The sequence below is a fragment of the Alligator mississippiensis genome, chromosome 2 (genome assembly GCF_030867095.1).
Source record: "Alligator mississippiensis isolate rAllMis1 chromosome 2, rAllMis1, whole genome shotgun sequence".
NCBI classification, from domain to species: domain Eukaryota; kingdom Metazoa; phylum Chordata; order Crocodylia; family Alligatoridae; genus Alligator; species Alligator mississippiensis.
The window spans coordinates 15008015-15129910 of NC_081825.1; the positions used below are offsets into that span (position 1 = coordinate 15008015).

At 46.8% G+C, this 121896-nt stretch overlaps 1 protein-coding gene and 4 long non-coding RNA genes across 5 annotated transcripts; 1 reads left to right on the top strand and 4 right to left on the bottom strand.

Annotated features, from left to right (window-relative positions):
- Positions 1-24786: 24786 nt before the first annotated feature.
- On the bottom strand, positions 24787-47640 carry LOC109280910 (uncharacterized). The gene is made up of 3 exons (XR_002087378.2): positions 47541-47640; positions 31818-31878; positions 24787-25229 (listed from the first exon to the last, which is right to left on the bottom strand). It is a non-coding gene; the product is annotated as an uncharacterized LOC109280910 (long non-coding RNA).
- On the bottom strand, positions 41679-43665 carry LOC132248300 (uncharacterized). Its single transcript, XR_009459465.1, has 2 exons — positions 43223-43665; positions 41679-42636 (listed from the first exon to the last, which is right to left on the bottom strand). It is a non-coding gene; the product is annotated as an uncharacterized LOC132248300 (long non-coding RNA).
- Positions 47641-56882: 9242 nt separating the features above from the next.
- LOC109280911 (uncharacterized) lies at positions 56883-59426 on the bottom strand. The gene is made up of 3 exons (XR_002087380.2): positions 59051-59426; positions 58655-58834; positions 56883-57346 (listed from the first exon to the last, which is right to left on the bottom strand). It is a non-coding gene; the product is annotated as an uncharacterized LOC109280911 (long non-coding RNA).
- A 7160-nt stretch (positions 59427-66586) lies between these two features.
- On the top strand, positions 66587-119164 carry LOC132248484 (uncharacterized). Its single transcript, XR_009459673.1, has 3 exons — positions 66587-66706; positions 111445-111538; positions 115726-119164. It is a non-coding gene; the product is annotated as an uncharacterized LOC132248484 (long non-coding RNA).
- ATOH8 (atonal bHLH transcription factor 8) lies at positions 88677-120720 on the bottom strand. The gene is made up of 3 exons (XM_059721468.1): positions 120135-120720; positions 104469-104660; positions 88677-90913 (listed from the first exon to the last, which is right to left on the bottom strand). The coding sequence occupies exons 1-3, from the start codon at positions 120561-120563 to the stop codon at positions 90908-90910; spliced, it is 627 nt and encodes a 208-aa protein (XP_059577451.1). The 5' UTR covers positions 120564-120720; the 3' UTR covers positions 88677-90907.
- Between the last annotated feature and the right edge of the window lie 1176 nt (positions 120721-121896).

Genomic DNA, 121896 nt, shown 5'->3' on the forward strand with positions numbered 1-121896 from the left:
TAAATCATCAAATGGAGACACTCTGTTGTGTTACTTACTTGAGCAGTGCTGATAAGACTTGGCCCTGATCCAATAGTGGTCCTTGCCTGGAGGAACTTGTGGCCAGATCAGAAGAAAGGGTGGGGGAGATTTACATATCTAACATGAGCCTTACACTATCATGAGTCATTACTATCTTAGAAGGATGTGAGTGGGATGAGGAAACAAGCTGCTGATTTTATGCCTCTGCAGGAAGACAGCAAGTGTTATAGCACTGATCTAGCAAAGCAAGTAAGGCCTCTCCTGAAAAAGCACGTAAGCCCCTAAATTCCCCGTCAGTCCAAAATGGCAGACCTGAAACCCCTGTCCAGCTGCCAGATGGTTCTGAAGAGATCTCAATTTCTGCAGGTTTTGACCTAAAGTTTCCCCAGTGCCTAGGGGTTCTGTTCCTGGGCAGATGTGCAAGGAGCTTGGTTGTAACTGGGCTGAGTAGCCTGGCACATGCACCCAGTTGGGCTTCAGTAGACCTTTTCGGAGAATGGGTAATAGGCACCCCTTGGCTTGGGCTCCCCGCAGAAGGCCGTGGGGGTGCTGTATCAGAGAGGGTCCCTTCACATAGCATAGTGGTCAGGGAGGGGTGAAATCTTGGATTCTAGTTCCTGTGTCCAAGATTGTTTGTTTCCCAGAGGGTTGGTGACATTTAACTTTAGGGAGCCTGCCAGCAGCACTGACTTACATGTGGTCCCCTTCTTTATTTTGGGGCAGTTGCTCTGAAGTTTCCTTGGGCATCCATGTGTCAGAGCCCCATGCAAGCATGCATTCTTGCTTAGATATCTGGTTGTTGGGAAGGACCCAAATCCTTTGCCACCTTCACTCTGAGGGTCACGACAGTAAAAATCTTGGCCTGATCCATCCTCCCAGGTGCTGGAATTCTAGCTATAGTCTAACCATGGAGAGCTTCCTTGCCCTTAGCCATGCAGGCTGCTTGCAGACTTTTAACCCACCCTCCCTCCAATAACACCTCTTTACTCTAAACTCAGTGCGTTCCCACACCAAGCCCAGTGCATGCCCATAAGATACAGCGCGTTAGCTGTATCTGGCTCTCCCAATGTCTGTTTAGATCAGGCACTTTAGTGGGGCTCTTTTGGGGCTTTTGTCTAATAGCTGCTTGAATCAGCTAGTAGATAAAAGCACCAAAAAGCCCTGCTGAAGCACCCAGTCTACACAGACGCTGCAGAGCCAGATCTAAGTAACATGCTGCTGCTTCTGGTAAAGCACGGGGGATTTTTTTTTAATGTCTGCAAGCATCCGTAGAGCCTAGCTGGGAATCTGAACTTTCTTAAAGTTACAGGCCATCAGTGGCAGGAGACTTGAGAGTTGGATTTTCCTTCTCCCCATACCATTGAGGCATGCTGTTTTGTTCTTTGGTTTAATTTTGATTTGTAAGGCAAGTCAAATTACAGATTTTACCAGCAGGGCCAGGGTTTTCTTCTTTCCAGGTAAAATCTGTAAGTTAAAAACTCAAGAGTGAAACAGGCCATCGGTTCTAGCCTGTTAACTAGAATCTCCTTACCTGTCTTCCATTCCCAGTTATTTCCCTGCTCACAATAACAATGAATGGTTTGGTCTCTCTTTTTCCCCCCTCTTTATGGTACACTTCATGACTTTATAGTGACGCTGACAGTGAGCTTTACAGGTACACTTTAAGACTTAATCCTAATTGAAATACTCGTGAAATAGTTGCACCTTTTTGTTCCCCTGCTCATTAAAACAGGCCTCTTGTATTCTTCTTAGCTCCTCAGCAAAGACTTAAACTATCAATGCCTTGCCTCAAATGTCAGCTGGCCAGAGTCCCTTTCATTTATACCAACTGTCTGTCTTGTTTTCAGGCCAAAACCAACTTGTTTCTGAACTTGAACATGCCCTTTGTTAGAACAAAGCATTCTTAGTTAGTTCTGCCTTCCTTATTCCCAGCTCCAGGTTGCCAATGCTGACTAAAGCATTGCCTGTTGGCCCTGAATGGGAGGTGTCTGGATATATTGTGTTTCCATACATTCGCATCCTGATCTTGTCGACAGTGTGATGATAGGAGTGGGCCATGTACGTGATGGTTCAGTGGCGAGCTATTACTTTTGTGATGGGAGGAAGTTACTGCTGCTAATTGAAAGGGGTGATGCATATTGAAGTCAAGGCACAGGAAATGTCAACGTGCCTTTTTATTTCTTAGAAAAGAAAGTAACATCCAAAGAACAAGAGCTGGCTTAAATAGGAATGCAAGTCATAACAGCAGCAGCCAGACTGCCAGGAATGATTATTCAGCAGTCTTGTTGCTTTCTTCCCTTCACATAGTTAATGGGCTTTTCATCTGATCTTTGCAGTAAATGGACCTTGGATTGGGCCATGGAGGCCATGAGAAAGGAGGGTGCTGGGCTCCTTGCAAAATGGGACACTTTTGGGTTTCACTGATGTAAAGGCTAGCATTGAGATCGTGCAACATGCTCTGTGCTAATAGAAATACAGGGCAATTTTGAGTATTTTGGATTTTATTTTCAGGGTTTTAGGTTGGAGGGAGAGAAGAGGCTATAGAAAGGTATAGTGTGATTTTGGAATAATTCCTCCCTTCCCCAAACTCATACAGGTTGGAGGACTGACCTGGCTAAGCAGCAGCTCAGCAGAAAAGGACCTGGGGGTTACAGTGGACAAGAAGCTGAGTATGAGGTAACAGTGTGCCCTTGTTGCAAAGAAGGCTAACGGCATCCTGGACTGCATTAGTAGGAGCGTTGCCAGCAGATCACAGGATGTGATTATTCCCTTCTATTCAGCACTGGTGAGGCCACATCTGGAGTCCTGTGTTCAGTTTTGGCCCCCCCCCCCACTACAGAATGGATGTGGACAAATTGGAGAGAGTCCAGCAGAAGGCAAGGGAAATGGTTCGGGGGCTGGGGCACATGAGTTTGAAGAGAGGTTGAGGTAACTGGGATTATTTAGTCTGGAGGGATTTAGTAGCCGCCTTCAACTATCTGCAGGGGGGTTCAAAAGAGGATGGAGCTGGACTGTTCTCAGTGGTGGCAGATGACAGAACAAGGAGCAATGGTTACAAGTTATAGCAAGGGAAGTTGAGGTTAGATATTAGGAAAACTTTCTCATTAGGAGAATAGTAAAGCACTGGAACAGGTTACTCAAGTGGTGGAATCTCCATCCTTGAACATTTTTAAGACCTGGCTAGACAAAGCCTTGGCTGTGATGTTACAACAGGAGATGATCCTGCTTTGACCAGGGGTTGGGCTAAATCACCTCCTGAGGTCCTTTCCAACCCTAATTTTCTGTGATCCTGTGATTCTAAATAGTCTGCCACAGTCCTGCATTTTTCCCCATCCTACCTTGCTCATTCTTCTGAACACCTTGTGAAGGCCTTTCTAAACAATGCTCCCACTCCCTCGCCCCCATCCTGCATCACTGATAGCGAGTTTCCTCGTCAACGTAAGATCTAGCATGCTTTCGGAGGATCGGTGACTTTCTCCTTTAGGTGCTTTTGTAACCTTAAATGTTCAATGTAAGTCAAAAATCATATTGAATGTTGATGGTTTTATCAGGAACTTCTTAAATGAGGAGGGAGCAGAGGTGGTTTCATGTGCTTAGGTCAAAGGCTGTTGGTCGCTGGGCAGTCTGAAAAAGAGTGGAGGGAAAGGAGAAAGGAGATGCTGGTTCAAGAGGTTGAGGTAGAGGCAAAGACTCCACTCAGTGGAGTTGGGTAGGGCCTTGAAGCTTCAAATTGAAGGGGGTGGGGTGACCCCTACATGTGTTCAGAGGCCTAAGATAAAAACCACAAGGTGTTACCATCACGCAATAGAGTTGCAAGGACATTCAGGCTTGTAGAAGCTGCGGAGTGCAGAAAAGGAAGGGGGCTGCACCATGCTGCTCCTTAAGCACCAGCTTCCCCAGGGAAGTTAGTCCTAGTGAGAAATATGGGCCTAGCATAGTAGCTGGGAGCGCAGGCACCAGATGGGCTGCAGCCATGCAAACTCCCCCTCCTGCTGCATTCATGAGCAATGCCAGACTGCTTATGTGACTAATGAATGGCTACTGGTCCATCACCATCCTTTGATGAAGGAAAAGACTTCTGTTTGGCTTGGATACAGCCAAAACAGGGTCCTAAGGAGGTTTTGAGCACAGTAGCATCGGGAGGGGTTGTGCTGTAGCAGGATCCCGAGGGAGATGGACAAAATGGATCTGTTAGATTGTCTCATGTAACCTTAGCTTCTGTGACTGTAGACGGAGAAAAGTGAAGAGGTCCTGATCAGGTGTGGCGTGACTTTTCCTAGCCATTGTCACACCCCTCTTTCTCAGGATGGGCTGAATGGAAGCACTAGGATCATTTTTCTTAGCTGCCTTTTCACTGTAAAAGGAAGATCAAAATCAGCCCCGCTTCAGGTTTCTGGCCTGTCTGCAGTTCCCAGGGGCCTGGAGAGTTCCCGTTCCATTTTCTGGCGATTGTGTCAACCTGGAGAGCATCGAGTGGTTCAGAAATGACACTCCAAGGAGGTCTCTGGAGAGTTTGTGTCGTGTGTAACCGAAGAGCACCACTTTCTTCTGCGTCATTGGTTTTGAGAGGTAATTTAGGCCTGCAGGATATTAAGGGCTTCAGATATGGAGGCAGAGCACCACCTAATGCTTGACCTGTAGATTGCTAAGAATTTCATAAATGAGGCAATGTTTGTCGTCTCGTCCTAAACTAATAGATGCCCATTGTTTAAGTAGAGGCAAAAGGGGAGAGGAGGTCAAAGATTGGGAGTCAACAAGTAGATCAGTGAACTTATTGCATACTCACTTGCATAACAATAGGTCTGCAATGAGAATTTCCTGATTTGTCCGGCTACAGAAATGAAGCAGAAGGCAGAGTAGAGATGCCTCGTATAGACTAATTAAATAAGATTATATAGCACAACTTTTTGTGAACTGGAGTTCATTGCATCAGATGCTGTGAAAGGGCAGCATAGAGCAGAGTATAAAGTGGAGTGAGTGATTTGAACACAAAAGGTGGGAAAAGAGCAGGGAGAGGAAGGTGGGGAGGAGGGGAGAGGACGGTGCTGGGAGAAGCAAACAGGCAAAACACCCATAGGAACAAAGGGGTCACAAAAGCTTATCCAGGTAACAGGAGAAGAATCCATAGTCCTTGTTCAAACCATACTTAACACAGCCCAGTCCATGGATGATTTCTTGTTTCTCAGTTTCTGGCTCAAACTGGTTTTTCAGCAGCAAAACTTTAAAACCAGTCATCCTGAAGTCAGGAATGGAGTGTCTAGGAAGGCTGAAGTGTTCTGCCACAGGCCTTTATATCTTTTTCCATCTGGTGTCAGATTAGTGTTCATTTATTTTTGCATGTAGAGCAGCATTTCCCAACCTTTTTTGCCCCACGGCATACTTAACTAAATAAAAAAGCACTGCAGCACACTTGGGGGGTGGGAGTGTGTGCCAGCCAGAAGCCGATGGGGAGGGGTGGCACGCGGCCAGCCAGACAGCATTTTAGGCTGGAGCCATGCCCCCTGCCTGGCTGGAGACACACTCTCCGTCTGTCTGTGTCTGCAGCAGCAGCACGCACAGGGCGTGGCTCCAGCCCAAAATGCTGCAGCACACCTGGACGTGCCAGCGGTTGGGAAACGCTGATGTAGAGATTGCCCTGTCTTTCCATTTTGGACAGCAGACAGGCATGGTAAACAGGTGGGGGTGATGTTGGTAGAATTGCAGATGAGTGAACCTCGGATGTTGCACTCACTGGGCGCGTCTACACGTGCATTAACACACTTCAGTTAATGCACATTAAATCTAGTACCTCTGGGCATCTATACACATGATCCAGGGTGGAGGAGCGGGCAATTTAATCAGAGCGGCTCTGAGAGCTGCTTTAATTAAAGAGCCCAGAGTATCTCATGTATTGAGGATCCCACGCTTCAAAATGGTGGTGGGGGCACTTGAACTAAAGCTTGCTTGACGAGCTTTAGTTCAAGCACCCCCACCGCTATTTTGAAGAGCAGGAACACTGAATAGACACGACATGGGGGCTGCTGGAAGGCATTAGTTAACATGCTTCAGCAGATTTGATTAATTGAGTCTGCTCTGACGCATGTTAATTAGCACGCTTCAGAGCAGATGTCTGGCACGTGTATAGGTGCCTGGTTGTGAGGTACTACGAAAATCTGTATTAGCTTGTCTTCATGCACATTAACATGGAGCATGGTTTTTAAGTAACACTTAATGTGCATTGACTTATTTTAATGCACATTAACTAAATAGCACATTTTTTTAGTGATGCTGCAATGTGCATGAACATAGCTTAATGCACATTAAATCACACGTGTAGACATGCCCAGTGTTATTCAGTCGGGTAAGAATGTAGTCTGTATTGACATGTGGACACAGGAGGCATTTAGGTCTATTGCAAGGCCCTGTGTCTCAGTGAGGATGGGAGTTAGCCAGTCTATCGCTTGTGAGATGTCGTTTCAGGGTGTGGGGCTGTCTGTAATACAGACCACATCATTGCTGGACCGAATAATGAGGGGGGCATCTGAGGTTCACTGTTCCCTGAGATAATTTGTCAAGTAGCAGCAATGCCCTTCAAAACTTAGGTCTGCTGATAAACTGCCAAACAGGATTAGATTAGGCAGGTGGCCAGTAGGAATTATTGCTAGCTACCGCTAGCGTTGGTTTATACTTAAATCCTTGCATTGCGGCACTGCTCAAAATCACTTAGCCTGAATGCATCCCTGTCACTGCTGCTGCCCCCATCCCTTCAGTCTGGCTATATATTCTTGGGGCCAAGGTCTGCTTTATAGCATGTTGTACAGCTCCCAGCCAAATGCAGCCACGATCCCTATTGAGATGGCCAGCTGCCAAGGTACAAAATGGCCCTGGATTTGTGGTGCCATGCTGAAGGGAGGCCTGAGCATGGAGAAACCAGACTCCAGCTGTTCCTTATTAATTTACAGATTGGGTTTGAGTCACTAGCCGTGTACCGGTTGTTTCTACCAGGAGACCAGCACTACAGAACAGGTAAGAAACAAGAAGGTAAGAAACAATGGGCCCCTTGGGACTCGGAGCAGGGGGGCAGCAAAGGCGCCAGTCGCAGGGCTCAAGTGCCTATATACTAATGCTAGGAGCATGGGGAACAAGCAGGATGAACTAGCGCTCCTGCTTGCGCTAAACACCTATGACTTAGTGGGGCTAACAGAGACCTGGTGGGATTCATCCCATGACTGGGCGGTACATATTGAGGGCTATAGATTGTATAGAAAGGACAGGTCGGGGAAGAAAGGGGGGGGGGGTTGCACTTTATGTCAGTGAGCAATATACATCAACCCTCATCAAGACAGAATCCGAGGCTGAGGAAGTAGAAGGATTGTGGGTTAGGCTACATGGGGGGCAAGGAGAAAGGGATTTGGTGGTAGGGGTCTGCTACAGACCCCCACACCAAGGGGAAGAAATAGATGCGGGGCTCCTGAGGCAACTCTGAGACCATAAAAGCTAAAGAGGCGGTAGTCATGGGGGACCTAAACTACCCGGACATCTGCTGGGAGACGCAGACAGCAAGGTCCCATCGTTCACGCAGGTTTCTAACCTGTGTACAGGACCTCCACCTGACACAGGAGGTACATGGTCCCACTAGGGGGAATGCCATACTGGATCTGGTATTGGCGACGGGAGATGACATGATAGGGGACCTCCAGATCGGTAGCCATTTGGGAGACAGTGATCACCGAATAATAGAATTCAACATAAGACGTCGAGTGGGTAAGGTAACTAGTAGGGTGAAAGTGCTAGACTTTAGGAAAGCTGATCTCATTGCACTCAGGCGATTAGTCAAAGAAGCACTGCAGAGTAGGAGTTTTGAAGGGATGGGAGCCCAAGAAGGGTGGCTGTGCCTAAAGGAAACGATCCTTCGGGCACAAAGCAAGATGATCCCCGAGCGAGGCAAAAGAGGGAAAGGGGCCAGGAGGCTTCCCTGGCTGACCAGAGAAATCCAGGGTGGCCTAAGGGCCAAAAGGGGAGCACATAGAAAGTGGAAACAAGGTGAGATCACTAAAGATGAATATACCTCCTCTGCTCGTGCTTGTAGGGAGGCAGTTAGGTGGGCCAAAGCTACCATGAAGCTGAGGATGGCAACCCAAGTAAAAGACAACAAGAAATTGTTTTTTAGATATATTGAGAGTAAAAGGAAGGCCCAGGGAGGAATAGGACCCCTGCTAAATGGGCAGAAACAATTGGTGATGGACAGGGGGGACAAGGCTGAACTTCTCAACGAGTTCTTTGCCTCAGTGTTCCTAAGTGAGGGGCACGACAAGTCTCTCACTGGGGTTGTAGAGAGGCAGCAGCAAGGCGCCAGACTTCCATACGTAAATCCTGAGGTGGTGCAGAGTCATTTGGATGAACTGGATGCCTTTAAATCGGCAGGCCCAGATGGGCTTCATCCGAGGGTGCTGAAGGCACTGGCCGACATCATTGCAGAGCCACTGGCGGGAATATTCGAATGCTCGTGGCGCACGGGCCAAGTCCTGGAGGACTGGAAAAGGGCCAACGTGGTCCCCATTTTCAAAAAGGGGAGGAAGGAGGACCCGGGCAACTATAGGCCAGTCAGTCTCACCTCCATCCTTGGTAAAGTCTTTGAAAAAATTATCAAGGCTCACATTTGTGAGAGCCCGGCAGGGCAAATTATGCTGAGGGGAAACCAGCATGGGTTTGTGGCGGGCAGATCATGCCTGACCAATCTAGTCTCTTTCTATGACCAGGTTACGAAACGCCTGGACACAGGAGGAGGGGTGGATGTCGTATACTTAGACTTCAGGAAGGCCTTCGATACGGTATCCCACCCCATACTGGTGAACAAGCTAAGAGGCTGTGATGTGGATGACTGCATAGTCCAGTGGGTGGCGAATTGGCTAGAGGGTTGCACCCAAAGAGTCGTGGTGGATGGGTCGGTCTCAACCTGGAAGGGTGTGGGCAGTGGGGTCCCGCAGGGCTCGGTCCTTGGACCGATACTCTTTAATGTCTTCATCAGTGACTTGGACGAGGGAGTCAAATGTACTCTGTCCAAGTTTGCAGATGACACAAAGCTATGGGGAGAAGTGGACACGCCGGAGGGCAGGGAACAGCTGCAGGCAGACCTGGATAGGTTGGACAAGTGGGCAGAAAACAACAGGATGCAGTTCAACAAGGAGAAATGCAAAGTGCTGCACCTAGGGAGGAAAAATGTCCAGCACACCTACAGCCTAGGAAATGACCTGCTGGGTGGCACAGAGGTGGAAAGGGATCTTGGAGTCCTAGTGGACTCCAAGATGAACATGAGCCGGCAGTGTGACGAAGCCATCAGAAAAGCCAATGGCACTTTATCGTGCATCAGCAGATGCATGACTAATAGGTCCAAGGAGGTGATACTTCCCCTCTATTGGGCGCTGGTCAGACCGCAGTTGGAGTCCTGCGTGCAATTCTGGGCGCCACACTTCAAGAGGGATGCAGATAACCTGGAGAGGGTCCAGAGAAGGGCAACTCGTATGGTCAAGGGCCTGCAGACCAAGCCCTACGAGGAGAGACTAGAGAAACTGGACCTTTTCAGCCTCAGCAAGAGAAGGTTGAGAGGCGACCTTGTGGCTGCCTATAAGTTCATCCCGGGGGCACAGAAGGGAATTGGTGAGTATTTATTCACCAAGGCGCCCCCGGGGGTTACAAGAAATAACGGCCACAAGCTAGCAGAAAGCAGATTTAGATTGGACATTAGGAAGAACTTCTTCACAGTTCGAGTGGCCAAGGTCTGGAACGGGCTCCCAAGGGAGGTGGTGCTCTCCCCTACCCTGGGGGTCTTCAAGAGGAGGTTAGATGAGTATCTAGCTGGGATCATCTAGACCCAGCACTCTTTCCTGCTTATGCAGGGGGTCGGACTCGATGATCTATTGAGGTCCCTTCCGACCCTAACATCTATGAATCTATGAATCACCACTGTCCCGGTAGAAGCTACACGCATTCATTTAATTTCTCCCAGGCTACTGCCAGCAGCTTCCACTGCCTCTGACCCTATTGCTGCCTTACTCTCCTTTGTGTTGTCATTCGCAGGAGAGAGCTGCACTGTTTGTGGGGCTGCTGCTGCCAGGGAAGTAGCTGAGAACCAGTAACTGGCTCTGGCTTTGCAGCCCCTTGCTCCAGAAGTGCTTAAAAGCAGAACAACTTATAATCATAGAAATCACAGAAGTCATAGAAATTAAGGGCTGGAAGGGACCTTGAAAGATCATCAAGTCCAACCCCCCTGATCCGGGCAGGGATACTGCTGAGATCAAATGATCCCAGCAAGGTGTCAGTCCAGTCTCCTCTTGAGGACTTCCAAGGCTGGGGACTGCACCACCTCCTTGGGAAGTCTAGTCCAGATTGTGGCCCCCCTTGCCGTAAATAGTTCTTCTCTACATCCAACTTGAAACCATCCTTTAACCGTTTATGGCCATTGCTCTTTGTCCTCCCCTGGGGCGCCCTAGTGAACAGGTTTTCTCCCAGCTCCTGATATTCACCCCTTACATATTTATAGAGGACCATCAAGTCCGCTCTCGGTCTTCTCTTCCCCAGGCTGAACAGACCCAGATCCCTGGCCAATGCATGTCTGCCCAGTCACAGCCCACTACTGACCACTGGACTCTGCATCCAGTCTTTTAAAGTGTTTTTTAAAACTGGTCCTCATTTGGACAGTCAGGGCCAGCGTCTCACTATTATAAGGGAGAAATTGCTTTTCATATGAATTGTTGAATTGCACGTTCACCAGTCACACATGGGCATGCAGTTGGCGAGGCCTAACCAGCCTTGTGCCTGCATATGTACATGCAGGCACTTAAAAGATAACTCTTACATCTTGCGATGACATGATCTGTCAGGGTAAAAGTGTCCATGCAGCTCAATGCAGGTGGAGGTAGGACATTTCCATGGAAGAATGACATTTTATTTCCATGGATAATAATGAAGCACTGTTGCTTCATGTACTTCACTTCTCTCCCCATTCAGTTTGGATACCAACCATGTTTTCCAATGAGCTGATTTTTTAGTAGTATTCAGAGTTGACCCTTCTCTTTTTTTCTTCAAATTTCAATGCCAAAAAAAAAAAAAAGAAAGGAAAAAGCAAATAACCAGGATAAAATGTACTAATTTATTTTCTACCCATTTTTCAACCTCAGATGTCTTTGAATTCCAAATGTTAAGGAGGATAAATCTAGAGGAAAATACATTGCAATTTTTCTTCTGTTTTCCCATCAGCTCGAAGGAAGGAAGGGATAACAGTTTCTGAGGCTATAAACCCTTTCTTCCTGCTGTATTAAAGCGTTTTAAAAAGGAGCAGTCTCCAGCTATAAAAAGTAATAGAAGCCAGGGTGTGCTGTTTACTGTGAGCTGTTCCCTCTCATAAACAATAGGCATTTAAAGGTGGCTTTGTATACTATAGGAGGGAGGCTGCCAGGCCATTTAAAATGCAGGTCTAAATGTTTCTACATCACCCCCAGAAGTTAGGTGTTCAGTAGGGCTACCTGATAAAGCCTTGGGTCTCCCTAGGAACTTCCTGGATACATATAACTATACATTAAAATCTCCTCCAACACATGAGCCAGCTCCAGCTGCTAAGGGACATGTTGTTCAGATCTTTATTTATTACGTCCTGGAGCAGCGCATGGTGTGTCATCAGTCTGAAAAGATCAAGATATCGCAGATCCCCTTGTGAGCCTCTGACAGGCTGCCCCCCCGCTCCCTCCCAAACATTCCTCCTCCATTTGGCATGTCTGAAAGCCGCCTGGAACAATATGTTACAGGCCTTCGAGCATCTCCATGTAACTGGAGTAGCTCCCCCCGAGACTGTGTCTGCTGGCATCAGATGCAACAGCTGTAGACTTGGAACTAAGAAATGCTGGCAGCAGGGCTGGGGTTGATGGATCTTCAGAAGCACACACCCTTATCCCAGACCCTCGCAGAGGTTGTTTAGACAGATCAGTAAAGGGCACGGCCTTTGGAGAGGCGAATCTGCTGCAGAACAGACGCTCTGAAGACCTGATGCACTCTGCGATGGTGGCACTTCATCTCTGGGCTCGCACTACATCTGGATCATAGTCATACATTGTAAGGCCGGAAGGGACCTCGGAAAATCATTGGGCCCAGCCCCCTGCACCAAGCAGGAAAGACACCTGGGGGTCAGGTGACCCCAGCAAGGTGATGGTCCGGTCTCTACTTGAAGATCTCCAGGGTAGGCGATTTCACCACGTCTGGAGGGAGCTTATTGCACAGTCTGGACACCCTGGCTATGAAGAAGTTTTTCCTAATGTTGAGCCTGAATCCATCTTCCAGGACTTCCCTTATTCCCTTTTCCTTGCCCTTATGCCTGAAGATTCATCACTGAGGTTGTCCTCATGGGTGTGTTCCTCTATTGAATTTTAGGACAGCAGCCTTGCTTGCCTTTAGTAACAGGGTTTCACCTTGCCTTACGCTAGCATTCCTCCTCAGACATCCCATGGTCTTAAGTGTCACCCAGCTGATCTTTAATGCCCCGTGGGCCCTCAGAAAGATTTCTGGGGCCCTCGTGATGCCATGTGGGAGGCGAGGAAAGCAGTATCCACATAATGGTGTGATAAATGTTCTCAGGCTGGCATTGGCAGGGGGGAGCAGGGCTGGATAGGCTCCAAGGATTGCATCTGAGGAGGAAAATATTGGGGCACTTGCAAATTTTAGCTTCTGTGGTGGTGTTCTGTTGTAACCCTTGTTCTGCTGCTTTGCAGAGTCCCTTAAGGTCCATGCAGACATGCAGAGGGGCCTTTGTTTTTCATGACACCATCAACAGGGGAGCCCAGCACTCTGTTGGCTCAGTTGTGTTCCCTCTTACACTCTTCTCGTCCAGCCAGGCTGGTCTCTCCTCCCTGTGGGAAGCAGTCAGATTAGGAACCCAAGGCTTATTAGGCGCACAGACACATCAGGCTTTTCCTTCACTCCAGTCCAAATGGGTTGTTATCTGCCTCTTGCCCCCCCAGCTTTACTTAAAGCATTGGATGAAGCCTGCTTCCATGGGTCAGTTTAGGAGGTTCCTGCCAGTAGCTCCCTTAGTGACAAACAAATCAGCATATAGTCTTTGTAGCCACTATTGGGTACAAAGATCTGTTCCCCCCAGACTTTTTGGCACATCCCAGGTGGATCCAGTGAAAAGCAAGGTCTTCTTTCCTTCTTTACAAATCACAGTCACTGCTGCCCGATTCCCGCTGTTAACAGAACAGCAGCTGTACGCATCTCGAGATGAAAGGCTCCAGCCTGCTGCAACCCGATCTCTCCCCGATCCCTTTGCTTTAGGCTCACTGGCAAGGTTTTTTTTTTCTTATGGTTCCTGCACAGGCTTCCTTTGGCTGGGCTGGGCTCCTCTGCAGGGTGTTAGGTAGAGGCAGAGGGACACAAAGCTGTCTCAGTTACAATGAATGTGCAGCTCTGTGGTCTTTACATCAGCGATGCAGAGAATGGGGACACAGCCTAGTCCCTGTCTCAGATCTCGCCCGTATCAACATCTGTTCAATGCCAAAGATGTCTGTTTGCTTTCCTAGTGGCCTATGGGAGACAAGTTAGCAGTCTTAGTCTACATCCTCCTGCTGCCCATCACCAGAACAGCGTCCCTCTCTAGTTTGCTTTTGCGTGGCAGCCTCAGAACTGAGGTGGAGAACTGGGCAGGGCACGGAAGATGAACTGTTCTTCTGCCCGACAGTGGCCCTTCTGCAATGGATGCATGTCAGAGTCTCCCCGCGTTGTCGCAGGAGAGCAAACTGGACTGCCATCTCCAGGGCTACCAAGTTAGTGGCTGTCACCAGCCATACGAGCCTTTAAAAGCAGGCCACTACCAGCACAGCCAGAATGGGCCTTCTCCCCCCATGTGTCCTTTATCACCCCGTGTGCTTTCCACACTTCTTTTGCAGTGGTGCTGACTGACATGCTCCTATCTGCAGGTTCACATAAAATGTTACATTCAGCTGTTTCAGCATCATTCACAATTTGAGTCCTTGGTGTTTTTTGTTTTGCTGGTGCAAAACCTGGCTGAGCCTGGGGTTTCAGCAGCCCTCACCTCTAGAGTCAGCTGGATGGCTCTGTAACCTGCTAATCCTCATTGTCTTCCTCACAGTGCTCAGTCTCGTGGGCAAAGGGTTGCCTGGTAAAGCAACTGCAAAGCATCATTTTTAGATACTGGGACAGCATACATCCCAAGGTCAAAGAGCCTTTGCATGGTGTTTACTCAATCCATTCTAATAGGGAAATAGGGCCTTTTCAAGCTTGACTTGGTACCACAGTTCACTCCAAGCTACCATCCACACTGCTACCCCTTCCTGAGGCCAGAGTGATTTTATTTCACTTCCTGTCTTGATGAACATGTGTGATGGACTCAAACTCTTGACCAGCACACGGGGCTGAATGGGGGACCTCCAAGCTCAAAGTCTGAGCTGCTACAGGCCAAGCAGAAGAGCTGTCTCTCTAGAGAGGGAGGCTACAACTCGCCTCCTCTGCCAATAGGTGTGCTGCAGCACTCCAAATGCACACACACTCACCAGTGTGTTGCACCGATTCATGGAACAAATAACAATGTTCAGCTCAGAGCCTACGGGCCTCTTTGCCATGTGTGAAAAGAACGGGAGCTTGGACCACCGTAGGTGTGCTGTGTAGGTTCTGGATCCTCAGGGGTCCTGGGCAGCACTTCAGTGAGACTCCTCCATTACTGCTTTAGCCATCCAGGTGCTCTTCGCATGTGGAGCAGAGACACAGTGGAGAAGCAGGAAGCCCAGTGCAGCCCTGGCTGGAACATGTGAACGTTTTCCTATTGGCATCTCTAGGAGTAGGCCTAGGATTCCCACTACTTGTGTTTATTCTCTTAGGAACAGGCTGTTCCTTACTAGTTGCCAGTAGCTGTGGGAGCCTTGGGGTAAGATGACACTCTACTTTCCTTGGCCCAGGGTCTGCAGACAAATGCTTGAACCCACACCAGACTCTCTAGGCCACTGATTCTCAGCCAGGGTCCTCCGAGATCCTTTCAAGAGTGTCAGGGGGTGCCATGCAATGTGTGCACTCTTAGGTATGCAGGCATGATTCACAAGATAAACCTAGAGATTTCAAATAGGAATCAATGGCATTAAAAACTTCTGAGCTTTTGTGATCTTTCAGAGTTCTTTGCAACAGAAGAATTGTTCTACTGTTTTTTCCCCATAGTCAATAAACAAGTGAAAGCTAAAAGCTGGCATTTTTCTAGTGGTGCCCTGAGTCTAAAGAGGAGTGTCTGGGGTGTAATGTGGTTGAGAACTGCAGCTCTTGGCACAGAAGGCCTATGGCACACATGGGCCAAGATGCTGAGAGCCTGAGAGCAGTGGGGCTGAGCCACATATTGCACAGCAGGAATAGCTGCTGCAGTCAGTCCCCCTGTCCATGGAAAGAAGGAAGAACGTTGTTTGAGCAGAAAAAAGTCACAGGCAAATTTGAGCTGGTCATTCTTTAGCACTTGGATTATGGGGATGCAACTCTTCTCCTCCCTACTAAATCATTATGATATGTTTTAATGTGTGTGTACACACACCTACATATGATACATATTATAGTTATATGATCTATAACATAGCTCTAATAAATTGTACTATAGCTGCCCCTTCCCCAGAAGCCTCCTTCCTGATGACTTCATACCCTCCATTAACTCCAGCAAGGACTGTTCTTTTATAGGGTCTTCTCCTCCCAGCACGCCTTGTGGAGCTGTCCCTTTAAATTTGGTGAAGTCAAGCAGCTGCAGCTCTAAAGGGGCCAATATAGGCTGCATCTTGCTCTCGTCAAGCTCATTAAGTGCCAGCTTTGATTTCCCATTATTACCATGGAGGGGATGGTACATTTTTTGCTGGAGCTGGTTCCATCGCTCTGGGCAAGAGGCCAGAAAGGGAAGGGAAGGCCCTTCACTGAAATCTTGTCATGTCGCTGGAGCCATGTGCTAGGATCCAACAGTATTTTCAGCCCTTGTCTCTTTGTGTTTTTTAGAGCCTTAGAGGATAATACCAAGCAGATATGTGATAGTGAAGGGGGTATATATTAGGACTTAAGGTTTAGGTAAGAGTGGGTTTGAGCAGTGACATTTGGATTAAAGAACCGGCAATGACTTTGCATTAAGGTTAAAGAAACCCCGAGTAAAGTCTCCAACAGAGAGCATGATGTATATGTGTGTTCCTGGGTTCTGGCTGCTCCAGGGCTGAGAACAGACTGGCCATATGTGCAAAAGGAGGAAAGGTGTGGGATGCTGAAGGCAAAGGCTTCATAGCTGTGTCTCACATTGCTATAATTAATACTTTCAGTGGCCATTGTATTGGAGCAGCACGGTGTCCTGCTGGGCTGGGGACAAGGACTGGAGTTCAGAAACCCAGGTTCGGATTCTGTGAGCACATTAGGGTCCTGCACCCACATAGCTTCTTACTAGGACCCTTAGGACTCAGCAAATGTCTGCCCATGTGCAGAACCGGGGTCTGAGCTTCCATTCTTGATGCTGCCTCTGATTTGCATTGAATAAGTTGCTATTGGTGCCTCAGTTTTCCCCATCAGAAATGGAGACAGTAGCATTTATCTACCTTTGTAAAGCACTTTGATATCAGCAGCTGCAAAGTTCTATACAAGTCAAGGTACTCGTATCAAAGCAATGGCCAGACTCTCCTGCACTGGGCTAAACTGGGTGTATGTGGGATGGGGAGTTACATCTCCTTCACTCTGACAGTCCGTCTATATGGTTCCTAGTCCTGGTGTAAACTAAAGCAGCTTTGGGGCTGCTCTAATCTAGGCCACTGACATGGGATCCTTCTTGGACTGGAGCACCAGGAAGGTGCCAGATTTCAGTTGAAAATCAGGGCTTAAATATTTTAAAGTAGGTAATGGGGAGCCAAGGCCTCCTGTTACTTTAAAGGACAAGTTGTAGCAGGGATGTCCCCAGAAGACAGGATCCTCAACAAGGATGTCCCCAGAAGACAGCAAACTATGGGCTAGTTGTAGAGGAGTGGGCAGCCAAGGACCCATAAGCTGCAAGTGCCTATTGCAGGGCCAGCTGCCTAGTAATAGGACAATAGGGCAGAGCCCTGGGCAGGCAGCAAGGACACCACTACAGTTTGGCCAGAGAAATAGCAATCAGCTGCACTGGAGGCTGAGCGGATACACCTGTGGCCAGACAGGAGAGCCCCTGACGGGAAGACCGGAGCCCTGGGACATTAGCCAGTGTTCCTGGGGCAGCGCAGCCCTGAGCTCTGCGGGAGAGCAGCTCCTGGTGGGTACTACCAGGGCCAAGAGAACTGGAGAGCGGGGATGTGGCTTGGCAGGGGGGTATTTTGAGAGTCAGAGAGGGGGGACTTGGAGAGTTTGAGTTTAAAATGTTTGCTTGCAATTTTTTATTTGAGTTTCATCCCTGTTGGACTGGGTGAGGTTGTAGATGTGGAAAGAAAGCCACAGGTGTGTCTGATGGGCATGCCAGGTGTTGAGCCCTGCCAGGGGCAGAGGCATGAGACTGATGCAGGCTGAGAGGGCCAGATCCTGATCCTGCAAGTGAGGCGTAGGCAGGCTGAGGGCCCGAAGGTCAGGGCCTGACCCTGAGAATAGGGCAACAAAGGTGGCCTAAGGCTGAGGGCCAGAGTCTGAGCCCAGAGCGGGAGATGGAGGTGGCCTGAGGCCAACGAAAAGCTAAGACTGAAAGGCCAGGTCAGAGCCAGTGCATCTGGATGACCAGTCCACAGCTAGAGTAACCTGCAGGCTAAGGCTAAGAAGGGCAAAGCCTATATAGGAAGGTAAATGGTGACCGAGTGACATCTGCAAGGCAGGACACCTGGGGCCTACTCCTGCTACAAAGCACAAACCCTCAGATTTATCCCAGCCGTGAAGAGTAATGGGGGTCATGAATGGGTAAAGATGGGGAGGCTTTGGGAACTTGCAGTGCCCCACAATATGCCAACTCAGCAGAGCAAATGGGGAGCTGAAAAATGGATTCCCTTAGGAATCCTTGATTTATGCTGAAGACAGATGGAAGTCTGCACACTGCACTTCTGGTTATTTTCTCTCCTCCCTTGCAAAAATAGCATGTGAAATCGGGAGAAACAGACCAGAGCCACAACACAAAATGTTCCTGACGCTGTAAAATGTGTCCCAGCCAAACTGACGTCTGAGAGTATGCTCCCTGGCGCATTGCTCTTCCGCCAATGGAGTTTAGCAACAAAATGAGTTGGCTATACCTGGTGATCCTAAGTTATATAATGACAGTGGCATTGTCAATAATAACAATTACAAATTACATATTTCACCAGCTATGACTTATCTATAAAACATTCTGTTGTGATGGGGCGAGCAGATAGGAAGAGAGCAGAGCCGGTGTCTGGACAGTCGGGTCTGATAGTATAAGGATAAATTAATTTATGCCTACTAGAGTTGGCTAAACTCATGTCCATCACCACCAACCCACAGGGTTCCTTATATCACTTACAGCTTCCAGTTGTTCTTGCTGTTTGCTGGTCTCTGAATAGAATGAGGCCAAGGGTTTCTTCTGCATCTGCCCTAGCAGCAGTGGAAGGGGGTGTGTGTCTATATGTAGTTTGGATGTGCATAAAATAGAAGTTTCATCTGTACGTTGGAGCGAGGGAGGATTTGCAGCATCAATGTGTTTGGGACTTCATGATTTCACCTTCCATTGGGAATTCTCTAAGCACCTAAGTTCTCCCGATCAGAACCTCTCCTTATCATTTCTGCGTAGCCCCTGTCCTGGGCAAAGGGCTTGATCTGCTAAAGCACCTTTTAAGACCACATGCAAAGTGGCACTGCTGTTGTACATTTCCTTCCTACAAAGATGAAACCTGAGTATACATGGCTTAGACTGGGACAAAGACCTGGTGTGAAGTTGGAACAAGCAAGCCTATTTAACTTTGCATGAAAAGCTCAGTTATCCAGTCTGGATTTGCACCCCTCACTCCATATATGGCTTCCAAGAGCTGGAATTTTATTGTCATTTCTCCTGTGGCCCACAAAAAGACACTGTCCCCATAAAATTACATGCACCTGGGAGTCCACAAGCCTCACAGTCTCCCCATGAAGAGATCCTGATGTTCAACCAGCAGCTGGCAATAATCAACATGCAGAGCTTCGTATAAAATACATTCCTGTAAAGCTTTAGGTTCTTTGACAGAGATGTTTCCCAGCATCACAGTACCGTGAAAGGGGGAAGCCAAGAACATAACGTGTATCACCTGGTGATAGCATAAACACTGCTGCAGACTTCTGGGAAGGAAAACTTAGCAGGAGCATTTTCATTTGGGTTTTGACTTTTTTTTCCCCTTGTTGTCCACTGGATTGTAGGACTTACTGCTCTGGATCAGCAGCAGGTCTCAGCTTGCTTGGGATCATGCCTCTGCCAGTGACCAACACTGATGCTTCAGGTATAAAAGCCCAATAAGAGGAAGAGATGTGACCATTTACTATTCTCAGAGCTCTCATCCTGATCTCTAAGAGTTACTGATTCCTTGAAGATTATCCCTACTTACCTGGCAGGGGAAATGCCGTGACCACTAAGGTGGTTTTCCTAGTCACTGGAGAGCCACTTTCTTGGCAAGGGGTAGTACCTTGACTGAGGTAAGGCATAGTCTCCCACTTACTCTTCCAGTGGGAAGATCTTGACTATACACCTACGTTATGGAAATGGGAGACTCCTCCCTAGCTTGCTCCTGTGGCCATACGGCTGAGGGCAAGTGAAACTCAGGGGCACCTGAACCCCAAGCCTCTGGCTTGGACCTGTATGTAGGCTGCCTGCCAAAGGATTTGGAAGCATCTGAAGCCCCAGGTGGGGGTGAAGGATGTTTGCCAGTAGCAGGGCCACATATGGTTCTTGAATGACTCACGGATTTGGAATTGATTTGGCTGATTTGGCTTGGAACATAAAAATATTTTCTTAAAAAAAAAAGTGAATGATTCCTTGAAGACCCACAACATGAAATCAATTATCCCTTCCAAAATTTGTCATCTTTAATTATGATAATGCTGAATAGCTTTGAGAGAGAGAGACATATGCTTATTTGTATTGCTAGGGTGCCAACGGCCCCTACTCAGGGATAAAACCCCTGTTGTACTGTTGCTTGCTGGATATTGAGTAATTTGGTGTTTTTGGTAACCAACTGACACGTTACAGACTTTATTGCTTTATTAAGCAATTCATTTGGCTGTTTAGACACCCCCAGTGGACTTCATTAGTATAAGCACTAATTATGTAGGGCTTTTGCAGGAAGCAAGGAATATTCCGAATATAAGGTTCTTACCAGAGTTTCCTTCAGCTTTCCATCTGGAGTCAGTTTTCCTGCTTCCCTAAGTCTGCCTTTGAGTTTAACTTTTTGTAGAAGAGCTATTGCTAGGTAGAAGGACAGAAGTGTCTAGGAAGGCCCTTGTCCTCTGTGAACTGGTCTAAATGAGTTCTTCTATGTTCTTTGGGAACATCATTCCTAACGAGGGAGCTTTATTTGTCATGTGCATCTAACTGGCTATGGTATCAGGCTTTGTAGTCGGATGGTGCCCACTGGCCCAACACAATTAACATAACTACAAAGTTAAAGATTAAAAGTTAACGAGGACTCTGGTGCTCTGTGCCTGAGTTAGAATAGGAAGGGATGCTTCTGGGAAAGTACAGCCAGGCCTTAGAATAACTGCAGTTACAGCAGAGCAAGACACAAGCCACATACATTAGAATCATTCATTAAGTGTTATTAATATGCCTAAAATGACACCCTGCACTTTATGAGAAAGCTAAGTGTCAGCATTGCAAGGCATTGTGCATATGCGAGTGTTTCCATACACACAGCCACATCTTCTCTTGGAAAGGTGGCTTCTCCTCCAAAGCACTGGTGAACTTATTTGAAGGTGGTAGCTCTAAGAGGCAGATGGGGGGCAGAGGAAGAGGGTGAAAAGCCTGGGATGAGCTGCCTGCATGGAAGCTTTAGACTCATCCAATGTTTAGGACATTTTGGTCACAGAATCTCTAACAGCTTCTTAGATTGGGACCTGGAGGCACTGGGCATCTATCTACACCACTTCAGGGGAGGGACACTGCTAGGCATGCTCCACATACCCACATGTGCATACCCCAAACCTGGAAATAAGGAGGTGGAGATGCTTCCAAGACTCCTGTAATGCAGGCTGGATGCTGAGGTCTTAGGCTGCAGGGGTTCCCCTCGAGGAGCTTCACTGCTTCATTTCCAGGTTTTGGCATGTGAGAACATGAGTGGATGTGTGGTGCCTGTCTGCATGTGATTCTCCCAGCAAATACTGTGGGAGTGCTGTAGACACAGGAGTTATTTGCTCTTTCCTTGTTGGCTTTCTCACAGCTGGCAGCTAATCTGAGCACTGACCAAACTCTTTGATCTTGTGATTGTTTTTTGTGTCCCCCGCCCCCATGCAAAATTTAGGGGACGTTTTCATGCTGGAGAAAAGCACCAGCCTGACAATCCTGAAGACTGAGGTTCTTTGCCTCATGGAACAAGTAGCAGAGCCTGAGCAGGGATATGTCCCAATACACTCAGCATTTTGCTTCAAAGACCTCCTTTGGGAGTAATGAGCTGAAGACATTCAGGGCCTGTCTACACCATTGCAGCAGCTTGCTCCAGCTTGGATGGCCCCTCACCTGCCCTGCTCACTCACTCTTGCACTCAACCCCTCTTTGCAGCCTCCAAACTGAGAAATATATTGGAGAAGACACCCCCGAGTGTTTCTCTCTGTCTGCTTTTGAGACTTTGGGCGAGCTTGAAAGTAGGCTGGTGATGCCTCTAGAGTGGCCTCCTCCTGGTACTTCCAAGTCTGGAGTGTGTGGGCAGAAGCAGGGAGATGGGCTGTAGATGGGAATATCCTCGCTGGAGGATGCTAACTTGGCAGTGTAGATGTGTCCTTAGTTCACTCTGCTCAGGATGCCATCAAGGATCGTGATAAATAGTGGTTATTATGACATAAGACTTGTCTACAGGAACTGGATGGAGGCCACAGAAGCATTTAACCTTCAACAATCATTGTTGGTAATGCCCCCATATTTTCATCCTTTTTTAAACGAGGAGAGCAGGTTTCTGATAGGCCTGTGCGATTAGGGAAGTATTCGATTTGGATTCGGATTCAGCTGATTTGGAGAACAGTGATTCGATTCAGGGATTTGGATCACTGTCCTGAATTGATTCACCTGAATCAGCTTCGGAAGATTCTGTGCTGATTCCGAGATTCGGCCATAGACCATAATGGGAAATCGTTGACATACCTATAACTTTGTAATTTTTTGGCTGATTTGGATAAAAATTGTTGGGATGGTAGCCCCCTCTGAGGGCATGAGGTCTGCCAAGTTTCAAAGAGAGAGGTACAGGGGTTTTACTGCCAGGGAAAACAGAGCTTTCTTTTTAAAAAGTATGGGAAAAGAAAAAAAAAAGCCAAGAGCAAATATAAATTGAAAGAAATGGATTGGATAGGGATAAGTAGAGGGATTCTAGTTAGTAAGCTATATCCATCCTTTCCAAGAACAGAAAGTAGCAGGAGACTGACTAGGTAGGAAGCCAAGCCAGGCCGGTACCTTTCAGATGCTATTGCTCAGGCAGAAACAGCTCCCAAAAGTCATAAAAAGGCTGCAGACAAAGACTTATATGATGTTTCAATGTCCCTCCCCCAGAGCACTGTGATTGGAAGGGGACTCAGGGAGAGATCACAGTTACTGGCCAGCTGCAGATGTCAGTCTTCCCGTCCCTGCTCCCCATCCCTCTTCTCAGTTTTTGTTCCCCTGAAAGACTGCCTTCCAAATCTCCGAATCTTTTCTGAATCAATTCAAAGGTTTTTTTTCTTCTCCCGATTTGCTTCAAATTGGGTCGAATCTTCTCTGAATCGAGTCGCGGACTGAAGCTTCGTGCACCCCTAGTTTCTGAATACTCCCAGGCCAGCTTCTGTCATTTAAGTCTCCAGGGATCTTATTGATTGAGTGTTCCTCCGTGGACTTAATACAGGAGTGTCTGTGTGCACCTTAATGGACAGTAATGTATCAGAAGTGGAGCTAATAGTCCCTTCAGGCCTGAAACTCTGTGAAATTATGACCCATTGGTGCCATCAGAGAGTAATTCAGTGCATCTCTGGTCTTGCTTTGAAAGGACAGCATCAGACAGTGCTTTTGCACAAGCTGGTCTGTGGCACTACTGATTTCATTTTCAACTCATGGAGCCCCTGACCTCCAGATCAAGCCTCAAAGCCCCTTATGGCTGCATCCAGATGTGCAGGCAAGTGTGGACTGGCACCTCCAACCTCTTTGTGGTACCACAAACTGAACTCCTGGGATGTTAAAGTATGCCCTGCACTGCAGATTTGCTACCAGGAAATCTTGGTAGCAAAAAGAAAATTGAGAAAAACCCCAGCGTGATGCACACAGCAGGAGCATGCACTAGCAGACACAGAGGCTTGGTCCTCCAGGGAGACGCTGTGGCTGCTGGCCAATGCGTCTCCACTTCTTTAGTTGTACCCTGGCTCCTCCAGCACGCTGGGAGCCAGGAGGAGTGGGGAAAGGGCAATTTGTCCTAAGCGGGGTAATTTGCCCCACACCAAAGCGCATGTGCAGGGGTATATTCTGCAGTAAAAAAGTAGCGGCACAAATTTGTGCCAGTACTATTTTTGCTGCTGCAAGCGCGTACCCTTGCGTGTGGGGAAGCACCCTCTGGGGCCTTTCTGTGGCTAGGTCAGAGGTTCATTTCCATTCCTCTCCTTCCCAGTGAGTCGAGTTGACCAGTGAAAGGTGGATAAGGAAGAGAGAGACATTCTCAGGTGCAAAACTGAAGAGAGCACAAGACCGCAGAGAGGTCCAGAGATACCAGCCTCCTTTCTTTTAGCACTTGGCGGATACGTTCTGTCTCTATCCTTTGTGCTGGTTCCCCTGGTGCCAGCAGCTACACATATAGCAGTTAAAATCCATGATGCTCGAACACTGGGGGCTTGCGTCCCCTTGTTATACCTCTGGGTACCCCCATGATTCTGTATTAGGGGTAATAAAAGAGTAACACTTAGTCATTAAAACCAGACTGGGACCTGCCCAACACCCAAATAAAATACTATAGAGTCGTTCTTCATTTTTCCCCCTCTTTCTTCCTTTTCCTCCACTTAAATCCCCCTTTTACCTTTTGCTTTCCCATGATGTCCTCTCATGTATGCTCTTGAAGTTCACCACCCCCAATACAGTAGACTGATTATTGTCTGGGGAAATTGGGCCCAAAACATTGTTCCTTGCATGTCCCCAAAACAAATGGATCTACGTGAGTTAGGCAAGTGTTTGCAAACACCACAAATGCGGTATACATGGCACAAAGGATAAGCTTTTTGTCCCTGGCATGGAAACTTTTACCCAGTGCTAGAAGAGCAGTGTGGCTGGGCAGGGGTGGAGGCCATGTTGAGGGTGGGGGGACAGCATAGCAGCCTAACCCCCAACTTGATGTTGTTAAATCTTAGGGAACCACCGCATCCCTAGCCCAGGAGAGTCCCAACATTGTGCCGTAGATAAATTGGGCTCTTGGTAGTTTACTGGGCTGTGCCTTTCAGGCAGAGCCTTCTTTTTGGGTTCTGTCTGTGCTACATGGATGCTACAGCTCCTTTCCATGGAAGGAAGCTTTGGCCTTGTGCCCTTTGGCACAATATCCTCTTTTGCCAGCGTTGCATGGCCTGCCAGCTTCTTCCTCAGCTGCTTTGCATGTCACATAGTTTGTAAAGAACATTGGGCTCCTTAAGAATAAAGGATGTCCTAGCAATGTGCTCATTTATTATATGCACGCTAGCAAATGTATTGTTCTGTCAGCAGAGGGCAGCGGTACATAGGCACCTGAGCTGAGGCCCTCCAAATAATACTTTGTATTTGCCTAATGCTTTACCCAAAGCTAATTCAGTGTTAGTGTAAGCCACATACTTAAATCCTTTGTTTGATCCAGGCTAGAGCGTGCAGGAGCAAACTCCACGTCTCCCCCACAGATGAAGAAAGTGCCCACGTATTCTGAGCTCCGTGCAGTGCTCTGTGCTAGGCTGGGGTGGGTTGAAGGAGGCATTGCAAGCTGTTCATTTTTTCCCAATTCTTACTCAGAGACCATGCGACTTAGGTTACATCTGTTTGGGGAGAATATTTTTGTAGGGAGAAAAAAACAAAGAGGTGAAATCTTGAAGTCCTTCCTCAGGGCCATATTCATCCATGGGAGCTCAACCTGTGGGAAAATAAAGCACACAGTCAGAGCTTTGCTTCCAGACTGAGACCTCCACAGACAATGCCTGATGATGCCTTTGTAAGTGCAGTAAGGTCATTTTCTTTCCCAGTCACCCTTTTTCTCCCTCTCCTCTTGCTTGTCCATTGCATCAAAATGCTGCACAGTGGCAAAAAAGCAAAATCCCTGATGTAAGGAAGGAATGTATAAGAGCCAATGTCTGAAGATGCAGCTTGATATAAATTGCAAAGCAGGGACCCCAAATGAACCAATAGGATAAAAGATGCATTCAAATTGGAATATCCATTTATATAGGTTAACACATTACCCCATGTTGGGGGTGGAATCGGGTGCAGAACAAGAAGTATTATCACTTTGCATTATACGCTCTTCAAATCTAACAAGCTAAGCAACAGCAGCCCTGTTCAGTGTTTGGATGGGAGACCTCCAAGGATCTCGGGTTTCTGAGAAACTAATATTGGGTATTCAGCATGTAAGTGGCATTTTCCCCTCTGAGTCAGTCTTGAACCAAAGCCCAGGCCAGCAACAGAAGATGTCATTCTTTAGTGCTGTCACTCTGGCATCCTCGGGCTCTTGAAAATCAAAGAAAATATTGACAACATTAGAGACTGAAATCCTCTGTTTGTCCACAGAACAGGAGCACATGGTGCCAGTACGGAGATGTTGTTTTCTCCTTAAATTCAACAGTCTTCCTACTCTATGCTTCCCCCAGAAGGCTCCTCAGGACAACTAGCATAAGTCCTTATGGGCTAATGTTCCAGAGAAGAAGTATTCTCTTCTGTGCCCCAGTCTTTCATGGCATGAAGGAAAGACTAGACAGGGAGTCAGTCCACTTATTTACACTTTTTACACAGCCACGAGCTCCTAAGGGAGGGAGAGGCAGACAAGGCTCTTGGGATAGATGTGATATCTTTTATTAGACCAACTAAATAGTTAGAAAAATTGTTCTTTGCACGTTTTCAGGCACAGACGCCTCAGGTGTTTATGCCCAAAAGCTTGCAAAGAACTTCTTTTCCAACTATTTAGTTGGTCTAATAAAAGATGTCACACCAAAGAACCGTGTCTGCCTGTGTGCTTAGACCAACACGGCTACGATCAACAACCCTAAGGGGGGAGGAGATGAATTCTCTGCTCTCGCTTTCTGGTGAAGAAGGGGAAAGTGACCCACAGGGAGAAAGTGGAAAACTTCCTTTGCATAACAATTCCTCCAGCGTGACCCTTTGGAAGCCACCAGAACTTGTACATCAGCTCACTATTGGTTACTTATTGGAACTGAGCAGGAGAGAGAGCGGGGCAGAAAAGTGTTTCTCATCTGGGACAACCAGTTACTGCAAAGACCTTACGTGACTGGTGCTTAGGGTGGCCATCCTAGAGGACAGTCCAGTTGTCCTTTGTCCTCTATTGATATGAAACTGGACGCCTTTATGTCTGGGGTGGGTTGAAGGAGAGAAAAATAGAGGACATAAAGGCGTCCAGTTTTGTATTAATAGAGGACAGAGTAGCAGAAAACCAACTGGAACGTCCTCGATGATGGCCACCCTACTGGTGTTGCTTGTTGATCCTACGCTGCTGAGAAACATCGTGGAGATGCTGCAGTGGTGGCTGTAGAGTAAAATGCAAGACGGAGCTCGTGTCTAAGGCTGTAGGGAACAGCAGCAGAACTGGATGAGTTCTGGTTGAGACCTTTCCTACCCAACCCGTAACTAAAAGTCCTGGAGCCTCAGGACAGGAGCAAGGCAGCATTTTCCCAGGAGGCAAGACCGTCCAATGGCACTTGAGGACTTTGGGACTGTATTACCCAATGCCACCAAACCGTAAGTGGGATTAGTGGATGGGGAAGAGATGTGATGCTCAAAGGGACCCTTCACTGTTGAATGAATACCCATTCTGGAAAGTTGGAAATGGAGTTAACTGGCTACTGCCAGGTTTACTGCAGGATGTATGCGTTTCACTTATCAATCATTTAAACATGTTTTCCGGATGCTGTGTTCCCTTCTCTCCCCTAATAACGTTTTCCTTGTGCATAGACAGACTCAGTGCTTGTTGGTGGGGAAAGGTTACTTAAACTAGGTAGTGATCCTAGACATTCTGGGATCTAAGGCAGCGGGTTTTTTGGTTTGAGTGGAACTTGTAACTATTCGAATTGGACCGTCTGGCTGCTGACAGCATTTGATGGAGAGTCACACGAGAATCAGAATGACTGTATTTGATTTTTAACTTGGAGAGGGAGACTGTGGGGAGCCTCGGGTCAGTGGAAGAGAGGTCTGGACTCCAGATGTCAAAGACTGGCAATGTAAGATGGGCAGGTTTTTTGGAAAAGAACATTTTGGAAGTTCAGTGGAGCATATAGTGGGACATGAGATTTGCAATGGCATTCCCAGCCATAAAGAGAGATGAATCTAGCAGCAAATCCCATCAACAAGGCTACTACATGAATTGCTTCTAGATCCCTCCAGAGACTTACTTAAAAACTGGCTTCTGCAGCAGACTTTTATCCGATGGGCCGGCTGAACTGTTTATCGACCTTGCAAACAGCCTGCTTGAAGGCAGCACAGCAAAGCAGTTCGCTGTCCCAGCATTGTTTGCTTAAACTTTGAAGATGCCCATGGACAAGCGTAACTTTTGGCTGAATGTTGCACATGTCAGGGTGCATTATTACAGAGACAGTTTGCTGCCAGAAAATACAGAGCATCTGGTGTTTTTTGAAAGCACAGCCCTCCTCATTTGCTTACACGGATGAAAGTCAAATTGAAAGGAAGTTCTACAGCAAATGAACAGGAGGATGTTTAAACATCACAGTTTGTACTTCAGCATCATTTAGCCACATATCATCAGACGCAGGTGTCAGATGGCCCTGGGTCTCTATAATGGCATGCAGAATCTTTTTGCAGCAAGATCACTTGTTGGTGTACAACCTGGGTCTAGAGCAGGTGAAAACTGCTGCCCGTTGAGACGTATTTAGTGCTTTATGTAAAAGGTGTTGTCAAGATGAAAACTTATTGCCAGGAGGAAAACTAAGTATTTAACAGCACCACTAATATAACTCAGTAGCTTTTTCTCTGTTGTATGGGAAACATGCAGGACTAAGGGTTGTCTCACTTTTTTTTTGTGATGATAATGATGACTTTAGATTAGTGGTTCTCCACCTTTTTAGACATGAGGGCCCCCCCCCAGAAAATGTCAGCTCTTAGTTTTCACTCTTTTTTGACTACAGACAAATAAGAACAATTCCTCTCTTGCAAAGAACTCAGAAAAACCACAAATCAGAATATTTTTGACGCTGTGGATTCCTATGTGAAATCCATGGGGTTATCTTGTGAATCATATTTCCACATCGAACAGTGCTCACATTGTGTGGCAACCTTGAAGGGATCTCAAGGCACCCCAGGGTACAATGGCATCCTGGTGAAGATTCACTACTTGAGATGGTGACTTTTTTAAACATGCTTTTCTCTTCATGGTGATCCTTCTTGAACTGTAAAGAGTGGCTTGGTGTTTTAGGATCTAGCTTTGAGACACCTTATGGACCTGGAGGTAGGTGTTGAATCCTCTAGTGTAAGGCATTTATTTATGCAGTTTATATACTGCCCTTCCTAATAAAGGGTCTGAGTAGCTTACAATAAGAGGAACAGATTAACTTAGAAGGACAGCTCGCATTAATAAAATAAAATAAAACAAAATGAAGTGGAGATCCAGTTAACAGCATCTCAGCCTAGCTGTGGCTGCAAAGTGCCTGCCCAGATAGAAAGGTCTTGCAGTGCTTCTGACAGATGTTCATTCAGACTTTGGCTGTGGTGGGCCTCAAGAGGGAGGGATTTCCAGAGCTGAGGAGCAACTACTGAGAATGACTTTCCATGTGTTTTTGCCAAGCGGACCTGGTGCACTGATGGTACTTGGTGGAAGTTGGTTGTGGCTGACCCTGGGAAACGTGATGGGGTGTAGGGAAGGAGGCAATCCCTTAGGTAAATAGGACCCAGGCTGTTTATAAAAAGGATTCACAAATGCCAGCACGTTGCTGGGGGAGTAGCTGAGCTAGTCCATAGGAAATACTGAGGAAGCAAACGTGCCTCAGTTCTGTCCCCTCACAGAGAGTTAGTGCCAGATTCCAGGATGCTGGCAGGCATCCCCGTCCTCTCGGGAGTTGTCTCCTGCAGGCTGACACCAACGTTCAAAAGCTCGGGAAGGAGAAGGAGGAGGTCAGCAGCCTAATGCAGGGATTGGCAATGTTTTTGATCAGGGGGCTGCATTAACAGGGCTTAGCTTGAAGCATGGGCCACTTCCAACCCAGTCCACACTGCTGCCAGTGCAGCCACAGTCACTGCTACCATCTGCAGTGCTGCTGCTTCTCCCTGCCTCCCCATGGCTTCATGGGTAGAGCTCCACAGGCTGCATAAAATGGCTCTGTGGGCTGGATTCAGGCAACAGGCCATAGGTTGCTGACCTCTGGCCTAATAGGTAGAGAACTGACCAGGTTGTAATAAAGATGAATTTGAAAATGGCCTCTATCCTCATCTCCCAGAAGTGTCCTAAGCAGTAGTCTGTAGGTATGGTGTGGTGGGACAGAGCTGCACTGGTGGTGTACTTCCATTTCCCTTTGATTTGTGCTGCACCCAAAGTTTAAAATCAACAGCCTAGCAGTGGCAGCAGCACTTCTAGTCACGCAGTGCTGAGGGAGTCTATTGACTTCATGGCTCATCATGATCCACCTGATCCCTTATGAACTCTTCATTCCACGGGTATTAATGATCCTCTCTTTTTTTTAATGATCTTGATGTTCCACCAGTCAAGCTAGCCTTTGTTCTGCAATTCTGCTATCTGTTAACTGCTCCTGGTAATGAAGCTCCTATTTCACAGCCCTGCAGATCGTTTTTAACTCATTGAAATTAAGCTGTATTTGTTTTTGCTTCAGTCTGAATAACACAGCCCTAGGTCCCTAGCACATTAGTGAAGCCTTTCGTTTATTTTTGACTGGAGAAAAATGTGTGTTGTTTTTATACGTGATGATGCACTTCACCATCTGCATTCCCCTTTTCAAAACTCTAGATCTGCCCATGGACAGAGCTCTCTCAATGCCTCCTGGTGAAGCCACTCTAGATTGAATGGAGTAATTAAATATTTATTATGCTACAGTAAAAGAGAAACCCTAAATTTATTCCTTACTGATCATGACATTCATCAGTGGTATTCCCTGCTCCAATCAACATTTACACATTTTAAATTTGTTGTTTGCTGAAGCCATGTCTGGGACCCGGGTTTCCCACCTGCTAAGAACCCAGGTCTCCCGCCTGCCCACGTGGCTGGAACAGATGCCCAGACCACAGTATTTGGAAAGCCTTTCAGTGGCAGTCCTCCCCACGGGACTTCTTCATTCAGGAATAGTCTCTTGGAAGAGAGACAAAATCCTGAGCAGGAAGGAATGTGGTCCTTGTGACAGGCTCATGATCACAGTGCTGCTGATGGTGGGTCCTGCCTGTTTAGTCGTGTCACACTAGGATGCACTTGCCTGCCACAACTTGTTGTTGAAGTAGATTTTACCTGGAGGTGTAGTTCAATGGCCTCCTTCAGACCCTGGGTGACTGTTGGCACTTCTGCTGTGGGGCTCCTCCTTTCCTACACTGCACCCCTTTCTGCTCAAGTGGTACAGGTTGGTTTCAATGGTGTCCTGGTGTGATGAGGATGCTGTGTGCTTCCATGTTAGGGCCTAGTCTGGTAGCTGTCTACAGAAGTATGAGCACAGCTTTGCTGGCTAATGAAATGATAACTGAACAATACTGTAACTCAAACAGTTGGGATGATGCGATAGGCAGGGCTTAGTTGCCCACTGTGCCCAGTGCTTTTGTCTCAGTGCCCGGGACTTCTTGAAGTGAGAAGGGTCCACTCGGTTCCCATGTGGACCCATGTTGTGGGTCAATTCTCCGGCTTGGGCCTGAGCCTAGGGCTGGCTAGTGCCTGGCCATGTACCCTAGTTCCCAGTGTAGCATTTCTTTATGCTCATGAGACCCTTATGGCCCTGATAACTCCCCAGTGGGAAGTTCTGGCTCCGTGATCATTCAGGCAGGGTGGATAGGACTGAAGGGATCTCGAGGGGGGCTTTCCCTTCTGCAGACCCTGGCAGGGACCATGGGGCTACCCTCTCCCATTCCTGGCTGACCTGTTCACCCTTGCAGGCATCATGGTGAGTGGCTGTGGGCAGAAATGGACCTGGAGTCCTTAGGTCTGTCGCTGCTACTCCAACCATGCTATGTGGACCACGTCTCTCACGTACCAGCTTGCCCTCAGCATCCTCTGGCTTGCCAAGGGCTTCTTCTCCAGGGAGAGTCTCCTGTTCCTGAACAGCATATGGGCATGCGCTCAGATCCTCCCTGGATGCTCCAGTGGAGACTCATGCCAACATGGCTTTGCCAGGCGGAATCCTCTGACAGGGATTTGCCAGCTTCACTCCAGCCATGGGGAGAGCTACCACCATCGGCATCAGTGCTCTCTCTTCTCCCTCCACCCTGGTTTGGCTCCCAGGCTCCTTTTTATACCCAGAGACAGCTCCTTTTGGTCGAATGGAGCTGGTCCACTCACCTGCAGACCAGCTACTGGGATGCCAGCGTCACAGTGAGAGGGGTGTGAGCCTGTCACAGTCCTGTTTGGAGAGAGGGAAAGAAAACCTGGTAGGACTGGTAGGAGCAAACCTCAAGGTCTTGAACTTTCAGCAAATAAGAAGGCCCATACATACACAATACTCAGCATCCTCCAGCGCTCTGTTACTAGCCCACCCCTCCTTACAGGACACTGTAAGTTGACTCTCTCCACTGCTAAATCTCTCCTGAAATTACACTTCTCTTGTGATAGCCCTCACCACACATCCAGTTTACACCAGAAAGCAGAGTGGACCCACTAAGGACTGAGGTTCCTTTGATTCCCCCTCAGCTTGTAGACTGCAGGCCAGAGCTCCCTCTTACATGTGCTGATGCAACTCCAGTTCCTACCCCTGTTACTAAATGGCAATCCATATTAGTGCCGTGACTTAGAGTGGCAGGACTCCAGCGCTACATCAGTGGGTAGTGAAGAGTAGTAAGAAGAAACCAAAACCTACGGTTCCCTCCTTTCCAGGACAGTATCCTTCTTCCTGGGCCACATTTAGACTCCCCGCTTAACCCTATGACTCTTTCCCTCTGGGCTCAACAATGGGACAGATTCAAGAGGAGGGGGTGGAAGATGCTTACAGCCATATCTTCCCTTAACTTGTTGGCTAGGGGATGATACTGGAACATAAGACATGTAGGCTCAAATACACCGAAGCTGAGGGCGGGCCTAAACATACATCTCCATTGTCCAATCAAATACATCTCCATCGCTCTAATCAAACCCAACTGCTAACTGCTTCCCATTGAAATGAATAGAAATGTTGTGTGATACTGTACGGCAAAGCAGGACTCCCTGCTGGGGCCCACGAGCTGCGTAATCACTCCCCATAGGACATACGGGAGAACTGCGTCCCTGCGCAGGTTAAGTAGAAGCAGAATCCATTGCTTTTCCTAGTCGTATAGGCCAGGGCTTTGCCAGCAGCAGTGCATAGACATCCAGTGGGTAAAACTGAATTTGCTCCTAGTTCCTGGGGCTCTGAATCCAGCACCGTCCCTAGCCTTAACTCTCCTGATGTGCCGCGATGGTGGAGCTGTGCCTGGTTCCATCTCAAGTGTGTGTCCATTATTGTTGCTGGTATTTGTCCTACTGCAGTGGGTACATGGGTTCACGAGCCTGGCATTCGCTTTAGGTTTTCATTACCCAGCAGGCTCCCAACAGAAGACTCCTTAGACCTGGGAACGCTGAATGGGTTGGAAGGGGTCTAATGTAGATGAATTAAGGAAGAAAATGGTCAGATGAAAGTGCTGGACCTAAAAGGGAACAGGACAAGTGCTTACAAGGGAAAGTACAGTATGTTTGACACATACCTTTTGTGTCTCTCAGCAAGTACAGTAGGGGCCTAGAAAAGCTTGGCTGTGGAGCACTGCATGAGAGACTGTCCCGAAATAGCTGATACCCTTGATGTTATTTTTGCTGCACTAGAAATTGTAGCCCTGACATCCTCTGCTTCTGCATTCCCTCCTGTGGCTGGATTAGGAGGGTTTACCCTTTGCATCACACTATATGGTAAGGGGAGTTTCACAGCTGCTGCAGGAGAGGAGGCTTTGAGAGGGTAACTATGAGAGGCTTTTAATACCCAAACAAGTCTGCAGCCTTGCAAAGAAAAACCAGACTCTGCTGGGGAACGTGCTCTGTTCCAGTGAGGGTCCAGGCTCAATAGGCCCAGGAGCTGGTGATATCACTCCTCCCCGATATATGTCCAGGGGCCTCTGATACTCTGCAGCTCATTCTCTACCTGCAAATGAGCTATTGCTATGACAGCCAGGGCTGCTAAGGACCATACATGACAAACTCTTATATCAGAGTCATCATTTTGATATGAACCTTGAACTCTAAGGTATTTCCAAAAGAAACAATGACATTAGAAAATCCCTTGAGCAATGGTCAAGCACACCTTTTGTTTATCCAACTGTTCTGTCCCCTGATACACAGCTTCAGGGTACCTAGTCTGTATAGAAGGTTTCTATGAAGAAAGCCTTAAGTACTCAAGTCCTAAATCACTTAAGCCTGAAGAATGTATAAGCTTCTGATCCATTGATACCTATTCATCCAATGCCTTAGACCTCTGGATGTAGTTCATGGCCCAAGTTCCAAACAGACTTTAGCAGAAAAATAGCTAAACACTTTAAACTTTAAAGAAAAGCCTTGCTAAATATGACTGAAGTTAAGTGATATGATTTTTTTAAAAGAACTAAGAGTTCTTTCTAATCTTACAATGTCCTTTCTTCCCTCTCACTGGTTTACGTTTCAAAAGTTTACAAAAAATGTCCAGTCCAAAGCTATGTTCTGGAGCTGAACTGAGAAAAAAACCCAGAGATGCCTTCTCCAAGCCAAGCTCCCTGCACAAAGCAAGCCCTACCAAACATTGCCTCCGATTGAGCTGTCCCCCATGGTACGTGATTCATTTCTTCATGACAGGATTGTCCCTCTTCATGTGTGCTTTGAATATCATTCAAGTAGCGGTGTTGACATTTATTTTATGTCATCATTAGGCTTCGGAGCCAATCTTTTTCTGTTCATACATTAAATGTTAGAGCTACCCAGTATAAGATACCTTTGGCAGATCAAAATGTAGTGAGCAGAGGCCTTGAACAGATATTATGCTCTGTCCTTGGAGTTGTGGCAGAGGCATTTATTGAGGTTCTTGGAGAAGTATCAACAAAAAGACAGTGAAGTGATAGCTGGATCCACAACCGTAAAGATCAGCATCACAGCAGTAACCTAGAAGGCAAGGATACTACTGTGCCCCACCTCCCAGACCTTTTTAAATATGAAGCGCAGAGCTACAACATAAGCAAAGGGGGTTTCTGAAGCATAACTTGTAACTGAAAGCTAGACAAAGCTGGATACCAACTGCAGAGACTTCCTCAGTCTGACAAAGGGTTTTTAAACCTGAAAGCTTGCTAAAAATTGTTTTCCAACTATTTAAGTTAGTCTAATTAAACTACCAGAGTCACCCCAAGACCCTTGTCAGACAAAGTGTGGTGCATCAGAAGGAATTTCTCTGATCATAAGCTGGCAGATATCTTCCACCTGCCTTGCTGGTCTAGTTATCAGACACGAAGGTGCCTCCTATTGCTCTGTTAAGTGAACCCATTCCTCAGAAAAGGCTCGAATTTATTTTTCTTTGCAGCAGGAACAGAGCTATGGGACGGTGTTTATTGGTAAGATGGGAGGGACTTAAGGGTGTCCTTGCAAGTTTTCCCAAAGCCACATTCTCTGTGCATCGCACAATCTTTAGTGAATCTTATCAGTATAGCAACCTTGTGAGGTAGAGGAGTGTTATTTCCCCCCATTTTTAGCTGGGGAACATGTGCACAGCCGTTTAGATGACTTGGCTGAGGAAGTCTGTGGCACAGAAGGTCTCTAGAGTCCCAAGCCAGTTCCCTTCTCTCTGGGAGAGGAGCATCTTAGCTCACCACCTCTTGTTACCACTGGGAGCTGCTACAAGTAGTTGTTATCAGTCTATAGGTTGTTAAGCATCATCAGTATGGTCTCAAGGGGCAAACATTGGGGGTCATCGCTGCCCCAAAGAGTTGACTGCTAAAAGGTGACTTTTGCTTTTCACTCATGACTCCAGCCCCTGCTCACAGTTCTTGTCTTCCTTGTGATGAGCAAAACTCTCCAGTAGTCTTCTGGTGACCCTTTTCTTCCTGAAAACCCCAGAGCTGCAATGTCCCGAGTGGCCAGTTCTGGAGCACATCATATGGAGCATGTGGAGGCCTGAGGTTTTGAAGAGATTCAATAGACAGAAAAAATATATGATTTTATTTGGTTTCTTAGGGGTGGCTTAAGACCCTTTCATTTCCACACACAAAAAAAGGGTGAGGGACATCTTCTGGACCAGGAAAGAGGTCTCAGATCAGCACCATGGGGTTAGATCCAGAATTTGGGTTAGTCTCCCTCAAGGAACAGGAGGAGGAATATTTCTTTGAGTGATGCAAGAAGGCCCGACTGTGTATAGAGGATGCTCAGACGCTCCTTGTCTTCATCTTCAGATGGATGAGTGGGAAATGGATCCCAAAGTCTGCCCTGAGACTCACTGTCTTAGGTCTGATGCCTCTGAAACATCTTTATAACCTGTACTATGATGGTTTTATTACACAGCTGAATGGGAACATGCCTTTTGCTCCCTCATTATGCTGAATTTAAAAAAAGGATTTTTTTTCTGTTCTCTTGTAGACCTGGTAAAGCCTTTTATTATTTTTAGGGTAAATGCAGTTAAACTGAATGGCTCCTTCCCTTTTGGATGTCCCTTAAACCCATAGAGCTGTCCAGCTAGAGGGATATCCTAATGTGCTTTACAAGGGTGAGCCCAAAAATAAGCTCTGACCCTGCAAGTTGCTCTGCCTGGGAAGACCTCTATGCCTACAAGGAACCCCATTGACTTCAGGTGGTTTGATTATGACAGTAGTGGTAGAGCAGATACCTTGTTTCCAGCCACCTTGCTTCTGTTCAGAGCTGTGAATTTGAGCCTTGCTGTGGACTCCCACTAAAGGTAGCTCCCAGTTAGTCCAGCTGTAAATAGGTACCTGGTCCTTTGTGATTGGGAGTCAAAGGTGGCCTTGTGTGCCATTAACCATGCCTTAACTATGCTTGCACACAGGACTGATAGCTCAGGTGGACTATGATTTATGGCAATAAGCACTACTCATGGCAATAAAGTGCCTTTAGGACTGAGCCCTAGATATTTCTATTGGTCTCTAAACATTAATTTTAGTCATTGGCCCATACACCCATGCCATCCATCATGGCACGCAAACAGGTAGCTTTTACAAGTGAAGGAATACAAAAAATAATGCCCCTTAAAACAACAAGGTAAGCTTTTTAAAATAAGCTGTTTCCTACATATGTGGTATTTTAAGAACAACTGATATGTGCTGGGGTAGAAAGGCATTCATTTGGGGTGACTGTCAAAACACAGTCTGAATAATATAGAGGAGATGGTATGATATGGGTAAGCTGAATATAAGCCGGCAGCATGCCCTTGGGGAAAAGAAGGCTAACGACATCCTGGATTGTATTAGGAGTGTTGCCAGCAGACTGAGGGAAGTGATTATCCCCTTTCATTAGGCACTGGTGAGGCCACATCTGGAGTCCTGTGTCCACTTTTGGGCCCCCCGCTACAGAAAAGATGTGGACAAATTGGAGAGGGTCCAGTTAGTAGGCTGGGGACATAACTTCTGAGGAGGGGCTGAGGGCACTGGACTAATTTAGTCTGGAGGAGACAAGGCTGAGGCAGGATTTAACAGCAGCCTTCAACTACCTGCAGGGGGGTTCAAAAGAAGATGGAGCTGGACTGGTCTCAGTGGTGGCAGATGCCAGAACAAGGAGCAATGGTCTCAAGTTGCAGCAAGGGAAATTTAGGTTGGATATTAGAAAATACTTTCTCACCAGGTGGGTAGTAAAGCACTGGAACTGGTTACCTAGAGAGATTGTTGAATCTCCATCCTTGATGGTTTTTAAGACCTTGCTAGACAAAGCCTTGGCTGCAATGTTACAACTAGGGATGATCCTGCTTTGAGCAGGCGGGTTGCACTAGATGGCCTCCCGAGGTCCCTTCCAACCATAATTTTCTATAATTTCTATGACTCTCCTATTCAGGCCAACCCAAATGGATACCAGTGAACTCTTTCTACCACACCAACTCATCATTCATTCTTCGAGTGCCACCTGTTTAACAGCGATCACATTTCTGACACATTTAGAGGGTTTAAACTTTTTAAGGAATAAGTGCCAAAAGGAGTTTTCACCTGTGAAGTCTGAGGCTTTTATATAACATAAGGGAGAGAGAGGGAAAAATACATTTAAAAAATCTCTAAAATTCCTCCACGCAGATTTTCTTTATATAGAAACATTGCAATGCAATGTCATCACCTTCTAAGGCTAGAAGCAAGTGCGGAATATCTCATTGGAAAGCCTTAAGTCTCCCTTGATAATGAGCATAAATTCCCTATTTGTACACCTGAGGAGATGCAAGATGTCATATAAATATCCCTGACCATTGCCTCCCCTATCGCTGAATTTGCAAGCATTGTTGGAGTGAAGTGTTGCCAATTGTTTAACAGCAACACTGGGGTTTGGGTCAGGAACATGACCTGTATGGAGAATATTGCAGCAGACTGAGGCTCCAGAGGGGATTTTGGTATGCAGCCTGAGATTTGGCTTACAGACTGGGCTACTACCCCTACACTTGTTATAGGATCTTTAATGGCCAGAAATAGTCAGGATGTCAATATTATATTTTTTCCTTTTAAAGAAAAGACACCTCTGCTGGAACAGCAAAGGCCTAGCACTACACAAAAGCATTGCTTGAAAGCTGCATCCCAAGGAAAAGATGCTAACTACCAGCTTCCCACAACCGTGGCAGGTTGTAGGCAGGAGATCGCTTGCTGACTCATTCTCATTTCATCGGGTAGATTGCTGCAGACACACGCACAGTTATTTCTGCTGACGTATGCTGGCAGTAGGGCTCCATTCATTCCAGTTCAGGCTTGAGTCCAAACTGGCTGAAAAATGTCAGAATTTGAAATGTCAACCAAATACACTGATTAAAATTTTCATGAACGGTTTTGCAAACACTTCTTCTCATTTGCCCTAACAATTTTGTGTATGTCGAGAGGGAGGGAAGTGAAGGCAGGGAACTGAAACTGGGACATGCTATAGAGAAAACATGTACACAACAAATAGGGGTGGATCCAGAGAGGGTGCAGTGGTACTGTCTCACCCCTCCTTTGGCTGTGCTGAGCACGTGAGCTCTTGCCCAGGGGGTAGTGTCGCCGCTACTATTTGCCCTCTCCTTTCCCTTGCTCCTGCCGCTGAATTCAGCAGGGGGAGGGAGGGCAAACAGCAGCAGTGCTCACTCTCTGGACTCCAAGCCATGCAAAAGTGGTGTCTCTGGCTAGACCCTACCTGGGCCAGCTGGTGAGTGCAGAGCAAACTGTGCATGCAGGGCACAGCCAAAGGGGGTGTAGTGAAACCCCCTTGCCCTGTTCTGGTCTGTGACTGGCTTCTAAGTGCTGCTACAAAGGGGGCAACAGAAGTAGGCAGGCTCAGGAGAGACCTTATGCAGAGGTTTGTTTTGCTGGTTAAAGAAACATCCCGAGAGGTTGAGTCGATCTGGATCGCGGCTGGTACCTGTAAACACTTCTAGGAGCACAGGAATGGAAGGCAAGTCCTGGCTCAGCCAATCCAGCCCTCTGTTACTGTGGCCAGCCATATCATATAATCCCATTTATAATTTTGAATCAAGCTCCATCTTAAATCTAGTGATGCATTGTACTCTTGTGCCTCCTGGTTAGCAACCTGTTCTAGAGTAATGTATGGGTCTCCCCCTTATCCATCAGCCTAAGGTTATTCTGGGCCAATTTGTCTCCATATGATTTAGTCCCTGTATTATCCTATTGATTCAATAAGCTCATCTCCTTCCTGGTGTATGCACCCTGTGATGTATTCATCGAGTGCAGTGATATCCCCTTTCGGCTTTCATTTTGCTAGGAGAAGCCAAGCTCTGATAGGGTGAATTTACATTACAGTCATTGATTGCAGTTTATGTAGAGATACTTGATTTAGCTTTTTAAACTGGCTAGATAATGTATCAATACTTTTATACCTGTGAGAGTGCAGGCTTAAGTGTAGGCTGCTCAATTCTGCCTGGGTCCCTGGGTACAATACTTACAAATTAGCTGAAGCCTATGCCACGACAGCTACACTGCTATTGGTGCTAGGGGTGATTTAAAGCTTACTTGGGTAAAGACTTCTTTTTCTCCTGATCATCCTAGTAGCCCTTCTCCTTTCTTGACCATGGATGGTTAGACCTCTGTACAGTATTCCAGACAAGATCTTACCAGTGCCTTTGCATAATTGCATAATACTCTTTGGAATGGAGCTTGCTTGCAAGACAGACTGTGCTTTGCTTTCTTATAGAAACCAGTAAACACTTAATCCACTACAGCATAATGAATTCCAATCAATATGGTTTTATGGGAAAACAGATCTTGTCAAACAAATTTGCTATTGTTTTCTCATGAAGTTACAAGTTTGGTTGATAAAGGTAACTATATATCATTAGAGTTGTATAAGGCAGTTATCTGAGTCTGGCATAATGTTGTAATAAAAAAAAAAGTAGTGCTGTGCAAAATCAGTGTAGCCAAAATTAACCACACAGCAGTTAGCTGATTGAAGGACAGATTTCAAAAAGAACTGGCAAATGGTAATCAACAGCCCATGGGACTATTTCTAATGGAGTCCCACAGGGATTGCTCTTGGTCTATTTGCTATTCAATATTATTATCAATAGCTTGAAAGAGAATCTACAATCATGGTGTTGGAGCTTGCAGATTGGCACAAAAAATGATGAGAAGGTAAATCATGTTGGTTGTAGGTCAGTTATACTAATAAACAAGGACAGCTTGGCAAGGTGGACTCAGTTGAATAACATGTGTTTTAATACAGCCAAACTCAGTATTGTACATCAAACAATGGAGAATGTACACCGTAAACAAGAAAGAAAGCAGGATCCTGTATTATAGAGGTATTGCAAAGGCAATATAATGGTAGATAACCAATGCAACAGAAGCTCTCAGGTGAAGAGGGCAAATATGATCCTTGGAAGCATAACCAAGAGACTATCAACTGGGATGTTGTTGGAGGAGGCATTATTTTGTACGTGGTATTAGAGAGACTATTCCTGGAGTGCTACATCCACTGGTCCTGGTGACCACACTCCTGAAAGGATGTTGGCAATTTGCAAGAGGTTCAGAAAAAATCTACTTGACGATTCAGAGAGTTTGCCTTACACTACTAACCACCATTCCTAGCCTGGATTAATTTTCCCAGGGAATCCTCTATTCATCTGCTAACCTAGTCAGCTCTCATGAGCTTTGCAGTATCACAAATAGCTGCATTATTTCTTACATCTGTGTGATTCCCCTGCTCTACTATGGCTATCACAGTATCATTTAATTTTGCGCCTGTCATCACTCTGAAAAAAAAAGGTGCAAGAATATCACAGAAAAACAGGGCTAGAAGTTATCAAATCTCTGGAGATCATTTGTCCAACCCCCGCTCAAGGCAGGAGCATCCCACCCAAAACCATCTTAGCCAACTGTCTGTCTAACCAGCTGTTAAAAACTGCGGATGATGGAAGCTCCACAAGCTCTCTAGGTGAAAATTTGAGCTCCTTTATGCTACAGTGATCAGGGTGGACCATTAGAAGAGCTGGGCTAATTTTAAAAAAATTATGGTATGGAAATTTTCAGCAAAATTTCATTTAAAAAAAAATCAAAACTAAGCTGTATTTCTTCAGTGAAAAGTGGGTGTTGAAGTTGGCCCTGTTTCCATATTCTTTTCTATAGGCCAGAATCCCTGGGGGACTAAATCTTGCATTATGGATCAGGGAGTATCTTCTTGGTACAGGGGAGAAGCACACCAGAACTCTCTCCTTGCAGTGCATTAGGGGAAATGTAGCCCTGTTGGGAATCCCAGCTCATAGAGGAAAATGGGGACATAGAGAAAATTACCATATTTCTTTGAATATAAGACATATTTTGAAAGATTCCTTCTAAAAAAGACCTTGTGTCTTAACTGAATAATAAATGGTAAATATTACTTATGTGCATCATACATCCTTCCTTCGTTCCTCTTAAATCGAGTCACAAACTTTGGGTACATCTGAAACTCAAGGACATCTTAAATTTGAAGGAACATGGTACAACTCCCACAAAAGCATTTTGCCAAAATATTTTGCCAAAAGTAAAATAATATAAAAGAAGAAAGAACAATCAGGACCCGTAGTAGAGATGGTATCTTTTATTAGACCAACAAGATTTTTGCAAAAAAAAAATTCTTTAATTGCAAGCTTTCGGGCACAAAGGCTGTTCTGTGGGAAAGCAGCTTTGACAGACCATGTTTGACCAGCCCCAGGGGACTCCCCCCAGAGGTGGTGCAAGCACCTACTCTGGACTCCTTCAAAAACCAGGTGGATATATTTCTTTCTGGGCTCACTTGATCCCACCTGACTTCCCGCTTATGGTAGGGGGCTGGACCCGATGATCTCATGAGGTCCCTTCCAGCCCCTAATATCTATGACACCTATGAAGATGTAGGCTAGGGAGAGGCCCTGTATGTATGGGGGGATGGGGGTTGCCTGTTGGGTGGGAAACAGGGCACTGCCTGTACTGACAGCCCTCCCCTACAGGGTTGTGCCCCCGAATTCACTCCAGGAAGATGGACACAGTCTGATGGATCCCAGGGACAAGGATCTCAGGATAAAGAGGGTGGGGTACAATGTAACAGGGAAGTTGCCCCCCAGTGCCAGTGCTTTGGCATGTCTACCTGAAATGTCTAAGACTGAGGTGCAGTCCCCCTGCTCTGGAGACTTGAACCTTACATCCTAGGTGAGTGGCACAAGTGCTAAGTGATTTGGGGGACGTGGGACATGCTGTCTCTCATTGGTCTTGCCCAGAAATTCTATCCTGCTACGTACTTTGCTGCCAAAAATGTTGACTTTGACAAACTGAGTTTCCATTAGAAGATGTTATTCTCCATGTCCATGATAAACAGTTTATGGACTACCACAAAGTTCCTACGTGGCTGTCGGTACATGACCACATGCTTCGTACCACACATTTGCAGCTCGGTACCGTTGTGTGGCTTGATCTCCTTCCCCCTTTGCGGTCTCCTGCAGAGTCTCTCTCATCTCAGCTGTGCCGCAGCCTCGCCACCTTCCCACAAGAATCATCTGCTCAGGAAACTGCGTGGGGATTTTCGGCAGACAGAAAGCAATTATGCAAATTACTGCTCTTGCTTTCTCCTGACCTGTGCAGTCATGAGCAAATAATGCCAACAAAACTATTCATCGAGGTCATAATAGTCTTTCTTCTGACAAAGGGGAAAAAACCAGTGTTTCTCTGTCACTGAAGTGGCTGGCTCTCCTCATTTTGGGGCAAGTTTGGCTTGATTTAGGCTTTTTGAGTGCATGTGTGCACTAGGAGTTGACCACATTTTTGCTAGGCAGAATTTCATGTTCTGGTTCTATCTTTCTCTTTCTCTCTTTTCTCTGTCTCTTTTTTTTTGTTCCTCTGATTCCCCCCCCCCTCCCCCCTTGCACATGACAGTCATAAAAATATAATGGAAACAATATGGGAATTGCACTGATGAACGCAGCTTCCTTTTGGATAGGAACTGTGAGCTGGAGAATGGGAGTTAATTCCACATGGTCGGAAAACACTCATGGGGTCTCTAGATAGTGCTCTTTCTAAGCCCAGAGCTGCTTTCAGGTTGCTGCTGGCAGGTTGTAAGTACTAGTTTATAAGAAAATAATACAGAGAAAATCATACTTGCTCTGTTTTCCTAACAGACGGGCGAATGCTGGACTTTGATAGTCACTGGATTCCCTCTGTGCTCCTGGGCCAGATTTTTTCCTGTGCCAGGACCTGCCTTGGTCAGAAAGAAGAGCTTGGCGGCATTAGGAAAGCAACCATAAGCCATGGCTATACTGTTTTCTCAGGCATAAATGAACCGGCTAATGGTTACTTTGATTTTTGACAATTGGCTACGGTCAGACTGAGACCATGTACAGTGTCCAGCTCCAGGGCTCACACTCATGTCTGGGTCTACCATTATACCAATAATTCATAGCGGAGCCCCTCTCACTCCTGTTTGCATCTGGTACCTGCCACCTCTGTCGCCTTTTGTCCTACCTGGGGGTTTGGTGGCGGAGCCTGGGGGACTCTCAGCTGGGCGGCTGCAGTCATGTTACTGCCCCACTTCCAGGCCAGGAAAGAGAAGTGGCCCATTATGTTTAGTCCTGTGGGCTCTCATATAGCTGAGCTGCCTCTAGCCATCTCCCAGGCCCAGGCTGCCGCTGTAGGCAGACCCCGCGGGGCAGAGCAGGGCAGCCAGTAGAGGGTACAAGATGCCCTTTAGAGCAAATAATACTCTGCCTCCTCCAGCCTCTCCAGGGGAGCTGCTTTCCTGGGGGCTTCCCTTTCTCCTAGAGGGGCTGAGTCTGCCTGTATCTTATATTGTTTCCTCTGAGCAGCTGCGCTATAACGAGGGGGTTTATTTGCTGGGGAGTGAAGGACAATGCACTTGGGTTGTTGTTTACAGCATATGCTATTTAAAAAAAAAAAAATTGGCTTCACTTTCTCACCAGAAACACATCTGAACTGACTCACCTTCATAAAACTTGGCTCACATGCTAATTAAATAGCTTGGCTTTAAACAAATCGAGCTCCTCTACTACCACCAGCGTGCAGAATCCAACATTATTTAAAGATCCTGGGTTTCCTTATATAAGAGTTCAATTGTTTCTTCCACGAAAAAAAAAAAGTCCACCCCAAGCTTTAAACAGAATATAAATTTATACATCATTGAGTTCTTAATTTTCATGGAATTTCTCTCCCCCTCACAGACAGAAGTTGTATATACAGGATTTTAGTATTTCCTCTCCGGCTCCAGCCCCAATTTGAAGGACTGTAAAAGCTTGAACCGATTCCAATAGAGCGTGGTTTGCATGGTCTCTGCTACGCTGCAGAGTCAAAACAGCCCACACAGTAACAGACATGCAGTAAATCTTGAGAGGAGCGTTTCCTTTCATTACACACACACACACGCACACGCACATGCACGCACACGCGCGCGCACACACACACACACACACACACACACACACACACACCCCGAAACTGAATTATCGTTTAAAAGGAATATTGAAATCTTGGTGTGGGAGAGAAAGCAACCCCTGTCCCTTGTAAGCAGCAATACTTTGCATCTGTTTAGAGATGGTATCATGTTCCATCCTACGGCTGGCAACATGTACAGCATATTACACAGTCAGACCCATTTGCAAGTATAACATAATTGTTAGTTTGCTGTTTTAATTAGTGGACGTAGAATAAAGAGATTTACAGTGATTTTTGGGCATATTATGTGGCTTGTGTCACATCATTTTAGCACATATCTAAAGGCCTGTAAAATAAAATCCCAGATCATCGAATTCGTTTTAATGAATAATAGGAGACTTGCATTTATAATACAAATGTACAATCCCCGTGCTCTCTCTTTCATGTATACATGTGCATGCACACGAGCACACACACACACACACACACACACACACACACACACACACACACACACTAATAAAACAGAAGATTAGCGAGTCATGTACCAAGTCTACCCATTGTTTCTCTTTGTTTTAGGTCATACTCTACCAAATTATACCCCAAGGTCATTGGGAGAGGGGCTGTATTTTCAGATGTCTGCAAAGGGCTTAGAGCCCTTTGGGCCCTGCCCAAATCATAAGGTTTGATCTTGAAGTCATTATGCAAAATTATTTACATTTTCTTGCTGAGTGCAAAATCCAGCTGATCAACTGAATTTTAAACTTAACTACATGAAGGCATGTAGCGAGCTCCTCAGTTCTTCTGCATGATGTTGGATCAATATTTTTCTAGCAATGCTTGTAATAGCAGCGCACTGTGAGTCTGGGAGCCTAAACTTGCTGTCTCGTGCAGATACGTGTTTGAAAAGGAGAGAGCCCAGTGTTCATTACAAAGCCTAGGATGGGGACACAGGACCCCCCTTTCTCTATGTTAACTGGAGTTGCTAGTAACTCCTGGTTAACCAATAACCATGGCCATATTCAGCCCTCTGCGGTTTTATGGTGGGACACTGATAGTACTGGAGAACTTGCAAGTCTTCGATTTATTTGCAAGTCAAGCACTGGGTGGTTGAAACAGTGACAGATGCTGCTCCTTCACAAAGGAGCTAGCCCAGTTGAGGGATCTGTTGAGGAGCTAGTTGAGGAGCGAGCTAGTTGAGGATCTGGATCTCTTCAGCCTTCACAACAGACATCTGAGGGGAGACCTTGTAGCCGCCTATAAGTTTATCAAGGGAGGACAACAGAGAATTGGTGATGCGCTGTTTACCAGGGCACCCCTAGGAGTAACTACGAATAATGGGTACAGTCTAGTGGGCCGTAGATTCAGGTTAGATATTAGGAAGAATGTATGGGGAGGCTGTAAGGAACTGTAGGAAGGGCCAGACACTTGGTTTGGGATGGGAACGAAAGATGTGGACACACTAGCTGAAGTCTCCTGCTACATTTTGGAAGGTGTTGGGCTGTGGTTGAAAGCCCTGTGTGGCCATTTGTAGTGGCTGAAGGTCTAGATCAGGGGTGGGCAATTATTTCGGGCAGAGGGCCACTTACTAAGTTTTGGCAAGCCATTGAGGGCCGCATGACAGGCAGCCAGGGGAAGATATATATTAATTTTCTAAATTTTTTAGGAGCCCCGCGGGCCACATAGAATGGCTTGGCAGGCGGCATCTGGCCCCTGGGCCACATTTTGCCCACTCCTGGTCTAGATGATCCTGCTCTCGTGGGGGAGGCTATGACAGCAGGTGGTGCATACTCCCTGCCACCCAGCCATGTGGAAGTACAAAGGAGCAGGTTACAGTCCAGGAGGGGAGAAGTCATATAGATCTCTTGTCCATCTGCATAGGACATAAACTAGCTTTCCATGCAGGCAGCATTATATCTTTGGGTAGCACAGCCCAACAAAGCCACAGCTCCACCCCCTCCTTTCCCATCACCTGTAGATAGCAATGGCATGTATAAAAATATTTAGAGAGCAGGGGGCAGCAGCACTGTAACCCTCCAGCACCCCCCAGGGGTGTTTGCTCCCAGGCTTCCCACCACACTGCCCATTCATAGCCAGCGTCCTAGAGAATCATCCTTCTTTGTGTCACTTGAGATGCAAGACCAAGCAGCTAGTGTGTGTTTGGAGAGGGGGGCCATTCTGCTTTCTTTTTCAATTACTTCTTCTTTTCCATCCTTTCCTGTCTACATCCCTCCTTTTTGTCCTGTTCCTCTGATTCTTTCCTCCCACCTTCCCCAGTTCCAGCCTTCACTTACCAGTTCTCTTCTCTCTCTCTTTGCCAGACCTCTGATAGCGTTTCTACCTCCCTTTTCCCTCTTCCTGGTTGGGGAGCAGAGAGTCTCTTACTTCACTGCCACAGGTTCTTTCCCATGCTGTAGATCTTCCTCTCCAGCTTCATGCTGTTTGCCCCATCCTGGGATCCCCTTCTTCTCTTTTCTTTTTGGATTTCTCATCCTCTTACCCTAAACCTGGAAACAACCCTTGCAGCTGCAAGTTATTGATAGTACCCTCACCCGTTTACTTTACGAGTGGCAGATTAGGGTATTCCTGGGTACTGTAGTTGTGTGACAGAGAAGATGGTGTAATTGCAGCAGTCGGATAGACAAGCACTTTTATGGGGTGGTTTGGATAGGGATGATCCTGCCTGGAGCAGGGGGTTGGACTAGAGGTGACCTCCTGAGGTCTCTTCCAGCCCTACTTCTCTATGATTCTGTTCGTCCCCACCTAGGGAAGTGGTATTTGCTTGAGTCTCCCTCCCTACTTCTTGGGGACTTTCTCCTGTTTCTTTTTGATGCCATTACAGCCAGCCTATTACTCCTTCCTACAGTACCTGGTAGCCCTTAACCATCCAAAAGCAGCTGTGATCGGCTGCCTCCTCAAAGCACACCCAGCCCTTCAGCTCCATACAGAGGACTGCCCAGCCCTTCATCTTCACCCCCCCAACTTCTGCACAGTCCTTCTGTGCGCCCCATGGCACACACCCCACGCTTACCCCAGTCTTCCTGCTACGGGTATGACTTTTTCCTCTTCTCTTTGGTGGATCTTGCCATGGGAGGAGCAGGGCAGGGTCTGAGGTGTAAAGCTGGGTGTTGAATCAGGTTAGACATAGAAAGGAGTGATCTTTGATCTGCAGTGGGAGATCTGGATCAGTGGCTGCCCAGCCTGAGTGTGCAAAATCCTAATGCCTTGAGCAAAGAATGATCTTCAAGAACCAGACAGATTTTTTGGTCCTAATACTTGTAGTTAGAGGAGGGGAGGAACGAAGCTCAGCCATAGATATCTGGAACAATAAACAACTAATGCACTTGAACAGTGTAGCTGCTTTGCTGTAAAGGTTTCATCTGTCTACTTCAAGCAGAATAAAGAGGTGCCACTTAGGACCTGTTTCATTCAGGGCTAATATTACAACAATTTGACTCTTCTGTATTCATGTAAAGGTAGACAGATGAAACAGCTACATCAGTTCAGTGATGCATGCTTGCAAGTGGTAAGTCTCCTGCAATTTTAACATGCCTTAGTGTTTTATAGCCACAGTGAAACATTAGCCACATCTTGCCCGAGTGCCTGTCTTGGGGCTCCAATAACAATGACTTGTCTGATCAATATTAGGGCACATTTGGTCTGTTCCAGATGGGCACTGCTCATCCCATGGGCACTCTAACAGCAAGTGGCCACTCCATGGCCTGGATCGTTGGCCTTCTCCTCTGCTCTCCACAGCCCCAGTTTGCATGATCCCTTTCTTTCAACCCCACCAGAGAAAATCTTCAAAAGTACATTTTTCAAATGGCTGACCTGCAGTCCACCTGATGTGACGGTGAAACGTAAGACTGGATTAGCTTGTCTCATAGCTGGGATGTCACGCTCCATGACACGGTGTACTCTGCCGCATGGCAATGGGACACAGCATGTTTTAATAATATTGTACAGGTAGTTTCAATACACCGCCTATAATTCAGCAGATTTCCAGAGCAGACCCTTAGCAGAGATGAGCCATCACTCCTGATATACCTGACACCTAATGGACTGAACCGATGAACTTAGATCTCAGCAGCCCTGTTCACTGGAAAAATTCAAATCTGAATTTTTTTTCAGCTCTTCCCCATATTTGGGAATGAAAATGCCCTTGCAGCTGAATGTTAGTACAGACCCTTTTCCAGGCACCCAGCAGCTTTAACAGCCCTAGAAGGAGTATAATTCCCCAGGCCACTTTGGGTCACCAAGCGGGCAGGAGTTTCAGTCACTGCACATACCTAGATTAAACATCTTGGTGCTTATAAACTGAGGATTTGCTGTCACATAAACCAGGTGTTGGATGTTGTAAGGAACCAGGATATGGTAGCACTTCATCAGAGAGCTTACAAGCAAGGGCACTGGAGAAATTATGGCTCCATTTCCAGCTGGGCCCCATGACAAGAGGGAATTGAAATGGTGGGAAAAGTCAGCTTGCTCCGCTAATGAGAGAAGTTTCTTTGCTTCCTCTTCAGCCCAGTTTCCCATTGGGACGTTGTCCTGAGCCGGAAGCACTAAGCTACCACGTGGAGATCTCCATTCCCCTGAGCTCTGTGATTAAGGGATCACTTTATAATGGTTCAGACAGTCAGGACACCCTTTTGAGTGGGTGGTCCTATGGTAGCCAGGGGTTGCCAGATCTATTTCCAGCTCTGTCTCCAGCTTGCAGTGTGACTTTGAGAGGACCCTTCTGGCCTGGTTTTGAGCTTCCAAGGTAACACTGAACTCCCACATTGATCCTCGGCTTCAATGCAAACTGCAGGGGCTTGGTCTCTCTGGAATTCAAACCATTAACTTCTCTGGGCCTCAGTGCTCTCAGCTGGAAAATAGGGATAACAATATGTATGGTATAGGGCTGTTGGGTGATTGCAACCCTTTGTGTCTGTGGTGCAACTTGAGATTCTTGGATGGAGGATGCTATATAGAAAGGCCAAAGTAGTATCAGTATTCATACGACTGTCATTCTCAACATCTTTTTTCCCCAAAGGTCAGCCTGATACTCTTTCTTATACCAGCAGCAGCAGAATGGATTCCCCGGTGCTGTCTAGCGAGTTTACTTGAGTTCTTACAGGCAGACAGCCCATTTCTCCAGAGCAAAGAGAAGCCCAGTTTTCCAGCTCTCAAAGCTGGCGGGACTCCCTGCTGCTGGCTATAGTAGTACTGGATTTCCTATACTCTTTGTGGGCTGGTTATTAAAGAGCATCGTACACACAGATTAAGCCAGCACATTGCATCCTCCTGCCCAGTTAGACAAAGCGATCCCAAAGCGCTCCGATTCCCCCGTGATGGAAGTTCTAAAAATACGTTGATACATAACAGTTGAAGTTTGCTGGAGTTCAGATCAAGAGAAAAATCACCCCTATTCACCCATCTTGAAATGGGGGCTTGTGTCCGCAGAAGCTCAAACCTTTGCTGCTGTAGCTGGAGCAAATCTTGTGTCGGTATTTTTAAGTGGTACATCTCTTAGCTTCCTTTTAAGTTGGTCACTAGAAGGCAGCATCTCATGTGCACTCCAAGTCAGTATGTCACAGAGATATCAAGACTATGGCTACACAAGTAATGGATATTTCCGACAGCCAAACCAAGAGCAAAAATCAGTTCCAAATCAATGGAGTTCAACATTTTTAATTTAAGCACCAAAAGCAAAATTGTATTTTGTATCAAGCTGAAGTGTCCAGTTCAACCCAAGATGGAACAGTCCATTATAAGAAGGTCTTAAAGAAAAACACTTATGAACTTATAAGAAATTCAAAGGGCATGAAGAGGTCAATTCATGGAAGAGGGTGCGGTGCTCCCCTTTATCTACCATCCCAGTGACTAGAGTAATTGCCCAGGATGTGAGAGACCCAGGTTGCACTCGCTCTTCTCCAAGAGGAGAGCTGAACCCACTTCCCAGAAGTGTCCTGACCATCAGGCCAACAGGTGAAGCTTCCTTGTTTTCTTCTGTTGTAGCTGTTTTGCTTTTATGGTGAAATACTTACAAATTCGTCCAGCCAAAGGTGGGGGTGGTAATGGAAGGGAGTGCAAAGAAAGGGGCAAGAGTCTTATTGTTGGTAAAGACTCTTCTCCGTGAGTGAGGAAGAGCTGGGTTCCAGTCTCAGCTCCATTGAATATTGATATACTTATAAAAAATGGGATAGTGAGCAGGAGAGATTGGGAATTGCTTCCCTCAGAATGCCTGGTGGTTTGGGCATGAGTTCAGATTGTAGAGTCATGGAAAATGAGGGTTGGAAGGGACCTCAGGAGGTCACATCTAGTCCAACCCCCTGCTCAGAGCAGGACCAGCCCCAACTACATCATCCCAGCCAAGGCTTTGTCTAGCTGGGTCTTAAAAACCTCGAAGGATGGAGGTTCACCACCTGTCTGGGTAACCTGTTCCAGTGCTTTACTACCCTCCTTGCAAGAAAGATTTTCCTAATATCTAACCTAAACTTCCCTTGCTGCAACTTGAGACCACTGCTCCTTGGGACTGTAAGATCCCATCCAGCAAGGAAGAGACGTCTCACCGAGGTATCTCGCATTGTGGCTGAGTGTGCTGACCACAAAGTCATCGGATTGCAAACAGGTTGTCACTACCTTCTCTGGCAAATTTGTGAGTCTGGCCCTGAATGATTATGTGCCGGACACAACCATTCAGTGAAATCAACAGTGGTGTTAGCCACATTAGTTTGGAGTCAGGCAGAAGGCAAGGCAGGGTGACACCTTAGAGACTAACTGGTTCAGAGAGATGTGATACTTGTGACAAGGTAGGTTGTTTCCTATAAAAAGTTTGTATAAATGTAAAGTCTGGAACAGGGCTGTGCAATATGTGACCCACAATTAGGGGGTTGCTTTACAGCCCCCAGGCTCCTGTCCAGCTGCTGTTCCCCCATTGCTCCAGCAGCAGCAGCAGCTGCCGAGGGCTCCAGGTTCTTCTTCCCTCCACTTTCTGCCCCACCCCCAGGGCCATGTGGGGTATGGCACCATGGCCTGCAGCCCAGGGAGCTGGGGAGGGGATTAGGGGCCCACACACACTGCACAGTGCAGGGACAGCACCTGCATGCAGCAGTGTGGTGCAGCAGCATGCATATGTGTGTGGGATGCCTATGTAGTGTGCAGCCCTGGGGACACCTGGACCAGGCTGATGTGGCCCATGCAGCTCACGGCCCCTCGCTGCTTAGTTGGACAGCCCTGATTTGGAAGATGCTTCTGACAAAATAGGTTGTTGCCTACAAAAACTCATGCCTCTCTGAGCCAGTGAGCCTGGTGCTACCCTGACCTGCCCTCTACATGAAAACAACATGGATTAGTGAACTGATTTAAGATCATCAATACCTCATTTTTCAATGAATGTACTAGTCACCAAAGAAATGTTGCCCAACCTTGTCCAGAAGGTGCTCAGGCTCTGTTCCCATTCAAATCCTCAGGCCCTCTGTGCAGAGAATGACCTTTAATTGTTTAAAAGACTGTGAATCATTGTTTCAGGGACAGAGATAGTCAGCATGGAATGGCTCCTTACGTAAAGCTAAGAGACATTAATAGCTCAAGGCAGCTGCATGGATTAATGCTTTGCAGGGTGACTCTTTGTTTTAGGCCCTGCAAAGGACTGGTATTTGGCACTCTGTTTTGTTGCATATTTTATGGTCTGGAAGAGGTCTTAATGTCCTTTATAACACAATCGTTCCACAACACATCACATCGGTGGGACTGAGAGCTCATCAGTAGGGCTGAATGAATGCAGGGTTTTGAAGCCATGTAATGCTCTATTGTTGCATGGGCACATGAAGACAGCTGCTCTACGCCCAAGAATTTATTTTAGACACAGGCAAGGACTTGAGGGGGAAGCTTACTTCCAAGATGGGTGTTTTAAAGTAAAACAACAAAGGTCATGAGACCTATGTTAAAACTGTGCATGTTAGCAGCATTAGAGATGGCTTTTATGTAATTGCCATTTTAAAAATGTGTCTGTGTAAGGATCTAGGGGTACCTCATGGTTCTGGTCCATGGTTCCTAGTCAGTTTGCAAATAATATATAATACAAAGAGGGATTGTAGCCATGAACATGAATTGGACCTAGGATCTTTATCCACAGCCTGCATCAGTGCACATAATGGAAACACTCTGGAGTGGCGAGTGGCCTAGCAGGCTGTCAGAATCGCTGGGGTCAGCTGCTAGAAGAATCACAGCGGTATGCACTAAACCAGTGTGTTAATTAGTGCATTTTAGTCCAATTAAAATACATGTGGAGGAGAGAATGCCATGGAGCCCAAGAATTCGATCCCTAATAACATATTTCTGCACCATATCCAATTTGCATTTGCTTTCTTTACTATTCAGTGACTCTTGTGTACTTAGCATCCTCTTTGCAGTGCCTCTTCATTCTCTGCACTGATTCAAGGGCTTCAGGCCAGCTTTACATTAGCATTTCTCCCCACCTTATTTCCTAGGAACAGCTAATCTACTCTTGCTCAGCTTGTTGCAAAGGCTCATCTGAAATCTCTTTCCTTGGTATAGTACCATGGTGGCCAAATCACATGTGGCTTGCCGGCATGGTACTTGTGGCTCCTTGGAAACTGGCCGAAACCCCTGGCTCTTGAACTTCGGTGGAGGATCGGATACGGCTCCCAGGGTGAGTAACTCTGGCCACCCATGCAGAAATCAATAGTGATATAGGCCCCAGCCCTCAGCACAAAAAACAAATGACAAGTGGAAATATACCTCGTATGTGACCACTGGTAAGGCTGCTTATCAAGAGGAACTAGAGGAGCCATGAACTCCACTTAGCACGCCCAGAACCTGTCTGTCAGGAAAAGGAATTCCTGTGTAATAAAATCATTACCTGATGGAACGAAAACACAAAGTTGTGTGTTTTTCTTTTCAGGCACATTAGGGGACAGGAGAGCAGATCTCGAGGGGAAAAAACCAACCTGAAGAGAGATGATTTAATTTTTTCAAATTTGGCTTTTAGAAAGGCATTTAGGCCCGGTGCTTTCCGCATTCTCAGCAGAAAGTTACTGGGATGAGTCCCTAAGGAATGCATCTGGGAAAAGAGCCTCCATTGCTTTGTATGAGCTGCTGCAAGGCTGGGTGAGACCAGGAGGGGAAGCAGTGGCATTCAAAAAGCAGCACTTCTTTACATTGCACTTGTGTGCCGATGCAGAGGGGCCTGAGGTCTGCGACTCTTGGAAGAGCGGCAGTGGGGGTTTTTCCCCCTCTGACCCCTGGATGGACTTTTGGGGACCTCTGAAAACTTCTGAAGCTGTGAGCGACTGGAGTGACATACCATCCTTTGCTCCTCAATGATCTCAACCAGCCCCGCTGTCTTAGCCCTCCATCACCTCCCCACGGCCTCCACTCCAGTGTCCGGGATGGATGCTCTATACCACAGTTTCTCAACCTGGGGGTATGTACCCTGGGGGTACACGAGACACAGGCAGGGGGTACGCAGGTACCCCAATACTCTCTCTCTCTCTCTCACCCTTTTTTCCTCTCTCTCGCCCTCTTTTCATCTCTCTTGCCCCTTTCTTGTCTCAAAACTATGGCAAAAAAATTGGTGCAATTAAAAAAATTAAATTCCCCAGTAATAATTTGGTGTGCCGTGCTTTGCATGGCACTGGGTTCAGTCCTCCTAGCTTTGTCCAACATCACTTCTAGCCCAGGTACATACATGAGTTGTGCACCCCTGATGCAAAAGGTGGCAACCCTACCCACACCAGATCAGACATCTGTCATATCACGGCCTTATATACACAACCCTTCTTCCAACATATGGCACACATTAGTCTGTAAATGTAAAATCCCCTGGAAAATTGAGTGTTGGGGTACTTGTTAAAACTTTCAGAAGTTAGGGGGTACTTGCTACTTCAAAGGTTGAGAAACACTGCTCTATACATATAGAGGAATTTGAGAATGGGCAAGGCAGTGGAGAAGGGAATAGGTTCTTGAATTCCTCTTCCAACATCTCAAACCCTGGAGGCTTTCCAGTCTCTCCTATAAGGTGGCTCAGTCTCTTCTATAAGGCGGTGGCTTGGAATCTCCTCTTGCTCCCTCTATCTTATTCTGGTAGAGCACGTACAAAAATGCAGTGTACTGTGGTCGTAGCCAGTGTATGGGATGCGGCGAGCTGCCTGCCCAGGGGTACCAGTGGTCAAGGGATCATCACAGCAACTTTAACCCCCTGGCTCTTGTAGGTGATGAAGCTCTGCTGGGAGCTTACCAGACCTGCTTTCCTCTAAAAGTGAGATTTTCTTATTTAAAGAGACAGGAGATAAAGAAATTGATAATGCCAGATGTCCTAGCAGGGGAAGGAAAGACAAAGATGGAGGTTATCAGGGTTTGGGGGCTGAAGCAAGGGAAGGTCGATGGAGTGGGAAAGGAACAGCACTGAAACCCTCGGCCTCTGTGTCTGTCCTTTTTTCCTGTACAAATGCACATGCAATCAGGACTGGCTGGTGTCAGGTGCATGTTGGAGTATTGCTGAAGGAGCTTGTTGGGGATTTGTGCCAATGGAAGAAAGGACATTAAAAAGACCATGTGGGGGATGCTCTCAGATAGCTCAACAGGCTGTTCTTGGGCTCAGGTTATGCACCTTTGCATAAGAAGACGTGGTTTTATATTCCTGACTCAACCATAGACTTCCTGTGGGGACTTGCTGGTCCCCATCTCGACTAGGGGATAATACTGTTCATTTCATGTTCCTGGAGATGATCTGGGCAAAATAATGAATTTTTCTGAGGTGATCTGATATAGAGATAAAAGGGGCTAACAGGAGGTCCCATCTACACAGACCGAGTGTAGCCATGAAATTATCTGGTAATAAAACAAATTCCCATCTTGCTAAGAATAAGCATCTGCCAGAGATGAACCCCAGCGGGCAGACCTGAGCACCCCTGCAGGCATGTCGGGGTGCTAGAAGAGGATCCGCACTCCAGCTGGGGTTTCCATCTACCTGGTGTCAGAGCATGTTTAGGTTTCGGTTCAGGTCTGTCTCTACTGAAAACAGTAGAGAAAATAGTGGTTTCCACCTGAGGATTTGTGTTCAATGGAGTGAGACAGGAAACATGTGACACGAAGTGACCTTTCCACTTATTGCCTTAAATCAGATTTAGCCCTCTGTTAATCTGAAGCACACAGCTGCACCCAGAGCCTCACCTGACATATGATTCCAGGTTTAAGCCTAGACTGTGTTGTGCTTTTTAAGAAACAAGCCCCTGATTTTTTTACCTCTCACGTGTGTCAGAACGAGACAAATAAAAAATGATAGCACCAGGGCTATTATTGCAAGGGTGGCTTTGGGATCTCTTGTGTTGTTTTGCATTTAATTATCAGAGGCTTGATGGTTAAGGTCTGTAAGTCACAGGCAGCAAGTGTTTGCCCAGTGCCATGCTTCCAGGCAGCCTGATGCTGTCAGATGTGCAGCCGCAAATGCTAAGAATAGGTGGCATTTGAACCCCTATTTATTATATATGGCAGTTTCATGATCTCCTCAAACTGAAAGCATTAATACTACTTCATACCAGCTAGGTTTTATTTCAGCTGTATGGGGAGGAGCCTTGGTCTGAAATGGAATAGTGGGAACAATTCTGACTAGGTATCTACTTATCTATTCTAGCTATGTTGTCCAAACCCTGTTTCTTTTCTCTGTCTCCCACTTATCAGCATCTCTTCACATACGTCCTTGATTTTATCTGTTGAGAATGCTCCTATGTGTAGTCTACTTGGGATTTCTGAACTGGCATCCTCAGGCCAACGGCTGCTGTTGGCATTTTTGGGTGAGATGGGGCCGTGGGGAAGGGAGGGGCAGGGAGAGAAGAGACAAAAAGCAAATCCAAAACTAACTAACTCACTAAATAAATAGCCCACCTACTTTTCACCCCCCCTCAATTCACAAGTTGGCCTATCTGCCTGCAACAGTTGTGAATGGTACCAACATCTGATATCTCACTGGCAGAATCCATTTTACTTTGAACCCTGCAATCAATACTCAGCATGGGACAGACTGAAAGAAAGGATCAACGAACTCTTGGGGAAAGTGTGACAGAAGTAACAAAGTAGGGAGCAGAAGCATTTTTAAAAAATGATAGTCTTTAGCAAAAGCCTGGCCTTTTATTTTCCAGTAGCTTATTCTTCGTCGCTAACATCTGGTTGCTTTATTTAATACCTGTCATGTTACATGTGTTTTATTCTTGTTGCCTGTTCTCTGTGTTGCTAAATGACATTCTGAGTTGGATTCTGCTCTCATTTGTACAGGTGTAATTTGGGAGCAACTTAATTGAAACCCAGTACGCTAGGGAGCTTCATCTGAGACAGCCTAGCAAATGAAACAACAAAGCTTGTCACCGTTAGATGCCCAGTCGCACACATCGGTACCGGCCAGTGTTGTGAAAGATGCCAGGGATTGAACTGGAAACTTCTGGAGTCAAACGCTTGAGTAGAGAGTCAGGCTGACTTGCACCTGTACAGCCTGGTGCGATGGAGGAACACGGGTTGGCCAGTCTAGCTGGAAGGAATTCTACTTCAGACAGCGACGGTAGCCACCTACGTCTCAGTGGGCACATTACAAGGATAGACCCCATCCGTCAACGATATACCATGCTTGTCTAGTACAAAGCTTGCACTTAAAGCATGCAGACCCGTGGTCTGAACACGTTGCACTCTTTATGTGACCTCCAAAGGGAAATGGACCTCCTAGCACCTCCCTTTCTCCGGCTCTGTTAGTGATTCATTCGGCACATCTGTTAATATTCCTCCTTTCTCTCCTCAGCTCATGGTTTCTGTTTAAATGTTAAATCTGCATGTGTTACCTCTTATCTGCAAATGAAGATGGATTGCTGTGTCAGGGCAGTTTTAAATGCATTTCACCGTTAGAAAATTGTAATTATATTTAGAGGTTGTGTGAAGTCCAAGTACATTCTGGGCTACTGTGTTTAATTAGCTGCTGCATAAATGGTGTATCCCATTAAACTGCGCCTGCTGCATTGCATTAGTCAGGATTTGAAATGGTTTTGAGATATTAGTGGTGCTTGAGCACTGGAAGGGCATATGCTCTGGTGCTCACGCAGGCAGAGTGCTATATGCTATCTAATTTTTGAAGAGCAGCTAGCTTTTCAGATTAAACGACTGAGGAGGAGGTGGGAGCAGGATCATAACTTGACTCCCCCTGAAACCTGACAATGCAGTTGTGAAAGCTGAGGCTGGAAGAGTTGTGATCGTCATGAATTCTCCGTTGGAACAAAATAGGTAATGTCTGCCCTGTCAAATGGACTTTATAGACATGATAATCACTTGTTAGGAATCCAATTAAAGTGTCCCCTCTGGTTGGTTAAAAAGAAATCGGGCAGGGAGAGGAAAGCTCCAAGGAAAATTGGGTGGCATTTACAATGAAGCGGGGTGGTGATGTGAATGTGCCCTGACGAGGACAGCCCTAGCAAATATGGGAAGAGATAAATTCATGCTGTTATGCTCGGAAGTATTAAAAGCTCGGTCTGCGCCATCACATTGCCCGCTCTCCATGCTGACATCTCCATGTTCCTCCCATTTTTTTCCTGACCACAGCAGCGGCTTCCCCTCCTCCCTTCTAGGGCTCTTCATTCTTTCCTCCCCATCATCCCATTATCCCTCTTTCAGTACCAGGGTCCCCCATCTCTTCTCTGTTCATGTTAGGTTTTCTTTGTGTCTCTTCTCCTCGTTCCAAGTTGCCTTTCTTTTTTTCTGGGGTTGGGAGGGGGGGGTGGAGGGTGGCTGCCCCCCTCTATGGAGCCGGCTTTAGGGAGGCAGCATCCTAGAAGGTGGGAGAGAAGGAAGCGCATTCCCTCTCCTCTCCCTCTGCTTCCCCTTGCTGGCAGAGCCCCCGCCCCACAGCTGCCAGAAGCATCTTTAAGTGCTGTGGCTTTTCCATATGTATGATTTTCACCACAAATCCAAAAGGCTGCTGCCTGGGGATGACTAGAGCATTCTCCAAATGGATTTGCTGCGGTGTTCAGAAATCAGCATGTTGTGTCCAGATAGGCAGACAAACATGCCATTGAAGCTTGAGCATCGCCCTCCTACAGTTCCCAAGGCTCTTAGCACCATTTAAAATGCCTTCACGGAGGCAGTGAAATCACTAAGCATTATTACCTTCCTTCCTCAGGTGGGGAAACTGAGGCTGGGAGATGGAGTAACTCCCTGCTGATGTTCTTCCCCATGGCAGAGAGCTCACACAAAGTCTGCAGCACTGAAGTCCCCGTCTCTGCATGCACCAACTTTTGGCCTCTGCGCTCAGGTCTTCGTTGGACATTTGGCATTGTTGCAGCCGTGCTTCGAATGTAATAAAACGCTATTTATTTATTGCTTCCATGCAATAAAACGTTAACAAACCTTACTTAACAGGTATCAACTGCTGCTTCTATTCAGTTAAAAAGCTACAGGGTAGGGAGGTAACAAACAGTTGGTTTGCCAAACAAAACTATAAGAGTACGAGTGATTTTTTTTCTGCTGGGCTCCCCATTGATATCAATAGCTCCATATATTTACCTAGAGTAAAATGGCTTGTTTTTCTTAGCTCTGCTTTCACTTGGAAAGAGGCAGAAGAGAACGATGTGTTGTGCTTTCCAGTTCTTCTCTGCTTACAAGCTGCCTCCAAGACTCTGCGCTCCAGTGGCCCGCAGCCGCTCTGCCTCGTCACATGGTTTTGTGTTAGTTACCTTGATAATCACACAGCTGGGCAGTGGGAAATCACGTCCAGTAGCTGACGCCTGGCTAATAGCTGCTGGCTGTGTTTAGAGACCTGAGGACCTGCTGTAATAACACCGCCACTGAATTAGTCTTTTCCTGAGTAACTGCATTACAAAGCAAAAGAATTGTAGCTTCCTCAATCTTTCACATCTGTAAGAGAGAGGTGGGAAAAGTTAGTCATGGTACATGGCATTGATGCAAAGGCTTACCCAGCTTGGTGTCTGGCCAGGCCTCTGCCTCGGTTTCCCTCTTCTTGGGTTTCCCAATAGCTGCACCCAGGCTCTCCTGGCTTATTCAAACGACACTGCAGTCCAAATGTCAGTCTAAATGAAATCAAGTCTTTCTTCAGCTCTGCGGTTTCTTCAGCTTTGTGCTGGGCTCGATAGGACTTTCCCAAGAACTCAGTCTTGGTGCCTGGTGTTTTGTCAAGCTCTGCTCTTCAGGAGCCTGTTTCTCACCATGGGGAGATCAAGGCAGGTTTTTCTGTCCAGCTGGTGTGGAGAAATTTCACTCTGCTAAAGGCACCTGAAGACCAACCTTCCTCTGTTTTATACTGCCAGTGGTTTGTAGCCTCTACCGGTCTATATTAGCGCTGGAGCTGCCACAATATGTTCTTAGGTCTAATTCAGATAGGAGAAGCGCCTGACAGTTCAAAGGCTTATGGAAAACACATCTGAAAGTCAGGCTAGAAATAGTACACAAACTTTTTTAAAGCTTTAAAGTACCTCTTGCTTTCCGGTGAGGCATGCTTTCAGGCTATTCCTCAGTGAGGAATATCAGAATGGGCTCTCCACTGGAATTTCAGTGGGAGAAGGGCCTGTGCAAGTCATAATCTAGGGCCGTGCTCAGACTCACGCAGAGTCCCAGGGGTGGGAATCCATTATTCTAGTTCAGAGCCACCTTATACAGGCGGAGCTCTAACATTCAGATCCAGAGTCAACCATCTTCCAAATCCATGTAGGTTTGGACCCAGCATTGGACGTTGTTTTTAACAGAGATAGGGGCTGCACTGAGGAATCTGGATCTAAACCTCTGCACGGTTCACAGGTGGGTCACATTTGGGGATCCTGTTCATTTCCATCTCTAAGCCCTCTGCTCAGTGGCAAGTAATAAAAACATTCACTTTCATCTCAGGGATTTCAGAAAAAGGGTTTGATCTCTTTGGGGGGTCAAACATTCATGAGTGATATGGTACTTGATGTCTTTTGGAGCAATTTCACTTATCTCTAAAAGTGTGGACGTATGAGCGCTTTCCTGTGGCACAAAAGGAACGGGGTCTTTATCCCCATCAAACTCTCAGTGGCAACTACCCATATACACACTCTTAATCTGTGGCAAGTGGAATTTAACTTGTAGCCATTTACTTCTCTTTCTTTTTAGGATAAGCTCCTGTGGTTCAGCTTCCACTGGGGTTCTCAGATGTGACAATGGGAAGCTCAGAATTACCCGTATTTATCAAAAAATGGTCCATACAACAATGTCATTATAGGCAAAAGTAAAACTATAAGAATAAGCAAAGGTAGATTTTTTTTTTTGCCCTTAATCTATGAACATATTGCCATAAATAACAAATGATTTGATCATTTCGCTCACTGCCATCTCTTGAGATTTGAGTATCTAACTCTCATCCCATTGCACTCTTGTCTTTAGAAGCCTCTCCAAGTAGGTACTATATTTCCATGTCCATCTATGCACATGAGGTACAGTGCAAAGACACTTTTAGGATTATGGGAGGATTAGGGTCCTAGGAAGATGGACCACTGATCAAATATGAACATTTTCTTTCAATGGACAGCTCTCGTTCGCTCTACCTGACCTACTGTGCATTTTGGCAACTTTTGCCGTTATCTAGCATACATGCATCAAATTTACTGTTCAAATATGATTATCCTCATACTTCTGGCAATATTGTATTCTGCTTACTATAGGGTAAGAGTGCACATAGCCAGTGCACATAGCCAGTTACCACAGAGCAGGTGATGTGTGGTATAGCCTCACCCCCTTTTACCAGGCAATTAATTGCCTGTAAGTTCACACCCTAATGGACAGTATCAACATAGGACTGTAAACTATCAGAAACACCCTCTGTGGAGCTTGTGGCAGGAGGAGAACTGAGGTTTATAATGATGCTGAGGCTCAGTTGGGTTTTGGCGACTGAGAGAGCTTGAACTAACAATCTTCCCTTTCAAAACCACAGGCCCGTACCATCTGAGCTATCCCAACGCAGGATCTAGTGTCTCTGGAATTCAGAAAATTCTTCTTCTTCACTATTTAACTTTCACAGGGATGGCAGATACTTTAAAAAAGGGGGGCATCAATCTAACAAACAGTTATGGTGCGGAAAGGAAGTTCAGTGCTATATAGGCTATATAGCCACGCTGGATGTTTCGACCATTGATGTGGGTAGCTCAGTGAAGATATACTAGTGCATGTCCTCAGTGTGGACTTGTACTCTTGTAATCTGTGAGACACAGAAGGCTGTAGCTACACCGGAGACTACACTACAAAGTGTACAAAGTGTACAAAGAGACTACGCCGGAGTTAAAGCCTTGGACTCTCCTGTATTGAGGTAGGTGGCAGGGAACAGCTGGTATAGAGAAGGGGCTGACATGCCCACCAAGATCTGCACCTACAGAGACTTTTTGTTCAAAGTATTCTTTCTTCCAAAAATGGCATTTTTTGTCAAAACAGAAATTTCCATGGGAAATGTCCAATTTCAACAAAAGTGTTGAGGTTTCATTCGACAAAACAAAAAGCTGAACAAATGTTCAGTTTTCAGCAACTCAAAACTAAAGAATTTTGGCCAAGGACCAAAACAAAACCCAAACCCAGAAAACCAGAATTGTTTTGGTTTTTGGCCCAAACATGTTCAGTCTTCAGTTGATTGCCAGAACAGAACACTTTGCAACTTCTTCTCCTGAAGTGAAAACCCCAGTCTTTTGAGACAAAAATGTTAAATAAAGTTTGGGGTTTTTGTTGAACTTCCCCCATAGAAATAAAAGCCATTTACTGCCATTCTCCATGCATCTTATTCGCCTGTGGATAGCAGTGTGGACTATGATATTTTGCCTATGGTGGCATCTCTGATGCACAGTCTTTGGGCTTTCTTTCTGTGATGGCATAAGCAGCTGCTTGTTCCCTTTCTGGCTTCATTTCTCTAGCTGTCTCTGCCTGTCATCTGCGCTGTCCCCTAGGGCAAAATGCTTTGGACACTCCACTCCTATAGTTGTCTATGGCAGTTGAGGATATTCGGTATATGGGCAATTCCACGCAATCTGGCCCTCAGTGAGTGTGTTTCCTATTGGCCAGTGCAAACTAGATTATGCGTTGCCTCCTGGCTGGTTAATCACAATTTTCCAACCCCTGTGGCCACCCGCTATGCCTGGGAATAACACCTGTCTTGGGTTTGCATGTTCTGCCCTGCTGAGTTCCAGCTTGGATTTACTCCCTGGAAAACAATGAATTCATATATGCGGCCTTAACTAATGCCCCTTTTAGCAGCTTCATAGTAGACTCTGGCCCTGGCAATGCTAACTGCTGCTGGCTGTGTTGTAGAGCCTGTAACTCATGAGGATCAGTGATATTTAAATAAGACTCCCCAGACTATGGGGGTATAGGGTGAAGTTCTCTTTGACACCATTGAAATCAATGGTGTATTTAAAGTGAAGTTTTAGCCCTTGCAGATTGAAAGACAGGTGTGATCAGGGGGGTGTTTGGTGGTCCAGGGGTCCTCGGGCATGACTGCATGGTCAGGTTGGAGCCTGATGATTTACCATCTGTACCTTGCCCTCATTCACATCAGGGCTGTGTTTATTTTAGAAATCCCAGTACATTTACTAATGCAGATTAGAGTAGGCTGCTTCTAAGCCTCAGGCAAACAGATTGTAGAGGAGTTTTTATCACAAAGTGAATTAAAGGAGCAGCCAGGGTGGACAGCCCTGGAGATTGACTTCTGCTATATATTCCCAGAGCACAGTCCAAATCACATCATTAATAAGCCCCAAACCTGACGTGGCTGATACATTGGAAGGAAGATAGGACAGATTAGCCTCTAAGGCCATTCAGTCCTGGTGCTGAAGAGCTGCGGGGATTATTCTCAAGCATATATGTTAGGACAGTGGCACTCAAACCTCCTGTGGCAATTCATGCTGCCGCTGTTCCCCCACTGCCAAATTTCCAGACCCCGGCCTGGATGACACGACCCTGCATTCCCGATCACGCGGGTGTGAGGGGTCACTTCATGGCCAGATCTTGACTGACCCTTCGTGGCCCTTATGGGCTGACCCTACACTGGACCCAGCCCACAGACTGACCGTGCCCATGGGATCCGGGCTGCAGACTAGCTCTGCATCACTCGTCTAGCCTGCAGGACCAGAAAGTTGAGTGCCACTGTGTTAGGACAAGGACTGAGCTCACCAAGCCTGCTTCACATTGGCCACTGAGCGGTTGTCAGAGGGTGATTCCTTTTGACCACTACTGTTTTTGTTAACAGGGAAAATAAAACCATATGTTGTGTAAGTAAATGCACAAAACTTTCCTCTAAATCCCTGCAGACAAACTGTCAGCAGCAAAAGTATTTACTTTGGTACTGCAGCTGGGCTTAATCCCAGGCCCATTGTGTTTGTGCATGCCTTTTCACCACCAGGCTTCAATGACATGCTGTTTGCAGGGCAGGCCAGTGAATGTGTGCCATAGGACTGCTGTTGTTAGGCCTATCAATTACAGCATGAGACAAAGGGCTGGAGTCAGCAAAGGTAACAGGACGTATATACTTTTTGAGCTTTGAGTCTGAATGAATGGAAATCCCAGCCGTCAGTGACTTTGCATCACGGTTTGGCCTAAGTTAGGATGGCAGAATTTGTTTCTATGGGCTGACTTCAGCTGGTTTAAATCAGCATAGGTCTTTCAGCTTCCAGGAGCTACAGCTGAAGATCTGGCTCCTTGGGTCTAAACTCTGCAGTTGCAGAATGCTTATAAGAAACCTGAACATGACTGTCTTGGTCCAGGAGCTCAGGAGTGACCCTTTCATTGCAAGCCTACTTTCCACAGAATTGCATCTGAACATGAAATGGTGCCTACTGTTACTTTGTCCCACGGTCACTGGGGAAACCTTTGGTAAAACAAAGCTCAGAGTAGCTTAACGTGCATCTCCTGCACAGCTCCAGTAGAGCCAGGTGACTTCTTATTTGTATTACTGTGGTGCTCAGATGTCCCAGCTGAGTTTGGGAACTCTCTCATGCTAGGCACTGTACACGCACACACAGACAATCCCTGGCCCAAAGAACCTGCAAGCTAAATAGCTGGTGACTTACTGGTGGTTCGGGGTGTTTAAGTGTGCAGCATTGTAAGGTCTTGCTTATGTGTAGGGCTTCAGAGCAGGGGTGTTAAATGTACAGCTTAGGGGCCAGATCTGACCCACAGAACCATGCTATCTGGCCTGCGGGGCTCCTGGAGGGTGGGGTGAGTGGCAGTGGGACCCGCCACCAAAATCTAGGGTATACAGCATGTCCCATGTCAGCAGCAGGGAGCAAGCAGTGGCTTCATGAACCTCTGCGACTCCCTGGTGCCACTCATCCTGCTGCAGGAGGTGACTCTGGATCCGGCCCTGATGATTCCCATGGTCTGGATCTAACCCAGGGGGGCCAAGTCAGTTTAACACCTTGACTGTAAAGCGGTGGTCCCCAATCTTGCCAGGTCCCTGGGGAACAGTACTGAACATGTAACACGCTGCAGGTAACATTAGACTTTGCTCTCTGGTCAACCTAAAGATACAGATATTAAGAGCAAATTTTCTGTGGCTGTGAGCAGTAGAGATGCCTCAGGGGTGCCATAGTGTCTGTGAGTCCTGAGTTGGGGACCACTCCTCTAGCCCTTTTTTCCCCTCTTCTTCCCAGGCTGACCAGTGCTTGGATGAGGGCAGATGTCAGGTATTCTCAGGCAGCTTTCCACTGTTCCAGCCATAGACCTGGACTGGCCAGCTGTGGACTCCTCCTGCAAAGAGGAATCTGCTCATGGTGAAGGGCAGCTGTAGTGCTGTGTAAGCTCCCTGCTCACATGGTCCCAGGGTGTCGCCAGAGGTGCAAAGCAATCGTACCAGGAATGGCTAACAGACACAAACTGCAGAGGAAAGGATAGTATGAATAGTGGAACAAGATCATTAGAAAGGGAAGTGTTGTTAATGCCTGTGGAGTAGAGAGAAATTAGGAATTAGAGTGATGCTAATGAGCCATGCAGTCAATTGATTCTCTCAGTGCCGGCTGTATAGAAATACTGCTGCGCCTGCCAGGCAGCTGGCTTTAAAGTTTGGGTGGAGCAAGAATCAAAGGAGGTGCAACTGCACCAGTACACCCCTGCGGGATCTGCCCCTGCCTCTACTTTTGTGACCCCTGGCTGCTGGAACAATCCTGCTGAGGCTGTTGGTTCCCTGTTATACCATGCACTGACCTAGAACCACCACGAGGGCTAGGGAAACCTAAAGTGGGTCTTAAATCTGCCTTTTCTGTTCTCTCCAAGCTTTGTAAATCCTAGCTCAGACAGTGCCCCCTTATCACGTGCATTATGATAAATACATCCTTCATGCAGGGGATTCTTTGCTTTCCTTCCTTTCCCTCTCCTTGCAGGCAGGGTGGCTTTGGCTTGATTTAGCAAAGCACTGAGCTTCTCCAAGAAAATGGCCTCGACTCCTATAAGAGGCTTTTAAAACCGTCAGCATCTGAAAGGGCTAGATCTATAGCTCCCTTAATGAAACAACCATTTTCAGCAATTACGTGGGGAGTTTCTGAATTATTCAGCCAAGGTCAGATTTGAATTTTCACCAGATTGTCACTTTTCAGAAGCTGTCTCATTGGTCCTTTGTATATCTTAGTGACAGCCCATCTTAAAACCTCACCTTTGCCATTGTCTCAGGCCTCAGTGAAGATGAGCATCTGGGATATGCTGGGAGAAATGAGGCTTTGCAAGAAAACTGCAAGTGCCAGAAAAGTGCAGATGCACCCTCTTTTTGGTGTGCTTGTTGCATGAGCCTAGAAAAGGATGCAAAATGCAACAGTATTGTGTGCCGTGGGGATGGGGCAGTGCAGGGGAGGCAGGGAACTGTGTTTCTGGCCCTCATGTTTTGATCTGCCTTTGGTTAAGCACAGATGCCTTCCTAGGGCAGTCACAACTCCATTCATGCACCACTCCTGGCATCTGGAGCAGAAACAGGCAACCACCCTTGGGCTGGCTGACCAGCTGGGGAGCATCAGCCTGGCCGTGTCCATCTGCAGCCTGATTGTCTGAGAGAGACAGCAAAGCCCCTACTTGAGCCCAGCTGGGGCTATCGTCTGCTGGCTTGTTTTAAAGCATGTTCTGTTTTGATCCTCTGCAGTTAGTGTGTGGTTCTGGCCTGCTCTGAATACATAGGCAGACTTAACACCTGGCCTTTTCTTTCCCCTCCCATTGCTGAGGAGAAGAGAGGTGAGTAGCAGGTTGTGGTTGCCTCCTCTCTCTCTTCACTGCACAATGCTTTCTTACTCATTTTGAATGTGGCATGGATAAGATAAACCTTGTATCTCTGTACATGATGCCATAGATAGAGGCTGTGCCATTTAAACAGGTCTGTTGCAATATTTTAATGCCTTTTCTTAGGCTGAGCAAGCAGGGAGTACATATACAGGCTCCTGTAGCAGCCCTTGTAGTTCTGGGATGCTCCTTTTCTTAGGAGAGAAGCTAGATCTGAAACCTAATTCCTTTAGCCCACAACATGGTGGTGCAGGGGAAGTGGTCAAGGAGTACCTGCTTTCAGAGGAGTCTTGAAGCAGTGCTGAGGTGGCTGCAGCAGCTTTGAAGAGAGGCTAACAGGTTTTTGGGGTGAATTTGGGTTGAAGAGAAGAACTGGCGCCTTTGGGGTGAGGGGCAGATTGAGGGAGAGTGAGTTAAGGAGATGAGCAAGCACTGAGCTGGGGAGGATAAAAGATGTGAGAGTGCAGCGGATGGATAGGAGTGCTGTCTGCTGCATGTGCATGAGGCACGCGTGGAAGCTGGGTTACTGAGTGAGTGGGTTTGGTGTTAAGCATGGCTGGCCGCATTTTCTGCTTGGGATCGAATTGACATCTCAAATCTGAAAACTTTCACACTTGAGTTTGGGTCTGGATCTAGATCTGGATTTGAACTTGGCTCCTGGAGCTGACCTCTATGTATAGTGATAATACAAGGATGCCCACAATGATATCATCATTGCTTGATGCCAGGGCAAGCGGGCAAAAGCAAAACCAGGCCGTCCCGCAGCAGGCCCAGGTTTGGTGCTGATACCGTGTCACTGATGGCACATGCAACACTTGAGCTGACTCTGACATACTCTGACAAAGGTACTGGACTGTGTAGCTGGAGTGTGTGAACTCCCACTGCAGTGTGCTAGTGACATTATCCTTTATGCACCCTCATAAAAAATATGAAAAAAACCCTGCTTTACAAAGTGAAAAATTGGAGCTGTTTTATTTTTATGGCTTAAAAGGGACAGAGGCACCTGTTCACACTGAGGACTAAAGAACTGCAATATTTTAGTGGCTTTTTAAATGACTTTTAATATGGCTACAGCTGGAGGTATAAAAACAGCTGAACTAATATGAAAACCTATTTTGATGGCCTCTCTGCACCTTAAAAATACCATGGCTGATCTGAATTCTTTCTTAGAAAACACCCTTGTTTTGTGGCCTAGAGGAACTGGAGGCTGTGTTGTGGCTCATTGCAAATCAACCCATCTAGGATCCTGGAAACCAGTGCTGAAAAGCTTATTTCAGTTGCTAGAAGAGCTGAGTACCTCTTGAAAAGCGCTGAGGGCTCTCCTCTGTGATGGCAGTGATTTAGTATCAAGGGTATGCTTGGTGGAGTGCGTTGTACAACATACAAATATAAACACTGCCTGGAAGTGCTTAGGCTTAATAGGAAATGCAATGTAGATGGGGTATGAGCAATCCAGGGTAGTGACCTAATGTCTTAAAATTAAATGGAATGGAAATAGGGACATTAAACACTATTTTTTGATTTAGGAGCAAAGGACTGCAGGGATCTATTGCCTCACTGGGTCCAATTCCTGCTGTCACACCATATCAGATAATCTTCATACCATTATTGACCTCCATCTTGAAATAAATTCTTTTATGATGCATCAGACATATTTGTATAACATGCTCCTCCCCTCCCCTGAAGATAAAGTTGTGGGGGAGTTTTAAACTTAAGCCGACTTCTGGTAAACTTCAATTGCAGTGATTTCAAATAGTCTTTTTAATGTAGCTTTGATATATAAGACATACCCTGATTTTAGACCTTTCTTGATTGGGGGGAACACTGCACCTTATACACCAGAAAATGTGGCAGGCTTCCCTCGTCCCATCCCCACCCCACAACTGCTCTATGTGGAATGCTTTAATAGTGAATGACTTCTAATTTTCAGCCCATTCATGGCTCCTTTTTAGTAATTTGTTTTTGTGCAGTTATGGTCTTTTAGCTTGAAATAGTTCTTCTCTTTTCCACCTTTTTAACTCCTTGAGCAGTCATAGCCCCTCCTTGCTTTCCCTTTTCTAGGCTAAGGGACCTTAGCTCATATAGTCATCTCTTCTGTGGTGGGTTCTTCATTCCCCTGATCATCCTAATAGCCCTTCTTTGCACCTGCTCCAGTTTGAACTTGTGTTTCTTGAAAATGAGTAATCAGAAAACTGGCTATTGGTATGGATGCTTTTGCTCCTCCTTTGTGGGGGAAAACTTCAATATGTGGTTGGGGACAACTTGGAACCTACTGGTACCTTGGGTGGACGTGTTTGGCTGTTGGTGGAAGCAAAATATTTTTGGTGTTCTTTGAAACTTTCCAAGGGCGGATGGAAGCTGATTTCCCATCAGCTCTGTCTATATGGAGTTTCCAAGAGCACTCATTGGCCCTGTATAGATGGTGAGCTTACCATCCCAAGTGACAGTGCCCTCAGTTGGGTGCTCTATGTCATTAGAGTTAGAAGTAGTTGATGTAGCCTCTGTGTGGTTCTTGGGTGGGCTCGTTAGCACTGCTAAGTGATCATTAGTTTGCCCTTAAATTAATCAGCTCACCTGTATGGCTGCCTGGATGCAACTCCATTGCTTTGGCATTTGGAGACAGCCCTGACTGAGCAGCTTGAGGATACTCTCTCTGATGGTAGTGAAGTTTACTATAGAGACGTAACCATTTTTGGGCTAATTCAGTTCCCTTGAAATCCCAGTTGACTTGTACAATTCGACAAGGTCAGCTTCCTTGCTTGGGGGTGGGTGGCACAGTTCTAATGTGTCAAGGTCTCCAAGCATTAGCAAGAGCATCCTTTCTGATCTCAGCACTGTGGCATGATGTAGAAGTGTTGTGCATGAGTGACTTCTCGGGTAAGTAAGACTTAAACAGTGTACTGCAGGGAGTGCGTTGCATGGATTTGCAGCAGTGCTCAGCAAGCAAAGAGCAAGGAGGCAACTCTGTTCTGTTCATCATCGTGTAGGATCTCAGACCACTTTGGGGACTTTTTTGCTGGGTTTTGGTTGCTAGGACAAAATGCCACAGAGGACAGAGAGCGGCTGCCTGAGAAATAACAAATGAATTGAAATGTGTGTCCATCCTTTGGCAAGGCAGGTGAGCAGATCAAGATGGCTATTTAAAGAAGTGTATTGTTCCCTGCCACGTGATCCAGGCTGCTTGGGGAGCTTTCATTAAAGCAGCTGGCAACTGGAGTGTCTCGGTGAGTTTACAAAAACCTTTCCGCTCTGTTTCGGATTGAAACGTCCTTTGAACGTGCCTCTCACTAAATGTTTTTTAGAGATGTCAAAATAAGCATCAGTCAAGTCCAGAATCTGGAATGTATTACATGCATGCTTGTGCAACATTACTGATAGGCATTTAACACTGTTAGAGGTGGGACATCCAAAGGGATAGGCCATAGTTCATTCTCCCTGGGAGTGTCTACATGTGCTATTAATTCAAAGTAGGCTTACTGCACAGTAAAAATACTGCACAGTAAGCCTACCCGGGAGCACATCTACACATGCTCCCTCTTGGCAACAGATTTGATCCTGATGAGAGCAGCATGGTACAGGGCTGCTCACACTCGGCTCTGCCCCCTGGCAGCATCCAGGGGGAGCTCCAGGCTCCTCCTGGGGGCTGGTAGGGAGCATGGGGCTGGTCTCCATGTGTGAGGGACTGGGACAGCTCTGTCGGCTGCAGCAGCAACTGTCTCCTGGCCCTGTACACAGCGGGAGGGGTCCTGACGTGCACAGGGCCAGGAGACAGCGGCTGCTGCAGAGCTGTACCACCCTGTGTGCATGGGATGAAGCCCTGTGCCCAGCAGGCCTTGCCTGCACAGCCCTGGACTGGCTGGGAGCTGTCCTGGTCTGGGGCAGGTCCCAGCCAGCTCCTGGCTGCACACTGTACATCCCAGAGCTGGCTGGGATATGCCCCTTCCCTGCTTCTCTTTCCCAGCCCTGTGCCTTTTTCATAGATTCATAGATGGTAGAGTTGGAAGGGACCCCCGAAGGATCATTGTGTCCGATCCCCTGCCCCAGGTAGAAAAAGGACGGAGGTCAGACGACCCCAGCCACGTACCTATCTAGCCCTCTTGAAGACCTCCAAGTTAGGTGATAGCACCACCTCTCTTGGCAGCCATTCCAGATTATGGCCACCCTTACTGTGAAAACATTTCTTCCTAATGTCTAACCTGAATGTACTCTCCACTAGTTTGTACCCATTGTTCCTAATTACTCCTAGGGGTGCCCTGGTAAATAGCGCATCACCAACTCTCTGTTGTCCTCCCTTGAGAAACTTGGGCTGCTACAAGGTCTCCCCTCAGATGTCTCTTGTGAAGGCTGAAGAGATCCAGATCCCTCAACCTCCCCTTGTAGGGTCTTGCATGGAGGTCACTAATCATGCGAGCGGCACTCTTCTGGACCCTCTCCAGATTCTCTGCATCCCTCTTGAAGTGCAGTGTCCAAAACTGGATGCAGTACTCCAAAATGTGGCCTGACCAATGCTATGTAGAGGGGGAGCATCACTTCCCTCGATCTGTTGGTCATGCATCTGCTAGTGCACAATAAGGTGCGATTGGCTTTGTTGATGCCTTCTTTGCTAGGAAAGAGCTGCAGGGGCAGGGACTTGTTCCCAGCCCCCTGCCCCCATCTGCTGGGGTCAGCTAGCAGCGAGCCCCCAGTTGCATGGGGAATCTCTGCTCACTTGGGGGCGGGGGGGAGGGAGGGGGCAGAAGCTGACCCCCTGGTGGGGCAGCTAGCAGTGAGCCCCCAGCTAGGCAGGGATTCCCTGGATTCCCTGCCCAGCCAGCTGTTCCACTGATGGGACAGCTCCCGGCCAGCCCTGGGCTGAGCGGGGAAGGAAGAGCTCCCCAGTCCTGGGCTGCTCAACTCTCTGCTTCTCTGGGAAGCTGGGAGCCCCACAGCACCAGGAGGGCGGGGGGGGGGCAGGGGGCAGAGAGGGACCCAGTCCCCACACTGATCAGTTCCTGGGCTTAGCTGGAAGCTGAGCAGTGCCAAGACTAGGCTCCCTGCTGGTGTGGCTGACCAGGAGCAAATTTGCTCCTGGTCAGTGTCTACACGAGTGAGCCCTACTGCGCAGTATCTACTGCACGGTTTGTTTAGTACCTGTATTTACAGGTACTAGCTAACTGCTCAGTAGATTAATTTACTGTGTAGATTTACTGTCCATTCAACAATGGACGACCCTGCTCCACCCAAAGAGGACCCCCGCGATGAGACTTTATATGGATTGAGACACTTCTTCAGACCACTTCTTCCACCATTGTGGACCATTGTAATGGGTTTGTGTGTATCTATCTTCTTTTTCTCTCAGCGTCGCGAACCCCTTCCCTCCTCCCCTGGGCTTAGTTGGCTAACATTGTATCTCCTGTAACCTAGTTGCTTTCCCCTCCTTACCCCCATCCTTCTATTGTTAGTCCCTCGCTCGGGCGCTACGTATTTCCCTACCAGCTGTGTCAGCTTTTTTGGATTCACAATCCTAAACATTTACTAATAAAAGTCAATCTTATTAGCATGGTTACTTGCTGATGATTTACTGTGGGATAGATTACTCTACTGTGCAGTAAAGCATCTTGTGTAGACCCCCCCCCCCAGTGTATCTGTGGATTGTGATGCCCTGAACAAGTGCAAAAGTACAAGGCATCTGATGAATAGCCATGACCTGCTGTAAGCCCCAGAGGATTTGTGAGGAGATCTTCAGCCTGTTCCCACAGGTGCAGGGTCTCCAGGCTGTAAGTTCTGTTGATTAGAAGGTAATTTAACAAACAATCCCTTTTGTGCCATCTCTACTTACAAAGGTGTTGCACTTGGATAACATAGGGAGGGCAGAATGGATAAGTCTGCTGATTTTTAGCAAGACTATGTGAATATAAGATTTATAATCAGGACATGGAAGGAATTATCAATTTCTTGGCCATTTGCAATAAGTCTTCCAGTCCTTTGTGAAAGTGTCTGGTGTTCACGTTATGGAGATGTCTGAGAACTTTTTAGACTGGACATTAGGAAGAACTTCACAGTTCGAGTGGCCAAGGTCTGGAACGGGCTCCCAAGGGAGGTGGTGCTCTCCCCTACCCTGGGGGTCTTCAAGAGGAGGTTAGATAGGCATCTAGCTGGGGTCATCTAGACCCAGCACTCTTTCCTGCCTATGCAGGGGGTCGGACTTGATGATCTATTGAGGTCCCTTCCAACCCTAGCATCTATGAATCTATGAACTTTGAATTCTGCAATTCTCAAACAAGTGCAGCATGATCTGTACAACCTGCATTTTTTTGCATTTGATTTTAAACTCCCTTCTTAAAGCAAAGAAGGAAAGGAAATGAGCTGGTACATGCATCGGATTAACAGCTGTATTTTGTCAGCGATGCCATAGATGTGTGAGGGATAGAGAATAATGTCTCCTGTGCTGTACAGGTCCAAGCACAATGAGGTCACCGTCCATAGCTAAAGCTCCAAGGCTGCCATGATGCACACAAAAAGCAGGTGGTGGTGTTCAGTAATTAAAATAAGACATATTTTGAAGTTTTGTGCATGATTTGGTCCTGTGACATTCTTAGAGAATGCAGAAAATCAGAGACACAAAGATATAGCAAAAAGTTTGCAGGACTTGTTAATACCCATCAGAAGAGGGGTTACAGTTGTTGCCACTGTTTGACTGGTACAGGAAAAAGTGCCTTGACAAAGTTAGCAAAATAATACCAGATCTGTCCAAGTCCAAATCATTCTTCCTCACTCAAACAGTCCTTGTTCCATGGTGCTGCACATCCTCCTATGTTTTCAACGTGATCTTTACCTGGTCTCTGAGGGCTTATCTACAAGGCTTCCTTCCTGGCTCCAAGCTGAAGTGTATAAAGCTTGCCCCATGGCATCCCAGTGGACATACCATGAGTTATCAACTAGGTCAAGTAGATCTGTAGTTCTGGAGTGGCCGTAAGAAGACATGAACATTTGTTCCTCGCATCACAGTGGTGTTGCTTGTCTCTCCTGAGACCGAGGTTGAGCATGGCCCTGGAGTGTGCACATAGACCTGCTTTGAGCTGTCTGGTTTGGCTGCTGGTGTTTGTCACACCTACTATGTGTGGGTGGCAGGGTAGACCTACAGTAGGGAGGGAGGCTATAAGGACGCACCATTCACCTGCAAGTCCAGGGTTTCACACCTAGCATCCTGCACGTGCAAAATCTGACTTGGTGGTCACACATTCCTTCAGTGCGAGGATGCAAAGGTAGCTTGTAGAAACAAACCTGAGGGCTTGCATTTGGATGTGAAAGCCTCCATGCCCAGAAACCTCATCGCTCCAAACAGCAGCTGTGGCTATAGAGAGAGTTTTTGAATATCTTGGCCCTGTGTCACTTCTATTTATTTTGTGCATGTTGTTTTGTCCGATAGGGAAATTACTGTTGGGGGCTGCACGAGAGATCTGTCCCCTCATGCAAACACATCCCAGACTGATTAGTTGCCAGAGTCAAAGGAAATCCTTATGATTTTTACCTCTAAAGATCTAAGGGCTTATTTCTTCCATTTGTACTGCTTAAAAGGCTCCAAGTGGAAGAATACCTTTCCAGCGTGTAAAGCACATGCTCTCCAGAAGTATTCAACCACAGGGATGTGAAATCCTTTGGCATGTAGATCTAACGTTAGCAGCAAGAGGTTCAATTTCCTGACAGACAGCCTCAGTACTTCTTTAAAAGAAAAACCCAGGTTCTGTGGTATTCACTATGGGTGGCTGATGATTATTAATAGATTTGAAGTAATTACAAGCAGGCGATAGCATCAGAGCTGGAAGGCATCTCAGGAGGTCATCTAGACCAACCTCCAAGGCAAGGATAGTCCTGTCTAAACCATTCTAGATAAACACTTGTGTAATCTGTACTTAAACTTCGAGCGATGGAGCTTGTACAACCTCATTGTGCATCTGTTTTAGTTAAAAGGTTCTTCCCACTTATCTGACCAAATTCTCCCTTGTTGCAACTGAAGACTGTTGCTACTTGGCTTGTGCCTTGTGGACAGGCACACTGTGGACTCTGATTCAGTCTATAGTTCACTGTAACCCCCAGGTCCTTTTCTATATGGCATAACCTCATAAATCCAGAAGTCTCGAAAATCCGGCACATCGGGGAGTAGCGGTGGCTGGTCCCGGAGCAACGGAGGGGGACACTTGCACACGGTGGCTCCCATTGCAGTCCATCACCCCATGTCGCTGCTCCATGACTGGCCGCTGCTCCGGTTTCAAAAATCTGAAATTTTCAAATTTCCAGCAGGTGCTCGGTGCCGAGCATGCCGGATTTATGAGGTTATACTGTAGTATGCTAGCCTAGCTAGTTGTTTCCCAATTTGTATGTGATCTGATTTCTCCCTCCTAAGATAAATTCTTTGCACTTGTGTTTATTGAATTCCATCTGATTTATTTCAAACAATTTCTCCAACTTTTCAAGGTCACTTTGTATCCCAGTTCTGTCCTACAAGGTGTCTGCTACCAGCTTGGTACCATCTATAGCAGGGGTGGGCAAAATGCAGCCCGCGGGCTGGATGTAGCCCACTAGGCCATTCTATCCAGCCTGCGGGGCCCCTAAAAAATTTAGAAAATTTATATTTATCTGCCCCTGGCTACTTGTCATGTGGCCCTTGATGGCTTGCCAAAACTCAGTAAGCGGCCCTCTGCCCAAAATAAATGCCTGCCCCTGATTTTGTAGATTTGCTGAGTGAACCCTCACTTCCATGCTTCCTCCAAGTTGTTAATCAAGGTGCTGAACAGTACCCCTGGGGAGCCCTACTTGATGCATCCTTCCCCTTTAAGCATTGAGCTATTACCTGCTCTTTGAGCACAATGCTCCATTCAGTTATGCAGTTGAGCTTAGACTGCGTTTCCTTACCTTGCTTATGAGAATGTCATTGCATGTTGAATTCAGGTCAGATGTGCAGATTGTAATATTCAAGTTTCTTTTTGTAATAAATATCTGTAAGCGAATGTTGTTAAGGTTGCAAAGTTAAGTACTCAAGCTAGAGAGTGCCAGAACTGAGGTGCCCCAAGCACAGCAATTATAGCAGGCCCTGTCGTGGAGGTGCTGCAGTGTGGCCATATCTCCCTTTCCGATCACATAGCAGGAGCAGCACCTGGGGCCTCCTTTAAGTCCTAGAAGGTAAGAATTCCCTCCCTCCCTCCCTCCCTCAGTAATGCCAGCTCTCACAAAATTATCACAAGAGTCACTATTTCTAAGTAAAATTAAGTCTGACTCATGGTTTCGTGATAGAATTTTCAAATTTCAAGAATTTTTCTTCTGGCCCCAATCGGGCCAAAACCAGCCGCAGAGCCCCCAGGAGCCTGGGTGGGAGAGAAGCCTGGGCAGAGCCCAGCTGTGGGGCGGTGCAGGGAGTCCCACCAGGTCAGCACCGAGCCTGGGGCTACAATAGGTAGGGGGGAGGGGGAGGGAAAGGGGCTGCTTGGGGCACATATGCAAGGAGCCGGGGGGAGCGGGGGATTACAATGGAGCATCTCATGATTTACATACCAAATCTCTTGATTTTTAAGAGTTTGTCTCTCAAATGAGCTTTAGTTAAAGTGCCCCTGCCACCATTTTTAAGCGCAGGGACACCGATGCATAAGATGCTGGAGTCTGCTGGAGCACGGTAATTACCATGTGTCAGGAGATGGGATTAAGAGTAATTACAGTGCATCAGAGCAGCCTCACTGCTTGTGTATAGGTGCACTTACACGCTTTCCAATTCCTCAGCAAATGAGGCAGGGATTCCACAAACAGCCTTCCTCTCCACATCACCCTTCCCAAACCAGACCCATCCTGTGCACTGAATGTGGTGGGAGGGACCAAGCAATTAACTGCTATCATGATTTACTCTCATTTGTTTATAAATTAAGGTCGCCAAAGGCACCTGATTTTTTTTTTTCTGGCATTTCCTACCATTGGAGTGCTTGACTTTGCAAACTGAATCCTTTTAGTGGAGTTTTGTGTGTAATTTCATAGGCTTAGGAGCAACACATGACACCCATAAGTGTTCCTTGTTAGAGCTGGAACCTCTAGCCCGGCGGCTCCCAAGCTTTTTTTCCTGTGTCCCACTGCTGGGAGCAGAGTGTGGTGATGGTGGCGGCCCGGGGGTGGTGCAGCTCCTGGCATGCAGCGTAGCTTATCTTTTATGTGTGGTGGCACCGATATTGCCCCCATGACCCTCATTTGGGTTGCGACTTGGGGTTGGGAACCAGTGCTCTAGACCTTTGACAGATCCTTGAGCTAATGGAGTAAATGATAAAAGTAACAGGCTGCTGTGCCTATTTCTGCTGTCCTGTTCCTTCCCAAGAGCCCAGTCCTTGTCCCTTCTGCATTCCAATCACTGTCACAACTAATCTCCCTTTCTTCCAGTTCCAGGGTCTATTTACTTCTGCTGCTAGATCTAATCTATCCCTCTGTCCCTCCCCAGCTGTACCCTACATAAAGATCTTGTCCCTCTTCCTTTGACGGTTTCCATGCTGCCTGGGCCTAGCACAGGGAGCGCTGAGAGGCTGGGAAAGGCAGGCTTCCTGCTCTTGGTTCAAAGCCAGAACAGCCCGCAGCTGCAAGGGGAGGGAAAGTCTGGGCCAAGCCTAGGCATACTCAGTGTGGATGGTATCTTGGGGGATTTTGCTGCTAAAAGGGGAGATGTCTCATGCAAAAATGTGACAAACATTCTCCCCCGCCCCAACCCAAAGGCTTAATATTTGACAAAACTTGACTTGATTCACAGAGGCTACCCTCTTGCCTAATTGTAGGTGGATCTAAGACTTGCTAGCGGTGGGTGTGACGCTGCCCCTCAGACCATGGGGGTGAGACATGGCTGGAGCACCTGAGCTGGTGGAGGACGGCATGGAACTGGGCAGGGATCAAGGGCAGGAAGGAGCGGGGTGGGACTAGCCCAGCATCCCCAGCTGACCTGGCGCGGGGATGATGGGAATACTTACTGATGATGAAATGAAAACTGAATTACAAAGATGTCCATTCTTTAACTGGCTTTGTATATAGTGCTGCACGAGTAACTGGCTTTCGGTTTGTTCACTGAATCGGAAAATATGAGTAGCTGGGGAGGAAGAGGGAAAAGCCATATAAAGTACAGTATATGCATATATTCTTGGTTGAATGAAATGCTAAAAAAGAAGCATTTATAAAAAGCAAACTTTTTAAAGATCAAATTGAGGTAAAGCTAGTGAGAGAACACTTCACAGGTGAAAAATTTAAACATTTCACGCAGAAGTTTTTGGATGATTATTTAGGAGGGGGGATGTACATGTGCCATGTACATGTACACATATATACTTTTCCAGCTGAAGGAAGCGGACTGAAACGTTTTGGTCACCCCAAATTTGTGTCTTTTGATGTTTTTGACTGAGAAACTCTCCATCTGGATAATGAAGCCGTGCTGTTGGGGGCCCTCTGTTGTGTTGGCTTTTAATGGAACATTAAAAGCAGTTGGCAGCACAGTTGAGGGGATAGAGAGCTGCAGTGAATTTTAAATTGTCAGAAGCCATCTTTGAGGTTTATGACTAAGAGAAAGCAATCAAATCCAGTAAACAGTCACTTATTAGCTATAAAAATGGCTGCCTCTGTTCTCTCACCACTCTGCAGAGGTGCCTGTGACCCCACAAAGTCCTCTAGGGACTCTGCTATTGCTCGTGATTTTATGTGGAAGGTGCTCAGATAGCACGTAGCTCAATGAAGTCTGGAAAAACTTTTGGATCCAGGGGTTTAAGCATTTAAGCCCATGCTAATCTTTATGACCGATTTAGATAGGCCTGAATGTACATTAAGGTTTAACAACCTTTGGCAGACTTTTCATTTGGATTCAACAATGATTTCTTATTTTTAACAATGAATGTGGCTTTTAAATTGCTTGGAGTGGACCAGTCTGACAGAGCCTGTGCCACTAAGAGCTAACGCAGAGTGAGGTTTAATGCTAACGCTGGGAATTCCCAAGCTCCCGCCAGCGAGAGAAGCATTGAGAACAACATTAACAGAAGGTCTCATGCCACCTGGATCACTACGTCTGTCTTTTCCATGGCTATTAGTGCATGTATGTCTTTCCCTCTCCATCCCCCTAATCGTCTTCCCACGATTCTTGTTATGTCATCAGATGGGTTTGGGCTTTCAACCACTATTATTACAGAACAACTTGTCTATTCCCTCTGTAATGGCTTTTCCCTGGTAGTAAATTTTCGGGTTGGTTCACAGGGCGCACGTCTCCATGAGATGCTAACAGTGCAGTAGCCTGATAATGCTGCGCTTTAGTGCGTCACAGCTCAAATAGTGCTAATATGCTACTGCGCAGTAGGTCGTGCAAGACAGCACCGTTTCATTTCGACTTCCGTTTTGCTGTTCTGAATGGACAGTGTTTCATTTCGTCGTTTCGTTTCATTTTGGAGAACCGTTCCATTTCATTTCGTCAAAACTGCTTTGCTGTTTCGACGTTTCGCCCATAGGCTATAGTGGGGAATCATGAAAATGCCTATAGCTTTGCCGTTTCTTGCATGATTCAGGTGAAAATTGAAGAGACGGTAGCCACTTCTGAGGGCATGAAGCCTATCATGTTTCAAGGAGATAGGTACAGGGGTTTCTGGGGGCCTGCGCTCCGGGAGGAGTGTGGCAGCACTGTGAGAGCAGGTTGAGCTCTGTGGGGCTGGCAGAGCCGCTCGGAGCACAGCCCTGGCTCTCCCCACTTCCCACGGCTGGGCTGCACTCCAAGCAACTCCGCCAGCCCCATGGAGCTGAGCCTGGCAGTCGGAGGAAGCAGGAGAGGCAGTGGTGGAGCCACTCAGAGTGCATCCCTGGTGAGCACAGCCCAACGGTGGAAGGCTTTGCACCCCCATGGATCTGAGCCTGGCGGCGGGAGGCAGGGGAGAGCCACTGGCCAGGGCTGTGCTCTGAGCAGCTCTGCCACTGGCTCTCTGCCACCTCCTACTGCCAGGTTCAGCTCCATGGGGCTGTGGAGCCTCCTGCAGTTGGGCTGCACTTGGAGCTAGGGCTGTGCTTCAAGTGGCTCCATCAGCCCCATGGAGCTCAGCCTGGTGGCGGGAGAGTCAGTGGCGGAGCTGCTCAGAGCACAGCCCTGGTGAGCACAGCCCAGTGGCTGGAGGCTCCGCAGCCTCACGAGGCTGAGCCTGGCAGCAGGAGGCGGTGGAGAGCCACTGGCCAGGGCTTTGCTCGGAGCCAGGGCTGTGTTCAGAGTGGCTCCACCACTGGCTCTCTGCTGCCTCCTGCCATCGGGCTGCTTTGAAACTTGAAATGTTTTGAAACTTTCAAAACATTTTGAGTGCCCTCATTTTGTTTCAAAGCTGTTTTGAAGCCTTTTGTTTCATTTTGAGTTCACTGTTTCGAGCTCAAAATATGTCAAAACAGCTTTGAAATGAAACACCCGTTGAAATTTTGCACAGCCCTACTGTGCCGTACTGTTAGGCTACTCCACAATAGAGTCACTTAAAAGGTGTTTGCTGGCGCTACTGCTCAGTAACTCCGGTTACTGCACCTTTTATGTAGTACTTGTACGATCAAGTACTAAATTAGTGAATTGTGAATTAATGAATGTGCAGACACCTAGGGGCACGCTTTTGTAGTCCAGTTTTCTATTATTACCCCAAATCACACAGTAGTTTCTGGACTATTACACAGATTATACCATTCAATTATATATATAACATATATTAGGACCTAATAGCAGCAAACCAAAACTTGAATTGCATGCATTACACAATTCATTCAGGTAGCTGTGCTGTTGGTTTTTATATTAAGTGAATACAGTTACTACTAATTACTACACCCTTATTACCACAGCAGTGTAATTAGTGCCACTGCAACATGTAACAGGGCAAAAGTAGGAATAAGCAAACTCTCAGTAAAAGCTGCAAGGCTTGTAGCAATCAGAAACACTTTGCTGCATGGGAAATCTACAAATAGTAACAAATCACAACAAAATAAATAGTCCTAGAGTTTGTTAGAGGTACCTAGTTGTACAGAGCATAACAGACTTGTTATTACACTGTATCCCATTATCAAATTATTGTTTCCACCTGTGTTGTGTCTAGTCTTTCCCTTCAATTGTTACCAGTCTGGGCCAGGGACTGTCTTTTGCGCTTTGCTTGTGCAACCTCTTAACATAGTGGGGGTTGGAAGGCTCTATGGCAACAGAAACCAATGATAATATTCTACAAACTGTTGCTAGTAGAGTTATGGTGGGTAGTTAATTCAGTGGGCGGCCAAAAAAGGAAAGAGGAGATCCTTGGGATATAGAGCCAATTCTAGATGAATTGATGGAGGGGCAAAGGTGGCTTTAAAGCCCTTCTAGGTTCCCTGCAATCTTGGCATTGCAGATGCCTGACTGACACTAAGTGAGAGTAACTAAGGAGCTGTGCAGGTGCTGCAGGATGCAGGATCCGGCTCTGCATGTTGCAAGTATTTCCTCCAGTGGAGCTAAGTGGCCTCTTGTCTGTCCAGGAACTGTTCCGGAACCAGTCCTGATTCTTACACAGATGTTTCTGCAAATATCTACTGTACAGTTAATGCAGACAAAGATCCCCGTGTGGGGTGCCTCCAAGCTGACCTGTTAGATTATATTCTACACTTTGCCTGTGAAAGGTCATCAAGGTCCTTAAGAGCTCAGGGCGGGGGGGGGGGGTTGGGGGGAGAGGGTTAATCTGCATTTGCACCAGTGGAACTGACAGCACCCTCTGGCTTGGGGTTTGTACCCCACAGCTGTAGACTGAGTAGATTCACTTTGATAGGACCCATATCATCTGGACTTGTATGTCATTGGGAGAGCTGAAAGAAGAAACCAGGAGAGGCAGTTTTCAAGAACATCCTCCCAGCAATAATCAGTAACAACAAGACATGGCAGGCGAGAATCCCTGGGGACCTTTTGAGGTATTTTACTGGAAGGCAATCTGTTGACTTGAAAGGAGACGGCTGGATCCGAATGGCCAGAAAGGGCGAAGTGCTCAAGTGAACGACACGGGTGGTTACGCGCGCTCTAACCCAACAGCGCTTCTTTAGATGTATGGGGAGAGACATGGGAATGGGAAAATGCAATGGAGAAATGTCTGCTATCATAAAAACAGAGGGTTATTACTGGACCTGTGCCAACAGAGAAGTTGGCTCATTGACTGAGCACATCAGAATTGTTAATGTTGATATCAGTATTACAAATATGAAATTATATTGAAAATTGGGTTTAAGTAGACCAGCTAGAGGATTAAATCAAAATTACACTTCCAATAAATAGGAAAATGCATGGGGCCAGCTTGTGTTCTTGGTGTCAAGCCAGATGAACTTCCCTGCTTTCAGTGGAGCTGCTACATGTTTCTACCAGTACAGTCTGGTCTATTAGACTTCTCTTGTGACAAGTCTGGTCCAAGATCCTTGCTTTCCAATTGATAGGTATATTGTAAGAGAGAATTTTGTGCTTAACAGGCGTGATCCACAGCTGTCTTAAATTAGCATAGTTCAGAAGGCAGTGGAGCTATGCTGATTTATACCAGCTGAGGATCCAGTCCTCTGATTTAAACCCAAGATTTGGACACTAGAAGGATGAGTGACTGATTTGGTTTTCCATTTGCTAACACTGCTCTCATGCTGGTGAAGTTCTGTTCACTTGATTCTCACTGCTGAGAATGAAATGAGAATTGGGTCCAGACTGGAAGAATGGTTTAAAACAGGATGACTGGGCCATTCATTAGGGTACTGGTCTCTGGCTTGGGAGACCTGGGTTTAATTCTCTGTACCAACACAGTCTTCCTGTGTAATCCCTGCTCAGTTGCTACCTAACCTTGTGTAGTGATAGAAATTATAATTTAGAGCTGCTCCCTAACAGGAGACTGAGGAAATTGGGAATTGGGAAATGGTCCCTGAGTGTCTCTCTTTAAATAGCTGCTACCTAAGGGTTGAGAGAAGTTGCCTACTGCTCCACAATAAAACTTATTGTTTAGTTCTTCTCATTCATGAATACTGCTGTTTCTTGAGCCCAGTGAGCTCTACATCCTGTAAATGCCTATGGTAGTGCTTGTGGATGTTGTCAAGAGTACTTTTAGTCTTGACAGGGCTGAGCAGCTCAGTGTCTACTTTCCACCTAAGCCTGCTCAGGATCTGGAAACAAGGAGTTTCTCTGTCCAAGTCACTGGGCTTGGAGCATGCTGACAGGATTAGCTCCTCCAAAATTACAATGGCAATGGCTACTTGCTTTTAAACTGCGGCCAGAGGGGAAAGCGTTTGGCTGGTGCATCTTTAAACCCTCGCCCAGTGGTTAGAGTGCTTGTTTAGGTAATTGAATGCAGATTTGTTTCTTTTCTCTGCCTTGTGGGTTCAAACCCACTACTCCCACCACTGTCCTGGGGTGTGCTTTACTGGCCAAGTGATAGGAAGTTCTGGACTGGTGATGCTGCTCTTCAGTCTCTCTTACTGAAGCTGTGCCATTGCAACAAATGATTCAACTCATTGGGTTTCAGTCTCTTCTGCCAGGATGTCTGCTGTATTTTAATCCAATGACAAGTCATATCCTTTATGTTAAACAGCCCTTGGAGCAGAGCCTAGGATGCCCCCTCCTACATGGCTGCCATAACCACTAGGCTGTCTCTTTAGTACCATGAGTCTAGGGTTGTTTGTACAGTGGTGCAGCCCCCACAGGAAGAATGAACAGTGCTCCCACCAAGAACTGCCTACAGCTCAATGATTTAATGAGGTGGGAGATGTGGGTTTGAATCCCCTTAGGCAATGAGGGAGCTAAAATGAGTTGTAGAGGAAATGGGAGACCAAGTTGTCCTGTAAATACTAGGCTATTGCATTGAGAGGGAGGTGTGCTACTCCCTGCTGCCTCCTTGGTCCTTGAACGAAAGGTTGTAGGTTCTTTACTTTCAGGAGAAGAATCTGTGCTGTGAATCTTGAGCGGATTGAGATTTTTTTCTGCACCCTGTAGTAAGGGACAGTCTGTGCACTTGGTGGGTGCATCTGCATGAGACACTATGTTGCTGTAGTGACAAGCCATGGCAATGGAGCTCATCGCTACAGTGACGTAGCATTGGCAGGCACTAACCATGAAGCCACCACTACGTCACTGTAGAAATGACCCCTGCACCGCTGGGACTGCACAAATAGCAGTGGATAGCACGCAGTCAGGGGCACCTGTAGACGCACGCAGTGTTTCCTCTTTGTTAGCTCTTGTATCCCACAAGTGCGTCAGTTTTGATGGCTCCTCAGTCAGTGGTCTGGAGGCATTTCACCTCCCCCACTGTGCTGTACAGGGAGTCCACACACTTACCACAGGGATCTGGACTCTACTCCAGGGGCCAGGCACCTAGGGGCTGGTCTATGGTCATGGTAGTGGGAACATGGTTGGAGCATGCCAAAATGTCAGTGGGGCTGCTCTGGACTCATTCCTCTGTCCATTCTTGAGCTATTGGTTTCTGGCAGGCCTGAGACCAGATCCTGGGTGTGACCCTGGAGCACACTTGCTAGCAAACTTGGGATTTCAAACATCTTTGTGGTCTCAGGTGGGTGCAAGATGCTCTGGATCCACCCCTACGGCAGTGTAGACAAGTTCTACAGGGCTGACTAAAGTCTCTCTTTGCATCTGCTCCCATCTGTAATATGGAGATAATGCCTACCTACCTCACGTGGGGGAGATTTAAGGCACGGAGATATTAAAGTAATGGAGCAAGCTAACCTTGAACTAGAATATATTAGTCCAGTATCGTGCTATGGAAAATGGTGGGGAAGCCCCTAGGAAAGAGAAATTGCTGAATCCTGGTACATTTTATTTCCATCCTGAAGAATGCTCTCCCCTTACTGTGTTTCATCTTTGATTAACAGCATGATATGCTCTGGAATGGGAGTTGGTAAGAGGCATGCAGGATGTCATTTCAGAGGCCCATCCATCTGGCTTTCAACCTCAAAGAATTTGTCCTTTTTTATTTCTCTTGGGCACAGTGATGTCAGATTTATGACCTAACTAGGGAAAGAGCCACACAGAGGACTAAGGCCATGATGCTCATTACACTAGTTTTACAGTAACATGACTCAGTTAAATTCAGGGCAATAAGACATGCCATGGCTCATATCTGTGCTCAAGACAGAAGAATCAAGTCTTATAGTGTGGATTATAAGAGACCTAGGTTCCCTAAGATGCAGAGGTGCCTATGAAGATTCATAAAAATCTTAATAGACAATTGAAAACTGTCAAAATATTGTTTGAAAGCTTGGACCCACATGCCTAGCTCCACCATTTAGATCTAGAGGCTCCCCCAACTTGGGGTCATACTCAGACACAAAACTCAAGATCTAAAATGTGAAAACCACGATTAAAGCTTAAGGAATCTGAGTTTGGGCTGCCTAATTCTAAGAATAGGAATTTGGATCTGGGTTCAGATGTCAAGTTTCTGAATTTTAAAGCTGTCTTGGTTTGAAATGTTCATTGCAATCCACCTGTGGAAAATACCAGCTTTCCAGATGTGTCTGAGCAAAAGACATGCCTACACAACTTGCTTATGTGCTGTGACTGCTGCTGGCCATGCCGACCATTATCGCCTCATTCTTCTATTGTGTTTTCATCTGTTGTCTTTCACCTTATATTAATACTGTAAGGTCTTTGGGGCAGGAACTCTCTTCTGTGTTTGTACAGTGCTCGGCACAATGAAGTCCTAGTTCGCAACTAGTCTTCTCAGGAGCTATGGTGTACAAAATAATTATCTTTGGCTCTCTTTCATAAGGCTGTAGAGTAAGATGATCTTTGAGCCAGAAGCTCCTTTGCAGTGGGCTTAAAGGGACCACTGTAAGGAGAGTGGGAGGGAGGTGATGTTGCATAGTGAGAGGGAAGTATCAGAGGCAGACTCTTAGCTGCAAGGGTGGAGCCAGGTAAGTGGAAGTTTAGATTTTACTTAGTGGTGCCTGCCAGTTTTCAGGGCCAAAAGGTCACCTTTCTAATGTTGTTAGGGTCTGTTAGACGTGTCTTGGAGTTGCTGCTGAGATCCCATGATGCTGAGCGTCTGCTAAATACAATAGGATAGAAATGTTGCCTAGGCACATGGATTATTTCCCCAGTGAACTGGTGCTGCAGCCCAAACAGCATGCCAAAAGCCTAAATACACCCTAACTTACCTTGACCCAGCTCTGCAAAAAAGGACCTGGGGGTGACAGTGGACAATAAGCTGGATATGAGTCAGCAGCGTGCCCTTGTGCCAAGAAGGCTACCGGCATCCTGGGCTGCACTGGTAGGTGTGTTGCCAGCGGGTCAAGGGAAGTGATAATTCCCCCGTATTCAGCACTTTTGAGGCTACATTTGGAGTCCTGTGTCCAGTTTTGGGCCCTCCACTACAGGAAGGATGTGGACAAATTGGAGAGAGTCCAGCAGAGGGCAACAAAAATGGTGAGGGGCTGGGGGACATGACTTCTGAGGAGAGGCTGAGGGAACTGGGCTTATTTAGTCTGCAGAAGAGGAGACTGAGGGGGGATTTGAAAGTAGCCTTCAACTCCCTGAAGGGGGGTTTGAAAGAGGATGAAGCTGGGCTGTTCTCAGCGGTGGCAGGTGACAAAACAAAGAGCAGTGGTCTCAAGTTGCAGCAAGGGAGGTTTAAGTTGGATATTAGGAAAAACTTTCTGTCTAGGACGGTAGTAAAATACTGGAACAGGTTACCCAGACAGGTTGTAGAAGCTTCATTCTTGGAGGTTTTTAAAGCTCATCTTGACCAAGCCCTGCCTGGGGTGATCTATTTGGACTGGTCCTGCTTTGAGCAGGCAGTTGGACTACATGACCTCCTGAGGTCCCTTCCAGCCCCCATTTTCTATGATCCTAGGATTTCAATACAGTTGAATGCAATGTACTTCAAGGCATTATTCAGCACTAAAATCCTGAAATGTGCTGAAATTGTTCTCTGCTATTTGCAGCACTTCTAACCAAGCACTAAAAACAGACACAGACTTTAAAACCATAAGAGTAAAGAAAAAGTTGGGGTTCATTTTCTTTGCCTTCTGGCTTGTATGTCATTAGGGTGCACAGGAGTCATACTGGACAGCCTTTTATTACCATTATGTCTTGAACCATACTCTTTGAAATGAAAGCAGCAGTTCCCCCTTACCTTCAGGAGAATACCAACAAACATTTCAAGACGCATACAGCTAGAAATACTATTTGTAGCCTGAGGTCTCTCTACTGAGACCCCATCTATTTTCTCGATGCAGAGTGAGGAGTTTTATGCTGAGTGCTCTTGTCTTCAGTCCCGTTCTGGAACATGCATTTTTCCGTTCTGCAGGGGATACAGCGTGTATGAAGTTGCTCCATGCAAGCCCATTGCAGTTAGCGTGAGATGTAAATCGGCCCAGCATTTGGAATGTATTTTGCTGTCAGTGATGTGAGAATAAATCTGGTTCAGCTCCCCTGATTCATCTCAGCTGGTACCAGAGAGCGCAGTTTGGCTTGATGCATTCTATAAACATCAAGATTTTGGTGCAAGAAAGAATTAAATGAGATCTCAATGGGCTGTTCCTGTTGGAATAGTTGAATATGCAGGTACAACCTGGGATATCTGCTTGTTTCACTTGCACTGTTTGCTCCAGTTCACATGGTTTTTGTCGGTATCTGTTATAAAAAATACAGGAAATGGCAAGAGAGTCTAATCAGGATGGCTATTCTCACACAATGGATGCTCTGAACATGAACAAGGTGTGATACTCTGGGGTCAGATGATACTTGTTGTTATGGGCATGGGATATACCTTTTCCTTTTTGTATTTCAGTGGGGGCCGTAGCTGGATCCCTGGTTCAGCACGCTAGTGTGCACCTACAATTACTCCATTGACTTCTATGGAGTTAGTAGGCTCAGCCTTTGACATGGATGTGAAAGAAAGCAGAATCTGACTGAGCATGACCTGCCTCAGCTAGTTGTCCTCGCGCCCAGCACGCTACAATAACAAATGCGTTTTCAGACTAGAAATCCATTTAGCCTAGATCAGCTGTTCAGTACATACTGCACTCAGTGTCTTCTCTCTTCCTTGTGGTAGGTCATGGTCAACTGCTGTTGAGCTTTTGCAAATTGTCCATCCAGTTTACACAAGAACAACAGTGACAACGAGCCAGTTCAGTTGAAGGGCACGCAAGTAGGCAACCAATAAAAGTGCAGCCTTAGGGGTATGGTGTGCTTTTATTCCTTAAATGCTGGTGTGCTTAACATCTTGATGCAACTGAACCAAAAAAGGCCTGGCTCTGTCTTTCAAGTTACAGGGCAGCTTCTCTTACTTACACTGTCTTGAACCTTCAGCAAATATCTGTTTGGGCCATTGCAGGGAAGATCCCCCTTGCCAGAGGAATTTTCTTGCTTATAGACTCTGGAGATGGAACAGCAGTTTTGCCCTCCTGTTATAACATCATCGAGTGGCTGTTTCTGTACTGACATGCAGGGTTTCCTCCCTGCCTCCCCATCTTTGTTTTTGTTTTCCAGACAGATCAGAACATGAGCTCCTTATCTTGTTATAAAATACTAAGTGGAGACAAAGCACTTGTGGGGTTTACTGGAAGGGGGTGGTGTAAGGTCAGCGCTGCAGCCCTGCCTGCTGCTGTCCTCTGCTACGTTGCCTCTCAGTAAAACCAACTGCCTTGTTACCACTCTTTTGTCAGTGGCATAATTAATGTGTTACCCCTTTTTTTCCCCCCCCTACTTGGTGAGACCTAGCTTAGGTGTTGGAATGGTATTGGTGCCGCGCATTAGCCATAGGTACATGTCTCCAGAGTAGAGCTGAGAAAACAGCTACAATCAAAAAAGCCGAAACTGCTTTGGTTCGGCTCCCCTTGTGAAGACGATTCCAGCGCTTGAGTGCGTCCTGTAAGAGCAGCAAATGTAACGTGAAGGGTAAAGCATGTCAAAGAGGGTAAATTCTGAGGTTTGTAAATATAAGGCTTGATTTTAAGACCTTTATTCTCTAAAGGTGGGGACGAAAAAAGCAATATCTTGGGAAGTACCCCATCAGAACATAGCAATACAGTTCAACTTGCAACCATTGCATGTTGCAACAAAAAATACTTGAGAGGCAATTAATAAATTACTTGAGTAGAAAGTACTTGAGAGGTAATTAATTCATGACTAATACACTTTAAGAAAGACTGAGACTATTTATAAACAAACAGGGCAGATGAATTTCTCAACTGAAGTCTTCCCTCTGAATTGTTTCACTCAGCTCTGCTCCAGACCAAAGAGGGAACTGGTGATGTTCAGTGCGTTTCTCTCGCCGCAACCCATGTACTACTTATTTCCCACAAGCAGTTCCAGTTCTGAGTTCTGCTTGCTTTTAATTAATGTAAGAATTTGTGGAGTCCTCTCAGCAAAACTGCTAAGTCCCACGTCCTCCCAGGGATGCAGCTGAACTCACCTGAAGATACTCTATCCATCTTGCCTTCATTTCCTCCTTCCCTGTTTTATTAGTTCTCGGCCATGCCAAATCCATCAGCTCGTACTTCTCCACCCATCTTCCGCTACCTCTCAGCAGTATCTTTCTAAAGGGGCCGTAGCCCTTTGTTCTTGACAGCGATTCACTGAAGATTTCTTTATGGTTGCTCTACTGACAGTAGCAGCACTAATATGCCAACATGCCCTGTGGATGGTGGGAGATGGCATCTCCCATTCACAGGTGTGAATCTGAGTGTGCTTTGGGTATTTCTGCCATGTGTTTGGTGAATGAGCCTTCTGCCCCGAGCCCAGCAGTCATGGATGTTCAAGTGCTTGTCAGGGAGGACATCATGCAATCAAACCAGCCCTTCACGTCCCAGATCTGCAATGGGAAGTGCAACCATGGAATCCCTTTACCTGGCTGAATTTGGACTGTGAAGAATGATATACTTACAATAAGAGACCCTGGTCTCGCCCCACAACACACAACCATCTGGCTTCATACAAATACAGGACCAGATTAAGAATCCTCTATATTGGAGTAAATTGGACAGCAAATAGCCTGATCTATGCTGGTATAACTAAGACTTGAATTTGGTCCCGTCATATATAAGCTTTACCCTGGAGTGGAAGCAAAACATTGAATCTGCCCTTCTTCAAGCACCCATATTCCTTCACTATGACATGGAGTTCTGTTCCATTGCTAGCAGATGTCCTGCATACATCCCGTATTACCTACAAAGTCTGCATACGCCAAGCGAATGTTTCTCAATTTTTTTTTTTTACTTCAATTTGAAGTGAAAGGTACAATATAGGATTCAAATGCCTTTGCATTACATGGGTTTTTAACCACTTTGATTCCCCCTCCCTCCCCCCTCCAAAATCACTTCACAGAACTGAAACAACCTCTGAATAGCTTTGCTGCATTCCCTTCTGCGTATCTGAACTTTCTTTTGATTCTCTTTTTATTGCTTTACATGGCACTTATTTTTATTTACTTTTATATATATATATATAATATATATATTTTTAAAAAGCACATTTCATGTTTCAGGTCTCACTTTGTCAGTATTTCTACCCTGTGGACGTGTTTCACAGCAGGAAAGAAAATAGGGTAATTGCCAAAGAAACAGAATGATGGAATTGCTCAAAGAAAAGAAAGAAAGAAAACAAATCGATTCTGGAGCAAGTATTGGTGTGTCCTGGCTCTTTCCCCACTGTGAGCATTTGGTTCCAGTGCTTCAAGCAGATAACTATGGACAGGAGAAATAGGAGGAGACTTACAGAAGGATTTGGAAATTGTGATTTGTCACTAAGAAATGGCCCGCTCAACATGATCTGAACACAACTTCTGACTTGTCTTTGGCTCGAAGATTTAACGTTAAGGCAAAATGAAGACGCGGTGTAGAAGCTCCATCAAATCTTTGGCACAACAGCAACAACAACACCAACAACACCACTGTACAAGGTGAGCTGAGAAGGTATCATTTCCCTGTTAAGCAAAGGGAAAAGTGCTAAATAAATTGCACATACTAAAAGGTGGCTGGCTTAAAAACAAAACAAAACAAACAATCCCATCTTTTTTTTTCCCCCCAGAGATTTGAGACTGTCCCTTAGCCAACTGTTGTCCTGAAAGGGGTCTCTGCAAAAAAGCCGCTTGCAGTCTTCGTGTGGGTTATGCAACCATTGCCCAAAATAGATGGAACGATGGCTGGACATTCTTCTGAATTCTCCTTTCCCAGTTCTTATTCCTGGAAAGAAATGATACGTGGTCAGAGTGGTGAACTTTTAGAGACTAGGGGATTGACTGATTCAGTAATAACAGGTGCTTGTTCTTTCAGAGCCACATGCTGCACTTGCTGTAGGCTGTGACTCCCATTTACTCCCGTGGTGCAGTATCAGGTCGAAGTAGCTCTGAGAAAGTAAGAAGTAGGTTTGCTCACCAGAATCAAGAGGAAATTGCCCCCTGAAAGGAGGGAGGCATGGAGTATTTAAAGGCCAGGTTCATTTACCACTAGTCGTTCATACTAGCATTTTACCTAGCATCTCGTGGAAATATATGGCCCAGCCTGGGAATGCCTAGCTCACCCTGGCAGGCTCTCACTGACTTCAAGGCTTCCTCATGAGCCAGGATTTCATGGTGTGACCCAACGGGGCTCTTCCCAGGGCATGGAGCTACTTAGTGAGAATAAAGGTGGCAGAACCTTGTCTTGCACGCTCTGTTACACACAGCTGGAAGAGTTTTCTTCTTAGATGTTTTTCTGATGGAAAAATTCATTGTTTTTTTTCCCCCTCCCCCCAGAAGGGAGATAGAAAAAAGTTACTCCCCCCTCCATATTGTATTTTTTCCAGTAAACATCATAAAACAAAACTGCTTTTGCATTTTTGTTCTTTATATTTTGTTCTTTTCTCTTTTCCCCTCTTTTAGTGGTACAGTTGCGGGGGGAGGGAGAAGAAGAGAGAAAAACAACCCCTGAAAACTGTTGGAAGTGGAACAGCCAGCCCTGTCATTAAATATCTCTTTTTTTATCCCAAACTAATTTATTGCCCTTCTCCTGTTAACTCCTGCTTCTTTGTTCACACCTCCTTTCTCTCCCGTCCCCCCTCCCCACACGCACACACAATGGAAAATTGTTTGGGAGAGGAGAGAAGATGGGTGTGTGCGTGTGTGTGTGTGTGTGATCGATCACATTTTCCTTCAAATTCTTCCTCTCTTTTTTCTTTCCTGTACACAGACAGCAGCAAATGCCAGAGCCCTGTGGTAAAATTGGACTTCTGCAAATTGTCTTTCTACCTACCCCACCACTTTTGCAGGCACAACTTGTAGAGCCCCCTTGGCCATATTTTAGTGAGTCCTGCAAAGGAAACTTGTCCCAGAAAAAAGATCTTATTTGCCCAGCGAGAAATTGTGAATACAATAGTAATGGACATGCATAGTGTAGAGCTGATGGATAGAATGGGACAGAGCTGCTAAAGAATGTGTGTATTTTTAGGGAGGGAACAGAGCAAGAGAAGACTAAAAGCTAGAAATGCTAGTAAAGACCAAGTTTCCACTTGAAAGACCTTGAATTTTCAAAGACCTCTTGGGATCTATCTTGAGTTTCAGAAGCTGATCTCAGATTTATGAATGGAAAGGAAATCAAATAGGACAACCTGGACTGAGCGATAGTGATGCGAGTTATTACATTCTCCTTTCCGGCTGTCAGGCTGCTTGGCCTTCAGAATGGGACCATCCCCCTCCCTCTTATCTGGGTGTAAATCATTTAACCATTTGAGCAGCAGGCCTTGTTGGGGAATTCACGCTTGACTGGGGAATGTCACCAAAGGATTTCATTACTGTATCGTAATAAACAGAGCTCAGATGTGCATCTTAAACCAGAGAGAAACCTTTCCCAGCACCCCTTCCATGCCGAGTAGGAGCATGCTCCCTAAGAAATTCTAAACAATATTGAATATTTTGAGACCTTATTAGCGACTAATTTTGTAAGGAGTTGAAGTTCAAATTGGTCAATGTGGCCAAATCACTTAGACTCCTTAGAGACTTAGGGGCAGATCCACAAGTGTAAGTAAGTGCCTATCCTCCTGTTGAAATCAGTGGGAGTTTGGTGTCTAACTTTGAGCCTAATTCATTAAAAATCAAGGGAAATTAGGGTCTGGTGTCCAGTGGCTCAATTTATAAAGATGTTCAGGCCTAAATATACAGAAAAGTGCCTAGTGTGAATCCTTAAATGCTTAAGTGAGTCAGGGGCCTGACTTGCTTGAATGCATCTCTCCCGAAAAAGAGAATGAGATAGGGCTGCACTATCTGCCTGAAACAAGGTTGCACTGATGGATGAGGGGCGAGAATGGGAGGTGTGACATCTCTGCTACAGGACGTGTCAGACTGTGCTATGATCAAAGGAAAATTGCGCTCATCTGCTCACCCCAGACATCAGTAGGGGTAAGTGGGCACAGCCACCCCTGTGCTGAAGCTAATGACTTGTGTTTAGCTAAAGCACGCTTTCTAGAAGGGCACCCAGTCTCAGTGTGAAGACGCCAATAGAGAGAGGACTCCACTTTTTCCCTTGCTCTCTTTATTCCAACAGCCAGTCACTCTCACTACTAAATTTGTGCCTATTTTTTTTCTAACTTGAATTTGCCTGGCTTCAGCATTCAGCCTTTGCTGATTGGGGCCCTTCAGTCTTCGCTGTGTTTTGCGATGGCACTTGGACACTGTAATCAAGTTGCCGTTAAGAAGAATACTTTTGATAACCTGGAAAGATTAAAACCTCTAAATATCTCCTGAAAGGCATTTTGTTCTGATATTGATTCAGGTTTTTTTGTTTGGGTTTTTGTTTTTTTTTAAGCTTCTCTGGTTTGTCAGGATTGGAAGCTATAACAGAGACAATAGTATCAATGTTTTCTTTGATATTATCCTCCTGGAGTCTTTGTAACTCTTTGTAACTGCCTGCTGTGAAGGCCCCTTTAAGCTTCCCCCCTCCACAGCATATACGGGCATCTAATGCACACTGCAGCCTTGCCCTGTATAAGGTTTCTTCAGGAAAACCCAAAGACCAGCTAAGAATACCCTAGAAATCACTAGTGCACCCCAATGATATGACCATACCAATGCCGTTGCAGAATTGGGGCCCGGAGCTTTCATTAATGCACGGTCGGTACGATTGTATCTGTGAAAATCCAGATGGGCTGCAATGGCAAAGCTGGGAGCTCATGTCTGGATTTTGCATATTCCAGCATTTGGAAGAATTTGGGTCTGTGGTTCTGTTGTGGCCCAGTATAAGCTAATGACAATGCAGTCTCGGTTCAGCCTGGCTGGGGAATCTCTATTCAAAATGTTTAACAAATCCATCAGATAAATGTAATTCAATTCTTCACAGTGTGCATTTGTTTCTCTTCTACACTGAAAACAGCAGACGCCTCCCTAAAATTCTTTGAAGCAATGGAAACATGGAGAGACAGGAGAAATGACACAGTCAAAACACTGCCTTTAAACAGAGTGAGTGGTGACATCAATAGCTCCAAATGAATGTTTTTGGTGTCACTTATTATTTTTTGCTTCTCGATGAGGAGAAAAGGGAGAGGGAATGTTTTTTTTTAAATTTATGTATTTATTTATTAACTATGTGCTCAGGGTTCAAATCTGGCATTTGAACATGGAAATCAACAAAGAGGACCCCTGCTCTGGCTGGGATACGGCACCTTAACTTTCTTTTGATGAACAAAATGTGGACGAAAAGTACCCTGTTTTGGGGTGTATACAGAAGTGCTCCACGAACATTTTACAGTGCTGTAATTTAGAGCACTTTTTATAGTACTATAAAGTTACAGTGCTCTTAAACGTGACAGAAGTGCAGTGTTGGGTGGCGGGCGGGGGGGGGGATGGGGACAGAAGTGCAGTGTTGGGTGCAGTGTTGGGTTGGGGGGTGGGGGTGGGGAGAGGCTCTGACCCTCCCTGCACTTCCCAGGCTAGGTGGCAGGGGGCGCTCCACAGCCTCCTGGGGCTTCTCCACCCATCAGAAAGTTAATCAATGTACAGAAGTTATTTAAAGTGCTGGAAAGTACAGCGCTTCAAATTTAATATCTCACTTAACAAGGGTTAATTTAAAGTGCTGTACCTACTTTTTAAAGTGCTGTTAAGCCATACACTTCCCTTAGGTCACAGCAATAAAGTACTTTAAATGGCAGAAAAAAAACAACTTCTGTACACAGCCTCAGATGCTGAAGTCTGAAAATCCTGACCTCGGTTTTTTTCATACTTTAGCTTTTGGAGATGCACAGACAGACAATCTTATATTGCTAACTTATTCATCAGGAAGAAGGTTTTCCCTTTTCCTGTGTGTAAAATAACTTAGTGCTTTACACAGCTAAATAATAAACATTCCTTTAAAATTCACTTGTCAGGATTAATTTGTCCCATGTGAAAGAAAAACACAAAGAGGGCTGAGGGGGGAAATCCTGACAAAAGGAACTGCCTTAGTAATGTTTCAGGATGGTAGAAAAGTGAATATACTCTGAATACCATGTCTTAGCTTGTAACAGTGTCTTGATAAATTGGATGTCTTCCACTACAGAAACTAATGACCTATCAAGCATTTTTGAAGAAAATAAAAAGGTTGGGGGAGTAGACATGGCACAACTGTACTCCCTTAAATTCAGACAACTCCTGGTTGATAATTGGTTTTCCAGCCTTCTGAATCTAATCCAAAGTTGACTGAAGTCAATGGAAGGACTCCCAGTGACTTTAGTAGGCTTTGGATTGCTGACCATGTTGTACACAAACAATACATAAAAATAGGCATCTCAACATGGGCCACTTTCATGTATTTTGACCACTGTCCATTTGTTCACAGTAATATTGCTCCATAATGTGCAGCTAGGAGATGTACAATGTGTTTCGGGGGGGAGGGGGGGGGGAGATTTCACTGCAGTTCTCTGCAACAAAACATATGCTGAGAGGTAGGGAAGACCAGCCCTAGTTTACGTGCAGATGAATGCACAGGAACTAGCTGAGGGCAGAGAAATGCTGTACATACAAGGGGAAGGGAATACAAAAGGAAGAAAACCCTTCTTATGATTTCAGGGTAGTCACTCCCCACTTGTATTAGTCAAAGAGAGATAAGGAACAAGTCATTTCTCTTTCCCCTCTCCCCTTTCTTCTCACTATAGGCAGAAATTCTGAAGCCTGATTTACTTTATATTGGCTGGTTTAATTAGTTTAAAAAATAATCTGAATGCCACTGATTCTTGACCTTGAGGACTGGCCTCGTGACCTTGGCGATTCAAAGGAAGCGTCTCTGTGTGTCATGATTCCTGTATTATTTGGAGTTCTTTAGTTTCTGATACCTTCTCTATATTCATTTTTCTTTCAACTGATCTCTGTTGGACAGTCCTTTTGTTTCTACATAAAATGAGGGGTTGAATCTTCCACACCTGACTCTGGAAGCCACAACTCCAGCAGCATGTGCAGCTACTCCCTGGTCCCTAAACAGAGCAGGGTGGACTTCTTGGGTAGCTCTACACAGATCCATCAAACTTGCTTTTGTCTGACCTCCATGGGGTGAATCCAAGGGACTGCGATCTTTGATGCTCAGGGAATATGGGTGGGCTTCCCACATCTTATGCAGTGAAAGACTCCAGTTAGGACCTGCTGCTCAAGATGGTCTATAGCCATGTCTCAAATGGAGCAGAAGTGGTATGCTCTTGCATCCCAGTGGGACTAATACTTGTGCAGAAATGGAAGTGAGGGAGAGGAAAAGGGGGAGGGAGACTGCAGCACTGAGGAACCTCAGCCCGGGGAGAGTTGAGAGACTTGTGAACTCGCGTGGGCTGCCCGTATACCCCAATCCATTACTGTACAGGTAGCAAGGTTACAGGTGGCAAGGGTCACGGTCAGCACAGTCAAACCAAATTTAGAGAACTGCAAAAGCATCTCAGGGTAGGGCTGGATTGTATCGGTTGCATGGGTTATGCTGCTCCCTCTCGGAACAGCTCCTTAGCGCCATGTGCTTTGATGCCTATGCCTCCCCAGATCTCACAGGTGTTGAATGCAAGTGCTTGCCGTGGAAGGACTGCTGGTGGCTAGTTGTTAGGATGGCATTTGTGTAGCAGCCTGCTTTCCATGTGATCTACGATATTCAGGGCACCCCCCCCTTTGGCTGTACACCACTGGGATTTCAGTGTCACAGCTCCTCTTGTGCTATGAGTTCTGAGCTCACCAGCTGGTTGGTGTGGGATCTGGGCAGAGCCCCCGCTATTGCACAGCTCTGGAGTCCATGGGCTGAGCTCTCTTTGCTGCACATGAGCCACTCAGCCAAAGGGGTGTGTGGCTGCACCCCGACCTTTCCACGATTATGGATCTGCCCGTGATGCTATCCAGAGTGGCTTGGCTTCCTTGTGCACAGCAAATGGATGACATTCTAGACTGGGGGTTGGCAACGCCTTTGGGTAGAGTGCCAAAGACACCTGCAATCTTGACTTATGTTGGCGTGCCAGGGGCAGACAGCAGAGGAGCCACAAGGGGCCTGATCCTTGTTGTGGAAATGGAGCCCCAGTCCCTTCCCCACCATCCACTCCAGGGTGCGCATGCCCAGCAAAATGCCTTCATGCACCACACTCTGGCACCTGTGCTGGGTGCTTTCTACCCCCGTTTTAGCCAGTGGAACCTAGATGAGTTCCTGAAGTCTCTTAGGATGGCTGAAAACACAATTATGTGGACCTGAGATGAACTGGAAAGGCAGCTTGGGGTCTCCCTATACAGATTTCAGTCTGCTAGGCTGCTTTCCCAGCTACAGATGACTAAGACAGGTCCCCATACAGGAGTGGTCCATTTTCTCCTTTAGGCACACTGAGCCAACTGGCTGTAGGGAAGCAGATGTGCTGGCTGTCTGTACTCTCCAAGTGGGGAAATGAAGCTATTTTAAGCAGGATCTTTTGCTTTGCTCGGTGAGGGGAGGTGGAAATGGGAACCTGATTTCCACCCCCATCCCTCCTTGCATTAGAAACCCGTGTGGTACGTGAATCTATGGTGAATAACTGGGGTTTACCTAATCAAGACTTTAGTGTATCAGATGAGAAGCTAAACTGCTGATGTGTGTTAAGCTAGTATTGATCATTACATCAATACTTGTATTCCCTGTCAGAGCTGCAATCTGCTTTACAAGCCTTTCAAATTAGTTTGAAGGATGTTCAGGGGCAGGGGCTGTAGCTTTACCTGGGGGTCCACATAGATAAATCACAACATGCTACTATTAAAATAAATCCATTCTAAGCAGACAACATCAGAGCTGTACAACTGGTGCTTTATGCTACCTTTACGTGATATAAGGTCACTGCTCTTTCACTCCTGCACAAGCGAACAAACACAACAGGCTGCTGAAAACTCTGCTTAAAAAAAATGAGCAGAATTATGTTACCTATAATAGATCTAGTTATTTCTTTGCAGAATTCAGGGAGCATTAAAACATTGCTGTAAAATTGTAAAATTGTATATAAATCCCATACAGTGAAGACTGTATAATCTTAATCAAAATCAGCTAACTGAAAACATTCAACTAATCAAAAACAAATATTTTATATCTTAATTGTTTGAGTTTATTATAATATGATGGAGTGTGTGTGTATACACCCACAGATTCCCTTTTTAAAATTCCCTATATATAATGTGTGTATGGTGTATGCTTTACATATGTATATAAGAATATATCTCTACACCCAGATTTAAAATTGTGTGTGTGTGTATTTCACACATGAGTATATATATTCACAGAATTAAAATTGTGGGCGAGTATATATACATGTATGAGAACTATATACACACAGATAATTAAATGTATGTGTGATTTTACTTTACATGTATAAGAATATAGCTACACACAGAGAAAATTAAAACTGGGTGTGTGTATTCACCATATATTCACACACGCACACATATACATACACAACGGGAATTAAAAATAAGAAACTAAATTCCAGCAGAAAACTTTTATTGAGCTCCAACTGTTATGCTGTTATTCATAACCCAGTTTCCTCTCTTACAAAGAGACCTTTTGCATGGTTTTTCCTTCTGCCTCTATAACAGCTGCTCTCAGTGTTGTATCCTGAGTGATGATGAGGTTCTGAAAGTGTTTTTTTGGAACAGATGGCCAGGAGAGAGCTGGGGAATGTGCCAGCAGAAAGCTGGGGAATGTGCCAAATCCTGCAGTGACTGAGTGCTTTGGGTTCCAGCTCGCGTGCCTTTCCCCTGCCCTCTGCCCTAAGTGGCGCCAGCAGGACTTCCCAACTAGCACTCTGAACATCTGGAGTCTGCGACTGCCAGGAGAGAGAGAGGAAAAAAAAAAAACCCCTCCCTGCTCCAGCTTAGCTTCCATGTACTCAACAATGTTACTGACTAACAGAACAACTAATCAAAAACAAAAAGGACAAAAAAATGAACCTTGCAAGCTAAACAGCTGCAGCTGAACAGAAAAGTAAAGCTCCTTGCTGCATCGGGTGACCGGCTTAACATTCTCGGCAGAAAGCTAATGAAAGCAGCAAGCCTGCCTTTCTGAAGTCTGCTCTCTCGCTGCTAGGGGGGTTTCACTCGGCATGGTGTAGCGAGTGACTTACAGGGGATGTGATTGAGGACCAGGTCCTCTCCCCTGGCCTTTGGCCTGGCACTAATGCTGCGGTTGTGCTGTGCTGTGACAGCAGACTGTGGAGAAGCCGGGTGTTGGAAATGCCACCACCACTGCTGGCCCTGAGCACCTGTGTTGAGGACTGAGGCTGGGAGGGGATTTGGGGCAAAGTCTAAGGAGAAGACAGCAGTGTTAGCTGCTGCATTCACAGCTACACAGAACCACTGGTCAAATCTAATAGATGGGCAGCAGCCAGGCATATAGCTCATGGGCTCTTACAGCAGCTGGCCTAATGCTTTATGGTCTGAAGTGAGAATATAAACCATCCTGATCAGAGCTGCTTGATTTAGACTATATGGATGGTACCAGAATTGGGACTAGCGTGCCACAAGCATGGCATGTGCAGAGGGATGGCTGGAGGAGAGGGGAAATGGACACCAAAAAGGAGAAAACAAGTGAATGGCCAAAGAAGAATCTGCAATTTGATGTGTGTGTGTGATCATAACAGTGGAATGGAAGAAGCCTGCTTGTATTGTATGCTGCTCCTTGGGGCAGCAGGAGTGCATGAATAACACTAGAATATAGCAGGCCCTGATGCAGAGGGCACCAAGTCCAGGATGAATTCCTTTGTCTTGACTTCATTGAGCTTTGGATCATGTTGAATAGGTGCCTGGAATGTAGAAAAATTCAAGGCAGCCCATCTTTTCTGACCCATCCCCTTTAGCTGTTACATCCACAGCTCCCACAGCCGGCACTCTTTCCCTCTACTGGGATCCAGGGTAGAACGTTCCCCATCCTGAGATGACCGGTTTAAAGGTGCGTGTCCCCTCTCATTGTCAGCCAGCCTGCAGGCCTCAGTTTGTCAAGTCACTGAAAGCCCTGGTGAGCTCTCACACACCATGGTCCAGAAGAACTGATGGTTGCTTGCTACTAGATGCTCAAAGTCATTTGTATGACAGAATGAAAGATTTCCCTCATCCCTCCAAGGCATGATAACTGCTTTAGAACAGAGGTGGGCAATTATTTGGGCTGGCGGGCCACTTAGAGAGTTTTGGTGAGCTGTTGCAGACTGGGTTGGGGGGGTGGGGGGGGGGGGCAGGAGTGGGAAGTGGTGCTGCCCTGGGATCTGGCCCCATGCTATCACTGCCCAGAGATTCCCAAAGTCTCCTTGGAGACTGGCTTGGGACCCACATGGGAAGAGCATACTCGGCTGGGTGGATGGGGTGGGGAGTGGCATCCGGGAGTGGGCTGGGGCTGGGATCATGGGATGATGACAACACAGGGCTGGGGCAGAGCCGCAATCTGCTCCCCGCATGCCTCTGGCGGGAGAACCGGTGCCTGTGGCAGGGACGTGTGGGCAGCAGACTGCAGCTCTACCCTGGGCCTCAACCCCATGCTGTCACTGCCCTGCAACCTTGATCCCGGCCCCACCTGCCTGTCCTGCTCCTAGATGCTGCTCCCTGACTGCCTGCGTCTCCATCCCATTTTCTCAACTGAGTGTACCCTGCTTACACTTGTCCTGGGCTGGTCTCTGTGAAGACCCCACTTGCCCACTCCATCTGGCGCCCTCAGGCAGCAAGGTGCCTGGACAGCAGGGTCGGGCCCAGTGGCAGAGACTGGCCGTGGCACATGGAAGAAGCTGCTGCTGCAGGGGCTGCCAGGAAGGGAGACTGGCCACTACCCTGCCCCTCCCTGCCGTGTGCCTGGGGCAGCGGGACCGGCTGCATGCAGCACAGCCAGGGCTGCCCCCCACACCTGGGCCGGGAGGGGCTGAGGGACCTGCTGTGGGCTGGATAAAATCCCCTGGCAGGCTGGATCCTGCCCACGGGCCATATTTTGCCTACCCCTGCTTTAGAAAGGCTATTGAAGTCCTTAATTTTCCCTCCTAATCTCTTTTACATGAACTCTCCAATCATCAAACACCTTCATTCAAGTCTCAGTTGCAACAGCCATAAGCTTCATTTAAGCATAGAAAGAGGAACATTTCAAGACCAATGGTTTTGTAGCATAAAGCCAACTTTTCTAATTAGCACTATGGTGTGTATGTATGTGGGGGGGAACCCATTGTTTCCTATGGCCACAGCAAGTTTGGAAGAACAGACTAATGTCAGGAACAGCAGATAGTGCAACCTCCAAAACAAAGCAAAAGGCTATGCGCAATCCAGCAAATACAACATCTGGAGCCACTGCCTGCCAAAACAAACTCCAATCAGCTACTTCTTTGCATGTGGAAAGCTTACTGTGCCATTGCACACTTGATCTGATCAAGAACTGAGAGCAAGAGTGATAGGGCAAGGGAGAGCCACTATAAAATAAAGCTGACAGTTGATAAGTGTCCTGCAGAATGTAATGGATAGATGGACGCAGCTTAGGGACTAAATATCTTCATCTGACTTGTTACAAACTTTAGAGAGAAAGCAGGGGATGAACCTCTAAAGCTGATAATTCAGTGCAACTGCCCAGCTAACAGCAGCTTTGAAAACTGATTAAAAACACACCCGGAGCTCAGGAAACGTGCCCATTTCAAAATTAGTAAGAGAGTGGTGGTTTTGGTCCAAGACATTGTATCCTCTTCCACATTCTAATACAAGACGCTTTCACACTACCTAATATCCAGCACCCAGATCATTTGTGAACAAATCTCCCAGCCCTGTAAATTCATCATGATTACAGTGTGTTTACATCTCATCTTTACGCAGCTACGGATGAAGGGAAATCATGCTCTCTCTAATTTTAGGCATTGAAAAGTGCTTTCTTCTTCCTATTCAGTTCCCTGTTTCACCTTGCCCCATTTTTAAATGTTACGGGGCCCAATCCTGCTCCAACTGAAAATAAAGATTCAGCAAGGGGTTTTCCCTTGGTTTTGCAGGAGTCAGAGAGGGCCTTAAAACAGTGGCATATACTGTCCAGACATGGTTCTCCTTGAAGCCATAAAATGCTCATTTGCTCCAACTGCTCAGACTGGTTAAGGTGTCCAAACATTGACTGTTCATTTTGGTCTTAGCTGCAATTATGCATCTTCCTCAGACATGGCATCTGAGGAAATACTGAGCAGGATGACACTATACATACTGTAGGGCCCACCTATAGATGCACCTAGTGGGAAAGGATTTGCGTTACTTAAACTTGCCTCATTGCAGCTGGGACCCTGACACAGCGTGTGCTCATGAGACTCGGAGAACTGATTAGGAACGACCACACTGATGAGCCTGGTACTACTGTCTACGGTGCAGAGCCCCCCTTTTATTTCTGAGTGGGTGTTTGGGGAGGGTTGTGGCTCTTTGGGAATTTGAGGGTATGGTAGATCTCATTTTGTAATGCCGTTTTTTGCTGCCGGATGGTTGTTCACAAGGGGGTATGTGCTCCTCCTGTGAGTCTAACTGTTTATGAGCCTCAGATAGAGGGTTGGTTTTTTTACCTTTGAATAACTTTGATGCTGAATGACCAACATAAATGGTAGTTTTAGACTTTTAATTTCCTGTTAAAGATGGGTCCAAGTCTAAACCCCAGATCGGAACATCCCTGAACATGGAGGTGTTTAAAACCTACATCTGAGTTCTGTCATTAGTCCTTCTTTCATTTCCATAATCTCAGGCAATGGTTCCCAAACTATCATGAATCCATGACCCAGAAAACTGGCCTGCAATAACCCGTATCCCACTCCCCTTTGCGGTGGTGGAGATGCTGGGTTCTGGGATGCATTTCTCTTCTCTCACCCTCCCATCCACGTAATGCACACTGCCATTTTAAAGACTCAAAGTCAGTTTTGCAGTGTCTAGTGGGCAATTCCTGTGCTCCAGGGCTCAGGGCTGTGCAAGTATCTGGGGGGAGAAAGACAGGGTAATGACTGCATTGTGACTGGACTCGGTAATTAGAGAGGATGAGGAAGGATCAAGATGGTGGCAGGAAGCATAACTTTGTTTTTCCTTTGCCCTGGTTCTTCCTGGCTCTTATGACCATGGAAATATGGTAATTTTTTTTTTTCAACCTTATAGGATGAGCCCATGCAAGTGATCCCTTATGGTCTGTTAAAAAATGTTATAAGGTCTCATTAGCTGCACACAGGCAAGGGACATCTAATAAGATGTATATATCCTCAGGACCACCCTGTCACTTGGTCTGAATTCGATTGGTCTTTTAAAGAGTCCGTGCCCCAAGCTGTTTTTCCTGGGTGTTTTGTAAGGAGCAGAATACCATGCTGTTGCTTCTGTCATAAATATTACTGGTGGCAACTACAAGAAGCAACATAGACTGTGCTGTTGTGTTTATAAACTGGATGTGGGTAACATGATTTGTTGCAATAAATAGGGGGGAAAGAAGAAATAAGGCAGCCTTTCTGAATCGGAGGTAGCTTTTGCTACAAGAGAGAGAGAATGCGCCTCAGTTTAGCTGTCCACTCATCCATTAAAGCCCTGCTGATTTATTATCCCGCATGACAACTGAGCCCAGAATGCAGGGGGAAGTTCAATTCAAGTTTACAAAACTCTTTTTGTCATAAAACGCTGAACAAAGACATCAATCACTCTTTTAATTTACCCATGTCACTTTCCGAGAGGAAAACTGGCAGAACGCTCAGTTTCCTCTTTAACGTGGCTTGATGATGATTTCACCTAATTGGTTCAATGTTAAATAACCTAAAGGAATGCAATGCGTAATTAGATTTAGTGTTGTTTCCTCAAGATACCCATATGTTCTTCAGGTCATGCATCTCGCTAATGTGTTTATACATACAGTGTCTCCATTAGCTACTCTTTTTTGTTGTTATCAGATGATTTTCGTGGAGATAAGTGTTAGATTAAACAAAACGGAAAATGCAGTTGAATGATTGTGCTTTATGATCTACAAAAGGTGACCCTGGGCTGCTTTGTTGTAACAACAACAGCCACAAGACAACTCTAATAGGATCATGCTTGTGTTAAAGCGCGATGGGCAACTAAGGGGAGGAAGAGCTCGGCACAGAGGAGAGGAAGGATAGAAAGGCTTTTGATTAGAGAGGAATGCGGCTGTTACAAGATCAGGAGGGGGATGGCAGGATAAGAACGACCTAAACAGCGGGGAAAGGAAAGGGACTAGGAATAAAGAAAAACTCCAAGGAAGGGAATCACTTTAGATGAATTGTGCCCTGCTATTTTTGAGGATTAATTTTCTGTTATTTCCCACCCCCCCTCCTCCACCACCACCATCTGCAACATACCTTCCTTTTTTTAGATCTTCCTTCTGCTTGTAAGGTCCTCGTGCACTGCTCCACGCATTCGGAGAAGCTCATGTTACTGTGGTCTGCGCTATAGTCCAGGTCAGCTAGTCTGGCCAAGGAAAGGATATAGTTACAGGCTATTCTCAAGATGGCCAGTTTGGACAACTTTTGGCCATAAGAATAGCAGGGAACCTAGAAAGGGCAACAAAGAAAAAAAAATAGGTTAGATAAATAAAATATCTGTGCTTGAAACATGACAAAATAGTTATAGGTTGTTTATTTAGTGATTTTTTACATGCAGAGGAACTTGACTCATGCCATCAATTCTGTTTTTGAAGAGCGCTCTCCCACTGATCTCCATGGGGAGGTGACCAGCATGAGGTAGCTTCATTTCAGCAGGCAAGGGGGGTGGGGGGGGGGGGGCCGCAAGAATACCGTATGATCAGTTATTTTGTGTCTGACCATTTTTGTTTGGAGGCAACAGCTTTGGAGCCAGGTTCTGCTATCTTCACTTACACTGAGTAACACTTGACTCCAGCAAATAGATTCAGGGCCTTCAACAAGAGACACTTCTTAGAGGGAGGAGTGCGTAAAGGCATCAGAACCTGGCTCCTGAAAAGCTGATAATGGTGACCAGTGCTTGCAACAGAAGCAAATGCTAAAATACAGAACCATGGTAGAGCTGAACCTAGGGACGGCCGTTCTTAATCAGCTAGACCACACACCACTTCCCAGAAGAGATTTATTAGCAGAGGGCCATGGCAAGGTCTAGCTTGGATGCTAGTCCTTTCACAGAACCTACCCACAGATCTTCTCTAGGATACTATAAAGCTCGTGGCAGTCAGGTCCCGTTTTAAAGTGAAGCCTCCAACTAAAGTTAAGGGTGCTACATAAGTATCGATAGGGTTGGCTGGGTTGGGGCCTCATGCACCAATTTGAAAATCGCCAGGGCTCTTGAAGTCACTAGTGTGAATCTCTGATTCTCTTGCATAGGGTCAATGGGAGCTTGAGCCACCTATCTGAAACCCACCCCTCTACCCTGGCCACTCAGATTGCCCGTCAGTCTGTTGGTCCAAGCTTTTACACTGCACCGATCGCTGGATCGCTTGTGTGTCCATTTCATACCTGACTACCTACTAGTCCCCTTCCTCCTCCTCACTGGCGATGCCAAGTTGCCCACTGCAGGAGCTTCCTCTTTTCCACTTTTGCCATTCCCTTCCCCATCTCTCCACCCTGGTTGTCTTCATGTCTGAGAGCAGTGAACACAAAGACTATGCAAACAATGCTGCAAGCCACATTCACCTTTTGTGTGCCACTACTGGTTTGAATGGAAGGGATGAAGTAGCTTCTCTCTGATGTTGGCCAAACAGCTCAGCCAGAGTGTATATGATAGAAATCTATATGATGAGATATTGGGTACTCTCCTGTCCATAGCCCGCACTTTCTCCCAAGTGCCTGTTTATCAGGGATCCTAATAACTCCCTTTTGTTCCTAATCCTTTTAGTGACATCACTGATGCTACCAAAAGCACTTCACTTCAGGCACCACCTTGGCCACAGCTGCCATAATTTTATGTTTTAAGTAGAAACCTGCAGAGGTGAAGAGGACAATACTGGAAGGATGTGACAAGACCAGTTGAGAGCTCAGATCAAACAGAAATCAGGCCTGAAGAACAAAGCACTATAGAGTTAAAAAAAAAAAAAAGGAAGGTTTCAATGAAATGTGGGAATGGTTTCAGAATTAGAGCAAGAAGAAAGTTAAATCAAGCGGAAGTAAGATAGACCATGAAATACTTGAGGCTGATGCACAGATGTCATCCAGTTACAGCACAAATGCTGGAGGAAACTGTCTTTTTCCTCCTTTGATTTCCTCCCATCTCTCTCTCTTTTTTTTCTGTTTTGTAATTTTTTTAAGCAAATTATTGCATGGCACACTTGTTACAAATTCCAAGAAGGGTCCTGATATTAACCATAGAGGAAATTTTCAGTTGAGATATTAAATGACCCTTTTTCTATACAATGTGACATGATATACATTGGGGCTAGCCTTGAGAAAAGAGTCTGTAGTCAAAAGAGAAGATGCATGTTCCAGAGCTTCAGAGGGGCTCGCATACCACGAAGATAGGACCTGCCCAGCACCGCAGATAGAGAAGTTTTTCTCTGTGGTGACAGCATAAGAATAACTTGTTCTTAGGAGCACTCCCCACTTGGCTCAGCTCCTGCCATTTTCATGTTTCCTCTTGAATTGAAAATGGGAAATTGAGAAAGGCTCCAGCTTTAATGATTAACGGAGATAGGCCTGAGTCACTGTGTTCAGATCTGGATCCAAGCCTTTCCTGAACAAGACTAATTTGAACCAGTGTTTAGGTTTTAGTCCATCCCTAAGAGAAAGCTGGTGACAGAGTTCTGCACATGGTGTGGAGGAGGGCAGGGCTCTGTCTGGAACAAGCTGAGATACCAAGAAAGCTGCTGAGACCAAAAGATTTCAGGCCTGATACTGTTCTCACTTATGCCAGCATAACACTCCTGGCAATGCTTGGTTGAGAAAAACTGGGTATCTAGCAATTCTTTTAAATAAGATCTACCTTACTGCTGCCTACCGCTGGCTCATCGGATCCCATAAGTTAACTAGGGTCAGGCCTAGTTAGTGCTTGGATGGGGGATCCATGCAGATCTAAAATAAATATACTTGGCTCTTAAAAGTTGGGGCAAGAGAGAGGTCTGTGTGTCTGCCAGTGGTGGCCTATTATAACGTGTCCCCTCCCAAACCTTTTTTTGCAGGCTGCTGGCATGGCCCCCAAGGTTACATTTGGAAAGAGCTTGGTCAATAAATTGAGAAATTGCTGCTGTGTGCTAGAAAGAAAAGGAAATGGAAACTTCCCTGTATTTAGTTGTTGACAAGACTGGGGGTACCAGGCTGGGATCCTGATTTCAACCAAAGGCGGAGCTCCAGGTTTAGTCAGGGAAGTCCATGGGAAGTTTTCCATTGACTTCATTGGATTAGGGTCCAGTCTCAGCCAGGTTTCTCTAGGGAGGAGGAAGCCTCATATTTCTCTCCAGTGACCTGCTGTCTTCCACTGAAGATAGACTTTTGGAGCCATGACTCCTCTTCATCGCTGTGGGGGAAGATGCTGTGATGCGAGAGCTCTGAGAGGAGTGGAGAAACTGGTGGGCATAGGATCCACTAACAACTTCCACAATGAACAGGATTTCTTCTTTGTCATGTCTTCGATCCAAGCTTTCTATACAGTCAGTTCCCAATATTCTGCACAGGCCACTGCTTCTGGTGTTGATGTTGCCAGATCTTGTGGGGTGCATTGTGATGCTACAGGGCATCTCAGGAAGTGATCCATGGTTTACTTCTCCTGACAAACACATTGGTTGGTTGCACAGAGACCCCATTATAAAGTTGCATCTTCCGAGACCCACTCTCAATCTGTTCAGACTCCACCATGTATGCCATTTTTAGTTGGAGCTGAAGGCTAACTCCTCACTGGGGGTAATTCCTCACCAGCTCCATTCACAGCTTGGTCACCTAGTTTCTCCCATTCTTTTGCCAGAGGGTACTTCTGGCTGATTCTGGTGATGTGGTCAAAGGTATGGTAGAAGATGAAAAGCTATTTCTCGATGAGAGACAATGGTAAACGGGTTGATGTCCACATAGAGGGTGGCAATTGTCTAACTCTTGTACCTGTTGGTCAGTGTTGCCTTCTACTTTCCTCCTGATATAAGGGGAGCGCTGTGCTGGATAATGCATATAGGCAGGGAACAGGGATGGGTTTTAGGCAGCCTGTTATAATGCTGCATGCATCATTTAGGGCATTGTCAATAAGTTTACTGTGACTTGAGCATCCCCAGGTGGCGGAGGCATATTCAGCCACAGAGAAACACAGTGCTAAGGCAGTAGTGCGTAGGGTGGATGGATGTGTTCCCCACTTGGCATTTGTGAGATGATACAGGATGCTGTTTTGTGTATTGACCTTGGCTTTGGTATTTAATATGTGCTTTTTGTAACTAAGCGTGCGGTCCAGTGTTACCCCTAAGCAGACTGAGTGCTCCTGATGTTCAAGACTCTGGTCACCCCAGGTGACATCCAGGTGTTGTTCTGCATCCCAGTTTCTCAGATGGAAAGCACAGATTTGGGTTTTGTTAGGGTTGGGTGTGAGATAATTATTTAGGTAATAATCTGACATCTCAATCAGTGCCCTCTCCAGGATCTTCTCTGTGTCCTCAAAATTCTTCTGCTGTGTGGTAATGCAGAAATCGCCAGCGTAGCTGAAACGCTGACATTCGGCAGGAAGTGGCTGATCGTTAATGCAGATGTTGAATAAAAGTGGGGCAAGCACACTGCCTTGTGGTAAACCACTCTTCTGGGAGCACCATGTACTTTTCTGGCCATTTAGTTCCATGTAGAAGCACCTGTTCTCCAAGAGGCTCTGGATGGTCTGGCTTAGAGTTAAGTCGTCAGTGATAAGGTACAGTTTGTGGATCATGATGCGGTGTTGGACAGTATCGTATGCAGCAGATAGGTCAACAAATGCTGCACCAGTGATCAACTTCTGTTGGAAATTATCTTCAATATGCTGTGTGAAGCTGAGTAGTTGGTCTGCATGGGACTGACCTGGTCTAAAACCCGCTTGGTCTCATGTATGTTTGGAATCTACCAAGGGTGAAATTAATTGCAGGATAAGATGTTCATAGTGTTTGTAGGTGATGCTGAGGAGGAAGACTGGTCTGTAACTTTTTGGTGATGAAAGGTCTTTCCCTGGCTTGGACAGAGCTATGACTCTTGCCTTCCTCCTTACCAATGGTATTTGTTTACTCATCATGCATGCATTGAATAGATCAAGGAGCCATTGCCTTGCAAAGACCCAATTCTGAAAAGGACAATAGACACATTCCTAATAACTGTCCAACTTCTCAGCTGATGGAGAACCTTGACTTTGAATGAATTATGCCCATTTATATCAGCTGAGGTTCTGGTCCAGCCTTTTTCTTCTGTTGTTAATAAGGACATGCTAATTCTGGTACAAATACCTAACAAACTCATCCACATAAACCCTGAGCCGTGGTCCACTCTGTCTTTATGCTGCTGTGACTCAACAGCAACTTCACTAAAATCAGTAGAGTTACAACAGCATAAAACTGGTGTGAGTGGATGGACAATTGGGCCCTGAAATTCCCATCTCACTGTGTGACCCACTGTAAATCTTCTGACTTGACTGGACTTGCCCCAGTTGTACATTGGTGTAGCTAAGAGAAGTGAAGACTGAGGGGGGATTTAATAGCAGCCTTCAACTCCCTGGAGGGTGGTTCCAAAGAGGATGGAGCTGGACTGTTCTCAGAGGTGATAGATGATAGAACAAGGAGCAATGGTCTCAAGTTGCAGCAAGGGAAGTTTAGGTTATATATTAAGAAAAACTTTCTAACTAGAAGGGTAGTAAAGCACTGGAACAGGTTACCCAAAGAAGTTATGGAATCTCTATCCTTGGAGGTTTTTAAGACCTTGGCTGGGAAAATCTAGCTGGGGCTGGTGCTACTTTGAGCAAGGGGTTGGACTAGATGTGACCTCCTGAGGTCCCTTCCAACCCTCATTTCCTGTGATTCTAAGGGCAGGATTTGTCCCCCAGAACTGAAACTGAAAAGGTGCTGTGGCTTGCAGGCACTGAAATGTATGTGCTTGCAATAGGCTATAAAGCAAGACCTCCCGACAGCAGGCTGCTCTACAATGTGCCATAATAAGCTGTTGAATTCACCTATCTTCTAATTCATCTGGTTTATTTTTGTGCTGGGAGTTAAAGTATTTTAGAGCTCCACTGGGGAAATAGTTGGCTGGCTTTTCGATGAGTCTTTTTAGAACATGCCGTGTAACTTAACTGTCTCATTGTTTGTGCTGAGCAATACGCCAAAAAAATTTCCAGAAGGTTCATATAAATGTCCAGTGCTTGATAGTTCTGGCTTTATTACATCACTCCTTCCACCCTGAGATAAGTCAGACTGTTTGACAAGGGTTCAGGTACCTCTATAGGGGGATTGGCAGGTTAGGAAACAGGAGCAAGGACTGCTTTTCAGCCCGTGCCAATGGTTGGCTCTGGTGGTGTGAAATGGTCATTGGACCTAGTCCTAGAGGAAGCTTTCCTGCTGCCTCTTTCCATGTCATGTCATCTCCCCATGGCTTGGGAAGGGCAGCAGCATGTCTGTGGTGCTACTGGGAGGAGTGGAGAGACAAACAACACCCCTGACACTTCGAAGAACGTGTCCAAAATATCACGGCTTGTTTTTGAAAAGTGTTATTTAAAGGAATGTGTTATTTGGAAAGCGCTGAGAATGAGTCTATTCTGGTTTTGTCTGATTGCATGTATGGGTGCCTGAGTGCGTGTGTGGGTAAATAAACAAGAGCGAGCACGAGCCAACAGGTCTCCACCGAGTTTTTTTGTCTGGCTTGTTTGTCAAAATTCTCTGGCCATGGATTAACTTTCTTTGCTTGGTATTTATTGTTGTTGCATCTGCCCCGAGTATGCAGAGTGCTCCTTAAATCCCAGATAATGACCATTTATTCATAGTACAGAATTGCTCGGGATCCTTGTTGGGGATCATGATCCCCACAGGTCTGAGAACGAACACAACTACTCAAGAGGTGAGCCTCAGCCCATGGGTACAATGACCACGCATGGCAAAAACAGAGCTTTCTCATATAGAGAAATGCTTTTTTTGCATGCTCAGGTGATTTACTGGTTCAAGATGTTAGGCCTTGCTATAAAGTATATGGGACTAGTCCTAACACACAACATCAAACCCTGACATTGACTTCAAGTATGGGACTAAGACTTAAGAGATATTGTTTCTTTTCCAATTGTGGAAGAAGACCGCTGTCATGTAAGGAGGCTCTACCAGGGCACTAATGTGTACACTAATAATACTAAATCTTGCACTTCCAAGGCAGCATTATCAGGACTAATTCTCTTTCATACTCTCAGGATGGACTTGACTCCAATACTCAGATCTTCCACCAACCTCAACAAGAAGCTGAACATCAGAGAAGGCAGCTTTAGGACTGAACATCACAGAAAGGTTTGTTGTTCTGTGTTTTACTATGATTCTGGGGTTTTGCCTCCAACCATGCTGAGCAAAGAGCACTACAGAGCAGTGATCATACAACACAACTCCGGTCTAGGGACATGCGTGACCTGAGCATTAGGTCACTGCAACAACTGTGTTCCCTGGAACTATGGACTGGAACCCAGCAGGGCTGACTCGGCACTAAGATCACTGTTTGCAGTTAACCCTACGGGGAGTCTGTTGGTTAGGAACCTAAAGAAACCACTTCTTTCAGCTCTGTGAGCACAATGGTTGGGTCTCCAGCAAGTGGAATCAGCAGATCTCTCCTTCAGCCAATGGAGATGTGCGTGTTTGCACCAGCTGAGGATTTGTCTCATGTGATCTCATGTTGTGGGCGAAGCAACTGGGCGGCCTCTTTGCTTTATCATAATGTTGTGGCTACTGTGGACAGACGTGCTTAGCTTTCTCTGTTGTAGTTGTAGCAAAAGAATTGCATAGATTTGAAAGAGAGGCTCATGCTGCCAGGACCATACTGAAGCAGTGCTTTGGCAAGACCTAGGTTGAAACCACCCTCAAGAGTGGAACTGGGGTGTGCGCAGAAGGGAACTCCTTTTCCTCCTGGTTTTCTAAGAACTACAGGCCAAATTCAGGTCAGGGGTAAGTGGATAAGCTTCAGTGAAGCTTAACACTGTTTACACCAGAGCTAGACTTGGTCCCAACGTCTAAGTGCTCCTAGAGACTTGTCCTGTTTCTGCTACCATCTTTGCTGCTGCTCTGTCCTGGGTCAGTGAGCGTCTGCAAACAGAGTACCTCCAGGAAAAGAGCTTCTCAGGCAGTGTTGACTTTAAGGAGAAAACCAACCCTCTTCTTGAGCAGCTCAGAGCTCTCCCACCTCCCCTATGCCTTCCCCTGTGCATAAGCATGCCTGCCTGAGCTATGCTGGGGACCGAATTTAACTGGGAAGTGGGGTGAGATCGAACTCGGCTGGGAAGCAAAGTTCGATCATGCGGGATGTGAATAGAGGTGCTGAGCATCACAGTAGCCATGGTTAGACTCTCAGGCACTCATGCACTGCATCACCTTGATGTTAGGTGCTGATGAGGGTAATTTGAGAGCCAACCTGGGGCCAGGCAGGGACTTGGAAGGTGGATTCAACTCCCACTGAAATCAATAGGAGTCTTTTCTCTGATTTGGTGGAAGTGATCAGGTCTAAGGAGAGCGGGAAGGTCAGTTACAGACTGTACAGCTGGAAGAGGAAGTATGAATTGTCAGGAACAGCATTGTATAGCAGGCTACAAAGTCACCTCTATAGCAAGCAGCAACAAGTAACCCCACGTGGACAACAAGAACTGAACCTTATTCAGTGTTTTGGGGAAGTTTGTCCTCTCCTCTGCTGTCTTCCTTACTTTCTTCTCCCTTGTTCTGTTGCTGGCTTTTGATTCTGATTTCAAGGGGCCTTGTCATCTCCTGTGGCCATAAATACCATGTGCACCCAGGGCACTATAAATATCAGTAGTGTCACTCACTACTGGTTTAAACCTCCAAGGAACCCAGATTCATGCTGTGTTCAGTGACAGTATATAAGGGAAATGCTACAACTTTGGGATCCTTTGGAGGATATGGCCTAAATTCAGGGTTTCCTCCCCCATTTCAGCTGTCACTGAAGTCATTGGGAGTCCCTTCATTGACAGCAACAGGGCTGGAATAAACCTTTGTGATCTGCTTCAACTCCAAAGGAAGTCAACAGGAGGCTTTTCATTGACTACACTATTCCACTCATTAATCTTCTCCCCGTGACACACTCTGTTGGTGGCCATCAGTGGGCTGAAGAGCTCAGCACTATGGATGTCAGGTCTTTTTTTACACTGGCTCAGCTACTATAAAGTAGCAACCAAAGGGAAGTAACAGATGCCTGTAGCTGTCGGTGAAGGAATGCTAAAAGGGGGGGAAATTCAGCTCTATTAGCAAATAAAAAAGCCAGGAATACCCCGACTAAAATATCCCCAGAACACACATCAGCACGGACAGAAGTCCTGCCAATTGCAGAAGAGAAAGAGGTGCAGAAATGTTGTGGGTAAGCTTAGAAAAATGCTGATATAGTTATAGCTCTAATCTAGCCAGAGTGATTCAAAAGATTAGTGAGGACATGGTGTCATGGGCTTTGGCCTATGCTAACATCCAGAGCTCAAGGGACCCTGGGTATGCACACCTGTTGTTAGGATGCAGCCCATGTTGTTCTGTCTTGATGGGCTTTGTACCCCAGCGTAGATAAATTAAAGCCAACCCACATATGCCTACATCTTCATGCTGTCTTACAGACATGCCCTTGCCCTCCTTAACACACAGACTGGCAGCTCCTGAGTTTGGTGAAGACACAAGTGAGTGCCCAGGCACATCTTTTGACTTAAGAGTCCTCTTGCTGCAAACCTGAATGTACAACTAGACAAGGAGACCTGGTTATACTTTTGCTGGTCCCTGATCTAGGTTTACTCTGCTGAGGGGCCTGGCCTCATAAATGGAGTGGCTGAAAAGGTGTTCATGGTACTGAATTCACACTGATGCCAACCTTCAATCTCTTTTGGATATAGCTTGACCTTGCTGTGACATTGGCCTAAATCAGGAGTAACATCAGTGATCAGCTACTGGAGTTTCACTAGCACGATCATAGAATAGTACAGAGCTTCATTACCATAGAGAAGTAAGGTTGGAAGGGGAAGCGCTTGGTTTTCGTAAACAAAGTAGTTGTGTAGAGTCTGGGCTTGCTCAAGGCAAGAATAGAAATTGCAGAGAATAAGGTTGGAAGGGACCTTGAGGAGTCATCTAATTCACACTCTGCCTCAAGCTAGGATCAGCTCTTCCTAAACCAATCCTGACAGATGTTTGCCTACTCTTCCTAATAGTGACCAGGAGGAATCCCAGGGAGGGTAAAAGAGGTGATGGAAAAAGGCAAGTCATGACATTCAATGGTCCTAAAGGAAGAGGCTGACATACCATGGAGACGTGTAGCAAGAGGACCCGGACAGAACAGAATAACGTTGGCAACTCCAGCAGGGTGGAGAGCTGCCCCCAAAAAATCAGTGAATCTCCAGGGAGGAAGGGAGCCATGTCTATGAGATGTGCTTAAAATTCAGAGGCCTGTAGTCCCTGGCCTCTCCCAGGGTTTTAATTCTGCCATCTGTGAGAATAGGTAGCAGCAGAGATAAAAACTAGCAAAAGCGCTTGTACTATTTTAATATGTTTTAGAGCATGCAGGGCCCTTTCCCATTGTCCCAGCATAAAGCGGGGTAAACCCTGCTAATCTTAATGTTCTTTTGTATCATTGGGAAGATACTACTTTGAAAAAGGATCCAGAGGTATCAGGGAAAAGCTTTTCTGGCAGCAAGGAACAGAAGTCACCCTTGCTCATCTCTGGGGGCAAGCGACTGCTCTCAGCTCATTGCCATCTGACAGCATCATCTTCACAGCAGCTATGCACTGTTCTGATCTCAAGTGAGAGAGAAGACCCAGCTCCTGAGGACACAGAAAAGCCCAGTGCAGCATAGCAATAACTGAGTGCCTCTCGCCTTTTCAAAAGGCCGCATTGCTTTCCAGCTCGTACAGCTGTCCTTCTTGCTCTCATCCCAGAGGAGTGCACTGAATAGGCAGGCGGAGCGGGGATGGCTAAGTACTCAGCGACATGGCTGGATTACTCTCGCCTTCTGTGAAACAACTGCGGTTGGTTCTTCCGGCACCAAGAATAAAAAGCCTCACTGCCATCTGGAGAGCTAGCAAACAAGCTGGAACACGTGTGCCATATGTGCACAGCTGTGCTGTGTATGTGTGGTGCTGCTGTACCATCTGCCCAGCATGCCACATGCCAGTTGCTCGACTTGGGGTGGGCTGGGAAGGGAAACTTGAGGGGGATGGAAAGAGAGAACTTACTGCAGTGAAGAAGCATCTCACCTGTCAGGATTGGGTGTCACGTCACCCATACATGCAAGCCCAGCCCTGCAGCCCCTGCTGATGTGAGCAGCCTCCCTAAGGAACGCCTGCAGGATCTGGCTTTGGGGACCCGGTAGATTAATTCAGAGCCCACATGAACTGCAGCCTGTTTAAATCCTTTCCTTGACTAGCACAGTCCGAACGTGTGGCACTTGCTATGTTTTTCCACGCATCCCCTCGAGTTTGCGGTACATGTGACACCTCTGCTTTGCTTGCAGAGTGCCTGTTCTCTTCCCAAAGAAGGAGCGTGGAGCTGGGATACAACGGTGACTCTCTCCTGCACTTCATGCTGGCCAGTCTATGTGGAGGTATCGGTTTCAATGCTTCAGGGAAAGACTCCCAGCTGCTTGAGAGACCACTATGTGATGACAAGGAAGGAATGGAGGAATAACTTCAGAGCAACAAGTGACTGAGGCCTGGGGAATTAGCCACTACAGCATGCCATAAGATTTTTTTTAATGCTACCCGGGGACACTAAAAGAATTTGTTTCATGAAGTAAATTGTTCAAATGAGACTTTCTTTTCATCTCAGAAAGTGAATCTCTGTATAATCCCTATTTTAGACAATTTCCCAGACTACAGGAAATGCTGCCTGCATTGGGATTCCTGTGTGCCCAACTCATGGGACAACATGAAGCCTGCCCATCCCATGCAGACAGCAGAACAGCCCCTCACATACAGGGAAGGTCCTGATGTCCATCAGACTGCCCACAGATGCTGGACGGCTGTATCCTGAGCTCTTCTAATCTGGCTTTCCTGCACGAGCTACAGCATGCCACAGAAAGAAAGCGACTGTGACGATTTTCTTAATTAGTGGGGGCCAACCTCTCTGGCAGGCGTGCCATGAATTAACCCCATACCCTTTCCCCAATCCTGCTCTGATCGGCTGCTTTCTGCTCTCTGCCTGATCCGCTGCTCTGTTTTTGGCTCCCTCCTCAATTAGCCACATGTGGCACACAGAGGCTGCCTGTACTACCTGTGGCATACATGCAGTGGGTTGGCCATCCCAATCTACAGGATTCTTGGAAGGCATTGCCTTTTCACCACCAGTGAAAGCCAGTGATCTGCGCTTGTAATGTTGCAACATTGATTGTCAGCTACTCTGTCTAAGGCACATATAGCACCAGGCCACTATTAGCAGTTAACAAAATAAATCCAAATGTCATCCAATGACAGTCCAGGAACTTACCCCTCTCTGATCAAATTGCCAAGAAAGGGTGTACGTGCAAAGGGATTTCAGGTAAAGCAAATGTTTCTGGAGAATGAAGTCCTTTCTCCATGGAACTGATACAGCACAGGCAGCAGCCCTGCCAGCATGCTTCAGCCCTGGCCTCGGGGATGAGTTTTCTGGGAAAGATAATGCATTGATTTGCTGTCTGTGCTCACTTGATCCTTGGGCTCCCAGCTGAGTCCAGGTCTGGAATAATTTATGGAGACAGGGCCAAGCTCGTGGGTTCAAGGCTTTTCATGAGATGCCCAGTTCCCCAAGAGCAGGGCCTCCCTTTGCTGTTGCGTGGCTCATGTCTGAGGTCAGCCTGGACTGAACCTGAATCCGAGGTGGGAACTTAGTGCCACTTGCCATTGCTGTGCTTGTGATGGGCCACTGAGAACAGGGCTGAGACAAAACCATGCATTCCACACCGTTTGCTAAACAGCCATAGAACAGCACCGGTTTGGGGAAAACAAAAAACTGTATCAAGTGTCTAGTTCACATGTACAAACACCTTTGGTTTTCAAGTCAAGACCTGTTGCTAGCCACGGGCATACACTGCATCTAGGACAATGGGATTTCTATCATGTATCAAACCTCATGCTACCAAAATACAACAACTATATAATCTAGAGGTAACCTGGTAACTCTACGCTAAAACACAGCCCTATTGCAAGCCAGCTCTTGCTCCACTGAGATCAACTGGTCCATGTTGCATTTATTTTATACCTGGTAGGAATGGACCCTGTGTTCACAAGAGTGGATAATAAGGAAGGATTAGCTTCCCAGTCTGGAATGGGCAAATGCCCAAAGTAAAATCATCCTTAAGAAGCTTTTCCTGTAGTAAGTAGAAAACTTCAGAGAGATTCTTTAGAAAGAATGTCCTAAATAATGTACTATGGACTGTACGTCCAGTCCTGTAGCACTAACTTGTGAGCAAATTTAAGGAAGACCAAGAAGAATTGAAGATGCAAGAAGGAGCCCTTGAGGGCCTCATCTTGAGAACTTGTATCACCTATTGAAAACAGTGGGACTGCTCATCTAAGCAGAGGTGGCAAGATCAGGATGTCAGCCTGCTGGAAAACATGGATGCTCAAGACTTCTGTGTCAAGACTCCAGTGTGGCAGGGAATGCTCTGGGACTCTGTGCACTTTTCTTTTCATTGACACCTCTGGAAGGTTATTGGCTGTTCTTGGGAAGATGCAGATGCTGGGGTGCTATTTGGGGATCCTATAGTGCGAGTAGGTCACAACTTTCCATTGCATGATGCGTTTGGGACAGACAGAATAGCCCAGTGCCCTCTGCAGCCCCCAGCTCCAGCTCTTTCCTCTCCCCTCTCTTGGGACCCATCTACTCAGCACCTTTTGCCAGGTTGGGTGCTCATGTTACACTGCCTTGGGTCTCACCTCTACACGGGACCACAGAGTGTCCTAAACAAGGTAACAGTTCTAGTCTTTAGTCACTATGCTACCTTAAAGCCTTTACAGGCACGTCTCTACCTGCTAGTGTGCCGAGAGGATACATTCATTGATTTGTGAGGCGATCAGATGAGATGGTGCAAAGTACTTCACTCTGTGGTGCAAAGTACTTCACTCCATACCCCGCCCCCCCATCCTCCCCGACCCTGCCCCTCATGCAGAAGTGAACCGGTGATTTGTGTTCTAAAGGTTACTTGGTATTTTGGATAAACTGTCCCATTACAGAACAGAACATCTGGCTTATTCAAACCGGGTGAGCAGGGATTTAACTGCTGCTTCACCTTACTCTTAAACAAGACCATGCTGAATGATTAAGAGCAAAGCAGAGGATTTTGGAGTTTTAGGCATGTGAGCTGGGAGCTTGGGGAGGAGATTTCAGGCACCAGCAGAGCTCTCAACTTTGGCAAACTGTTTTCTACAACTTTTTTTTTGTGCAAATCTCCCTTTGGCAGAGCACATCCAGCATCAACTCGCAGCGGCTGCCTGCACACGAGCGAGTGGTGTTTGTAGAGTCCTCTTGCTTTCTGTGCTCATTGCCCAAGTCCAGCTCTGGAATAATTTATGGAGAACGGGTCAAGCTCGTGGGTTCAAGGCTTTGCATGATGCCCAGTTCCCCAAGAGCAGGGCTTTCCTTTGCCGCTTGCAAGCTCTGAGCCTAGCAACCTCAGGGAGAAAGTTCTGCCTGGATCTCCTGCCTCTAACCATCCTGGGGCAGGCAGGGAGCAGCAAAGAAAGCCAGGGCTGTTCCCTGGGCTTTTCAGTGTCCATTCTCCATCCTGCTCTCACTCCCCTTGTCTTCTCTAAAGACAAGGCAAAGTTTGAGCTCTGTGCCTGGCTCTGCCCTCCCCTCGCTTCCTTCAATATTTGTACTGTAATAATAACCCAAGCAGTGAGCGCAGGGGACCCTTTAACCAATACGTGCGGGTTTCAGCGCTTGTTTAACACACACACACACACACACACACACACACACACACGCACAAAATATCAATCTCTTGGGGGGGGGGGGAGGGTTCTATACAAGGCAAGGGTGGGATGAGGGGGATAATGGACTCTATTTAGGACTCTGGTTTTTGCCCAGTGTGAAACCCATCAGAACCCCCTTTTTAAACCTGATTAAAGGGCTGCAAAGATGCAGCCTTAGGTCCCAAAGCATCAGCTGTCAAGGCTCTAGCTGCCCCTCATCCCTGCCCTGCACAATCCTCCACCTCTCTTCTTCCCCTTCCCACCCCCTTCTCCAAGGGAATGACTGCTGCTAGCCCTGCAATGCTAAATCTTGCGCCCAAACTCTCCGGCAACCTTTTGGCTGAAGGGGGAAGTGTGAGGAAGATCATTTTCAGTCAGCCCCTGGGCTCGGCCTCTGTCCCATCAGCACAGCTTTATCAGCCTTGCCTAGGGGGAGGCTGGAGGCTGGCAAAGATGAGGAGAGAGGCACGCAGATCTCCTGCAGGGGCAGCCCGCAAAGCCTGGGCTCCAACCCTCCCTGGGAAGGGGTCGCAGCTGCTCCAGACCCCTTCACTTTTCTCCTTTGAAGTGAAGCATTGGGGGGGGGGGGGGGCAGCAGAAAGGAGGCAGGGAGATGTGCCATGGGGGACGCTCAGTCGTTGTGCGATTTATTAGTGGGGGTGTGCATGTGGGAGTGCATGGGGGTGTGTGTATGGGGGTTGACTGCATGTTGGGTGTATGAGGGGGTGCAGGGGAGTGGATGTGTGGGGGGGTGTGGTGGGGGTTGTGTGTGCGCACCAGGGGGTGTGTAGGGGGGTACATGGGGGGGGTGTGTGTGTGCTGGGGTGTATGTGGGGGTGGGAGTGGGGATGCATGTGGGGGTGTGGCAGGGGTTGTGCGCCGGGGTGTGTGTGTGTGTGTGTGGGGGGGTGGGTGCAGGTGTGGGGGGGTGTGTGTGTGGGGGGGGGTGCGGCGGGTCCGCGCCGGGAGGTACCTGCTTGCGGAGCGCCTCGAAGGCGGCGCTGATGGTGTGCACGCGGGTGCGCTCGCGGGCGTTGGCGAGCAGGCGCCGGGTCTGCTGCAGCGCTTTGATCTCGGCGGCGGCGGCGGCGGCGGCGGGGGGCTCGGCGGGCCGCGTCCTAGGCGACGGGGCGGCGGCGGGGGGGGCGCCGTAGCCGCCACGTGGGGCGGGCAGCGGCAGCGGCAGCGGCAGTGGCGGCGGCGGCGGGCACGGGAGCCCCCTGGGCGGGCGGCTGCCGGGCTCGGGCCCCGCGGGCGAGTCGGAGCCGGTGGCGGCGGCGGCGTCCAGCGCGGCCCCCGGGGCGTGCGCCTTGCCCTTCCTGCGCAGGCGGCGGATGCCGCGGAGCTGCTGCTGCACGCACAGGCTGCCCCACGCCGCCTCCTGCAGCTGCAGGCTCCGCATGCTGCGCCGCGCCGCGCGGGGCTGCTCCGAGCCGCGCTGTCAGCTGCGGGCGCGCGCGCCGGGCTCCATCGGGCCGCTCCGCCGCGCACAGGAGCCGCTTTAAAGAAACAGGAAGCGTTTCTCGGCACAGCTGAGCCGCCCGGCTCCTTTGTTCGCCCCCTCCCACCGCCCCGCGCCGCATCCCGCCCGGGGCTGCGCCCGCCAGCGCCGCGCCCCTCGCCCCGCGCCCCGCGCCCGCAGCCCGGCCGCGCCGGGGGCCCGCGGCGCCGGGGGCGGGGGCGGGGGGCTGGCCGGGAGGAGAGGCTGCGGGGGGAGGCGAGAGCAGCTTCCAGCTACCTGAAGGGGAGGATGGGGCTGGGCTGCTCGCAGGGCGGCAGAGGACGGGACAAGGAGCAGCCGTCTGGAGTTGCAGCAGGGGACGTCCAGGTTGGAGATGGGGGCGGACTTCCCACAAAGCTCTGAGCAGGTTGCCCGGAGGGGTGGCATCTCCATTCTTGCCCCGGAGGGGGTGGCATCTCCATCCTTGCCCCGGAGGAGTGGCATCTCCATCCTTGACCTGGAGGGGGTGGCATCTCCAGAGGGGGTGGCATCTCCATCCTTGCCCTGGAGGGGGTGGCATCTCCAGAGGGGGTGGCATCTCCATCCTTGCCCTGGAGGGGGTGGCATCTCCAGAGGGGGTGGCATCTCCATCCTTGACCCGGAGGGGTGGCATCTCCAGAGTAGGTGACATCTCCATCCTTGACCCAGTGGCTGCGGTGATGTATCTGGGGCTGGTCCTTGGAGCAGGGGGTTGGACTACACCACTGTTCTCAACCTTTTTCGGATGAGGACCCATTTGTAAACACCAATGGCCAGTCCTGACCCAGTGCCCCTCACTCCCGACCCGCTGTCTCCTGCGCCCAGGCCCCCCAGCGTGTGGGGCATGGGAGGTCCCAAGCAGCCCTGCGCAGGCTGGAAGTGTGCCAGCCTGCAAGGGGAAAGCCACGGTTTCCCACATTTTTCTGTTTTAAAGGAGAATCCATTTTTAAAGTTTGACCACGACCCTTTCATATATTCTTGCGACCCACTTTTGGGTTGTGACCCACACGTTGAGAAATGACCTCCTGAGGTCACTTCCAACCCTCATTTTCTTTCATTTCTATGACTCCTATTCAGGCCAACCCAAATGGATACTAGTGGAAACTTTTTACCACACCAACTCCTCATTCCTTGTCAAACAAGCCGGTGGACGCTGCCCAGTGAAACTCTGCCCAGGGGGTGAACGAACGAGGGACTGGAAAGCAGCCCCGTAGTCTCTGTGGGTCCTCTTGCCCAGAGCCTCCTTCCTAGTCAG

Coding starts and splice junctions, on each gene's coding strand:
- ATOH8 (XM_059721468.1), bottom strand. CDS start 120,563: ATGCGGAGCCTGCAGCTGCAGGAGGCGGCGTGGGGCAGCCTGTGCGTG. Junction 104,661..120,134: donor TCGAGGCGCTCCGCAAGCAG/GTACCTCCCGGC, acceptor TGCCCTTTCTAG/GTTCCCTGCTATTCTTATGG.